Source organism: Apodemus sylvaticus, chromosome 21 (assembly GCF_947179515.1).
Source record: "Apodemus sylvaticus chromosome 21, mApoSyl1.1, whole genome shotgun sequence".
NCBI lineage: Eukaryota > Metazoa > Chordata > Mammalia > Rodentia > Muridae > Apodemus > Apodemus sylvaticus.
Window position 1 is genome coordinate 58,356,027 of NC_067492.1, and position 113,737 is coordinate 58,469,763.

The 113,737-nt window shown below is 40.2% G+C and overlaps 1 protein-coding gene across 5 annotated transcripts; it reads left to right on the top strand.

The window, feature by feature from the left end:
- The first annotated feature begins 19,729 nt into the window (after positions 1-19,729).
- Positions 19,730-111,205, top strand: LOC127671878 (leukocyte immunoglobulin-like receptor subfamily B member 4A). Of its 5 annotated transcripts, none has more exons than XR_007974800.1 (8): positions 19,730-19,877; positions 20,019-20,054; positions 20,257-20,541; positions 20,685-20,987; positions 22,190-22,225; positions 23,077-23,230; positions 23,465-23,533; positions 23,704-24,798. XR_007974800.1 is itself a non-coding variant. In XM_052166947.1 (7 exons), exons 1-7 carry the CDS (start codon positions 19,760-19,762, stop codon positions 110,597-110,599), a joined length of 960 nt encoding a protein of 319 aa, XP_052022907.1. In that variant the 5' UTR covers positions 19,730-19,759; the 3' UTR covers positions 110,600-111,205. The 5 variants fall into 5 exon arrangements, 3 of the variants coding, with proteins under 3 accessions (XP_052022907.1, XP_052022908.1, XP_052022909.1); XR_007974801.1 differs by having other exon boundaries at positions 23,468-23,533; XM_052166947.1 differs by lacking the exons at positions 22,190-22,225; positions 23,077-23,230; positions 23,465-23,533; positions 23,704-24,798 and adding exons at positions 107,900-107,935; positions 109,854-109,889; positions 110,454-111,205.
- Positions 111,206-113,737: the final 2,532 nt, after the last annotated feature.

Genomic DNA, 113,737 nt, shown 5'->3' on the forward strand with positions numbered 1-113,737 from the left:
GAAATCCCATGTGTCCCCCCACTTACCGTCTGCTAGCTCCTGCACCATTTGGATCCTGAGTATGTCAGGTGTCATTTGAACATCAACCAGCTCAAGAATTCCATCCAATAATACATTTTAAACTCAGCAAAAGCAGACAGACCCCTATCCTCACATCCATGCCTACCCTATTGGGTAGGCTCTGACAACGGGGCTCTAAGTTATTAGCGCTAACCATGCATGAGAAATTACTCAGCTGTTCTGGAGCTGTAAGGTCCTGGTGAGCTGACCAGGACATGTTGACTTGGGAGAGAAAATGCAGGTATCAGTTCTGGGCCTCCTGGTCCCTTCACTTTTTAGCTGAGAATTTCAATAGCCTCCTCTTGGCAGACACTTGAGTTGTTTATCCTGTGTGGTTGGAAATGACTAGTGTTGCTGTAAAAACAATGTGTTTTATACTTCCCTGTTTGTAGCATTGGCTTTTGTGATCCATTTAGAATGGGTGTATATGTGTGTGTGCACATATGTGTGAATGTGTATGTGCATGCATGTATAACAATGTGTGTGTGTGTGTGTGTGTGTGTGTGTGTGTGTGTGTGTGTGTGTAACAGCTATTCTTTGTTAATTTCCATTCAGGTTGACAGTTCAAATATTTCTCCTCTAGTGAAATACTTCAATCTGTCCTCCTCACCTGTGATCTTAGAAGATGGCACACACTGGGAGGACCAGAAAGTCCACGCCACTGTGAGCCTGCCCTGCCTTGCTTTATGGCTTTGGAAATGTATGTTCTGTCCCTTGAGTTCATTTCCTTCTTTTTTGACATAAAGAAGGCTTTTCCATTTCGCTTCAGCCTCATCTTAGAACAGTCCACACTTCATCCAACAAACTATCCTTCCAGCCTGGTTTATTCTTGAGATGCCTTATAGATACTAGTTGTCTCTGCAGCCAGTGGGAGCTTTAAAGATAGAAACCAAAAACCAGGATGGCTGGAACAGAGATGGGAGGCCAGCTGAAGGAAGTGGGGTCTGTGTGGCACTGGCTCCATTTTGCAAATGTCATTCCAAAGCCCACATTCCATGTGAGAGGGGGCCCTTTTCAGAATGGTAGACAATTTGTACACCAGATGTTCGGTCATCTGGGATCCCATGGGGGTCTTCTTACCTCTCCTTGGCCTCCATCTTGCCTAGCTCTTCAATTCAACAGTGGCAGCAGTACCTCCAGGAGGGCAGTGGGTCTGGATGTGGGAAGAGTTTCTGGATTGGAGAGTCAGAGGTGGGGGAGAGATGTCTCTAAGAAGTTGAGTGTGGAAGTAGCTACATCACTGAGAACTTATCAAAAATGTGACTTCTTGGGTCTCACCTCTGGTGTCTCTGGTTCTCAGGGGCCTGGATTTTAATAAGTTCTGTAGGTGAATTTAACACACACCCTTAAGTCCTAAGGCTCCTTTCTAGGCTCAATCAGAAGGTAAAGGGATCCTCCTGGGTCTATTACAAGATGGGATGGAACCAGCTCCTCTAGATAACCTTATGCTCATTAGCAATGTGCACTAATGCTCTCTGAGTGTGACAATAAGATGGGATCTATAAAAATCTGCCTAAGGGTTGATAGAGCAGTAATTTAGATCCAATAGAGAAAATGTAGTTTTGGGCTGGGCCACACATTCAGTCATTAATAGTCAGTATAATTGGATGTATATTACCTAGGGAGCCCAGAGTGTGGCAGAGTAGGAGGGAATTCAGGTGTCAGAAGATATGACCCAGCTCTCCACTTCATTCTCCAGCTCGGCAATGAAGCAACATGTGGCAGGGACAGTCCTTCAGTCCTCTGTAGTTTGAAACACTGCTTATAGACAGTGGACCGCTGGTCCGCACTCAGCCACAGATCAGTATGAAGCAGTGTTAAAAATAAGTAAATAGCTTTTTAAAAGCTGTATGGGTCTTTCACTGACCAAGTTCCCCACCCATCCGCTTCTCTCCTCAGAGCCTTTGCTCTGGGAACTAACTCACTTAAAAGTCTTCTTAGGCTCAGATGTATCAGCTCTGATACATGGTTCATGCACATGCTATAACTGCCACCTTACCTAGAAGCTGGGGAGGCAGTAAATTACTCTTCTTGCAGGAGGCTAAAATGAGATAACATGTGCAAAGTCTCTGTTGCCTGATATGAAGAAGGCAGTGGGAATATAGGAAGAGGCTACCACCACAGCCTTCCTCAAGAACAGTGCTAAGGAAACAGTCCACACAGAAACGGTTCATGGCTTCAACTCTGAACAATTCAAGGGCACATCCGGAGAGACCAGGAAACTGATTTGCTGAAGACCTGCCTTTCATTGTGAGCAGATATTTCCTGGGGTCTTGTAGGACAGCAATGTATTCTCTCCCAGTTCTGGAGACTGCTGGTCTCAAGCCAAGTGTCGGCAGGACTGGTTTCTTTTGTGGCCACGAGGGAGATTACATCCCAGGTCCCTGTCCTATCTACTGGAAGACTCAAGTGTCCCTGATTTTCCTACCTGTCCCTGCACCAGTTTCTGCCATGTATGTTGGCTGCTGTTCATATTTGCCTTTTGATTTTAATTAATTAATTAATTAATTCATTCATTCATTCATTCATTAATTTACGTATTTTGCAGTACATCTGGAGAGTGATTTTGGGGACCCAGCAGGCATGCTGGGAACCCCTGAGGACTGAATTATACCCGTGGCCTTGCTTTATTTTCCATCTGGAGACAAGGTCTTGCTACATTGCCCGGGTTGCCCTCTGCACTCTCTCAGACATTAGTTAGACTGGTCTCTGTTGCCCTGTAGAACTGAACTTGTGATATTGCTGTCTTATCCCCCTGCGTATATGATTATGGTTGCATATAACCAAATCGCCCGTCTTGTCTTCTGAGACAAGGTCTCTGACTGTCCTTAAGTTCACCAGCTAAACTGGCTTCACTGGCTATGAGCCCAGGGATATGCCTGTCTCTGCCTCCACAGTACTCCAATTACAAACGTGTGTACCTGGCTTTCTAATGGGTTTGGGGGAATCGAACTTGGGTCCTGTTCCCAAGGCAAATGTTTTTGTTGGCTAAGGTGCCACCAAGCCCTATTTAAGCAAACAAACACGGACATCCTATTTCTAGTGTTCAAATAAGTCATATTGATGATGTTGGATTTGATTACTGCTATAAATGCTGATCTAAACAGGGTCACTTGTTGAGGTCTGGGGGAGTTTAGTCTGTCTCTTTGGGGAGCAAGAGGGGTACAATTCAATTCATATAATGAGAAAACTGTGATGCCTGGCTAAGCTGACAGTGGGAGCCCATGCTCTCTGATGGCTGTCCCCTCCTTTTACAGATCTGTAGGAACTGTAATTAGAGTGTCTGTCATTAAAAAGCAACATGAATCATTGCAAGGAACCCAAACCAAACAAGCCTCTTCTATCCTTAAAGAGTAAAGGGAATGCTTATCAGAAATCTTTGCCTTCCAACCATCCCATTCCCCTATCCATCAGGCTGAGAGGCTTCAGGGCACTGCCCTCAGGACATGTACAGGCCTGCACCGTCCCTGCTTGCTACCCTGAAAGGACACCTCATTTAGTGAGCCTCTTTCCAGGGACCACTGGGTCATGGCAAGAGGCTTGGGGTGGGGGTGGGGTATGTTGGTAGACATGGACTCACTTTTCACTTAGATGTTTTTATTATATTTTTTGATAATTTCACATGTAGATATATGTGTAAATATATTTATATCACTTCCCCCACCATCTGCTTTCCCCTTCCAATATCTTCCCATATTCCCTTCTTTGTTCCCTTCTCAAATTCATAACCTCCTCTTCAGTTGGTATTAAATGGTGTGTGTGTGTGTGTGTGTGTGTGTGTGTGTGTGTGTGTTGCACACACAGTCTTTGGGACTGACCACAGTCTTTGATGGGTGCAGCTTCCCTGCTCTGTTAAGAAGATACTACCTTAAGACAGGCATCCTGCTCCTCTCCTGCCTCCTAAGATCTTTGCCTTTCACTTTTGAAGGAATGCAGGCCTCCCAGGCCACATGCAAATAGTTTTGCCTTGGGTGCCTTTCTGCAGCAGTCTGGAGGATCACATTTGCGTGGATGGCTTCAAGGCTCCCTTTCTGCTTCCACACTTTTCCTGGAACCCTCTAGGTTTCCTGCCTTGGGATGCTTTGCTGGTTCCTGTTCTGTTGCAATGGAGAAATTGCTTCCTGTGGCTGTGGTTTATCACATGCAAATAAACCAGAGGTAAGGAAAGGGAAGATGACAGGAGGGAGGGAACCTCAGCCTGCCTTTCTAGTTCCCTGGTCTCTTTCTTTGCTCAGTAGCTAAGGGGCAGATAAAAGGAGAGAAAGGGAATGAGAAGAAAGAGCGATAGAGAAGGAACCATGATTAAAGTATGTTATGTACACATATGGAAGTGTCATAATGAAAATGCTTGAATATATACTAGTAAATAACATAGAAACAAATCATAGAAGAGCCACTAGAAGGAAAAGCTCCCGAGGTCAGCTTACTGTTTCTGCTAAATTCCCAGAAGCCCTTGGCTCCCTCCTGGGAGGATCTCCTCTTAGATCCTGGCCAGCCAATGTGGTTCCTCTTGGGTATTCTTGTATTATTTCACTGTCTGCTGCTATAACAAAACAATGTGAAGCTAGGCATGACTGAGCCAAAGAGATGTATATAGAACACAGTTCTGGAGTTTCAAGGACCGGACGCTGGGCTCGGCTCAGCTCTGGGGAGGTGACCTTCTTGGCTGATCACATCTTTGCAGCTGGCATCATGGTGGTTGCCTAGGCAAGAAAGAGAAATCATGTTTATGGGCCCCAGGGGACAGTTCAGCTGCTGACACACTTCCCTTATATGATTGAGGGTCTGAGCTTGATGTCTAGACTGCACATGAAAAGCCAGGTTGGCAATAAAGACTTGTATCTTCAACACCAAGGAAGCAGAGAAGGGAGGCTAGCCGGATGGCCTGCCCAGCCAGTCTATCTATTTGGTGAGCCCCAGTTCCAGGCCAGCAAGAGACTCTGTCTCAGAGTCCAAGGTGGTTGGCGCCTGAGGTTGTAAATCTGAACACCCTCCCCCACCCCCCACACCTTATTCACACAAAAGTTTCTTGCCTTGCCCAAGTGATGGGTACTTACCTCTTACCTCATCTATAATCTCTGTCTATGTATTCCCTGACAGGGTGTCTACCTTGATCCTCCAAATTTACTCTTGTTACCTTCTGGATTGTTCTTTCCCCAGAGACCACATGGTTGACTGCTGGTAAGGGATTCCAGGAGACCACATGGTTGACTGCCAGTGAGGGATTTGATGAGATGTTTTAGGGAATATTTCCTCAATCACTAGTCTGACACAGCATCGTAGCGTCCACCAGCCCCACCCTGTCCTATGCTCATCTGGATCTTTGCCTCATATGCAGGATACAGAGCAGATGCTTGGCAGAAGCTGTCTGTGTGAGTGTTTGAAGAAAGGGGCCATGAGAATCAACTTTCTTCTCTCTCTCTCTCTCTCTCTCTCTCTCTCTCTCTCTCTCTCTCTCCCTCCCTCCCTCTCCCTCCCTTCCTCCCTCCCTCCCTCCCTCTCCCCTCTCTCTCTCTCTCTTTTTTCTTTCTTTCTTTCTTTCTTTCTTTCTTTCTTTCTTTCTTTCTTTCTTTCTTTCTTTCTTTCTTTCTTTCTTTCTTTCTTTCTTTCTTTCTTTCTTTCTTTCTCTCTTTCCCATAAGACAAATTCTAGCTCATGCCCTTCATTTTCATTGTTTTCTCCAGTCATCCATAGGCCAATACAACCCAATCTCACCTAATCTGACACTGTTTTCCATAAGTGCCGGGTAATCTCGACGCAGGTCCTCATGCTTGATTAGAAAGCCCTTAACCCACTAGTTGCACCCATTTTCAAACCAAATCTTACTTGCTTTGTCATACCCTGTCTTCCCGCCCTCCATAAACCACAGAAAAATTACTAGCAAATGAATTGTGAATAAATAAACAAGCAAGTTTTTTAATTGAGTTCACATAGAACTTAATTTCAAACTGTAGACCACCATTTAAACAGGCAGCATGTACCAGCTGATAGGAGGTCCCCAACGCACATACAGTAGAGGACTGCTGGCTCTGTGTTCATTCAGAGATGATGCACCTAACCCTCAAGAGACTGGAGGCCCCAGAGAGTTTAGAGGTTAGGTGGGATGGGGGGTGGGAGCATCCACATGGTGACAGGGGAAGGAGAGGAGGTATGGGATGTGGAACAGTCAGAGGGCAGACAAGGGTTGGCAAGGTGGGGAATAAATTATGGAGTGTATAAAAATAATTACTTAATAAAAACTTTAAAAAATTAGCACAAAAAATTTAGAACACACACTTTCTTTGATTTATTAAATAATCCTGGAGTTATATTGTGAGAACCAACTTTCTAACCGGTGGGCAGCCTGTTCCCTGAATATGTCATTCATTTAGTGCAGTGGCCCAGGACCGTGGGCAGGACAATGGGGACTGCTACCTGTGCCCTGGACTGCCCACTACCTGACCCTATCTGCCATTGGGGGTTAGAGGTGAGGTGTCAGGGAATCAATGACACAGACTCCGGGAGCAGGTGAGAAATGCTGCGGCAAACTCATCTGGACTCTGCTGCAAGCTCCTTTAATGCCCTCCATCCACGCCCTATTCATCGCAAGAAAGCTTCTAAACAGCAGTTCCTGATTGGCTGGCTTTGTCTGTGTCAGCAATCCTTGGTCTCTCAGGCAGTCCTCAGTTAGATCCTCCTGCAGGAGATGTCTTTGTGGCTGTGTGAGCCCCAGTGTTTGTGTAGAGGTGGCTCTGCTGATTCTCCTACAGGGGAATACCATGAAAGAGGGCAACAAGAAGGCAGGAGTGAGTCTCCATCTTAAAGGTTATGTGGGAGCAGATTTGAATCTTACAGAGGCAGAGACTCCTAAAGTTTTCAGCTCACTGGAAAGGCCTGGGTTCTACTAGTTTGGGACAAGTTCAATGTTTCCTGATTTACACAGCTTTCAAATGTGAGGGAGCATCTTGGCAGCCTCTCATAAATCCACCACAGTGTTAGGTATGGTCACCGCATGGTGTGTGTGTGTGTGTGTGTGTGTGACGGTCAGAGGTTGATTTCATGCTATCTTCAATCCCTAACTTTAATAACTTTACTTTATTTGACAGGGTTTCTCATTGAATCAGGAACTCATAGTTTTGGCTAGATTTGTTGACCAGTGAGCTTCTGGGATCTGCCTGTCTCTACCCCCCACCAGCACTGGGATTATAGGCATGTGCTGTCATGCCTGGCTTTTCTGTGTCTTAGCCAGTAGTTTTTAAAGGATTCTTAGGGATGTTGTCTTGTATGATTTGATCTCAGTATAAGTGTTCTGCCTCCCTCCTCTATTCTGTGGGTGTGCATGTGTGCATGTGTGTGTGTATATGTGTGCACGTGTGTGCATGTGTGTCTGTGTAAGGGAATGTGTGAATCAAATATAGTAATGAAACTTGCATAAGCGCAGAGTTTGCATGAAACAACTGGAGTGGTATTTGAGGGGAAAAGAATTGCCTCTGCAGAAAGCCTGTTCCCTGGTGATGCCCCCAGGCTCTGACAGCACTAGATAGAGCTTGGAAGTAGCCATTTCCCTGGGGCCCTGTGTGGAGATAGGCCTGGAGCAAGGGATCTATGGTGGGGTTTTCTCCTGAGAGAATTCAAGAGTCAAAGAGTCTCAGCCCCTGATCAGAAGAGAGATTTATTACTCGCTGGCTGGAACATAGAGTTATTTCCAAATCTTCTTCCTTCATTACAAAACTCGCCCCTTGGGAGTGGGGCTGGCTGCAGCCACCACAAGCCGCAATCTTGGTGTGTCTGTCTTTGATGAATCTAGAGTTACATCCTCAAAATGAGGGCTTGGCATCTTTAGAGGCTCGTCTTCTGGCCAGACTTGGGTCCTAGCTGTCCCTGATGTGGCAACTGCTGCCTCTGGGAATAGAACTGCCCCCTCCTGCTATGCCTGTGGGCCTCCACAGCTTGAACATGTGGGTAAATATCTACTCGACAGAGTATTTCCTGTATGGCTCAGTTTGCTCTGCAGAACTCTAGATAGAATACTAAATGTTTAGCCACAAGTGACCATCTCTGAGTCCTAGGAAGCTAGGGGGTCTTGAAGTAAAGGAATTCAGCTACCCACAAGGATGATACCACTGTGAACTGTGCCTTGGTTTTAATAGCCATGAACTTCATTGCTTGTGTTCCTATAATGCCCAAAGCCCTGCTTATTGCTCTGTGATGCTTTCCCCATTATCCAAAGGATCTACTTATAGCTTCCCATCTTCTGAGGGTAAGTCCTACCAATGATTGGTCTCAATTGGTTATGTCTGTCTTCCTCCTTCTGTTTTCCATGTCTTCCTTCTTGTGTCCAATATTTGATTTCTAATTGTTTTGTTATTTTTTTATCCCCTGAGGAGATGTGAGCAAATGTCTACTCAGCCCAAATAGGCCACCAACCACAGGCCAAAAGTAATGATTCTACCCAAGTCTAGCTTGCTGAAGCAGTGAGCATATAGGAGCATGAAGACTCCCAAACAGAGCATCATTAAATAGTCTCATCCCAGCATGGGGGACCACTTAGGACCACTCATCCTTCCCAAGGCTGAGGCCATGTGCCCATGGGGTGAGGGTACAGGAAGGAGAGATAGCTATAATATCTGACAACCCTTCCATGGTTCTTGAAGGAATAAGACTGACATAGGCCTCTGGAGTTATCACAGCTGCTTGGTAAGTGGTTGGGTGACCTTGACCAGTACTGGACATTGTACCTGTTGAAAGATAGTATATCCTTTTCCTGTCCCCGCTCCAAGATCTTGTCCCTGAACTACTTACTGCTCCAAGCTGAATTAGAAAGTTCAAAGGTAAGAAAGAGGATACCATCTTCCCTAGGACAGAGCAAGGAAAGCCAGAACAGTCCAGGAAAGGGGTTCAGGGGCTTCTAGTGCTGACGAGGGGCTGCAGAGCTGTGGATCTCAAAACCTAGCCCTCCTGAGCCAACCAAGGACTTCAGATCTCCTCATGCCAGCCCCTTCCATGACTGACCACCTTCAGCATGAACCCAGTGATTCATGCATGAGTAAGACTGTGCAATGGTAGGGATCTTACACACACATGCACATTCACAAACGATTGTATGCACATGCCCACTTATGGCTACACATTGATTCAAATGCACATGCACACACTCTAAATACATTTTATCATGTTCATACACCCAACATATACAGCTCCTACTTACCCTTCCTTATAGCCAAGTAGGTGCATATACATACATCAAGACATCTACTTGTGTGCACTTCAGGAAACCTAAGTATACATATATTCAAGCATTCACTTGCCCCAATACACACTATATACCTGCACATGTGTATGCATAGGCCTTTATACATTTATACATCCACATGTTTATCTGTACATACACATCACTACATATACCTATGTGATCTATACTCTAGTATATGCATACACATGTGCACACACAGTCACTCATGTATGAGTCACAGTCACTCATGAACATACACACATTTGCCTATACTTACACTCAAGAACACAGCTCACAAAGTACATATACATACATTCACACTCAAGCACACACATGTGCATGCATGTACAGCCTTTCTTCAATGATAATCATACCATTTTTAGGGTATTTCTCACAAGTGGGAGCCAAGAAATGGAATTTAGGTAAGCCACCTTCCAAATGCATATGAAAAATGACTTAACGTGACCCCTCTTGGTCTGGCTGGATTTCAGAGAAAGCCTCCAACTTTACTGAAAGGAGGTTTTCCTCCAGCCCTAACCCAGAGTGACCTTCACTGAGATTGCCCAGTCAGGCTGTCTAGGGCCCTCTGAAGTCCATGGAAGGCAGTCCCTTTTAGGGAAACTGAGTCTTAATGTAGAAATGGTACCTGAAGCCTTCATTTCCATCATACTGTCTCTAGGGATTATGATGCTACCAGCCCAGGACCAGTGGAATTAGCCAACACTGGGCTCTCTAAGGAAGATGCAGGCTTCAAAATCACAGTCACAGACAGGTATGGTGCAATCACCTGAGCAGCCATTCTTATCATCCTAGACAGTCTTCACAAAGATTCACTGGGATTCTTTGTCATTAGACATGGGGACAACAGGACATTGCAAATGCTCTCCAAACTTTGTCTAGACCTTAGGGTCATCAAAACCAATTCATATCTATGCCACTTGACTTAATGAAGTTGGACAGGTCTTCCTAATCAATGTCTATCTGTTTTGGGTATTTATAACTTTCTTCTAGATCATTGGTTGGCAAATATTTTCTGTAACTGGTTAAGTTTTGAAGACCACATCTGCCCTGTTGCCATTCCTCAACTCTTTTGTTGGATAGTAAGATCCTTTATGACCAAACGAGCCTGATCCAACCAATGATTATTGACAAAGTCAGATGGGAGATTATATCTGGCTCATGGCAATAGCTTGCTAGTGCACATTTGAGACAATCCTGGTTTGCATGTGTACTTAAAGCTCTTAGAGAGTGTCTGAAATTCCAGAATGCTGTGATACATCTTCTAGTCAGTGCTGGATATCATCATGTGCTGGATAAGGCTATATTCCCAAGTCGAGTATAGGCCAAGGGATCCTAAATTAGAAGAGCCCAAATTATGGTGATGCATTCTGGATACTTGAGGGGATAGCTGCTGTAAGACCTGTTGACCAGCAATGTCCACAGGGTGGGGATGAGATGCAGAGGAGGCAACCCACCTCTGCCTATAGGGACAGCTTTCCTGGGAAACTGTGTGTTCTCCACTCCCTTTAGCCTCAATAAAAATAATATTTATTACAGGGTGGCTTTAATTATTGTTTCTGTCAAATGAGTGAAATGGATTGAAAAGTAAGATGGCAGAGGATGCGCAGTAGTCCTGGCTCTTGTTCTCTCTAGAAAATGTCACATTGTGCTTTCAGACATCTTTTTTCTCAAGTAGACAAAGGGGAGGGATTGTTTCTGTAACCCAGTATTAGATGTGGAAGTTGAAAGGCCGCCTGCTGCTCCCTGTGGTGGTGCGTGCCTAAATCCTCAGAACTCAACAGACAAGGCAGGAAGATCATAAGGCTAAGACCCAGCTCAACTATGTTATGAATTTGATGCTAGCCTAAGCTAAATTAAGCCGTGTCTCACTTCCACCTCAAATATTTTCATCAAGTGTGGATAGAAAATATGTCACATGAATACATACATTCACACATATCCCTTTCTACTTTATGCTTTTATATGTGTATAACAGCATTGGGAAAACAAGTGGAATCAATAATAGAATATTAAAATAAATTTCAATGAGGGAATTTGTTTACCTTTTGGATTTTCTCTTTTATCTGTATTTCATCATTTTCTGTATCAAACATAGATTCATTGTGCATTTTAATCAAAAGCACGAGCTGTGACAAATAGTGCACACAACAGGTGTGGCCTTTAATGTGTTATAAGTTCATTGTAATTCCTATGAACTTTTTAAAAAGTTATCAAATACACATTCCTATTCCAGATGCAGAGGTCACACACGGATCAGTCAGGTCCCTCGTATGGGAATGCCATGAAAATCTGCAGTGTAAAAAATAAATCACATTATGGCCAGTATGAGATTTTTAGATTTCTCATTAAGCAACAACAAATCCCACTTCAAAACAAGACACTGATTTTGCTTATTGCAAGAAAAACTTATTAAAGTGAAAGCAGTGAATAAGCAAACACATCTAAATATGAGAAAGAAATCAGAAGCCTGTAGAGCAGCTCATAGCCTAGATGTCAGCAGTGTGGTGAACAGTGAAGAGAGGAGGTAGCTAGGTAAAAAGGTGACTTAGTGCCATCCTTACTTCAGAAGATGAGCACATCTCTTGGTACATGGTGTGTAGTTACTGATCTAGTAAATGCCTTTTTTTGCCAATTTATCTCCATTTATATCACCAGAAGCAATGTGCTTTATTTGCCATTGACAGTTGTATACCTTGAGAGTTTTGCCTTGAGGGTATATTATGTTTACATACCTGTGTCTTAACTAAGGTAGAAGGGATATTGATCATTTGTGTCTTTCAATAAATATGATATTAGTGTCCTAAAGTGCACATTATATAGAAATTACCTAGAAAGCACATAGTGTCAACTATTTTGAATTCATTGATAACCCATAAGGGCTTCAGAGGACTGAAAATAAATCCAATTAAATTTAGTAGTCTTCTAATTTAGTAAAATGCTTAGGAATCTAGTGGAGTAGGGTATAAAGATACATTAATTCCAAGGTGAAAGATAAGTCATTGCACTTGGCCACTCCCGCCACAAAGAAAGAACCACAGCAGTTCATGGGCCTATTAGGATTCTGGAGACAACACCCTCCACACATGGGTGTGCTAAACCATTTAGTACACCAAGTTGCCCAGAAAGATGCTAGCTTTATGTTGAGAGCCCACAACAGGAAAATATTCTGTAACAGGACCAGGGTGTTGTGTAGACTGCTCTGCCAGTTTTACTGTGAGATAGGAATGTTGTTTGGAGTGAATTAAAGATTTTTGAATATTGGAGCAAGGCTCTAACATCATCCACTCTATCGAACTAAGCTGGATCTCACCCTGCTATCCCATCATAGTAGAAACTGAGTGTGTTGTGACACAGAAACGTTTGTGACCCCCAAAATGACTCACGTGGTAGCCGATCTGATGTAATTCCCGATCGGGTCTTTATTCTATTTGAGCGAGCTTGGGCTCCCCCAAAGCAACACAACCATGCAGGATGGTTTTGGTGGTGGGAGCCCCAAATGTATTTCAGGTTAAGGTTTTTAAAGTAAACAGCGAGCAGGGAGTAGTTGTGTGAGCATGTAACACGAAAGCTACTGTGGCCTTTAACAACATTGGCTGTTGTTGGAAGTCATATCATAAACGTAATTTCTGCTCCCCTCTGCATAGGCAGTCATTAGGCAAGGGGCGGCCTTGTAGTCTGGGGATGCAGGCTTGATGAAAGAATAACCTGGTGACTGGAGCTAGGCTCAGGCTTTGTTGAGGGGACAATGTGACAACTAATACTAGGTAACAACATGTTCACTTACCTGAGTTCAAACTACGGTCAGGTTCTCTATCATGAAGTCTAAATTGAAAAGATGTGGCATTTCAGTAAGTAATGGAAAACCAGATGTTTTATCTTCTGTAGGCTGAGACCTGGCATCCCCACTCACTCCCCACTCACTCGAAGATCAGATGACAATTGATTCTTTTTGTCCTTGCTTTTACAGCACCAGTTTGGAGACACTCAAGGTTTCTTGTCCCACACATTGACTGATTCACTGTCAGTCTCAGGAAGCAGATTCTTTCTAGGGATCTTCACAAGAAAAAAGCACTGGAAGAAACAATAGAAGAGCAGCGCTAACCAACCCTCTCCATGCTTAGCCTTGTAGAGACGCACTCTCCACCTGGTGCATGAGGACCTTGGGGCAGGCTCTGTCCACTCCAGCTGGTAGTAAGGTTCCTCCCACCATTTATGAACTGATGAAGAGGGTCTATCTGTAGGTTTTAGCAAGACAGGATGTTGAACTTTATCAACAAAAGCTGGTGGGTTTCCATTTCACTTTTAGGGTTACCCTGGTCTTGTGGTGCGGGCACTTTTGATTCTCAGAGCCCCCTTATCTCCTTTTTAGGCATCACTCATAGTCTTCTGATTTGGCCGTGGCTGACAACAGGGTCTTTCCCAGGTCTCCAGTCTGTTGCTTATGTCCTCCCATCTGCGTCTCCTCTGCAGTCTGTCCTCCATTAAATACTCTCTTTGCCACTGTCCTTAAATCTCTTGGACAACTCTTTCCTAACTACTCCACCCTCTGGGGCTTTGTCTTCATAGCTGGTGCTCCCTGATTGACAAAAGCTCAAGCCACTGCTGTCTTTGCTTCTGGTGATTCAGGGTCCATGGGTGTGTATTGTCAAAAATGCCTCCATGACACAATCTAAAAAAGCTGTAGGGCTTTTATTTTCTCTCTGCCTAATATTACACACCCTGGCCAAATTTTTGGGCCATCTTGTGGTGATGTCCAGACCTGGCAGCAGAGATGGACGGTGGACAAAAGGCCTCCTCTTACCTTCAATGGTGTTGGAAATCCAGTCTATGTGATTTTGGGGAAAGCAAGCATATTGGGGGGACTCCCTTCTGGGGCCAGTAACCCCAGTTATATATATATTTATGTATACTATTTACATATAATATATGTAATTTGTATATATAATATTTATATATAATATTTTATATATTATTTGTATATATAATTTTTATATATAATATTTATATAGATTTTATTTTGTATGCTAATAAAATATTTAAATAGGCACAGTTTAAATAGGGGAATAAGACTGTCTCTATTTGTGGTATATATATATCACATATATATATATATGTATGTATATATATGTATGTGTGTGTGTGTGTACAATAAATCTTTAAAATAAAAAAGAATGAGTCAAAGTTGTGGTACAGAGGTCTTGCAGAAGCCATGCCTTATGCTAAATAAAGCTCTTAAGAATATTGTATATATTTACATATTTATTCAAATATACATTTATGTGTTTATATATTTCTGTATTTTATATATATTTATATATTTTATATTTTAAATAAATGATATATGCATAAAACATAATTATGAAATATAAATATATATGGATATAGAATGTATTTTTATAAAAAATATAAATATGAAAATGCATAAGCATTTTAAAATAAATCTTTAAGATAAAAAAAATTGTATAAATGTTGTAGTGGGGAGGTGTTGCAGAAGCCATGCATTATGCTAAATAAAGCTGTTAAGAATGGCATATATTTTTACATATTTATTCCTATATTCATGTATGCATTTATGTATTATATATATTATTTATTATTTATTTTTAATATAAATATGAAATATAAATATATATTTATATAAACATATATTTATACATTGTGGCCTCAGGACATATTTATATTTATATATAGTTTACATATATATTTATATATAGTTATATAAATATATAGTTATATAAATATAAATATATATTTTATAAAAAATAAATATAAAAATATATCTTTTGAAATAAATCTTTAAAATGAAAAAAGCACATATATAGATAAGAAGGAGGTTTTGCAGAAGCCCTGCCTTATGCTAAGTAAAGCTCTTAAGAATAGCATCTTGTAAACTACCTACAGAGGGAAAAAGGAAATGGGAGACTTCTATGAAGACAGCAGAAACAATCAAACAATAGGACACACTGGGTGGGGGAGTCTCAACAATGCTGCACTAGGAGAATAAACCATATCTCAAGAACATCACTGACCGAGCCTACAGTGGCCTTAGGACTGACAACCACAGCCCCATATGGTGGACAGCATTGGGTTCTGAGGATATAAAATGTCCTGAAGGCCCTGGCCCCAGACCATTACCAGCTCTCCTAGCATGCTCCTGGCTTTAGAAAAGGAGCTCTGTTTTATTCTCAGTACATTGTGGCCTCAGGAAAAGATCCCAAGGCCCAGGCCCCAGGCTATGATTGGCTCTGCCAAGTGTGTGTCTTGGTTTGAGAAGAACTATCTCAGTCTACATACATGAAGACCTTATGGAAAGACATGCTGCATAAGGCTAGCCCTCCATACAACAGTCTCTCTCTCTCTCTCTCTCTCTCTCTCTCTCTCTCTCTCTCTCTCTCTCTCTCCAAACCCCATCTCAATTGTTTTACTTTTACTTACATTATAAATGTTGCCCAAATTTCCTGTTCCACCTCCCAGCATTCTTTACCCCATCCCCCTCCCCTTTTACTTTGAGAGGGTGCTCCATCACCCCACCTTCACTCCTGCCATCCATGCACCCAGAACCACCTCACATCTGCCGTTCCTCTGAATGCAACAGACAAGGCAGGAAGATTATAAGGCCAAGACCTAGCTCATCTATCTTATGAATTTGATGCTAGCCTAGGCTAAATTAAACCATGTCTCACTTCCACCTCAAATATTTCCATCAAGTGTGGATAGAAAAATTATCACATGAATAGATACATTCACACATATCCCTTTCTACTTTATGTATTTATATGTGTATAACAGCATTGGGAATACAAGTAGAAGCAGTAATAGAATGTTAAAATAAATTTTGATAGGAAATTTAAGTTTATTTTGGGCTTTCTCTTTTTCATCCATATTTAATCATTTTCTGAATCAAACATAGATTCCTTGTGTAGTTTAATCAAAAGTACAAGCTGTGACAAATAGTCTAGTCAAAAGGTGTGGCCTATAATATCTTCTAATTTCATTCTAATTCCTGTGGATTTAAAAAAAAATAGTTATTAAATAAACATTTGTGATCCAGATGCAGAGGGCACACATGGATCTGGAAGGTCTCTAGTAGGAGAAAGCCAAGAAAATATGCACTGAAAGAGATAAATCACATAATGGCCAACAAGAGATTTTGTCTTCTCATTAAGCAGCAGCAAAGCCTGCCTCAGAACAAGGTACTGACTGCTTATTGCAAGAAAAGTTTAGTAAGGAGAAAGCATAGATTGAGAGCTGGAGCAAAAGCATCTGAATATGAGAGATATATCAGAAACCTGTAGAGGAGTTCATAGCCTAGATGTCAGCAGTGTGATGAACAGTGAAGAGAGGAGGCAGCTAGGTAAAAAGGTGACATAATGCCATCCTTCAGAAGATGAACACATCTCTTGGTACATGGTGTACTGTTACTGATCTAGTAAATGCCTTTTCATCACTATATCTCCATTAACAACATCAGAAGCAATTTGCTTTATTTGGCATTGCCATTAGAATACCTTTACACTTTTGCCTTGAGGATATATTATGTTTGCAGCCATGTGTCATAACTAAGGTAGAGGGGATATTGATCATTTGTGTCTTTCATAAATATGATATTAGTGTCCTAAAGTGCACATTATATAGAAATTACCTAGAGAGCACGTAGTGTCAACTATTGTGAATTCATTGATAACCCATAAGTGCTTCAGAGGACTGAAAATAAATCCAATTAAATTTAGTAATCTTCTAATTCAGTAAAATGCTTAGGAATCTAGTGGAGTAGGGTATTCAGAGACATTAATTCCAAGGTGAAAGATAAGTCATTGCACTTGGCCACTCCCACCACAAAGAAAGAAGCACAGCAGTTCGTGGGCCTATTAGGATTCTGGAGACAACACACTCCACACATGGGTGTGCTAAACCATTTAGTACACCAAGTTGTCCAGAAAGATGCTAGCTTTATGTTGAGGGCCCACAACAGGAAAATATTCTGTAACAGGACCAGGGTGCTGTGTAGACTGCTCTGCCAGTTTTACTGTGAGATAGGAATGTTGTTTGGAGAGAATTAAAGATTTTTGAATATTGCTGCAAGACTTTAACATCATCCACTCTATCGAACTAAGCTGGATCTCACCCTGCTATCCCATCATAGTAGACATGTTGTGACAGAGAAATGTTTGTGATCCCCAAAATGACTCACGTGGTAGCCGATCTGATGTAATTCCCGATCGGGTCTTTATTCTATTTGAGCGAGCTTGGGCTCCCCCAAAGCAACACAGCCATGCAGGATGGTTTTGGAGGTAGGAGCCCCAAATATATTTCGGGTTAAGGCTTTATAGTAAGCAGTGAGCAGGGAGAACTTGTGTGAGCATGTAACATGAAAGCTACAAAATTGGCTGTTGTTGGAAGTCATATCATAAATGTAATTTCTGATCCCCTCTGCATAGGCAATCATTAGGCAAGGGGCGGGCTTGTGTTCTGGGGATGCAGGTTTGATGAGAGAATAAACTGGTGACTGGAGCTAGGCTCAGGCTTTGTTGGGGGGCAATTGGAAACTAATACTAGGTTGAGAAATGTTAATGACCAATGATTGGTGTGTCTGTGTGTTGTGTGTGTGTGTTGCCCTTTTGGTTTTGTTCGTGTGATGTTACTTATTTTCTTTGTTTTATTTGGTACAGTTATCCTACTTGAGTTGGAATTTTCCATCTAGTATTTTCTGTATGACGAGATTTGCAAATATACATTGCTTAAATTTGGTTTTGTCATGGAATATCTTGTTTTCTCCATCTAACATTATTAAAATATTTGCTGGGTAGAGTAGTCTGATATCTCTGGTCTCTATGAGTGTGCAAGATATCTGTCCTGGCCATTCTGGCTTTTATTTCCTATATTGCCTTTATATGTTACTTAGCCATTTTCTCTTACAGATTTCAATAATCTTTCTCTGCTCTCTATATTTGGTGATTTGATTATTATGTGGTGGGTGGATTTTCTATTCTAGTTCAATCTAATTGGTGTTCTGTAAGCCCCTTCTATTCTTATAGGTATCCCATTCTTTAGGGTGGTGGAATTTTCTTTTACAATATGTTGAAAAATATCTCCTGAGCTGTGGTTCTGGGAGTATTCTTCTATTCCTACTTTCTTAAATTTGTTCTTCTCATAGTGTTCCAGATTTCATATGTGTTCTGTGTCAGGAAGTGTTTAGATTTTGCATTTTCTTTGACTAATGTACCCATTTCTCCCATCACAACTTTTATGCCTGAGATTCTCTCTTCCACCTTGTGTTTGGCTGGTAATGCTTACCTCTGTGGTTCTTGTTCTCTTCCCTAGATTTCACAACTCCAGGACCCCATCAGTTTGTGTTTTCCTTTAGGAATGTACTCATTTCCTTTTTAATGACCACTATCATCTTTATAAATAGGATTTAAGTTCATTTTCCTGACTTTAACACCAGCTTCATCAGTGTTAGGTTATTCAGGGCTTGCTGGAGGATACCTGGGCTTTCTTTGGTGGTGCCATATTGCTCTGTTGGCTTTCTTCTTACACTGGGCATCAGACATATAGTTATCTCTAGTGTTGATTAGATCTTCCTCAACCTGACAGCCCTCACTGGGAGGAAGAAAACGTCTTAGGCCTGCCAGGGAAGTTCATGGAACAGCACATTGTTCTTCCATGGGATCCTCAGAGGCTGGATTTCCCAAATGCACAGGCATCCCAAGGACATGTTGATATCTCTCTGGGATGATAAGAGCCAGTCACCATAGTTCAGGTGGAAAAAATGGACAAATACTGTACTAAAATGAATAATAAATCCTACATTCTCATGCCCAGAAACTAAAGTTAAAACTCAGAAACAAGAAAGTACTTAAGTTAATGATCTTGGAGGAGGACCTAAGTCTTGTGGTCTCAACACATTAATAACATCTGGATGATGCCAGCATGTAGACAAAGGCATCAGCATCACAGAAACATGGAAAAAGAGAGAAGAGTCTTGGTAAAATGTTGTTCCCTGGTTGCAGTGGATCAGGACAATATGGCATGGTGAAGGAGACCACTGGAGCATAGCCAGCAATGAGAGATGACCTGATATGAGACAAACCTTCAGAAACATGTGACCTGAGTCTGTAAAGCCCCTTGGCATTACATCCTCCAATTGAAAGAGCATCGATGACTCTTGTCTTAGAACACAGTCCTTGATTTAATCCACATCATTTTTCCATAACCTGCATCTATATTTGTTTGTACTTTAAAGCAAAATGCTCTTTCTTGTGAATGCACTCTGGCTTAGAAAACACCAGGATGATGGAAAATCTTTGAGAAATTAAAAAAAAAAAAAAAAAAAAACAAAGTTCTCTAAAATCACTCCAGAGTCCTGAGTGATTACCCAATCCTCTGTACTGAGGAAAATACAGAAGTTTCTCTTCCTGTAATAGCTATGATATTGAAAACCCATGACAAGAAGGACCTACCCATAAGATGACATCCACATATTGCCTGATGTTACAGAACATTTGCCAGATTGGCCCAGGACAACAGCTACGGACACTACTGGGACTCACCATGATGGTCATACTCACAGGGCTGTTGTTCCTTGGTGAGATATGAACAGGAGGAAGTGATATTTATGTCTGTAAGGGAACCTACTCAACAGCCAGGATTAATTTCACATGGACACCCTAGGGGATCTCCTCTGTCTTTAAATGTGGAAAAGGTCTGACAGAAAGTTTTCTTCCAGGTTTTATTGTGGAACACTGGATGGCAGGACAGGCAGGTGAGTGTCTCCATCCTTTCCAGGGTTTGTTTCTTCACTCTGATGAGAATAACTCTATTTTCCTCTAGTGAGTCAATTCCTCACAATGGTAATCAGTAAAAAGCATTTATGGTCTAATGTCTTGGTCCAGGGGAGGTTTCTGTGCTATGATCTAGTGTCTGAAAGAAGATGTTCTGGGACTCGGCCTTTGATTTTTTCACAGGACATCTTCCAAAGCCTATCATCTGGGCTGAGCCAGGCTCTGTGATTGCCTTACATACACCTGTGATTATCTGGTGTCAGGGTTCCTGGGAGGCTCAGGAGTATCGTCTGTTTAAAGAGCAAAATGGATATCCTTGGGACACTAAATTCCCTCTGGATACCAGGAATAAGGCCAAGTTCAACATTCAACAAATGACAACCAACTATGCAGGCATCTATAAGTGTTATTATAGGAGCACTGTTGGAGATTCAGAGCACAGTGATGTCCTGGAGCTGGTGGTGACAGGTGAGTGGACACTCTGGGAACCATGTATGTGCTTTTTCCTGAGAAGGAGGTCTGTTCTCTAGGAGCTCTTCTCTCAGAGTCCAGTCCTAGAAGGCAATATGAGTAACTCTTGTTCATTTCACATCCTGCCCCTTGTATCCTAGGAGCACATGAAAAGCCCAGCCTGTCAGTCTGGCCTAGCACTAATGTGACATCTGGAGTGTCCATAGCCTTTACGTGTAGCTCATACATGGGATTTGGCAGATTCATTCTGATCCAGGAAGGAAAACACCACCTCTCATGGACCCTGGACTCACAGCATCAGGCCAGTCAGCCATTCCATGCTACTTTTGTTCTGACTGCTGCTACTCTTAACCACAATGGAACGTTCACATGCTACGGCTCTTATAGGAATGAACCACAGGTGTGGTCAACATCAAGTGACCCCCTTGACCTCATGGTCTCAGGTAAGCATCTCTTTCCCATAATCATTCAGTATTTTGGGTCACATGCCCTTTTTCCTACAATGACCTCTGGCCTAAAATAAGAGGGAGGAAACTGTAAGGTTAAAAATCCTGTTCAATTCAAAAGACATTCACCCCTTAATATCGGAGTTGCAGTCAGAATCCCCTGGTCCAAATGCCTTCCTCTTTGTCTCATTGTAATTTAGCAATGGAAGTTGAGTGGGACACGCAATTGACAAAGTGATCAGATGATGTCACTGTACTAGTTAGGTTCCTGTTTCTGTTGTAAAACATAATCTATATAAATCAATGTAGTGAGAAGAGGATTTATTCCATATAATTTTGTGTGGAGCAACATGAAGGTAATTGGATGTAGGCGTGCAAGCAAGAATTGAAATAGGGATCTTGAAGGAGCACTGCTCACACGTTTACTTGTCAATGGCGTGCAGTATTGTTTTCTTCCACCATCAAGTTCTAACCTGTTCAGATTAGAATAAATCATGGGGCTGGAGAGATGGCTCAACAGTTAAGAGCACTGACGGCTCTTCTGAAGGTCCTGAGTTCAAATCCCAGCAACCACATGGTGGCTCACAACCATCTGTAAAGAGATCTGACTCTCTCCTCTGGTGCATCTGAAGACATTGACAGTGTACTCATATACATAAACTAAACCAATAAATCTTTAAAAAAAAAAAGAATAAATCATGGCAGTCTGTGCTCTCATAGATCAATCAATCAAGAAAATCTTTCCACAGACATAGATGCATTTTTCTGTATTATAGCTGCCTCTTTCTAGATTTCTTTACCTTGTATCAAGTTAATAAAATCTAATGAGAACCATCTTCAGTGGCAGACAGACACTGTCCAGTTATATTTTGCTTTTATTTCTTAAAATCATGTGCCCCGACTCATAGTAATAGCTGGACACCAGGGAGTATTGGTCCATGTGTTACACAAGTTCAGTGGGACAGTTGTGGGTTTTGCAGAGACTCCATCCTCCCCATATGTTCAATGATAAGAATTTGTATAGGATTGATGGGCTGGACTGTGATCCTCACAGAGATTCAAGAACCTGGATACAAAAAAATTGTCTGCAACAGGGAGATATTGTTATGTAATTAGTGTCCAGATTGAGATAGAAAAAAAACAGAACATAGTAACGTGTTGTGCACTGTAATGTTCATCTCTCTGTCAACCTCTGGCAGACACCAAGGACCCGTCCACCTCGCCCACTGAAGATGGTAAGTGAGACCCTCCTGGCAGTGAGTATAACAAGAATCGAAATCACTATGCATTGATGAATCTGCCTCTAAATTTGAGAAAGTGAGAGATCTGGAATTATTTGTGACTTAGATGATGTGTTCCTTGCACAGCTCAAGGCCATCAATATCTCTGTCTACTTAAATTTCAGACCCCCCCCCTTACAAGAACTTCTGATCACTTGCATAGTGAAATTTCTGATACAGTGTCTTCCTAGGCTCCAGCTTCTTAGACAAATTTTACTAAGTAATAATGGAAGATAAAAATATTGCTTTGATATTCAGCGATTGGGAAAACCCTCATACTCTGAGTCCTTTCCTTGGTCTCTGCTCGTATAAAGGAGCGTGTGTGCTCACACCTTCAGTTTACTTACTCCCTGTGCTTCCCGTCTTACATCTCAGAAGAGGAAGTAGACCCTTCCATGAAATCCCAGTTCTGAAATGACCGTGCCCCTTTTGCCACAAGGATGGTGACATGCAACACTGTAGCTAACTCAGAGCTGAGGCTAGGGCGTCACCTGTTTTCATGCTCAAATAGCTTGTGAAGTTTTGTGAGAAGGCTGGAAGTCAAGTACTGAGTTTTGACTTACTTTTATGAATTATTATTATTATTATGTATTTTTCAAATACACTATTTATAATCATTTTAAGTGACCTGGACCAAGTGAACTTGTCTCTGTGAGCCTTGATATACTCATCTATAGCTGACTGGGAAAACATACAATTCCAGGTGGAATGATTGTGATGTTGAGGGCCACAAATGGGCTAGGCACATAATAGGTACTCAGGTAAACAATATCCTTCTCTCATGCCTGATGTCAATTCTGCTTAAGGACTAGGAACACACTGGAAGATTATGACTGGAGTCATGGCATCATTCCTCCTCCTGCTTTTCTTCATCCTGCTCTGTCTCATCCTCATCCGACACTGGTGTTGGTGTAAAAGAACGCCGAGGACACAGCTGGAGCTGAGGGAATGCTAATCAGGGTGAGAATAAAACATGGTGACCATGAGGAGGAAGCTTCCAGACTCCCCACATGCTGAGGTAGCCTTGGAAGGCCCTGGCAGGAACTGTGTAGTTGGATTAAATTCCTAAAGGAACTCATATGACTGAAGGAGATGTGGGATGGAGCCGGGAATTACTTCACTCCTGGTCATACCCCTGCCTCATGTGCTTCACTCCTGGTCATCCCCCTCATCCCACTTATTGTCTCCTTGCAGCAGACCCCACCTGATGAGGACACACAGGGGATCCTGTACGCCCAGGTGACACCCACCAGGCTTCGCACGGTAGGAATCCATTCTTTTTCCCCCTGTCAGGTAACTTTTTTCTCAGGTTCAACCAAAAACACCCCCACAGCTGGGCCACGTCCTCAGTCAGGCCACGTCCACACCTGAGCCACGGTCCATAAGTTACTAACACTAGACGCACACCTTCTTCCAACCCTGTGCCACTCCAGGACACAACACCCAAAAAGAACCAGGCTGTGACCTACGCCCAGCTCTGCAGCCGGACACAGGAATAGAACCACAGCTGAGACCAGCAGGCCACGGAAACACTGTAGCTATGCCCACACCCTAGCTGTGCCCACACCCGAACCATGCCCACAGCTAAGACCAGCAGGCATCCGACCTGGGAAGAAGACTCAGGCCCAACATCCCACGAATGGGAAACAGTGATTTTCTGAGACAGCTTTTGTTCCCAGGGGACTTGGTTTGACAGATGTGACTCACCATCATGACTCCCTCTCATGTCATCAGAAGCTTCTCAGAATTTTGGGGATGTACTTTGTTCTCTGTTCAGAGACAACAAATGTCCTCATGTTTTGTAAATAAAGCCGAACCCATCTCAATAAATGCCACACCAACCCAGGCGTAGTCTGTGTGACAAGGTGAAAGTCATGTTGTCAGACCAGAGTTGTGTGTTCTAGGAACTTAGCCTCATGGAGGTCCCTGGCATCCTGCTTCTGCAAGCTGTTCTAGAGCATTGATCAAATTCTGTGGATTTGGGTTCTGTGCTTTGTCTTTCTTTGTTTAGAGTTAAGTGGGAGGAAAACGAGAAATTTGGAGATGTAATGAATCAGTTACTACAGGAAGAGTTGTTTGTGAAAAATCCAAATATAGTGGAGAGTGAGAGGATAAAAGTTCAACAGCTGGTAAGGAAAGACCAGGACGGTGTGTCAGAAGTTAAGGAAGATAGTCTGAGAATTCCAACAACAGTAATGCACGGTAGGAAGTGTTACTTACTCAGAGGGTGTTGGTGGGATCCTCCAGTAATAGAGAAACTCCACAAAGGCTCATGACAACAGCCCCTCCAATGCCATATACAGGAGTTCATACTGCACACCGTGTTCCAAACTGTCCTGACTGGCCGTAAAATAATAATGAAATTTACTAGCTACAGCACATTTGCTCAGACTGCAGGTTGGTAGAATTCTAAGAATAGAGTGACCTCAAATCTGGGCAGAATTCTAAGTATAGAAATCTAAGTATAGAATTCAAGTCTGGGTTGATTAACCACTGTCTGGGTTACAAAAGGTTCTCCGCCCCCCCCCCCCCTGCAAAAAAAAAAACACACCTTCTACTCTGTCCTTTTTAGTTTCAAGTTGTAAACATGTAATCCCCACTTCTGATCATCACCGGATGTAACATGGCATGAAGTCACACAGTAGTCCCTAAATCATGTGTCTATATCTGAGATGTTTGCAGAAGTAAAGTTGCAGCAGATTCAAACCGATTTTGGTGTGTGGTGTCTGTCTGTCACTCACCAACTCCTTACCTACCTGAGTACCTGGACCCTGCTTCTCCTACAGGAGTCCTGAGTCTGTCTGTCTGTGGAAAGAGAATGGTCTGTCCAAGCCTGGAAAATTAAAGGGACAGTTAAAGAGGTCCTTTTGCCATGGACATTCTGAGAGTATATCGAGGCAGTACATCTTCTCGCTGAAAACTGACTACTTACAAGGAGGGCTATAGGGGTTTGACTGGCAGCTCTTGTTACAGAAAAAATGACATGGTTTCTGCCTGTGGGACAGAACCAGCAGACATGGGCATCCAGGAGTGTTGATAGCTGTGTGATTATAAATCTTCTTTATATAATAATGCACATATTTTATATTCTTCCTTTGAGAAATATCCTTCTTGTTAATGTTAAGGACTCCCTGATAATCAGAGCTAGCAGGAATCCAGAGGCAAGGGGTGGCAAATTGCTCAGCAAATGGTATAGCCTGGGTCGTTCTAGACAGCCATTTAGGGTATGGAAAATTCTTTAAAATATGACTTGGAATACTGCTAGTTTCTCAACTACCTGAAAATATAACGATGCAATATGAATTGTTTAAGGGGCTTTACAAAACTAAAGTAGCAAATGCAGTTGAACTGCATGCCAACATCTCTGAATCATAGTAAGAAAAGAAATAAAGAGATCTAGTTTTTTTTTTTTTTTTTTTTTTTTTTTTATCTTAAGACAGTCAGACTAGTGAGTTCAAGATCAGCCAAGCATAGAGCAAGGTTAGTCCCAGGTGCTGTAGAAGTTGTAATTTCTAGAAAGGGTACCCACAGCATGTTTATCATTTGTGCTTAACAGTGGCAAGCAGATCTCTAAATTATTTTGCTAAGTTTAAGGGAAATATGTGATTGTTGTCTCCTAAGTAGCAAGGGGCTACTTTCACAGGATTCTGATTTGTAGGATAATCAAAGAGAGCAGAAGATATTTACTGCATTCGTATGTAAAATAGGTCACTGCGCCTATGAGCTGCAATAAAAAAAAAAAAATCTATCAAGGTAAAGTTGTCAGAATAGCAAGAGAGAACCGTTGGAGAACTGTCACAGGCAGCACATAGGGAAAAAGAGAGCTGCCTGGAGATCTTCAGGGAAAACTGATCAGAAATAAAGATGATTGAACAAAGAGAAATCTGGTTGTAAAGCTTCCTTGAGCAGAACATAGGCCACCAGCTTGCACCGCAATTCTAGTCATTTGTTTTTCTACTGTCAGACACCTCTTCCTTAGAATCTCTTTCCAAGCTAAGTCTGTTCCTTGACAATTAATTTATGATATATGGACTCTCACCGACTTACTGAGACTGGATGTAAGCCAGAGAGTAAAATGTGGAGGAAGTGATCTAATGGACCCCCAGACAGTTCCTGACATACCAAGGCTTTTCAAAGATCAACATCCAGAGAACCTGGGAGGCAGATTTTATAACTCTCTGCATTAAGTCACCTTGTCTTTTGAGCTGACCTTTACAAAGAAAGGACACACTAAAAACTTTGTGAGACTAAGTTTAAGACACACTACCAAGGAACTAGTATACTGAGTAGGTCTCCATGTCTATATTAACACCTGGAAGGAGCTTGGGCCTGACTATGACTTTTGCATAAATCCTCAGCATAATGTGTGGCTGCTTTGGATAATGCTCCTAGATGAATAGATTAACCTGGCCTCTTCTCCTGGTGCATGTGCAGGTATAGAATAGTTCGCCATCAGACATTCCCAGACTGAAATGTCCTTATTGCACACTGTGGAGTCTATCAGGTACCTAAACATTGCCAATCTTGAGAACATTCTTCAACCATTCTCTATGTTAGCCAATATATGGATTGACAAATTCCAAGGTAAGTGCCATTATTCAATCTACCCTGTAATTTTGTAGATGATGAATGGGATTCTAGACCTGCAACTCATTGGTAGGGTATTTGGATGGCATGTATAATGCCTTAGAATCAATCCTACAAACACACATACACATACACATACACATACCATACACATACACATACACATTCACATACACATTCACATACACATAACATACACAAACACATACACATTCATATACACATACACAAACACATACCATGCACAAACACATACACATTCACATACATATACATATATATGCAAACCTTGCCTGAACCCAGAGCTGCCATACTACATATATATGTATATGTATATGTATATGTGTGTGTGTGTGTGTGTGTGTGTGTGTATGGTGTGTGTATGTGTATGTGTAGGAATATGTATATATTTTTACAAAAATGGAAATACCGATGAAGAGTTTGGATGAACTGATCACATAAAGGGATGATTCTGTTTTGTTTTTTTTTTTTTGATGATTCTGTTTTAACAACACATCCAGGACACAGGAATGCATGAAGACCCAGAAAAGGGCAAAATAAGCGATGAGAACTCTTATCCTAAGACCAAAAACAATAAGTATACACATCACTCCAAAGGAAAGAGGGCTCTCCAGCCAGTTGTGATTGTCAAAGGTAATGGCAAAACAACAAATATTGTGTAGGGCATAAATATTCCCAAGGTAGACCAAGAGACTCAATGGGAGGATATTCTATATACTTGTTCCTTAACAATCAACTCTGTAAACCCTGTCTGAATCTAGAGCTGACATACATTTTTTTTATTCTCAAGCCACATGAGGGTGACAAGGCCGTGCTAGGAGTGATAACAGTGTCTTTCACAAAATTTAGTCCAAATAACACAAGGTTATCTGATGAGCAAGAGGTAGAAGGGATTTAAAAAAAAGGGGCTAGAGAATCTGCAGTCCAAAAAAATAAAAGGCAGAAATGACCATTCCACAGCTGGTGGGCTCCCTGAGAGGCCCTTAGCAGTAGACACTTTTCTTCTTCTTCTTGAGGTTCTTGTGGTTCTCTGACGTGTCATTGTTCTCATTCTATAATCTCTGCAGGTGAGAAATTTCTTGCTCATGACCAAACTTCAGCTTCACATAGAAAGAATATGTCCTGTGGTAGGACATGTCCAGAGTACTGTAGACTTCCATGAACACTGACCTAAACCTTCAGATCAACACAGGGTGGTCCTCAAAGAACACTTACTGTGGATTGTGATATCCTGGATTCTGTGTACTGTCAAATAGTGGCGATGAAAAACATTTTATTCTGACACTAGGCAGACAAAGGCTATGTATCCAACTTGAGGATTCTCAGATTGCATGAGGTCACACAGTAGAATTGGGAATGCAGTCTATCCCACTATGTTCTCAGGAGCAAAGTCAGTCAGAAATTGCTAGTTATTGTGGGGATTAGAACCATGAAAAATGTGACTTTATAAACTCCTAAGAGTTTCCAAACTGTACCAAGGTACACTCTTCCTTGGAGAAACACTTATGGATATGAGATTGGGCATAGTGACATCCTTGAGGTGCAGCCACTTAAAGCAAAAGACTTGAAAAAAATATAGGATGAGCAGGGCATTGCAGACCCAAGAAAGACACCATGAGATTTGAAACAATGAATAACTAGAGTTCAATAATCCATCAGTGATAAATGCCAGGCAATCTTGCAGGTCTTTTCCTTTACTGGACATCTGGTGTTTGATCAGATTCTCCATTTACTTTTCCTGCTTCTTGAGAACAATAGTTGGAGGGAGGAGGTTTGGGGACTACCCAAGCCTCTGGTAGCTAAAGGAACACAAGTGCACTTGCACTATTTGTGACATATGCTTCACAAACAGCAGAGAGTTGATGTACCCTGGTCAGGGGTCTGCCATCTTATCAACGGAGAAGGAGGTGAGTAAGGAGAAGGACTGTGTGAGGGAGTTCAGGGAAGGGGATACCATTCACCCCGGAGTTGGACTCCCATGTCATCCTGAAACAAATGGCACTAGCATCCTACTTCAATGGATAGAGCAAGGAGTGTATGGCTGGCTTCAGGTTGAAGAGTATTAAATGTCACCCTCCCATCTTAAATGGAGGCTAATGGCATTCCTACAGGGAGCACGAGTGCCTGGGGCATTGAGGTAGAATCTGCAGTGTCAGATAAGAAACTTTGTCCAGAAGAGAAATTTTGAAAAAGCAGAAGTGTTGAGTTTCAGATGCAGAGTTTTAAGGGGGTGGGGCTGACACATCTAGAAATGAGGAAGTCAGAAAACAAAATACCAAGCAGTGAATGATCCATGCTTGGAGAGGCCTAACTTTATTCAAGGGGTAAACTAGGGATTTTTGGAGAGTTCCCCATCCCACCTCCTTATCCTGGGACCTTCTGTCTTGTAATGATCCTGTTCAATTTCTAGTCAATCCAGGAAAATTATGGTTCTCTGTAGATCTTATTCCCTGACTCTTACTTACAACATTAACTTCTAAAACTATAGTCCTAAGAGGTTCCCATTGCTATCACCTGGCAGCCGTGCTCCCTGGAAAATGGGTTCTTCAAACTCTTAAATACATATCGGTTCCTCAGTGTACCCCAGGTTCGCAGTTTTTGTGAGCTGTCACCTATTCTGAGATTGAATATGGTCAGTTAACTCTCATTATTTGATTTTTGTTACTGTAAGCAATGGCTATTCCCCATTTCTCTAAATGATGCCACAAAACTCCATGCTTCACCTATTTGATCATTGGTGTAACTCTTACCTTCCTCTGTCATCAGCTCCATATGTAGCATGAATAGATTATGGTCCACAGCTACCCAGTGCTAAAATCTGAATTTCCTACATGGCTGTGAAGTAAGGGAGGGAAATTTAAAGTCACCCCAAAAGTAAGGATATTATATGTATATGAGTATCACCTTAAGTTACTAATGCAGCTGCCTGAGATGCTGATGCATTCTGAATGGAGTATATTGATACCAAAATCATTGATCACCATGAAGTGAAGCTTTCCCTTTCTGTACATTTCAGCTACTCTAATATTCTATGACAAAGAAAACAGCATCTTCACCAGTGCATGAGCATGTTGCTTGTGGATAGACGTATCTATTCCAAAATAATTAGATAAGTTAATCAGGTGCTTTTGTATTGACACAGAATCAGGTATTAAATTATAAAATCAGAAAGTGAACTGATTCATCTAGAAGAGGGAATAGAGTTTGAGATTGGTATTTTGTTTTTGTTGTTGTTGATTAGTTGATGGTAGATGGAGATCAATCATTGGATTTTCAGCATGAGCTACAACTGCTATCCTTCCAGGGATGGATAAAGTGTGACTTTCAAGCTGAAACTAATTCTTAGATGTGAGACTATGTCTGCTTGCAGAAGTGGGAACTAATCTATATTATTTTTACAGTGAACACCAGAGAGTAAGCAGAACTACATTCATACTCATCTGCAAATAGAGCACCAGGCATACAGACATAGTAAGATTCTTTTGGAGTCCTGACACGACCACACCCACCATGGTGGTGTAGTAATACATCGTGTCCATGTCTAGGGACTGGAGATTGCTAGCTTCTTTTCTTATAAAGAGAATGTTCTGCATTTTGAGAACTTTAATTTGGAGTTCTGTTTCTCAGCTCTAGATTTTGACAACCTTTGCAATTTTGACCCAACGTATGAACCATTTGCAAATGATGATGGCAGACAGGGACTCTTCTTTGATATCATTTACATGATACAAACTACTTGTATCCCAACTATGTTATAAAACAGTCTGAATGTTAACCAGCCCTGTGCAGCTTGATGTCACCAGTACCTCTGAACTCACTTCTGTGGTGATAAATGGGGCTAATATTAAACAATCTGGATGATGGCAAGGCTCATAATTTAGATGCTAACAAGATTTAAGTTGGAATGGGCATTTGAGGATGGAAGTCATTACATCAAAATCAGTCTTTATAAAACCCAGAAGATTTCTGAAGAAAATAAATATACCATTAACTGTGTTAAGATTCTATTTATGAAAATTGAATGTTTTGGTTAAAAAGGTCAGTGAATCTATAGAAGATTGTTCAGCAAAGGGAAATCAAATCCAGAGGCATGTTTTCTTTTCCATTTCCTTCCATGTCTCTTCCATGTTTATCCAGGAGAACAGAAGGATCAGTTTCTCTGCACATCTCCTGTGTCGTGAGTCCTCCTAGCAGCATCAACCTGCTCTTACCTTTGTGGAACATGGCTCTTCAGGCATGGCGTTCCTCTTGCCATATTGAAGTCTCAGTAGCTCTGATTACAGAGATGTGGCCTACCTACTGAAGATAGGCCCCATCATTATTCCTTCATGGTTTAGAGGTTTCTAAGACAACTGCTGTCCCAGCACAACTATAGGTATTTAAAAGATGCAGGACAAAGATGTTATGTAGTGATGTAACCATTGAAAAATTGCCAATATTAGTTTACATAATTGAACACATTGTTATCTCAACTCTTGGCAGTCAGTGGCTGGTTGGTGGATTTCTATGATTTCAACCCAGTGAGACCTACATAGTGAGTTCCCGGAGTACAAGAATGGCATAGTGAGTCTATATCTTAGCAAACACACACACACACACACACACACACACACATGCACACACACAGAGATTCACACATACACACATGCACATGCACTCACACACATGCATGCACATGCACTTACAGACACACATTGACACACACACAAACACACACACACAGACACACACCAAAAATCATTGACCACATGCCTCTAAGGAGTTCAAATGAACTTTTTCATTCATCAGCTAGATTTGTGTATTATATTTTTTTTCTGTCACTGGTGTCTTATCTTGGGTGAGTAGCATTTTTCATGTATACCAATAATTTGTACATCCAACATTTCCTGAGTGTCTCAAGGGTCAGGATGCCAATGGGCCATGAGTGTGATCTGGTTGAAGGAAAAACAAGAAGATCTCTGAGAAAAGAAGACTAAATGATTCTGATTCCCCTCAGGTGAAGGTGCCGGCTCAGAATGACACCAGGATTCTTTCATGTTAAGTCCATAGTGGTTGAGCTTATTCAAACAGATGTAGATGCATACAGTGGAAACTGTCTGCATGAAAAGACCACAGTCACATTTGGAATTGCAATGCCCACAGAAGGCAACAGATGGTGTAGGAAGGTAAGTTTAAGATATGCATGAGATTCCGCAGATTCTGTGCCAGAAACCAAAACCAAAATTAAGGAACTAATGTAGACAGAAACCACATAGTCTGGTGCTAAACCCGGAATAGAACAGGAGATAAAAGGGCCAGATTAGCACACTATCAGATTCCCTTTCCCAGTGGCTGATAATACTACATCCAGATGACACAAAGAAAAATGTAGACTGTTTACACCATATGCTGTGTGTCTGTCCATTTGGCAAGAAGACACATTCTGTACACATGTGGCATCTGGAAGATGACATGATCCCCATTTTCACAACCCTGTTGTATCTTGGTGATATGTGAATATTGGGAAGGAGAAATATTTCCTGAAAAGGAAATCCACTTTACAACTCTGCCTTAGCTGATGAGGGTGTCTCAGCAGCTCAGTATCTTATTTGTACATAGAGATTGACCTACTCAGACTTTAGTACAAACACTCACAGCTAACTCTCTTGCAGTACTGATTCTGGACCCCAGGAACCATGTGTTGGTATGTGAGTGTCTTCCCAGGTGTTATACATTGTACATACTCAGTGAGAATTTGTTTCCTCTGTTACTGGGGATGTAAAAGGAGTCTTGAGTCAAGAAGCTGTGACATTTCACCAATGGAAGCTCTTTTGTCTTTGATAAGTCCACCTTGTGTCCAGTTGCCACACAAAGCCAGCCAGTACCCTAGGTACCTGTGACTGCTGTATCATGGGCCACAGTGTTCATGCTCTATGAATGGTGGATTCCATACTTGTGAGTCTGATGCTCTCTTATTTTTACTTTTGAATAGAAGATGCTGCATGCTTGAATGAGTTCTGATTGTAATAGGTATGTTGAAACTATTATCATATCTTCCAGCTGTGAAACTTCTGATCCATTCTCCTGACATCATTTCTAAATATGTTCACATACACAAACAATTGACACTGGCCTGATAACACTTCGACCAACAACATATTCTCATGGGGGCCTCAAAATCCAGGAGCATGGATGATGCCATAGAAATGAAGACTGAAATGTCCTCAAATACACATTCTGGCCCGTGTTTTTCACCTCTGCTTAGAACTCAGAAACAGAGCTATGCTAAATATTATACTTTTGTTCAGAAATGATTTACATGCCCAGGAAATTTTTTGCCACTATATGAATTTTAAGATCTCCCTTTTCTCTCTGCAAAGCATGGCATTAAATTTCTTTTCTAGTGAACATTGGCCTTTAGATTAAGTTTCTTCATTTTTTTTCTCAGCAAATATCTTTGTAAAAATGAAAGCTTCTGAGATTTGTATTAATTTTACTTGGAAAATTTTCTCCAGAACTTTACTCTGAGGTAATTTCAATCCTTGTTACTGAGGTGTGTTTTTTCAATGCAACAAATTGATAGATCTAGTTTCACATGAATTCTGTTAGCCTGTGTGCTTTTATTGGAAAACTGAATTCATTGATACTGAGAAATGTTAATGACCAATGATTGCTAAGTCTGTGTGTATGAGTGTGTGTGTGTGTGTGTGTGTGTGTGTGTGTGTGTGTTGCCCTTTTGGATTTGTTCGTGCGATATTACTTATTTTCTTTGTTTTATTTGGTACAGTTAACCTATTTGAGTTGGAATTTTCCATCTAGTATTTTCTGTATGATGAGATTTGCAAATATACATTGGTTAAGTTTGGTTTTGTCATGGTTATCTTGTTTTCTCCATCTAACATTATTAAAAGATTTGCTGGGTAGAGTAGTCTTGTCTGATATCTCTGGTCTCTATGAGTGTGCAAGATATCTGTCCTGGCCATTCTGGCTTTTATTTCCTATATTGCCTTTATACATTACTTAGCCATTTTTGCTTACAGATTTCAATAATCTTTCTCTGCTCTCTATAGTTGGTGATTTGATTATTATGTGGTGGGTGGATTTTCTTTTCTAGTTCAATCTAATTGGTGTTCTGTAAGCCCCTTCTATTCTTATAGGCATCCCATTCTTTAGGGTGGTGGAATTTTCTTTTACAATATGTTGAAAAATATTTCCTGAGCTGTGGTTCTGGGAGTATTCTTTTATCCTACTATTCTTAAATTTGTCCTTCTCATAGTGTTCCAGATTTCATATGTGTTCTGTGTCAGGAAGTGTTTAGATTTTGCATTTTCTTTGACCAAATGTACCCATTTCTCCCATCATAACTTTTATGTGAGAAATTCTCTCTTCCACCTTGTATTTGGTTGGTGATGCTCGCCTCTGTGGTTCCTGTTCTCTTCCCTAGATTTTACAAATCCAGGACTCCATCAGTATGTTCTTTCCTTTAGGAATGTACGAATTTCCCTCTTAATGACCCCTATCTTCCTTATAAGCTAGGGTTTAAGGTCATCTTCCTGACTTTAACACCAGCTTCAGTAGTGTTAAGTTGTTCAGGGCTTGCTGGAGGATAGCTGGGTTCTGGTGTTGCCATATTGCTCTGGCACTTGTTGGTTTGGTTCTTACACTGGGCTGAAGACATATTATTATCTCTAGTGTTGATTAGATCTTCCTCATCCTGACAGCCCTCGTTGGGAAGAACACAGAGTGTTAGGCCTGCCAGGGAAGTTCATAGAATGGCACACTCTTTACCTTGTCTGGTTGTACCTCAGATAAACCTGAATATTTCTAGGGTCTCATGTGCCTCATCAGGAAAGGAGGCAGAGCTGTGTTCCTGGTGATGCACTCAAATGACAAATTGTACCTCATCTCTGCTGGTTAAGATAGGGAGTGGTATGACCTGGATACCCCAGGGGCTCCAGGAGGCCTCCTTAGGATGGAAGGCAATGGAGTTAGGGGGACAGAATGAATTTTAACTCTGATTTATATGCTTCAGGTGGATGTGGCAGCCAGTTCTAATACTTTTTTTTTTTGTTTTGTATATACTGATTTTATTGGATATATTCTTTATTTACATTTCAAATGATTTCCCCTTTTCTAGCCCCCCCACTCCCCGAAAGTCCTGTAAGCCCCCTTCTTTCCCCGTGTCCTCCCTCCCACCCACCCCTTCCCACTTCCCCGTTCTGGCTTTGCCGAGTACTGCTTTACTGAGTCTTTCCAGAACAAGGGGCCACTCTTCCTTTCTTCTTGTACCTCATTTGATGTGTGGATTATGTTTTGGGTATTCCAATTTTCTAGGCTAATATCCACTTATTAGTGAGTGCATACCAGGATTCACCTTTTGAGTCTGGGTTACCTCACTTAGTATGATGTTCTCTAGCTCCATCCATTTGCCTAAGAATTTCATGAATTCATTGTTTTAATGGCTGAATAGTACTCCATTGTGTAGATGTACAACATTTTTTGCATCTACTCTTCTGTTGAGGGATACCTGGGTTCTTTCCAGCTTCTGGCAATTATAAATAGAGCTGCTATGAACATAGTAGAGCATGTATCCTTATTACATGGTGGGGAATCCTCTGGGTATATGCCCAGGAGTGGTATAGCAGGATCTTCTGGAAGTGAGGTGCCCAGTTTTCGGAGGAACCGCCAGACTGATTTCCAGAGTGGTTGTACCAATTTGCAACCCCACCAGCAGTGGAGGAGTGTTCCTCTTTCTCCACACCCTCTCCAACACCTGCTGTCTCCTGAATTTTTAATCTTAGCCATTCTGACTGGTGTAAGGTGAAATCTCAGGGTTGTTTTGATTTGCATTTCCCTAATGACTAATGAAGTTGAGCATTTTTTTAAGATGCTTCTCTGCCATCTGAAGTTCTTCAGGTGAGAATTCTTTGTTTAACTCTGCACCCCATTTTTAATAGGGTTGTTTGGTTTTCTGGAGTCTAACTTCTTGAGTTCTTTATATATATTGGATATTAGCCCTCTATCTGATGTAGGATTGGTGAAGATCTTTTCCCAACTTGTTGGTTGCGATTTGTCCACTTGATGGTGTCCTTTGCCTTACAGAAACTTTGTAATAGTTCTAATTCTAAATGGGGAGATGCCTCATAGTCATGTTTATTTTGCATTGTGTCTATTTGTTTCAAGAATATTATATGGATCATTTATGACCTTAAATATGAAAGAATATCTTCCTCAAGGTAGGAAAATTTGATTACTTATTTTCCTGCATGTATATCACTGTGTAGCTCAATTTTTCCTTGTGTTTTTATTGTGGCTGAGAGTTAAATCATTATACAGAATAAAAGTGGAAAAAGAGGCAAAACGTGGTGGTGAGTTACTTTAATCCTGGCATTCAGAAGGCAGATGTAACAGAACTGAGTGGTTTTCAGGCTGGTCTGATTTATATAGCATGTTCCAGACCAACAAGGTTTACCTTTGGAAACACTGGGCCATTACTTTTTCGAAAATGGAAAATATGAATTATTTTATCTTACTCCTAGTTTTAGTAGAAATGGCTTCTATTTCTGTCCATTTATTATCATACCGGCTACAGCTTGCCATAACCATTCATTTTAATTTGCTATATCTTCTATGTTTTCTTCTGTTGTTTTCCCAAAATGTTCTAAAACAAACACATAGAACAAAAGTTAGGTCTTGCTTATATGTCATGATCAGAGTCCATTACTTAAATATGACATGACAGAAACTCAAGCAGATTTAGAGGCAAGAACCATAAAGGAATACATCTATTGACTGGTTTCTATACCTACTGAAACATGGTGAATGATCATTCTGATGTGTTCTTTGATTCTGTTAGTGGGTCGTTGTGTGGTTTTCTTTCACTTTAACTGTGACTTCAAAGAATAAATTGAGTAGTATTTCTTCTGTGCCTATATTGTGGAATAGCTTGAAGAATATAGGTATTAGGTCTTCTTTGAAGGTTTCACAGAACTCTGCACTAGACTCACCTGGTCCTGGGCTTTCTTTGGTTGGGAGGCTATTGATGAGGCAATCTATTTATGCTGTGGTTATGGTGTTGTTTAGATGTTTATTCAGATCCTGAATTAACTTTGCTACCTGGTATCTGTGTAGTAAATCATCCATTTCAGACATATTTTCTAGTATTTTGTTTGATTGTTTGTTTTAGTAAATGCTTTTGTGGTAGAATCTTGTTTGTATTTTAATTTCATCAGTTTTTGTTCTTATGCCTCCCTTTTCCTGTCTGATTTTTTTTTTTTTTTTTTTTTTTTTTTTTGATTTGGGTACTGTTTCTGTGCCCTCTGATTAGTCTGGCTAAGGGTTATTTATTTTCTCAAAGAACATCGTTATGGTTTTGTTGATTCTTTTTATAATTCTTTTTGTTTACACTTGGTTGATTTCAGCCTTGAGTTGGATTATTTCCTTCCATCTACCTCTCTTGGGTGCATTTGCTTTTTTGTTCTAGTGCTTTCATTTGTGCTGTCAAAGGGATATCATGTCCCTTCATTTTCATTAAATTCTATAGAGTCTTAATTCTTTATTTCTTCCTTGACAATGGTAGAGTATTGTTCAGCTTCCATATGTTTATAGCCTTTCTGTTATTTTTGTTGCTATTGAAGACTTAGTCTGTTGTAATCTGATATAGTACAAGGGAGTATTTCAATCTTTTTTTCTGTTGCAGCCTGTTTTGAAAGCAATTGTGTGGTCAGTGTCAGAGAAGGTGCCATGAGGTCCTGAGAAGAAGATACATCATTTTGTTTTAGGATGAAATGTACTATAGTTAATTGTAAAATCCATTTGGTTCATCATTTCTGTTAGTTTCACTATTTCTCTGTTTAGTTTCTGTTTCAATGACATGTACAGTGATGAAAGTGGGGTGCTGAAGTTTCCCACTATTATTGTGTAGGGTTAAATGTGTGTTTTGACCAGTAGTAAAGTTTCTTTTATGAATCCGGGTACCCTTACTTTAGGGGCAGAGATGTTCAGAATTGAGTCTTTTTCTTGGTGGATTTTCTGTTTGATGAATGCAGAGTGTCCTTTCTCATCTCCCTGGATAAAGTTTTGGTTGAAAGTCTATTGGTTGTCGTCTCCAGCTTGTTTCTTGGTACCATTTCCTTGGAAGATCCTTTTCCAGCCTTTTACTCTGAGGTAGTGTCAGTCTTTGTTATGAAGGAGTCTTTATGCTGTAAAATGCTAGATCATCTTGGTATATTCAGTCTGATAGCCTATGTATTTTTATTGGTGAGTTGAATCCATTGCTATGTGCATGTGGTTCTCTCCTTTTGTCTTTGTTGTGAGTCGATTAATATCTTGTGTCTTGTTTTGGGGGTTTTTGTTGTTGTTGTTTTTTGTTTTTGGTGTACACACCATCTTTGTGTTGGGGTTTTCCTTCTAGAATTTTCTGTAGAATTGGATTGGTAGATAGATATTTTATTAATTTTGTTTTTTTCCTGGAATTCTTCAGTCTCTCTATTTATATTGATTTAATGGTTTGCTTGGTATTGTAGCTTTTGCTGGCATTTGCGTTCTCTTAGAGTATGTATGACCTCTGACCCGGCTCTTCTGTTAGGAACACTTTAGTTTCCCCATTTATATCTATTGGAACTTTTGCTTAACATTGTACACTTTGCTGGCACTTTTGTTCTCTTAGAGTATGTATGACCTCTGACCCGGCTCTTCTGTTTAGAAATCTTATAGGTCTTCCTTTATATGTTACTTGACCACATTTCAATTGTAGTCTTGAATATTCTCTCTTTGTTCTGTGCATTCAGTGTTTTGATTATTACATAACAAGAGGATTTTCTTTTCTTGTCAAATTTATTTTGTGTTCTATAGGCTTCTTGTACAATTTTCATCTCCTCCTATAGGTTGGGTATGTTTTCTTCTATGATTTGGTTGAAACATTTTCAGGTCCTTTGATCTGGTAATGTTCACTCTCTTCTCTCCCTGTTATTATAAGATTTGATCTTTTCATTGTATCCTGGATTTCCTGGATGTTTTGGATTCAAAGTTTCTTATGATTAGAAATTGTGTTGACAGTTGTGTCAATCTCTGTTAAGATATCTTCTGCACCTGAGAATGGGTATTTCAAACTCCACCCATTTATCTAAAACGTTTATTTTCTCCTCCTATCTTTCCAGATGAGATATAATAGGAGAGAGATGGTGATTTTTGTCTCAGCTTTAAGAAATGTGGAGAAAATTTATTTATTGTTTATTTTTTGTTTCTATCCTCAGAATTCCAAAAGTACATTATGAAATTCCATTATATCAATGCTAACAGATATAACTTATTTAGTATTGGGAGTCATAGATTGTGTTGGGAACATAGTATTTGATTGAATGTTAAGATTTATCATGTTCTGAAAAATATGGCTACTTTTTCTTTATTAGTTGCATTAAAATATGTCTTCTGTGAATTTTACAGTTTTGGTTTTCATTACATTCCTTTAACTATAAATATTATCTGGTCTGAAGACTATATAACCACTATGTTCTTCATTTTCTCTATGTAATATACAGGCAAGTGGAGAAAGGGAAATGTTGATATTCTAGTTACAGATGCTGAACTGAGACTATATGTACGCCAGTAGTTCAAGAATAATTAAATGGTTTGGGTAATTCAGTGAAAGGGGCAAACAATTCACTATATACACAAGAGTTAATACAGCTAAAAACAGATAATCAATGACAACTAAGTGTGCAATCACGAACTAATGATTGTAATTGTTATTACACAACTAAAGGCCACTTACATGAACATGGGAATTTTTTTTAAATCTATGTCACCAACAAAACCCTCTAAGTCATTTACTCTTATTTATCTATTTCAAGAATTAATAATAGCTGCATGAGTACTAATGTTGTGCAAAACTCCCATCTTCCATAATAAATTGCTTATATGAATAGTACACAAAAAATGTGTTGACATCACAGGTACTGATATTGGGAAAGGAAACCCCATCTTTCTTTCAAGGCATCCTCAGAGGATAAATATCCTCAATGCACAGGCATCCCGAGGACATGTTGATACTATTACCTTTTGGGTTAATAGAAGCCAGTCACTATAGTTCAGGTGGAAGAATGGACGATTACGGTACTAAAGTGAATAATAAATCCAAATGTTCCTACATTCTCATGCCCAGAAAGTAAAGTTAAAACTCTAGAATAAGAAAGACCTTAGGTTAATAATCTTTCAGGATGATCTAAGTCTTGTGGTATTGACACATTTACAACATCTTGATAGTCCAAGCATGTAGACAAAGGGGTCAGCCTCACAGAAACAAGGAAAAAGAGAGAAAAGTCTTGGTAAAATGTTCCCTAGTTGCAGTGGATCAGAACAATTTGGCATAGTGAAGGAGACCACTGGAGCATAGCCAGCAATGAGAGCTGACGTGCTATGGGATAAACCTTCAGGAACATATGATTAGAGTCTGTGAAGCCCCTTTGGATTACATCCTCCAATTGAAAGAGCATGGATGGCTCTTGTCTTAGAACACAGTCTTGGTTTGGACCAACATCACATTTCCCTCACCTGCATGTATAATTGTTTCTAGTTTAAAAGATAATGTCCTTCCTTTTGAATGTTCTCTGGCTTGGAAAACAGAGGGATGGTGGGAAATCTTTGAGAAATAGAAAAAAAAAGTTCTTTAAAAGCACTTCAGAGACCTGAGTGATTACTCAATCCTCTCTACTGAGGAAAATACAGAAGTTACTCCTGTAATAGCTATGATGTTAAAAAAAAAAAAACCCCAACAGGAAGAACCTGACCACAAGATGATATCTGTAATAGTGCCTGATGTTACAGAATATTTGCCAGACTGGCCCAGTAGAACATCTATGGACACTGCCAGGACTCACCATGATGGCCATACTCACAGGGCTGTTGTTCCTGGGTAAGATATGAACAGGGGGTGTGGATGCTTATGTCTGTAAGGGAACCTACTCAACAGCCAGGTTTAATTTCATATTGACAACCTAGGGCATACCATCTGCCTCTCAATGTGAAAAGGTCTGAGAGAAAATTTTATTTCAGGTCTTGTGGAACCCAGGATTGCAGTACAGGCAGGTGAGTGTCTCCAGCCATCCCCGGTTTTGATTCTTCACTATGATGAGAAAATCTCTATTTTACTGTCTAAAGGGTCCAATATTCACAATGGTAGTGGGGGAAAAGCATTCATGTGATAATGTCTTCTTCCATGGGAGTTTTGTATTCTAAGATATGATGTCGAAGGAAGATGTTCTTCTGGGACTCAGCCTTTGATTTCTTCACAGAACACCTCCCAAAGCAAATTATCTGGGCTGAGCCACGCTCTGTGATTGCCTTACATACACCTGTGATTATCTGGTGTCAGGGTTCCTATGAGGCCCAGGAGTATCGTCTGTATAAAGGGAGAAGGGTAGATCCTTGGGACACTCAATTCCCTCTGGAAACCAGGGATGTGTCCAAGTTCAGCATTCAATACATGACAATCGCCTATGCAGGCATCTATAAGTGTTATTATAAGAGTGATGCTGGATTTTCAGAGCACAGGGATGCCATGGAGTTGGTTGTGACAGGTGAGTGGACACTCAGGGATCCCAGCATGGGCTTTCTCCTATGATGGGGATCTATTCTCCAGGAGCTCTTCTCTCAGAGTCCAATGCTGGAGGACAATGTGTGTAAGTCATGATAATTTCACATTCTTCTTCTTGTATGCCAGGAGCGTATGGAAATCCAAGCCTGTCAGTCTGGCCCAGCTCTGATGTGACCTCTGGAGTTTTCATAGCCTTTACGTGTAGCTCACACGTAGGATTTGGCAGATTCATTCTGATCCAGGAAGGAAAACACCACCTGTTATGGATCCTGGACACACAGTATCAGGACAATCAGTCATTCCAGGCTACTTTTGTTGTGGACGCCATCCACAACACAATGGAACATTCAGATGTTATGGCATTTTTAAGAATAAACTTTAGGTGTGGTCAAATTCAAGTGACCCCCTTGACCTCATGGTCTCAGGTAATGTTCTCACATTGTTCTCTTCCTAAGATGATCTCTTGCTTAGAATAGGAGGGATGAGGTCATCATTTAAAAAAAATCTTTTTGATACCGAAAACATTTACCCCTCATTATAAGTTTCTCCTGAAGTAAGTTCCTCCAGCATTCACGATAGATTAGAAGAGGTGTTTGAGGGAAACGTAAAATTCACCAAGTAATTAGATGTTGTCACTATACTATTTAGATTTCTACTGTTTTCTTAAATCACCATGATGTAAAACAATACATGGAGAAAAGAGTTTATTCCATTTCATAGCTTATAGTCCATCATGGAAAGAATTAGGGAGATATACTCAAAGTAGTAACTGAAGCATAAGCCATGATTTAGTACTGTTACAGGCTTTCTCCCCAATACCTACTAAATTGCTTTAACCTCAAGATCCAACTCTCCAGGGTCAAAATCACCCATGGATGTTTGGCCTTCCCACATCAATTGTCAATAAATCAGAAATCTTTCCACATTTTTCCTGCAAGTAAATATGATACACATTTTTTGAAGTTTCATTGATGACTCTAGGTCATATAAAGTTAGCAGAAAATCTAAACAGAACATGCCTTCAGTGCTATAATTGGTACTTCATTCTCAATTGTCTTTACTTCCTAAAATACTGTGCCTAAACTCATGGTAATTGCTACTCAACTGAGGCATTTGGTTTTCAATATGCACACACTCAGTCAAGTAATTGTCAGTCCCTGAGAGTTTCTATCCTCTCCAGCATTAAATGATATCCTTTCTGGAGTATTGGCTGTGAGAGCTGTGATCTTTACAAATGTCCAGGAACCCATAGGCAAAAAATTTGTATATAACAGCATTATATCTGATTGAACGTATCATGCAACATGAGAACCCACAGAACAAGGCAGGGCATAGTCAAGAGAGCTGGGAGCTCAAACTTTCACTTCGGCTTCCATTTTAGCAGATGCCAAAGAGAAGTCCCCTACCCACACTGAAGATGGTAAGTGATGAGTCTCCTGGAGGGGATACACATTGTGTTGAGATATGTTGGTGAAGCTTTCAGTGAAGCTCAGAAATTAGGGCAACTGGACTTGCTCTCCACTTAGATGACTGATTTCTTACATAGCATATGGTCCAATATCTTTCTCTGCTTGTATTTCAGACCCTCCTTTACTCCACCTTTTATCTCCTGCTTTCAGGAAAACACTGAATAATTTTTTTCTAGGCTCCATCTCAATGAACAAATTTTAATGAATATTTAAGGGACATCATAATGTCATTTTGAGATTCTGACTGAGGAAAAACCTCTTCACTGACCTTTTTCTTATTTTTGCAAATTAAAACAACAGATTTTCCCATACTTTGACATAATTTACTCAAATTCTTTGATTCTTTGTGAACTCAGAACTTTCAGAAAGCACGAACAATTAAGAAGCAGGTGAGAAAAACAATTTCCAAATTAAGAGATAGGCACAGAGTCTAGTTCTGTCAGGGAGAGGGAGCCTCTATGTCCAACAATTTAGTGCTAGAAAATTTGGTGTGACTTCAATTCTCTGACTTCATTATACAGAAACCCCACCCTCACACCACCAAGGTCACACAGTTGAAAATCTCATCAGGATGCTTTTAGCTGCCTTGGTTCTTGTATTTCTAGTGATGCTGCTGTTAGAGGCTTGGACCTTCAAGAAAGTGGAACAAGATTCAACCAGGAGCTAAACAAGAAAGACTACTAGGCTCCACACCTGAACAGACAACTGAAACGTGTCGAGCGATCCCATACATGTGTGTAAAACCTGGGTATTCCTTAAGGTTTTATACTCAGAGAAGATCAATGTAATAAGCATATTCTGAGTGTGGGGAATTATGGGGATTGCATTCAGGAGGATTTGTCTTGTTCCTCTCTGCTCCTCTCCCCACACTTCACTGTGAATATTTTCTGGCTTCTTCTCTTTTGAACACCAGGTGTTATGCATGCTCTGAAACTTTCCGTCAGCTTCAAATAACATTTCCTCTAAATTTCCTGAGTCAATATTGTTCATCATGAGCCTTTACGTTTATCACTGAGAAAGAGAATATAGTTGAAATAGAACACATATTGGGAAAATCCAGATTGCAGATTGAACAAGTTTTTTGAAGATGATGCCCTTGAAATTTCTGTAATTTTCTTTAACTTCAATGTGCATTACTAGAACTATCTGATGAGTGCTTTTCAAAATAACATATTTGCCTACAAATCAATGACTGTATTCAGACCTAAATAGCCTGCATACAATTGCTCTGATTTTTAATGTTACCACAACTTTGAAATATAGAATTTTATAATCTTTGTATTTAAAAAAAAACTTGTACACGAGAACAAGACATACTGACAACAAACATACTGACAGTTAGTACATCTCCTCAAACTTCTGAGAAGTTAGGACAATTATTCTGAAGCTGTGCACTTTTCACATCATTTTGCACTAGCACTCATGAAACACCATTTTATTAAACAAGGTGTCCACTCCATATTTGCTAATCATTATGTGCATTACTTCGAATGATCTCATAATTCCAAGTTAAAGTCATATGTGGGTGGTTCTATGTTATGGACAGTCCCAGCCAGAACTAAATCCAAGGGAGAATTCTGGATATCAGGAGAGGTAACAGGTCCAGTGAGTAACAAACAGAAACAACCACACACAGAAGCAGCTGGAATCTGAATTTTATTTTATTTTTTTTTTTGGTATCTCCTAGTCCAGTCCAGTTAATATCTCAAAATAAGCATCATACTCATCTGTTAAAGCTTCAGTTTTCCCAGGCAGTACAGGGTGTTTACACATAGTCCATCCATAATCCGGTTGGACAATTGGCACATGCATTTAAACTGCTTCATCTTGGCCCCGCTGTCGCTGTCGTGCTAGACTGGGGCCTGGTGAAGGGCGGCTCCCTGGCCTAGGTTCCCAGTGTTGATTGTGGCATTGCAGAGCTTGGGAAGCTGCCTGGCTCGCGCTGTCTTCCAAGAGCACCTCTGCCTAGTTGGCCCACTGCATTCTTCACTGTGCCATGCCAGGGGCCACCACAAGCCACCGGCCATCAGCTCTGGTAGCTGCCTGTGGCCCCCAGCTCAGTGAACTAACCAGCTGCAGCCCTTAGGCCCAGCCCGGTGAACTAACTAACTAACTACCCAGTGTCTCTCTGAGTAAAAAGGATCTACAGTCTCCTGAATCACACCTGGATAAAGCTAAAAAATGTTGTTTTGCCCAAAGACTCCCTGGGTGGGGTCTGCAAAGTTCCTCACAGGCTTCCTTTGCTATCCAGGTAAGCCAGGGTAGAGATAGCCTGTCTGCCTAATAAGCCAGGTCAAGAGTTAAAGGCAGAACAGGATTAACTGGTCTGCTGTGGATGTCCCTGAGATATCCAATTTAGTTGCAAAACAGAAAGCCTGGCCACTGGGGTGGGGAAAGTAGATTCAAGCTATGCACCAATTCAAATGTAAATTCTTTCTACCTTGTCCAACACCCACTTGTGTGGCAAGGACATTCTATAAGGTTCTTCTTATGTAAATATCCTTAGTCTGGGCTCAGGGTTTCAAATCTGTCTCACCTGCAAGGATGACTAAAAACAAAAGGGAATCTTCGACTTTAGAGTTCCTGGAGAATTCTACAGCCTGGTAGAAAAAGGTTTTTCTACCATATTTGGAGTCATACTACAATATATCTTCAGGTACCTGAAGATAATAAAAGCAACACACAGCAAACCAACATACAATCTCAAATTAAATGGAGAGATATTTGAAGAAACCCCACTAAAATCAGGGTAAAGACAAGGATGCTCACTCTCCCCATACGTATTCAATAGAGTATTTGAATTTCTAGCTGAAACAATAGGACAACAAAAGGAGATTAGGGGGATACAAATGGCAAAGAAAAAGTAAAGGTGTCACTATTTGCAAATGATATGTAAGAAATCTCCAAAATTCAACCAGAGAACTTCTACAGCTCAGAAATAAATTCAGGAAAGTGGCTGGATATAAAATTAACTCAAGTACATCATTTGGATCCTTTAAAAATCACGTGGGGATGTTTCTGATTCTTTTGTCAGAACACTTATCTCTACCTGGACTGATGTGTTTTGTTTCTCTGGGAAAGGACATGATTTGCCTCGCCTAGACTTGATGCTCCAAGGCTTTGTAGTAGCTAAGGGGGTCTTTCCTGTGAGGTTAATGGGAGGATGTATTGAGTGGAGTGATTTGGGAAGTTGAGCCTGGGAGAAAAGGGGTCAGGGGTGAGAGCACCCTGGATGTAAAGTGAAAAAATATATAAGTGAAAGAAATAATAAAAAGTAACATTGGCTATTTTCAGCCATCAAAATGTAACATGGACATATTGTGCTTCTTGGTGTTGTTGGCTTACATAGAATAATTATTTGTGTCCTGTTTGCCCAGCCTGTATGAGAAATCAGGAAGAATTGACATTACATACTATTGCTTTTGTTGCTTATTTTGTAAATCATCTTTACAAGATTATTTATATTTTAACTGAAGAAAGTATTCAGTTATGATTAGTCTCAAGGTGATATTTACAGAGCTATTGTATTACAGGTGCATATTTGGTGTAGATTTCAGACACTAGTGTTTGTACTTTCTGTGTCTCTCTGTATAATGACTATAAATCAAATAGTTGGATTCATAAAGTAGATACTTGGATAGGATCTTCAATGAGAAAATTATATATAATATACCATAACTCTAAATTCCACCAGCTGTTTAAAGCACAAAATAAGAGCTCCTTGTTATCATTAGCTGATTTAGAACACACTCCATTCCTCCTCACGAGCTCCTTATAAACATGTTTAATTAACAGTTAAGAAAGCTTCCAGTTTTCTCCTGTAAGCCTCTCACATTGTATCTAATTATAAGGGTAGGAATATACTGTAAGAAAATATGATTCTTTCAATTAGTAAATCCATTAAATCAGTATGTGAAATAATGGTACAAAAAATCAAAAATCCACAATAATATTTGTTTATGCACTTCATAGTGATATCTCACTGGTTATTGACCACTTATGTAATGTTGGTTTGATAATTTGCCTCTTGAAACTCTGCCCTGCTGCTTTGTTGACCCTATAACATGTTAGGAATGAAAACACTGATAAAGTGCTTTTGGTCATATCTCAAATTAGAACATAATAATACATAATGAATAATTTGAGAGTATCCAGTGTTGTATAAATAGGAGTATACCACATAACTGTTAACAAATATTAACTCTTTAAGAATACAGCAATGCCATTCATGGGAACAACATGAATTTAGAGAACAATAAATATGAAGATCAAGGTAGAAGCTCTACTTATATTGTCGCATGGCCAATACTCAAAAATTCCCACAGGAACATAGGGATATAGAACAACATCTTTGTAATGAGATCACACTTGAAGAAGTTGGAAGTAACACTATATTAATAGATTAAGTCAGAAATGCCCTGTGGAAATGAGGAAGATACGCTGTGCTCCTTCTCAGACAAGTACAGTAAATAATTTGTGCATATTTTCTGTTAAAATAAATAAGTTGTCAAAGAGATATGTCACTCAACATCTGCTAACAAGGAATAAAGGTTTAATTTTACACAAATTATTTTATCTTCCCAGAAGCTCTTAAAATGTATGCATATAAGGGACTATTCGAGAGAAGGTGTGGAGAGGATAGAAATATGCTCAAAGTATATTGCATGAGATTTTCAAGGAATTAGTAAATTGTCTTTAAAAAGAAACCTTGCTTCCTTAATTAGGGGGAAAGTTAGTATTCAGAATTAATGATTATACCCAGGTATACTAAGGGGGCATTAAAAAAATACTTTTGGAGCAAACATCAGTGAAGAGTGAGATTTCAAATTACAAGTATGTATCACTTCAGAACTGCCAGAGTGACCCAGTGATATCTGTAAAACAAATTTTTACAGACAGAGGTGAGAAATGTCTCCTGGGAAATTTGTGGAACACCCTGTAAGTACAGAAGCTAAAAATCTCGGTTGGCAATTTACTATACTTCTGAAACTCTCCTTCCTAGTGTCCAGAACTAAGTAATACCGAGCATATTAAAATGTAAAAGAATCCATCTTGCAACCAAAAATGTTCTGCAACACTTTGTTCCAATCATTTATGTAATTACATTTTGGATATATATATATATATAGCCAAGTTGTGGCTTCAGTGAGAGAAGATGCCGCTAATCCATGAGAGACTTGAGGTCTCAGGGTGTATGGAGGACTATTGTGGTGCGCGGGTGAGGGCTGGGGACATCCTCTTGGAGAAGGGGTAAAGATATGGAATTGGGAGTAGTCAGGCAGCAGACCAGGAAGGGGATAAAGTCTGAACTGTACAAAGAGATTAAAGAATAAAAATAAATAACTTTTAAAAAGAATTCAAATGAAGACCATGCTGCATATCTGACACACACGGGTACCAGACCTGCGTCCAGCCTCTGCATGATCATTGGTTGTTGGCTCAGTCTCTGTGAGACCCATGGACCAAGGTTTGTTGATTCTGTAGGTTTTTTTTTTTTTTTTTGGTATCCTTGACACATTTTATATCACTTAATTCTCTGCCTGATTCTTCCAAAACACTCTCTAAGCAACACCTGAGGTTTGTTTTCGAGTCTCTGCATCTGTTTACACCAGATACTGGATCTCTCTAAGGAGACAGTTATGTTAGTCTCCTTTGTGCAAGTGTAACAGAGTGTCATTAATAGTGACAATCTTTGGCTCGCTGCCATGGGATGGGTTTTAATTTGAGCAACTCAATGGTTGTCCATTCAGTGAACCACTGATCCATCTTTATCCATGTGAATCTTGTCATCAGGGCAAAATATCAGCCCAAGGGTCTGTGAGTTGGATGATGTCTTCCTTTCCCTACTGGAATTCTCACCTGGCTATAAGTTGTTGCCACCTCAGTCTCCATGTCCACTCTGCTATGAATCTTAGTTAAGGTCACCCAATGAACTCCTGTGAGCATCAGCATCTCAGGTCTCCCATTAATCCCAGAGACAAATATTTATTTTGGTAAACCAAAAACAGTATGACTCATAGGAATCCCGTACTATATGGAGAACATTGAAATTAAGAAGTGTTTACTTACTTTTAAATGTCACACTAACCGTTTAAATTTAGATCAACTCATAACAGAAGAATGCATGCATTCTGAGTTCAGGAGATTGAATAACAGCATACTGAGTCCTCCATATATTTAATACAAAAGGAAGAAAAGTATGTTCATAATCCCTTGGAACTGAGATAAATGAAATTATTTTATTATTATTAATTAATTGATTTATTACATCCCTATTGCTGTACCAACCTTGTCCCTCCTTACAGTGTTCTTCACCTCATCCCTGGGTATTCCCTGACCCTAGTGTATCAAGTCTCTGCAGGATTAGGCACATCCAGGCCCATTGAGACCACACAAGGCAGTCTAATTCTACATAAATTCCAGGGGGCCTTTGACAAGTCTCTTTATTATTATTATTTTATTTTTTTGGTGTCTCAATCTCTGCGAGCACTGAGGTATATATGTTAGTTGACACTGTAAGTCGTCAGGGCCTCAATCTTTCCCCAAACTCACCTTTGTAATCCCCAGTATCCACCTGAAGTATAGCTGTGGGAATCTGAATCTTTCTTAGTCAGCTGCTAATTACAGCCTCTGAGAAGACAGCTATGCTAGACTCCTCTCTGCCACCACAGCATTGAATCGCTAACAGTGTCAGGGATTGGTGTCTGCCCATGGGATCAGTCTGAATGTGGGCCTATCACTGGTCAGCCATACCTGTAATCTGTGTTTCATCTTTGTCCTCGCATTTCTTATTAATAGGACAGAAGTTTTCTAGGTGAGTTTGTGTCCCCAACATTACACTGGGATTCCTATCTGGTTACTGAAGATTGTTTCTTTAGATTTCTTATTCCAACTGTTGGGCATTTCTGCTAAGGTCTTTGCAATGACTCCCCAGAGCTTACATCATCCAGTTCTCTGAAATTTCCTAAATATTCCCACACACATACCTCTGACAGCTGTATATTACCATTCACTCTTCTGGCTCTCTGTGACTCTCTGTCTTTCTCCCCATACCTGATTGTACCTCTATTGCTTTCTCCTTCTTGTCTCTCATCCAGGTCTCTCCCTCCTTCAGTCTCCCATGGCTATTTTATTCCTTTGACATGGGATTAAACTAACATCACTTAGTTATTCCTTCTTGTTTAACTTGGAGTCAGTGAGCTCTATCATGAGTATTTTGTACTTTTGTGGTAATACTCACTTTTCAATATGTACATCCTTTCCATGTTGTTTTTGGTTTGGGATATCTCATCCAGGATAATATTTTCTAGTTCTACACATTTGCCAGCAAATTTCACAATGTCTTTGTTTTTAACAGTCAAAATGCATTCCATTTTGTAATTCTACCATAGTTTACATATACATAAACTCATACACGTACACATATATCTCCATGTTCATGTACTTACACATATACATATGCACATACACATACCCAACCTCTCTGTTGGATGTAGGAATATTAAAATATATAGGCTGCCATTTCCTGCACCTGACACTTTCTTTTGCCTTAGAGAAGCTTTGAAATTTCATGAGATCCCATTTATTTATTGAGGCTATAATGGCCTGGATATGTATGTTCTGTTAAGGAAAATTGTCTCCTGTGCCAATGTCTACAAGTCTATTCCTAATTTCTCTTCCATTACTTTCAAAGGGTCTGGATTTATATTGATTTCCATGATCTTCTTGGACTCATACTTTGAGCAGGGTGATAAATATCAAGCTATATTTCTTCTTGTACTCGCAAAGAGCCAGTAAGACGATCACCATTCATTTTAGGTACAGTCTTCATTCTATAGGACAGTTTTTGCTTCTATTAAAAAAAACATGTGCCCACATGCATGTGCGTTTGTTTCTGGGTATTGGACCGAATTTATTGATCAAGCTGTCTTTTTTGTACCAAAACCATGCAGTTTTTATCAAGATTGTTCTGTATTACAGCTTGAAAGGTAGGGATGGTGAATCATCCAGATTTTTTTTTCATTTTCCAGGATTGTTTTGGTTATTCTTGATTTTTTTTTTTACCATATGAAGTTGTGAGTTCCTCTTTCAAAGTTTTAAAATATGTAATGGAATTTTTGATGTGAATTGCAGTGAAACTGTACATTTCTTTTGGTAAGATGTCTATTTCTTGATTTTCTTTTTTTATTTTTACTATTTCAATACATAGTCCATGACCATGGGTAATCTCTCCACTTTCTGATGGCTTCTTCAATGTCTTTCTTCAGGAACTTTAAGTTCTTACCATACCAGGAAATCAAATGTTTGGTTTGAGTTGCATCAAAATGTTTTAAATTATTTTCAGTTATTGTGAAGGAAGTTGTTTCCCTAATTTTTTGCTAAGCATTTTCATCATATTTCTAAAATTAAGGCTGCTGATTTCTTTGAGTTAATTTTATATCCAGCCATTTGGTTGAAGTTCTTAATCAGCTGTAGTAGTTCTCTGGTAGAATATTGTGGGTAACTTGTGTATATTATTTTAACTTCTGCCAGCAGTAATATTTCTTTCTTTCCAATTTATCCACTTGATCTCCCTTTTTTGACTTATTGCTTTACCTGGAACTACAAGTTTTATATTGAATAGATAGGAACAGAATGGTGTGTCTTATCCCTGATTTTAGTGGAATTTCTTAAAGTTTCTTTCCATTTATTTGATAGTGACTGTTGGTTGCCTGTATATTACTGTCATTATGTTTTGGTAGGTGCCTTGCATTTTTGTTTTCATCAAGACATTTAACACTAAAGCATGTTGGATTTTATCAAAGGCTTTTTACAGCATCTAATGAAATGATTATATTATTCTTTCTTTGAATTTGTTTATATAGTGCATTACATTGACAGATTATCATATAGTAAACCATCCCTGAATTCATGGGATAAAGTCTACTTGTTTGTGAGGAATTATGGTTTGGATGTGTTTATGGATTTGGTTTGCAATTTTTTCTTAATTTTTAATTTTTATTAATTGTTTTATTGTTTATATTTCAAATGATATTCACCCTTTCAAGTTCACCTGTACAACCCTCATCCCATTCTCTGTCCAATTTTCCTCTTTGAGGGTACTCCTTCTCCCACTCATCCACTCCTGCCTTGACACTCTTACATTCACCTATGCTGAACCATCAGGCCTCCATAAGACTAAGAGCCTCCCCTCCCACTGATACAAGATAAAGCCATCCTCTGCTACAATGAGTATTTTAGCATCAATATTCATAAGTGAATATGGTGTAAAATCACTTTCTTTGTTGTGTCTTTCTGTGGTTTAGATGTCAGAATAACTGTACCATCCTAGAATCAATTAGTGTTATTATTTCTATTTCTAGTTTGTGAAATAGATTGAAGAGAATCATTATTAGCTCCTTTTTAAAGGTCTTGGAGAATTCTCACCTGAATCTATATAGCCCAGTTCTTTGTTTTGTTTTTGTTTTTGTTTTTGTTTTTCTGTTGGTGTTTTTTTTAATTTTTTAAAATTTTTTGGTTTTCTTTTGTTTTGTCTTTTTCTTTTTGGTTGAGTTTGTTTGGCTTTTTTTTTTTAATTTGGCATGTTTTGTTTTAATGAGTGCTTCTGTTTTCTTAGGGGTTATAACATTTTTATTTAGTTTACCTGATCTGGATTTAAGTTTCATAAGTGGTATCTGTCTAGAGAAGTATCCATCTGGTCTTAATTTTCAAAATTTGTTGAGTATAAGCACTTATTAATATTTTTAAAATATATAGTAGATGCCCATATACTTAACTCCAACTCCCCACATGAGGCAGAAAGCTGAAGTGCATATGTTTTAAGAAATTAGATTTGTTCACTCCATTTCAGAATATGCCAACTAAGGTTTCCTAGGAGCAAATGAAATACAGTTGATAAAAGGAGCACTCAAGTACATCAGTCACATCTCTCCATCATACACACAGGGACATAAAGAGCTGTGCATATTTCCTCATAGCTTATTACATACTACACAGGATGTGTGAGTACCAGAATGTGTGTGGATGTGTTCGTGCTTCTTCTTATGATTAACATATTTATATATTCATTTATTTATTTATTTGTTGTACTTATTCACATTACATACTGCTCACTGCTTCCCTCTAGATCAACCATCCCAAGTCCATCCTCTCTATACTGTATTTGTCACTACGAGTCTGATTACACAGGTACCCTTTGTGATGTGGACATGAATGAATGCAGTAGCAACCCTGACAATTTGGATTTATGTACTCAATTTTGCTTAGATTATCAGTAGGGACACTTTGCAAGGCTTCCTTTCTCCTTCAACAAGTTTGGAAACTCAGGCTGTGTTTGCATCTGACAGCCTGGATTCACAGACAAGAGCCGAGTGTAACTGCCCTCAGAACAGATCAGCACATCAGATGACCAAAGGAGATGCAGAAACACACAAAAATATTAAACAAAGCCTGAGAAATGTTGTGTGAGCAGTTGTGGAAGGATTGAGGAACTCCAAGGAACAGGGACTCCAGTAGAAGAACAAGAGTCAACTCTGTGGGCTCTCAGATACTGACTCATCAACCAGAGTGCATACAAGGGCTGGGCCTAGCCCTCCCGCTGACATTAGAATTAAATGTGCAGCTTGGTTCTCATGTGGGCCGCTCAGCCACTTGTACAGGTAATAACATTGACTCTGTTGTCTTATTGTGAGTCCTATTCTAACCAGACTGACTTGTCTAAACTCAGTGGAAGAGGGTGTGCATAGTCATGTAGTTGATTGAGGTCCCAGGTGAGTGGGTACACTGGAGGATTCCTCCTTCTTTTCAAAGGTGAAGGGGAGCAGTTCAGGTTAGAGACCATGTAAGGGGTAGGAGAAGAGGAGACTGTTGTCAGGATGAAAAAGTGAACCCATAAATTTAAAAAATGGGAAAATTATGATAAACGTGTCTTGGTTTAGAACACTATTCTGGTTTGGACCAACATCACTATTTATTAATCGTTGTCTGGAATTATTTCTCCTTGTAAAATAAAAGGGTGTGACCTGTGAATGTCATTTCTCTGACTTGAAAAACACACAGAGTAGGAACAGAAAAAACAGACACATCAGAGAACATTATACTTAACCAAGCTTCAGTTCTAAAGAAGAACTCAAGCTCACCATCCCATGATACTGGAATTCAGCAAACCAGTGAGTAGAATATCCAAACCTCAAAATAACAGAAAGTCTGGTGAGAGGACAGACAGATTGTTAAGGAAAGTAGCAAGATCCACCATGATCTCCATGCTCAGAGTGCTGCTGTGTCTGTGTGATATATGAACACAGAAACTGGCAATGGCAACTGTAAGGAACTCGTACTACATAGCCAAGATTCATTCCATATTGACTCCCCACGGGTTAACCCATGGATCTCAGTAGGAAAAGTTTCTCAGAGAGATTATTTTTTCAGGTATAATTGTGAAAAAAAAGACTGCAGTATTAGCAGTTCACTCTCTCCAGCCATGCCAGGATTTTATTGTTCAATGTGTAGAGCAGCGCTGTGTTTATTTTTACAGTGGTCAGATTATTTAGAATGTAGTTGAAGAAAAGAAAGTATGAGCCCCTACTGTGCTCTGTGTGTGTGTGTGTGTGTCTGTGCTCTCTCTGTGTGTGTGTGTGTGTGTGTGTGTGTCTGTGTCTGTGTCTGTGTGTTTTCAGGTGCATGTGCATGTTGTTGTGTACTTGTGTGTGTGCGTGTGTGTGTGTGTGTATGTGTGTGTGTGTGTGTGTGCTACGCTAGGAGCTGAGGTCTTAGGGAATATTGTACAGGGACTCCTCCTTTGGTTTACTTGCAGAACCTCTCCCAAAGCCCATCAACTGAACCTCACCAGGTTCTGTGTATGCCTCCCCCTCTCCTGGATGCTGTGAGGCTCAGGAATATTGGCTACATGAAAAGGGAAATTTAGACGGTTGGGCCAGAGAGTTGCCTCTTGAAATCAGCCACAAGACCACATTCTACATCCAACACATGAGAACTACTTATGCAGTGATATATATATATACATACATACATGTTAATATAAGAGTTTGGCTGACTTTTCGGATCAGAGTGAAACGCGGGTGATGGTGACTACATGTGAGAGGATGTAAAGGGTTCCCTCAGGAAAGACTTTCTAGGGTCTGCACCAGGAAGAGTGTCTATTCCCCCAGTTGCACTTCTCTCAAAATACATCCCTGGATGATAATGTGAGCAGCTAAAGTTCATTCAGACACCTCCCCTGTATTCGTGGAGAGAATGATAATCCCAGTCTATCATTCTGTGTCCGTCATGATGAAACCTCAGCAGAGTGCGTAACCAAGCAGTGTAACTTATGGATGGGATTGTGCAGCTCCCTTCCAATCCAGGAAGGAAAGCACAACCTCACATCGACTCCCAGAAATATGTCAATCAAACATCCTAGGCTCCTCTTTTTCTGAGCTCTGTGACTCCCAAACAAAAGATATCATTGAGTCAATATGGTTATTTAGGAACCAGCCACAGATAACATCAAAATAAAGTAATCCAGTGACCATCCAGGCCTCAGGTAAAACCCCTTAACCCATCATTTCTTAGAGTAAAAAGTTTATTAGGCCTCTTTTCTTAGATCTCTAACCTAGCATAAGGGTAAAGAAACCCTAAGTAAAGAAACAAATTTTAACCCATCGATAGAAGTGCAGCCATCAGCATCTACTGATGCAAGTGTTTTCCTCCATGAGTCACTGTGGTTTTGCAGAGGCAGTGAGGTTTGTGAAGGACACACATTTCATAAAGAGAACAGACATCACCTGTGCATTAGTTCAGTTTCTATTGTTGTGGAACATCACCATAATGTAAGGGAACATGAGGAGGGAAGTGTTTATTCCATGTCAGAGCTTGCAGTCCGTTGTGAAGAGGACTCGAGTCAGACCCTGTGAGCAAAACCCAAAGCAGAAGCCACAGAGGAGCACTGCTTACAGGCTTCCTCCCCAGGGTCTTTCCCAGATTGTTTTCTTATGTCATCAAGATAAAGCTCACTGGGTCCCACCCTCCAAACCCCTTCTGATCCCTCTGAATAAATTCAGTCAGAAAAGTTGCCCCCAACACTTCTAATTGTAAAATATTCCACCAATAAAAACAACGAGAAAAGCCAGATTCCAAAGGGAACCCAATATAATGAAAAGGATGCCCCCAACCTCTGTCTTCACCCTCCAGTGTCCTCAGTGTTCATTGCTGGAATTACCTCAGGGCTGTTTTTGAACAATTTGTACTTGCCTTCAATGAAACAATAGGGAAAAATGAAGTAGTGCGATATTATTGCCATGTCTTTGAATGATGCAGTGAGTTTTAAATATTGTATTTTACAAAGTTTGCTAGTTTATTTTATCCTTTAGATTATTATTTTATTTTTTATTCATTTTATATCCCACTCACTGCTCCCCTCCCAGTCACCACCTGCCATAACGCTTCCCAACCCTTGCAATTTTTCCTCTGAGTGTTTCTAAAGGATATACCCTCACACTGCTCAAGTCTTTTTGAGGCTATGCATTTCTTCTCCCACAGAAGCCACACAAGGCACCACAGCTAGAACATATACCACAGAGAGGCAACAGACATTGAAATTGTCCTCATGAAGGCCAAGTTGCCCATTTCTGTCATTTGTGCAGAGAGGACTAGATCCAGCCCACACACGTTCTTTGGGTGGTGGTGATTCAGTCTAGGAAAGCACCCAGTGTTCAGTTTGGTGATTCTGTTATTTCTGTGGAGTTACTATATCCCTTCAAGGCTACAAGCCTTCCTCATATTCTTCCATGAACGCCCTCAATCTTCATTCAGCCATTGGCTGTGGGTGTCAGCTGCTGAATGTAGCCTTTTATAAGAGAGTCATTCTATGCTCCTGAATGCAAGTACCATTGTGTACCATTAATACTACCAGGGATTGGAGCTTGCCCATGGGATAGGACTCAAATTGGGCCAGTATTGGTTGATTGTTTCCCCAGTCTCTGCATGATTCCCAATCCTTGCATTTGTTTTATACAGGATATGCTTTGAGTAAAAAGCTTTATTGGTACATTGTTTTCCCTGTTGCTATACACTGGCTGTAGCCTCCCCAGGGTCTGTATCCCCCAAAGTTGTGAATCACAGGTAAAATACACCCATCGATTCTTGAGTGATTCCCTATCCCATGTCTCTATTCATGTAGATGATCCCGACCTCCCAATCTCAGCCAGTTGCAGATTTTGGTTCATCCTCATAGCCATGCAGTCATCACCTCTGCCCCAATCACATCACGATCTGAGCCGCCAGCCTCCCTCCTGACCTTGTCTCCCACTCAGTTCCCTCACTCACCAGCCTTCCAGGTCCATTACATTACCCCTTCCACATGAACCTGAAGTATCCTTATGTGTGCCTTCCTTCATGGTGAGCTTCCCTGGATCTATGGAGTGTAGCCTGTTCTTCCTTTATTTAATGGTTAATATCCACTTTAAATGAGTGCATGTTATGTATTTCATTTGGAGATTGTGTAATCTCACACAGGATGATATTTTTTAGTTCTATCCATGTTCCTGAGAAATTAATGTTGTCCTTGTTTTTAATACCTGAGAAGAATTCAGTTGTGTAGGTATACACTTTGTCCTCACCAATGACAACTTCTGCATAATGTGACTAATTTTCAGAACATCATGAAATAACCCTTGAAACAGCTTTAGGCAATTTGTAAAAGTCAGTTACATGTGGTTTATAGCATTGCATTACAATATAAAAAAATTTGTACATTCTGAGTGATTACTGTGACATATAAAATATGCATTTTCATAGAAGAATATTAACTTGCTTCTGGATCAACCTTGTGAGTAATTTGTTAATTACATATAAGACAGTGCCCTAGCAGGCCTCCAGGAGAAGAGTGACGGACTGGAAGCTTTATCTACTGCTAAATAAACATTACTCAAAGAAGGAGCTGAGGAAAATGTAGTTCAAATAGTCCCATATTATATTTGAAAATCTTAAGTAAATACTGAAATGTATACTTACATACAAATATAATGATTGCAGTGCCAATTTTGATAATCTCACTCCAGATTCTTTGATGGATTCCATGCTATATAAATTTCAAAACATCTCAGGGAGTCCTCATAATACTTATCTTCAAAAAGGGAAATATAACTATAAAGCCAGGGATTCCAATTTGGATAAGATTAGTTTTGAATTTATATAATGTAACTGACCATATCTACTCTCATATACATCCACTTTCACCACAAAGAAATATCCCTCTCAGCTACTTCTCCTTCATGATTTATTGGGTTTTAGTCACAAACTGAATACACATATCCCCAAACTATCCTGGAGCCTCACTGTCTGAAGTCAAGTACATCATTAAGTCTCTCATAGAAACCTGATTTGACTGAGTAAGTCTAATCAGGGAAACAAGTTTTATAATTCTTGAAAAATCTTCAGTTTTCATGCTGTGCTCATGGCTGTGGGTTTCCTGTGTTCATAATATTCTAGGATATCATCTCTATCTCTTGAAGTATTTTATTCTGATATAGCCAACAGATTTCCCATGTCTGTCCATGATTTCTCTCACATTTGTAAACACATGACAACTAACACACACAAATACACACACACACCATTTATCTCAGGCATTCCTTCTATCACTGTTACCTTCATGAAACCCATGCTGCACCAAATCTTGGAGTAATTCGTGCAATATCATGTCATCATTTCCATTTGCCTGTAACAGCAGATGTTTCCATAAAGTAGAGAATATTTATATACCTTGATTTACTTTCTCTGACATGACAACAACAAAATTCTAATTTATTTCTTAAATGGGAAGTGATCAGAGTCAAAGAATGTGGAAGAGAAGAGTGATTGCTCAAAACCAACAAAGCTCATCACCTGAGTTAGATGAGACTGAGAGGGACAATGACATTGAGATCAACAGACCTTGTGTAACTGCTTCACCCTTAGGAGGAGCATCTCTGCAAGCATGTTGGTAGGCATGAATGAAAGTGAGAGTCTATTGTAGTAAGAAGGATCTAAAGGGGCTCAAGAAAAATGGAGAAGTAGAGCACTGAGTCCCAGAAACATCTCTGAGTCCTCTGATGTAGGCAATGTGGGCAGGCTGTACCAATATGACTGAAAGACAACAAGGGATTTCATAAGGAGGTTCCCTTCGAGGGATGATGGAAGGGAGACCTGGAAAGATACTCACAGTTTACAGAATTTCCCAGAGAATGTGTAGTTCTTCCCAATTTGGTGCTGGAATTACTATAGATAAATTTATAACCTTGATTGTTTTCCATTGTTTTTTGATTCTTTGGGTTTTTTATTTTATATTTTTTATTTTTTATTTAGTTTTGGTTTTTTATTTTTATATTTTGTTATTTATTTATTTATTTATTTATTTATTTATTATTTATTTATTTATTTATTTATTTATTTATTTATTTTGTTATTTAACGAGACAAGGCTTCCCTGTATAACAGTAGTTGTCCAGGAACTCACTCTGTAGACAAGGATGGGCTCAAATTCAGATATCCCCCTGCCTCCACCTCCCAAGTTATAGGATTAAAGGTTTGAATCACCACTGCCTGGTGAGTTTTTATTGAATGTGTGCAAAGACATGGTCTGATCCACAAGTACTGTACAATTAGACTTAATGTGCGTGTTTATAACCCCAGCACCCAGGAGTAGGAGCAGAAAGGAAACCATTGAAGAATATCTTCAGACAGGACACAGTGAGTGTTTGATCATCCTGGATCACAGTGCATCACTAAATACATATAGTGAGAACTGCACACAGGCCTCTCCTATCATGAAATGGCAACACTTGTCACGTGGCTTCTCTATGATCCTATTCCTTCTTTCTTTTTGGCGTTGACTTTGTTTGAATATTTTTATAATGAAAGTAATTTTCAAATATCCTGAACTTTCTGGAGTCAACATACAATTTTTATACCTATCCTGATTTAAACCAAATGGCTCCTAATCTATAAAGTTCTTTAACATACGCAAAAGGAGAGGACACTTTTTGATATTGTGGTTTACTGCATATCTCAGGACTGTCTTTTAGAAAATAGATAAAGCACCTGAATAAAGACAAGTTCCTAATATGATAGTAACTTTTATTTGTATATGTGTGTGTGTGTTTTCCGTGTCTGTGTAGAGAGTGTTCCTATGTTCTCTCTCTCTCTCTCTCTCTCTCTCTCTCTCTCTCTCTCTCCTCTGTTTATCCAATCTTTCTCTCTGCATGCCTGTGTGTTTTTGTATGTCTGTGCATATGATTGTGTGTGTGTTTGTATGTGTCAGGTTGTGTGTGTGTGTATGTGTGTGTGTGTGTGTGTGTGTGTGTGTGTATGCATTTGAGGATCCCTGTACTTGGAAATTTTAGAGTCTTTCTTTACATGATGTGATAGACCAAGGGATATTAAAGGGAGAAATATATCAAAGCCACAGATGATTATATATAAAGCAGATTAATTCCCCAGCATGCTGACTGTATCTGCATATAATCTGTAACTCACACAGAATATTATTTCCAATCAGCATCTTAGGTTTTCTTCAAGGGTCCATTTCATGGAATGCAGATCCTCTGGTTTTCATGGACACCACACACACCTGAACCACCTTCCTTACCTAATTTGAAGACATGGTTGTATGGCAATGTGTTTTACATTCCTGTATTTAGCCTTTCCCATTCTTCAGGTTTCTCACAAATTCTCCTGTCTTTCCACGAATGCAGCACTGGGGCTGTTGTGACAAGATGGACATGAGTGGCCCACACTAAAGTAACATGTGAGATGATATCTGTATTTTTTGGTGTTTGTTCAATGGATCCTCCTACATTTTTATACTGACCAAAGGGATGATATCAAAAGAACAACAGTTATGATGCCTCAGAGAAGAGTCTTTCTAAGCAGCTAAAATGAAACTAAAGAGATGACAAATAATCTGATAAAAAGACAGTCATCAAACACCGCATGCATGAAAGGATTCAGTTATATGACTGGTGTAACAACCACAATGCACAAAAGTCAGACAATCAGTATTATAATTTCTATTCAGAATGCAGTTAAGAACATAACTAGGGCAGTGTTACACTTATAGGAAGAAAACAGTCAAGTGTATGATCTAAAAGTGAATGTCATGGTTTGTGTTAGAAGATTAATTCTTGGCCTTCTTGTAAGGCCAGTAGTTTGGTGGAAACAATTGAGGAATTTTGCACGAAGCAGGATAAGGTTATATTCAACAACTATATCTACTCTATTACAACTTTGTGTGATATATGAACAATTAAATTTTGAGAAAATAGTCTTAGCATGATTATTAACATGTTTATGTTTATTAAGGTGAAATTAGCTTCTACTGCAGAGGTCACACATGGATCTGTAGGGTCTCTAGTAGGGGAAGGCCAAGGCATTAACAGCCTCTTTCACTCTCACAGACTACAAATTAGATTCTTGGGTATAAACTGTACAGACACCAGGAAGAGCCTTATTTGTCATCCCCCGGAGTGATTTCTATGTTCCAGATTTCCAGAATTACACAATTGAGGAAAGCAGAGCCTGCTCAGCAGCTTGGGTGTCATGAGGCACAGCCTGGCCAGACAGACAGACAGCTCTGCTTTTCTTTAGTACTCTATCTAGGGGAGAGAGGTCTGAACCGTGGTGGATATGGGCAACTGCTTGCTTACCTAGCCCACAAAAAAGATGGGGAAGGGAAAAAAGTGGGGACTGAAAGAAAACATGGGTGAGTTGGTGTCTCTATTGGTCCACTGGGGTTCATGTCTGGATACAGGACATCGTCGCTTCAAGTTCCATATTCCCAATATAGTGAGTCACAGCTAAGGTCACCCCCATTGATTCTTGAGCACCTCCCTTGTCCCTGGCCAGGTATCATCCTGGAGATAGTCACCACCACCTCACCCCTATCAGCTGCAGATTTCCACTCATTTGCATGGCCATCTGGACATTTCTCCTGTCCTTCCCCACACCTGATCTCTCCCATCTTCCAAGTTCCCTCCCTCTATCTGCCTCCTATGTCTATTTTATTCCCTCTTCTAAGTGGGATTGAAGCTTCCTTATTTGGGCCTTTATTCTTGCTTAGGTTATTTGGGTCTGTGGAGTGTAATGTGGTACCTGCATTTTCTGCTAATATCCACTTACAAGTGGGTACATACTATGTATATATATATATTTTTTTGAGACTGGGTTACCTCACTCAGGATGAAATTCTTAACTTCTATCCTTTGCCTTCCAAATTCATGATATCTTGCTTTTTAATCACTGAATAGTATTCCAATGTGTAGTTGTACTATTTTCCTTATCTATTTTTCATCTGAGGGGCATCTAATTTGTTTCGAGTTTCTGGTTATTACGAATAAAGCTACTATGAACAAAATTGAGCAAGGGTTTTTGTGAGATGCTGGAACATCTTTTGGGTATTTATCCAGGAGTAATATAGCTGGGTTTTGAGGTGGAACTATTCCAAGTTTTCTGAGGAAATGCTAAATTGATTTCCAAATTGGATGTAGAAATTTGCATTCCCACCAACAATGGAACAATGTTTCTCTTGCTCCATATCCACATCAGCATTTGCTGTCGCTTGAGTTTATGATCTTAGCCATTCTAATGGGTATAAAATGGAACCTCAGAGTATTTTGATTTGCATTTCTCTGATGACTAAGGAAATTAAACATTTCTTTAAGTGCTTCTGGCCACTCAAGATTCCTCACGTGAGAATTCTTTCTTTTGTTCTGAAACCCACTTTTTATTTAGCTGGGTTGTTTTTGTTTTGTTTTGTTTTGTTTTTTTGAGATTTTTTTGGGGGGGGTTGGTGGATTATTTGGGTTGTCAGTATCTAAATTCTTGAATACTTTGTAAATTGTTAACATTAGCCCTTTGACAAGTTGTACAGAGCCATATTGGGGTGTCATGCCACTTCGTAGGAACTCGACATTGATCAAGGTGAACTTCTTCTCCCAGCCTTTCTGGAGCAGGCATTCCTGCGCTATTCAGGATCCTGCTCCACCTAGGGTGGAGCGCTCAGAGTGAAGGTGACGTGCATTGTTCCTCCAGGTCTAATGATCCCTGAATTAAGCATTTGACCCACCTAGCTGCCTGAGCAGTGTAGCCAAGAACCACCAGACCACTTCCTTCCTGTACTCCTGCGTTAGGAAGGGAAAGGCATGCTGTGCTTGGTGCTTTGAGACTGGTCCATGATCACCAGGGTCCCCTTCTGATTCCCACCTTGGTTTGCTTACTTTAAAACTTCATTAAACAGGATAACGTAAGGCCATTTTCATGCAAGGGCAAAATGTATTTCAGTGTATCATAGAACACACAATCATGACTAGTTGCAAGCAAAGTAAATAGAACATACATTTCTGATTTAAATAACCTTTCCAAAACCCAGACTCCATTCCCTGGGAGATTTGGGATATCTCTGCAAAGTAGTCATTTGAATCCTCCTGTCCATGGTACTTATTTAAATTTGGATACTTGTTTGAATTATTTTCAGGATATGTTTAAACTTCACCTAGTAGTCTGTACTGACCGGATTTGTTTGTCACCATGACACAAGCTGTAGTTATCACACACAAAAAGGAGACTCCCTTGATGAAATGCATTCATGAGATCTAGCTATAAGTCATATTCTCAATTAGTGATCAAGAGGGGAGGGTCCAGTCCATTTTGGGTGGTGCCATCCCTAGACTGGTACTCGTGGGTTCTATAAGAAAGCAAGCTGAGCAACCCAGGAGAAGCAAGCCAGTAAACAGCACCCTTCCATGGCCTTTGCGTCAGTGACTGCCTTCGAGTTCCTACCCTGCTTGAGTTCCTGTCTGAACTTCCTTTGATGATGAACAGCATTGTGGAAGTGTAAGTTGAATAAGCCATTTCCTCCCTCTATTAGTTTGGGTTCTCTAGAGTCAAAGAACGTATGGGAGTCTCTATGTAGTTAGGGAATTTGTTGATGACTTACAGTCAGTCCATAGTCCAACTCCCCAACAATGGTCAGCAGCAGCTGTGGATGGAAGTCCATGGATCTAGCAGTTGCTCAGTCCCACGAGGCAAGCAGGCAAGGAAGAGTGAGTGAGTCTTCCTTCTTCCAATGTCCTTATATAGCTCCAGCAGAGGGTGTAGCCTAGATTAAAGGCTGTGGGTCTCCAGTAGAGGGTGTGGCCCAGATTAAAGACATGTGCCTCCATGATCTTGAACTCAGAGATCTCCTTGTCTTAATCTTCTGGAATTCATAGCCACTATGCTTCAAGATCTCCATGCCAAGATCCAGGTCAGAAACTTACATCTCTGAGCCTCCAGGTTAGGATCATAGGTGAGCCTTCCAATTCTAGATTGTAGTTCATCCCATATATAGTCAAGTTGACAAAGGATAGCCACTGCACTACCCAACTTGCTTCTTGTTCCTGATGATTTGTTCAGGAATACAAACACTGAATTAGACAGGTTCAAGGCAGGTCAAGCCAGGGAATCTTACTCCCCTTGGCACCTTCTCTTTGTCCCCACAGTCCTACTAGAATTCCACAAGGACCATGCAGCAGGTCTTATCTTACTATGGGCATGGCTCAGTGACCAGGCTGGAAGAGTCCTGAGTTTAACTGTCCTGGATCAAACCAATCAGTCATGGTCACTAGGTTGGCTGTCCTTCTGACCTGAATATTCTCTAGCAATACCTAAGCAAACACCTTCTTCAAACACAGCTCTAATAAAATATTATTACTGGTCAGAGATTCACAAAGAAAAATAGTGCATGTTTGTTTATTATCTAGTCCAGCTCCATGGGATTAAAAATGAAAAAAGTTATACATACTTTAAAGTTATACATACCAATATATGACAATGTCTAGAAACTAATGAAGGTCAGCATGGGGAATGATGAACTCTGAGATTCATCATCACCCTTCATCATTCACCCTTGATAACTGATTCTTTTTGCCATTTTTTTCTGTATTAAAAACAGAAGTCCTGAAAGAGGCAAGTGGGGCTTCCGGGCAGCCAGCGGGAGAAGTCGGTGTGCTCCGGTGAATCCAGCGGGCATCAGCAGGAGCCTTCAGGTGCCTGCTTTGGGATCTGAACAGCCTGGGCCATGGCACTCGGTCTCCAGGAAGTGCAGGAGACCTGGTGTGCACCCAGGGGCAGTCTGGGAGCTCACAGCACAGCTCGTGCCTGTGGCACAGAGCTTGGGCTTTGGTCCTGAGGCCTCTGGCAGTAGCCCTCAGACCTCTCCGCTTCCGGATCCAGATCGGCCTGGGCGGCAGCACCACATCTCCAGGTCCTGGAGGAGGCAGGTGGGGCTTCCAGGCGGCCAGCGGGGAGAAGTGAACCCAGCAGGCCCCAGCAGGAGCCTTCAGGTGTCTGCTTCAGGGTCTGAACAGCCTGGACAACAACAGCCTGTCTCCGGGCAGTGCAGGAGGTAAGCGGTGCACCAGAGGCCACCTGGGAAGGGGCAGCTTGCACTGGTGAGTCCAGCATTGACAACACCAACTAACACCAGTGAGAACTAGATGGCAAAAGGCAGACGCAGGAACGTCACTAACAGAAATCAAGGCAATATGGCAACATCTGAACCCAATTCTCCTTTACCAGCATGTCCTGGATACCCCATCACACCAGTAAAACAAGATTTGGATTTAAAATCACTGGTCATGATGCTGGTACAGGAACACAAGAAGGACATACTTAAAGAAATTCAGGAGAAAATGGATCAAAAGTTAGAAGCCCTTGCAAGGGAAACACAAAAATCATTGAAAGAAATCCAGGAGAATACAAAAGCCAAAAATGAGGAAACACAAAAAACACTTAAAGAAATACAGGAGAACTTTGGTCAACAGGCTGAGGTCATGAAAGAGGAAACACAAAAATCTCTTAAAGAATTACAGAAAAGCACAAACAAGCAAGTGAAGGAGCTAAGCAAAACAATCCAGGATCTAAAATCAGAAGTAGAAACAACTAAGAAAACTCAAAGGCAGACAACTTTGGAGATAGAAAGCCTTGGGAAGAAATCAGTGGACATAGATGCAAATATCAACAACAGAATACAAGAGATAGAAGAAAGAATCTCAGACTCCGAAGATACCATAGAAACCGTGGACTCAACAGTTAAAGAAAATGCAAAAAGCAAAAAGCTTGTAACCCAAAATATCCAGGAAATCCAGGACACAATGAGAAGACCAAACCTAAGGATTATAGGCATAGATGAGAGTGAAGATTTACAACTTAAAGGGCCAGCAAATATCTTCAATAAAATTATGGAAGAAAACTTCCCTAACCTAAAGAGAGAGCTGCCCATGAATATACAAGAAGCCTACAGAACTCCAAACAGACTGGACCAGGAAAGAAATACTTCCCGTCACATAATAATCAAAACACCAAATGTACTAAACAAAGAAAGAATATTAAAGGCGGTAAGAGAAAAAGGCCAAGTAACATATAAAGGAAGACCTATCAGAATCACAGCAGACTTTTCACCCGAGACTATGAAGGCTAGAAGGTCCTGGGCTGATCTCATGCAGACTCTAAGAGAACACAAATGACAGCCAAAACTACTATATCCAGCAAAACTCTCAATCACCGTAGATGGAGAAACTAAGATATTCCATGACAAAACCAAGTTTACCCAATATCTTTTCACAAACCCAGCCCTACAAAGGATAATAGGAGGAAAACACCAATACAAGGAGGGAAACTTCACCCTGGAAAAAGCAAGATAGTAACCTTTCATCAAACCCAAAAGAAGTTAACCAATCAAATTTTAAAAATGATGTCAAAAATGACAGGAAGTAACAATCACTATTCCTTAATATCTCTTAACATCAATGGACTCAATACCCCAATAAAAAGACATAGACTAACTGACTGGATACGTAAACAGGACCCTACATTTTGCTGCTTACAGGAAACACACCTAAGGGTCAAAGACAAACACTACCTTAGAGTAAAAGGCTGGAAGACAATTTTACAAGCAAATGGTCTCAGGAAACAAGCTGGAGTAGCCATTTTAATATCAGACAAAATTGACTTTCAAGCCAAAATCATCAAAAGAGACTCTGAGGGACACTTCTTGCTGGTCAAAGGAAAAATACAACAAGAAGAACTCTCAATCCTGAACATCTATGCTCCAAATGCAAGGGCACCCTCTTTCATAAAAGAAACTTTATTAAAACTCAAAGCACACATTGCACCTAACACAATAATTGTGGGTGACTTCAACACTGCCCTTTCCTCAGGAAAACAGAAATTAAATAGGGACATAATGAAACTAATTGAAGCTTTGGACCAATTAGATTAACAGATATATATAGAACATTCTATCCTAAAGCAAAAGAATATACCTTTTTCTCAGCACCTCATGGTACCTTCTCCAAAATCGACCATATAATTGGTCACAAGACAAACCTCAACAAATATAAAAAGATCGAACTAATCCCATGCCTCCTATCAGATCACTATGGAGTAAAAGTGGTCTTCAATAGCAACAAAAACAACGGAAAACCCACATATATGTGGAAATTGAACAATATTCTACTCAATGATACCTTGGTCAAGGAAGAAATAAAGAAAGAAATTAAAGACTTTTTAGAACACAATGAAAATGAAAACACAACATACCCAAATCTATGGGACACAATGAAAGCAGTGCTAAGAGGAAAACTCATAGCCCTGAGTGCCTCCAAAAAGAAAATGGAGAGAGCATACATTACCAGCTTAATGACACACCTGAAAGCCCTGGAACAAAAAGAAGCTATTTCACCCAGGAGGAGTAGAAGGCAGGAAATCGTCAAACTCAGGGCTGAAATCAATCAAGTAGAAACAAAGAGAACCATACAAAGAATCAACAAAATCAGGAGCTGGTTCTTTGAGAAAATCAACAAGATAGATAAACCCTTAGCCAGACTGACCAAAGGGCACAGAGAAAGTATCCAAATTAACAAACTTAGAACTGAAAAGGGAGATATAACAACGGAAACTGAGGAAATCCAAAAAGTCATCAGATCCTACTACAAGAGCCTGTACTCAACACAACTGGAGAATCTGGAGGAAATGGACAATTTCCTTGACAGATACCAAATACCAAAATTAAATCAGGACCAAATAGATCATCTAAACAGTCCCATAATGCCTAAAGAAATTGAAGGAGTCATAGAAAGTCTTCCAACCAAAAAAAGCACAGGACCAGATGGTTTCAGTGCAGAATTCTATCAGACCTTCAAAGAAGAATTAACACCAATACTCTTCAAATTATTCCACAAAATAGAAACAGAAGGAACACTACCCAATTCCTTCTATGAAGCCACAATTATGCTGATACCAAAACCACACAAAGATCCAACAAAGAAAGAGAACTTCAGACCAATTTCCCTTATGAACATCGATGCAAAAATACTCAATAAAATTCTTGCCAACCGAATCCAAGAACACATCAAAACGATCATCCACCATGATCAAGTAGGCTTTATCCCGGGAATGCGGGGTTGGTTCAATATACGGAAATCCATCAATGCAATCCACTACATAAACAAACTCAAAGAAAAAAAACCACATGGTCATTTCATTGGATGCTGAAAAAGCATTTGACAAAATTCAGCATCCTTTCATGCTTAAAGTCTTGGAAAGAACAGGAATTCAAGGCCCATACCTATACATAGTAAAAGCAATATACAGCAAACCGGTAGCCAGCATCAAACTAAATGGAGAGAAACTTGAAGCAATCCCACTAAAATCAGGACTAGACAGGGCTGCCCCCTTTCTCCTTATCTTTTCATTATTGTACTTGAGGTACTAGCTCAGGCAATTCGACAACATAAGGAGGTCAAAGGGATACAAATTGGAAAGGAAAAAGTCAAACTATCATTATTTGCAGATGACATGATAGTCTACCTAAGTGACCCAAAAAACTCCACTAGAGAGCTCCTACAGCTGATAAACAACTTCAGCAAAGTGGCAGGTTATAAAATCAACTCAAGCAAATCAGTGGCCTTCCTATACTCAAAGGATAAGCAGGCTGAGAAAGAAATTAGGGAAATGACCCCCTTCACAATAGCCACAAACAGTATAAAGTATCTTGGGGTGACTCTTACCAAACATGTGAAAGATCTGTATGACAAGAACTTCAAGACTCTGAAGAAGGAAATGGAAGAAGACCCAAAAAATGGGAAAACCTCCCATGCTCATGGATTGGCAGAATCAATATAGTTAAAATGGCCATTTTGCCAAAAGTAATCTACAGATTCAATGCAATACCCATCAAAATCCCAACCCAATTCTTCACAGAGTTACAAAGAGCAATTATCAAATTCATCTGTAATAACAAAAAACCCAGGATAGCTAAAACTATTCTCAGCAACAAAAGAAAGTCTGGGGGAATCAGTATCCCTGACCTCAAGCAATACTACAGAGCAATAGTGTTAAAAACTGCATGGTATTAGTACAGTGACAGGCAGGAGGATCAATGGAACAGGATTGAAGATCCAGAAATGAACCCACACACCTATGGCCACTTGATCCTCGACAAAGAGGCTGAAAACATCCAATGGAAAAAAAATAGCCTTTTCAACAAATGGTGCTGGTTCAACTGGAGGGCAGCATGCAGAAGAATGCGAATTGATCCATCCTTGTCTCCTTGTAAGCTCAAATCCAAATGGATCAAGGACCTACACATAAAGCCAGACACTCTGAAGTTAATAGAAAAGAAACTGGGGAAGACCCTTGAGGACATCGGTACAGGGAGAAAGTTTCTGAACAGAACACCAATGGCGTATGCTCTAAGAGCAAGAAATGACAAATGGGACCTCATAAAATTTCAAAGTTTCTGTAAGGCAAAGGACACCATCAAGAGGACAAATCGGCAACCAACAAATTGGGAAAAGATCTTCACCAATCCTACATCAGATAGAGGGCTAATATCCAATATATATAAAGAACTCAAGAAGTTAGACTCCAGAAAACCAAACAACCCTATTAAAAATGGGGTATAGAGTTAAACAAAGAATTCTCACCTGAAGAACTTTGGATGGTGGAGAAGCATCTTAAAAAATGCTCAACTTCATTAGTCATTAGGGAAATGCAAATCAAAACAACCCTGAGATTTCACCTTATACCAGTCAGAATGGCTAAGATTAAAAATTCAGGAGACAGCAGGTGTTGGAGAGGGTGTGGAGGAAGAGGAACACTCCTCCACTGCTGGTGGGGTTGCAAATTGGTACAACCACTCTGGAAATCAGTCTGGCGGTTCCTCCGAAAACTGGCTGAGGTTTTATGGCTTTGCCCAGAATGCCAGAGTGCTCAAAGGAGTTCAGAGTCAGCTTTACGCATGCCCATCCGCCCTTAGCGCTGGGATGTATGAAGCCTATCAGCTGGCCAGGCACCACCAGTGTCACCACAGAAACATAAGGTGTCCCTAACTCACCCAGGTGCACTAGGCTGCACCCCCTCCCAAATTATAGCCTTCACCAAGTCCCCTTGCTGAGCTATCCAAGGAGGCTGCTGCGAGTTTATACCTGGGGTACAGAATGCTTTCACAGTGAACCTCTTGGCTGCAAAACATTTCTTTTCCAAAAGATGCTGCCAGGAAGCTGGGAGAAAAGAAAAGCGAGTTCAAAGGCCCACTAGGCCTTTGTTTTTCTTTGAAGAATGCACACAGGCCAGAAGGCAGGAGAGAAGGGCTGAGCTCTGGGGGTGTGGCCCGCCTGGGCCCAGCCATGCCCCAGGGAAAGGTGAGTTTGATAATGGATAAGCTGTCCAGAGCCGGCAGAGCTTCACCTCAGCTAAGAGAGAGCAACCTCAGAACTGGGAGCCAGATTCATTAGCACCCTGCTGCTGACTCTTCCCTGTTTCCTCCTGCCTCCCGGCCACAGATGACATTTCACAGGGAGAGAGGAGCTTTGGAGGCATGAGGCTCGGCATGAGAAAACCATTAAAAAGAACACCTTGTGGAAAGTCAAAATGCGAGTCCAATGGTGAGTTGCCTGAGAAATTTGGGAAAGTGAAATCTGTGAGTCAGAAGGGCCGGGTCCTCCTCTTCCACTGCTGGGGCGACAAGAGAAAGTCCGGAACCTAGAACAGATTTGTTGAACAAAGGAACGGATGAAATTCCAGCAGACCTGGACCTGGGGTGCCCATCTGGCTTTGTTAAAGGCCTGTCACCCAGAATGACAGTTTTCAAAGAGACAATGAGAAACAGCAGCGGGTATCCTGAAGCTAAGCTCTTGGCTACTTTCAAAGGGCAAACAGGCTGAAGGGGGTATTGGGGCAGTCTTAGGAGCCTGAGGACAACAGACACTATCTATTACAAAACCCAGGACTCTGTTAGACAATCTGCACACCCCCTCCCCACACACGGAGCACACCAAATCTACCCAAGACAGCGCCTGGAAGCAGTACGGGAACAGAATCCCCTTCTTAGCAATGACCCTGAGTGACCCGCCTAGGAGGAACAGCATCCTAGGCAGAGAAGGGGGGTGTTCCGCTGCTGCCCAGCAGTCTGTGCGGTCTGATCCCTGGCCCATTCTCCTACCCCTGTATACAGGGACGAACTGTGCTCCTATATAGTTCCATCCCTGGGTACACACCCCTGAATGTGGTCTGGCCAGTCGTGTCACAAAGAAACATAACCTCTCTCCCACCCCCCCTTTTTTTTTGGTTTGTTTTTGTTCTTTTTGATGGGGTCTCATTCAGTCCAATCTGGCCTCAAACTCAGGAGGTAGCTAAAGATGACCTTACAGTCCTGATCCTCCAGTCTCAGCCTCAAAGTGCTAGGATTATTTGTATCATGCCTAGCAACTTTGATCATTTTTATTTTATATATCAGCAGAACATAGCATAAAAATTTAATGGGATGCAAGGCATGGTGGTAAATGCGTATCATCTCAGAGCTCTGGATGCAGAGCTAGAAAGATCACAATTTCAAGGCCATCCTGGACTATATAGCAAGACCCTGTCTCAAAATAATAAAGACAAAAATGATGATGGTGACGATGATGATGAAGATAGGGAGGTGATGAAATTCACCGAGGAATTGCATAGCAAAAGACAGGTAAAGACACAAAATACCACAGGAATTCCACTGAAAAGGGTGACTCAGAAGGTCCCCTGAAAAGAGCTACAACTGAATGGAGTCTCGGGGGACAGAAAGAGAGAAATCGGAAAGATGCTCAGGAAGGTGGAACAGAATAAACTCTGGGGCTAAAAAGAAATGGCCAAAGCATGTTTGGAAGACGAGTCTGACTGGACCTGAGGACGAGTCAGACTGGACCTGTGGGCTCCTAGAAGGGCAAGAGTAGAAGAGGAAGCTAAACAGGCGGCCTAGGGCTGAAGAGAAGAGAAGGTGAGTTTACCTGGATCACATCCACTCGCTCTTAGTGAGCAGAGATGATTACCTCAGCAGCCCCGAGACTCAGTGGGAGAAGAGAAGTCTTGTCCTCATGTTCCCAGCGTGTTCGTCTAGCCACCCGACTAGGTTATAAATAACAGCCTCCACTGACTGCGCACCTGCTGCGTTAGGAGGCCCTGAGCTACAGGCTTCACCCTCCAGCACTAAGTCAGGGTTCCTCCCCACAGCCCTGGAAACATTGAATTGTTATCCTCATTGTGTAAGCAGGAAGCCTAGGCCGACAGGGTTGAAAGCGCTCGCCCAAAGCCTTACCTCAATTCCTCCTTCACTTCCTAGGACCAGGTGCGCTGGGGTCACAGAGCCAGGGAGGAGGGAGAAACCCCTGTAAACCAGTCCACACCACAGCCACCCTGTATACCAGAAAAGCAGGCTGCTTCTCTGAAACGCCTATGGAGAAGGCCAGAGCAAGCTTAAGGTCTACACACACAGCAAGAGGCGCAGAAGATATTACACCCACACAGAGAGCAGAAAGTGGAGGGAAGGTGCCACACCCTTAAACTTGTACTTAAGAGGCAGACAGATCTCTGTAAGTTCAAGTCCAGCCTGGTTAGCATAATAAGTTCAGGCTAGCCAGGGCTACATATACATAGTGAGAGACTCTATCTCAAATATATATATATATATATATATATATATATATATATATATGTATATGTATATGTATATGTATATGTATATGTATATGTATATGTATATGTATATGTATATGTATATGTATATGTATATATATGATATATATATATGTATATGTATATATATGATATATGTATATATATTACTTTCATGCATATATTATATATGGATATGTATATAATATATAATAAATCCAATAGAAGATTAAAAACAATTGAAGAAGACACCCAATAGAGACCTCTAGATTCTACCTACACATGCAAACACATACACATACTTATAATACATACACAATCTAAAATTAAAAAAAAAAATGTGGTGGGGCAGGAAGAACGGGGAAGAGGAGAACGAGAAGGCTCAAAAAAAAAAAAAGCATACAAAAATACCATTATGGAACCTATTACTTTGTATGCCAACTTAAAAATGAATAGAAAAAAAAACCTAACTGGGTGCTGAGATCATGTTGCGCTGTTAGTTTAAGTGCTACTGGAAGAGGCCCTGGAGACTTCAACCTGGTCCTTCAAAACGGGGAGCAGGGATGGACAGAAACTTGCCCAAGGCTTCAGGCATGGTTGAAGGGCGGGAGCAGATAGGCTCGGTCGAGATGGAGACGGACAGGTGCACTAAGAAGCTTCCAGATCCAGCCCTACTTCACTCTCAGTAAGTTCTGTAACATTACAGATAATTTATTCTAGTGCCATCTCCCTAACCAATAGGGCGGGTAAAAGTAAGACTCCAAGGACAAGTATAGATCATTAACAGTAAATCCAGCGTATGTGAGGCACATGCATTTGGCTTACCATAAATGACCACATGAAAACTAGTTATTAGTATTAATATCACATCTCTGTTCATAGACTTCAGGAGCCCTCCCAAGCCGACCAACTAGAAGAAAAGACAACAGCATTCCATACTGAAGCACTCCCGTTGGTCCTGGCCTTGCGCACAGTAGGTCTTCAATTAAAAGACCCGAGTAACACACGGAGTTGTATAGATTCCAATGTCGTTCCCTCTCTCACCCCTCCCCCAACTCTAGACTCAGCCACATTAAGCACCAGGGCCAGGCTGATAGAGGACTGACTCCTGCCTGCATTCCTCAGCTAAATAGAAATGATTTGCCAAATCCATTGTTTGAGATGCTTCACAATCCCTCTCCTATTTCTCACACCTGGAATGGACAACACACACACACACACACACACACACACACCCTTCCCGGAGGCTGTTCTAAATAGAGAAGAAGCAGACAGGTTCAAAGCACGAGGTCTTTGTACTTTCCACTAGTCCAGGAAAGCTTCCTGGAGGAGGAAATGCCTATGTCACCCCAGGGGAGGGGGTAGAGGCAGGTCAAAAAGGCCACTTCAGTTCTCTGAGCCACGAAAGGTAAACTGAGGCATTCCTGCCCGTGGTGTGAAGAGCCAAGATCATTCCAGTTTTGAGGGGAGCTAACTACAACAATGGGGAACGGGGTGCATCTCCCTCCCTGTGGCATCTGGGGTCTCCCATCCCTGGGCTGGGGCGCGAGGCGCCTGAGGTCCACCGTCCTGCAGCCCCACATTCCTGAGACCTCGCTGATCCATAACAAGGGCCCGGGGAGGGGGGCTTGGTGACAAGCCTCTCACGTCCCGGCCCCTTCCCGCCCCTCCTCTGTCACCCCTCCCCCGACCCGCCCTCCTACCTCCCCTCCACCGCCCCCCCCCCCGGACATCCCCAGACTCCCACCCAGGTGGGAATCTGATCGAGGCCCGGCCCCGCCTGCCGCGCGCCGCTGGCGCTGAACCCCAGCAACTTCGCGCGCCCCGGAGCCCCGAGCATGTCCCTTGTATCCTTAATGACTCCAAGAATTTTATCATAAAGTGGTGTTGAATATTGTCAGAGAATTTAACATTATCTCGAGATGATCAATTCTTGGTTTTTCTCCCAAGGTGGCACTACTGCGCCAGTTGCCTGCGACTCCTTGTTTTCTTTGCTCCCTCACTTCTTTTTGCGTGCCCACAACAGAAATTTTCACATCACTGTTCCATGACTCACTGTGCCTTTCCCAGGACCACATATTCCTCGCTGGTTTACAGTGCGATGGAAAGTCAGCTTCCTTTGGCCTCTCGCTCACTTCTCTAAGCTCCCCATTCTCACTCTCAAGCAGACTCCTCCTTCATCTTGCAGACTTCTCTCAGCGGCCCTGAGCCCAGGATCAATTAATGAATTTCCATGTATTATTGAATTTGAATAAATTTGCATACATTTGCAGTTTTTAGTAAATATGTGTGTATGTGAGGCTGGGGGATGATTGCAAGCAAGGCACAAGACGTGGATCCATCACTGATCAATAACCAATAATCGATCAATCAATAATAAATACGCAGTTGATAGTCATTGATCAATGACCAACCACTGATTGATCGACAGCCAACAACTAATTGGTGATCACTGATCAATAATCAATCTATCAATCGATAATCAATACCTAATTGATGATCAGAAGATAATCGCATACTTTAGATTGAGTCTCAGGACGCCCCCTGGCCCTGTCATAACCACAGATCCCAGTTCTGTTTTTCCTAACTGACGCCTGCCACAGATGCAGAATCAAGGCCTCGTTCCCAGGAGGATGTGACTACTTGTAGAATAAGTGAACAGATAAAGGCACAACCAGCAACAAAAATCAACCAACACCATTTAAAAACACAGCTTGTAATAACACAAACAACCAGTAGATGGCGCTCACAGAAGATGAATGTGGCACCACTCAGCCCTGCATGGAAAGGATACAGCCTGCAGTAACAACAACCAACCAGCAGGTGGAGCTCACACACATACATGACAACCCTCAGTACTGCACCAATGTTTACTCAAATCTTGAAAAATCACCATGGTGACATGCTTCATTTGCCTTGACACAAGTTTTCATTAACACTCTGTAGATCTCACAGAAACATTCTAACATTCAGACAAATCTTCCCCCACATCAATCACAAGTTTCTGCACCAAGGCACAAGGACTCACCTGCTCAGACCACATAGAAAACTTCTGATGCTCGGACATCAAATTTATGCAATGAGCCTGTGGCCAAATGAATATTCATAAATGAGAGGACATAGGCGAATGAGCTCGGGGTCTAATGAATAATACTAATATTATGAGTATTAATAACTAATATTCATGAGTGACGGGCTGTATGCAAATGAGTGAAGGAGCACATGCAAGTTTATGCCATGGTGATCCTTCTAGGTTCCTGCTTTTTCCAGGTCTGAGCCCTGAATTCCTCTGAGCTTTCTGTGAGATCTGCAAAACTGCATGAAAGCAAAGTGTATGCAAATGCATGCAAATTACCTGCCAGGCAGAGAGGAGGCTCAGATACAAATGACCCAATGCCATCAGGTTACAAACACACACACACACACACACACACACACACACACGCACGCACGCACGCACGCACACCATCATCATCATCATCATCTCGGCACAGCTGTCATGGCTCTCCATTCACCTCCACACACTCTTGCATACTCCCCTTGTGCAACCCCACTCATGGGGTCATTTGCATAAAGTTGCATGTACTGTCAGTCTCAGGAAGCAGATTCTTTCTAGGGATCTTCACAAGAAAAAAGCACTGGAAGAAACAATAAAAGAGCAGCGCTAACTAACACCCTCCATTCTTAGCCTTGCAGAGACGCACTCTCCACCAGGTGCATGTGGACCCTGAGGCAGGCTCTGTCCACTCCAGCTGGTAGTAAGGCTCCTCCCACCATTGCCTACCCAGACATCCACCATTCTCTTACCCACATTCACATCCAGGAGGGTCTGCTCAACTGTGTATGTCACACCTGTAATCCCAGCACTTGGGAGGCAGAGGCAGGGGGATATCTGAGTTCAAGGCCAGCCTCGTCTTCAGACTGAGTTTCAGGATAGTCAGGGATATACAGAGAAACCCTGTCTCAAAAAAAAAAAGAAAAAACAAAAAACAAACAAACAACAAAAATGTATCTGTCATCTGATGGGCCTAATCTGCACTGATATCCTAGATGAGGGGTGACAAATCTGTTGCAAACTGACAATCACTGATCCTGTGTCTGGTGTTTTAGTGTTTCATCCTGGCGTGTAAGGTGTTTCAGGGTGTGTGTGTGGGGGTGTGTGTGTGGTGTGTGTGTGTGTGTGTGTGTGTATACACTTGAGGATGCCTGTGCTTGGGAATTTTATATTCATCCTTTACATGATGTGACAGACCAAGGAATACTAAAGGGAGAGATGTATCAAAGCCACAGAGGAAGATATGTACAACAGATTCTCTCATTCCCCAGCACACTCAATGTATCTGCATATCATCCATACCTCACACAGATATTAGTTCTAATCACCATCTTAGGTTTTCCTCAAGGGTCCATTTCATGAAATGCAGATCCTCTGGTTTGCATGGACACCACACACACTTGAACCACCTTCCTTACCTAATTTGAAGAGATGATTGTATGGAAATGTGTCTTACATTCCTGTATTTAGCCTTTTCCATTCTTCAGATTTCTCACAAATTCTCCTGTCTTTCCATGAAAGAAGAACTGGGAAAGTTGTGACAAGATGGATATAAGTGGCCCACACTGTAGTCACGTGTGAGAGGATATCTGTACATTTTGGTGTTTGTGCAATGGATCCTATTACATTTTTATACTGACCAAAGGGGTGATATCGAAAGAGCAGCAGTTATGATGCCTCAGAGAAGAGTCCTTCTAAGAAGCTAAAATGAAACTAAAGAGATGACAAAAGTTCTGATTAAAAGACAGTCATCAAGGACAGCATACATGGACGGAGTTAGTTATATGACTGGTGTAACAACCACAATGCACAAAAGTCAGACAGTCAGTATTATAAAATATATATAGAAAAGTGGTAGAATTGAATATTTTCATGGAAAATAATTCAGATAAAGTTGTAGACATAAAAACATCTAAAATATTGTAAAAGGTAGAAGAAACATTTTCTGATAGAATTGAAAATGTTCATAGAAAATATTTCTAATAAAACTGAAGAAATACATAGAAAGTGTTAAAATCGAAGAGTTTGTTAGAAAATAATAATGGTAAAACTGTAAATATAGGACATTTACTTTTACTAAATATCCAAGAACACAGAAAATTATGGTGATAAAACTGAAGGTTTTGATGTAAATTATTTCTGATAAAATTAAGGAAGTATAGAAAAGTGTTAAAATTAAAGATTAACATGAAAAATATTATTGCTAAAACTGAAGAAAGGTGTAGAAAATGTGTCAAAATTGAAGAATATGGTGAAAAATAATAATGATTAAATACACCTATAGAAAATATACCTGTACTAATTGACCAAGAACATAGGATACTTTTCTGGTAAAATTTAAAATTTTTTAATTTTTTATTTGGCATATGTTTATTTACATTTCAAATGTTGTCCACTTTCCTGGTTCACCCCTCCCCCAAAAATCCCATGAGCCATCTCTCCTTCCCCAATCAACCCTCCCCCGCTTCCCTGGGCTTTCATTCCTCTACACTAAGGCATCAAGTCTCCCAGGTGACATCTGTATCCTGTCACCCAGCACTTGTGGGCACCCACAATAGTGTCTTGGTTGTGTAACTGTATATGGGATGCATCCCTGGGCGGGGCAGTCTCTGGCTGGTCTTTCCCTCAGACTCTGCTCAAACTTTTGTCCCTGTATCTCATTCTGTGGGTATTTTTTTTCCTTTCAACAAAGGACCCAAGGATCCATACTTTGTTCTTCCTATGTCTTGGGCATCATTTGTTTGTGAATTGTGTCTTGGGCATTCCAAGCGTCTAGGCTTTTCTATCAAAATCTTCAATTTGATCAATTTTTTTCTATGTCCTTAGACAAATTGTATAGGTATTTTTTCTATGTAAACTATTTTACCATTTTGATTTTCCAACTAATTCTTCAATTTTAACTCTTATATTTTTATGTACACAATTTCATCTGAATTGTTGCCATGAAAATTTTCAGTTTAACAATTCTTCTCTATATATCTTCAAAATTTATCAGAAATATTTTCCATGAGAATCATCACTTTCATCAGAAATCTTTTGTATGTGCTTGATCATTTAGTAAAATACATTTTCTGTTTATTTTTTTACCATTATTATTTTCCAATAAATTCTTCAATTTTAACACTTTATTTTTCAATTTATTCCTAAAGTTTGCCTGTGCACTAATTTTAGATATGTTTTCTTTGTCATTCTTTTAATGTGTTTTAATTTCAATGCCAAATCTCAATTTGAAATATTTTTTCTATATATTTCTTCGATTTTATCAGAAATATTTTCCATGAAACCTATCAATTTGATTAGAATTTTTCAATATAGTTTGTCAGTTTTGATGTGTTATCTATGTGTACAATTTCATGTGTATTACTTTTCATCAAATTCTTCAATTTTAACACATATATTTATATATTTCTCCAATTTCATTGAAAAGGCTTTCTATGAAAGGTTTTTTTCAGAAAATTTTCTACTTACTCTTTCAATTTGTAAAGGTTTTCAATGCATACTATTTGACAAGTGTGAATTTCCATCAAAATATTCAATTTTAACTTTTCTTTCTATATATTTCTTCAATTTTATCACATATTTTCAATGATATCTCCCATTTTATCTCAAAATTGTTCTACAAGCTTTGTCAGTTTGCATTAATACAGACTCTATTATGGGAAATTATTTCCCATCCAATATTTTAATTTCAAACGTTTTTCTATATATTTCTTCCATTTTTTCAAAAATGTTTTTCCATGTAAATTTTCTATTTATTCAAAGTTTTCAGTGTGAGTATTCATTTAGTTTAGGAATGTTTTCTACTTCCATCTCTTTTAATTTGGATTCCAAGTTTCAATATTAACCCATTTTTCTATATATTTGTTCAATTTTATCAAAACAATTTTCCATGAAAATCTTCAATTTCATCTGAATATTTTACTACATGTAGTGTCAATTAGTTTTGATATAATAACTATGTATACACCTTAATTTACATTATTTTTATCAAATCCTTCACTGTAAAACTTTTTCTTATATATTTCTTAAATTGTATCAGATATTTTTCCATGAAATCTTTGATCCAATCAGAAAAGTTGTCTACATTGCTTGTCAGTTAGTATAGATACATTTTCTCTTAGTACTATTTTATCTATATTATTTTCTATCCTATTCTTCAGTTTGACATGTCTTTCTTTATATTTCTTCCATTTTTTTGAAATGACTCCCACAAACATCTGGAATTCTATCAGTAAAGTTCTCTACATCTTTTGTCAGTTAGTATTCATACATTTACTACTACTAGCACTTTGACTATATAATTTCCCTTTGAATTCTTCTATTTTAACCCCTTTTCTATATATTTCTTCAATTTTATCAGAAAGTATTATATTTATAATTCCTTTTAATTATTTTAAAAATGTTTTTCCTGTCAACTATTTAACTGTAATATTTTCCATCCATAGTTGCTGCTGACCATGGTTGGGGAATTAGACAACAAATTTTCAGTTTTCTATAGCAAAATTGAAGTGGGTGAGTGGGTAGGTGGAGGAGTACCCATGGGAAGGTAGGAGGGAGTGAAATGGGTGCTTCCTGATGGGTAACCTAGAAGGGGAATAATATGTGAAATGTAAACAAACAGAAAAATCAATAAAAAAGAAAGAATAAATCAAACAGACCTTTGTAAATTTAATGATAGGGTTACTGCTACTTATTGAAACTACTCAAGAGTTCTATGTCCCTCCTGTCAGATGAGGATGTAGCTGAGTACATATTATTTCTAAATAATATATGGGCGCACCATTTCCTGTTACCAACTACTGGGAAGCCATGTTCAAGTGTGCCTACTCCATGAATTTTCACATCACTGTTCCATGACTCACTGTGCCTTTCCCAGGACCACATCTTCCTCACTGGTTTACAGTGCGATGGAAAGCCAGCTTCCTTTGGCCTCTCTCTCATTTCTCTAAGCTCCCCATTCTCACTCTTAAGTAGACTCCTCCTCCATCTTGCAGACATAAATATGGGCGAACTCTCTAGGGACTAATTGAAAGCCCTGAGAGCAGTGGGTGTTGTGACATCACTGATGACATCACAGGGGATGCCCAGAGCTCTCCAGGATACACTAGACTGTTCAGACAGGGGATTGTGTATGTCATGGGGAACAGGATTTTTCTTCCTGTTAATGCTCTTCCTCTACTGAACAGAAGCTGAGGCACCCATCCCGGGAGACTCTCCTGGGACACAAATGTTGATCACCTCCTGTTCAAAAGCCAGAGGTCTCAGCCACTGAGATTTGTCAGTGTCAGAACAATGGGAAAGTGCTGTGCTTTATTTCCAAATATGTTAGCTGTGGAGACCTGGGTCAGGATGGAGAGAAGAGCCAGCCCATCACGTTGGCAGCAGAAGACCTGAGATGTCCACTTTCTTCCTAGGCTTTGGCCGCATGAACTTGTTAGAAGGGAGTTCCAGGGTCACCTTCAGCATGTGGAGATTCAGGACAGGAGGGACGTTCTCAGGACGGTCTTGCTTGGAGATGATGCCTGCGGACAGCGATCAGGAAAACATGATTATTCTGTTTTGTTCTCTTCGGTAAGAGTGTCAGATCTGAGTAATCTTGTATATATTATATAGTATATTTATAGTATATATATATTTTTTTCTATGTTTACCATTTTACTATTATTATTTTCCAGCTAATTCTTCAATTTTAACACATATTTGTATATATTTCTTCAATATTACTTGAATATTAGTTAAGAGAAACTTTAATTTTATCAGAAAATATTTCTATTTAATTTTTCAATTATTTAGACATGTTTTATGTACACAATATTATCTGAATAATTCCCCATGAAAAATCTTCAATTTAACACTACTTTTCTATGCACTGCTTCAATTTTATCAGAAATATTTTCCATGAAAATCATGAATTTAATAAGAAAATGTTTGTAAGTGCTTGATTTAGTAAAGATGATTTATCTTTTACTATTATTATTTTCCAACAGATTCTTCAATTTTAACACTTTATTTTTCAATTTTTTTCCTATAATTGAGTGTGCCTACACATTTAGTTTTCTTTGTCAACTTTTTATGTGTAATTATTTTCAATGCCAAATCTTAATTTTAAATAAATTTTCTGTATATTTCTTCAATTTTATAAGAAGTATTTTCCATGAAAGCCATCAATTTGTTTAGAATTTTTTACATGGTTTGTCAAGCAGTTTTGATGAATTATCTATGTGTACACTTTCATGTTTATATAGTACATCAAATTCTTCAATTTTAACACACGTATTTATATATTTCTTCAAATTCAGTGAAAATGTCACATTGGCATCACTGTCAGTCACTCAGAGACTGCTGGCCCTGCCTCTGACATCACGCCAACCCCGCCCCTCGCCCGTCTATCTCAGCCCCAGGCGGGAGCCATATTGGATTCCCTGACTGTCACCCAGCAACCGCTGGCCGCGCCCCCTGACGTCCCCCGAGCCCCGCCCCCTCCCAGTGACCCTGCACCTCAGCCCCTGGCGGGCGCCAAGTTAGCGTCCCTGTCCATCACCTGGTAACCGCTGGCACCACCCCTGACATCACCGCAGCGCCTGCCCTGAATCCAGCCTCCTGGAATGCTGTCATTTCCTGTCTTTAATTTTTATGAATGAAAGTGGGCTGGGAGTTTGAATGTGCGCGTTGGTCAGAGGTCTGGCAGAGGCGGGAAGGAGGTGAGTGCTCACATTTAGTGACTGCTGGGATTGCTGAGCTTCCCAGGCTCTGAGCAGCCGGGGCCTGGAATTGTGGAACAGGACCACATTCGCATGCGCATCGGGATGAAGATAGTGCTCCATGCTGTGGGTGTCTGTGAGCTCTCAAGTCACACTGCGCTATCCTCCTGTCATCTCCACAGAAGCAGTCTGTGAGTTTGGAGAGGCCGGGCAAGACGCGGGCTTCCCGCTCTGTAAAGTTTACAGTGGGGCGGAATGCAAACTCTCTCTGTGCTCTGGGCAGGGACAGTGGACGGGCAAGGCACGGGCTTCCCATTCTGGAAAGTTTGCAGCGGGGCGGAGTGCAAACCCTCTCTGTGCTCCTCTGGGCAGGGACAGTGGACGGGCAAGGCGCGGGCTTCCCACTCTGGAAAGTTTGCAGCGGGGCAGAGTGCAAACTCTCTCTGTGCTCCTCCAGGCGGGGACAGTGTACGGGCAAGGCGCGGGCTTCCCTCTCTGCTCTGGAATGTTTGCAGGGGGACAGAGTGCAAACTCTCTCTATGCTCCGGGCAGGGACAGTGGCTGGGAAAGGTGCAGGCTTCCTGCTCTGGAAAGTTGGCAGTGGGGCGGAGTGCAAACCCTCTCTGTGCTCCTCCAGGTGGGCACAGTGGCCTCCTGGCACGACCCTCCTGTGGGAACAGAAGCCGGGCCTGGCCGCCATGGATCGCTGGGCTTTGCGCCCGGCCCTCGCTTCTGCACGTGAGCTGGTGAGACAGGTAGGGAATTCACAGGCCAATAAACTGCATCCTGTTCCTTAAAGACACAGGCTGGGCTGTGAAAAGACAAAGACCTGGTAGAGTTTACAGAGGTCTGGGCTGGTGCTTTCCCAAGGAACATAAATAATCAGGTTGGAGCTGGCTGGTGTCAAAGGCTGTGGGATGGACGGGGCTAGGTCCCAGGCTATTTTTTTTTCCTTAGTTTTGTTAGTTATTTATGTAGTAGCTATTTATATTGTTTTCCTTTGATGCTTGCTGTTTTGATTACTGTGCAGGAAAGATACTTTTCTACAATCTGTTTGATATTTTGGATGCTTCTTTTACATTAACAGTCACCTCCATTAGTTTAAGAAAGTTTTCATTTATGGTTTTATTTGGAAATGTTTTCTAGACATTTATGCTGATTGAGCATTTTACCTGTGGCTGTGCAGCTTGAATGGTTCTCTGTTCCCTGCTCTGAGCTCTGCTGTTGTGTGCTGTGAGGGTACCTCAGGGAAGCTCTGAAATCAAGACATGGTGAGTACAGGATATCTGCCCACCATGGGGAGGAACATGTGGTTGAGCAGTGTGTCCTCTATGGGGTTGGATTGGAATGATCAGCCAGATATGACTTCCTGTGAGGTTTCTAGTGGTTGCTTCTTACTTGATAGGTCAGGCCATGACCTCTGAATAATTTCAGTATCATGGCTGATTGTAATTCTGTCCAAAACATCTGGACCAGTTGCTTTCTTTTAGAAGCATGGGTGGTTTCTGAGACTATAAAGCATCTTTTTGTCTTTTATAATTTACAATAAGAAAGCAGGAATAGACCTGGAGAGATGGCTCAGAGGTTAAGAGCTGTGGCTGTTCCTACACAGTTCATGAGTTCAATTCTTAGCAACCACATGGTGGCTCACAACCATATGTAATGGGATCAGATACCCTCTTCTGGCCTGCAGGAATACATGAGGGAGAACATTGTGTATGTAATGAATTAATTCCATAAAAATAAGATGGATATGAAGCTAATAGTTGTGATTTCATACATTTCTAGTTTTTGTTTTGTTTAGTTTGTTAAATTTTTCTGCTGCAGTTTTTTTTAATATTTCCTTATCTTATATGTTTAGTATTTTGATTATTATGTTTCAAAGGGACTTTTTCTCAGTCTGTTTAGTATTTTTGATGGTTCTTGTACATTATCAGACACCTTCTTTAGTTTAGCAAAATTTTCATTTATGTTTTTATTGAAAATATTTTCCAGACTTTATCCTCCTCCTGCTTCTTCTCCTCTTCCTCCTCTTCCTCCTCCTCCTCTTCTTCTTCTTCTTCTTCTTCTTCTTCTTCTTCTTCTTCTTCTTCTTCTTCTTCTTCTTCTTCTTCTTCTTCTTCTTCTTCTTCTTCTTCTTCTTCTTCTTCTTCTTCTCCATCTCCTTCTTCTCCTTCTCCTTCTCCTCCTCCTCCTTCTTCCTTTTCTTCTTCCCCTTCTTCTCCTTCTTCTTCCTCTTCTTCTTCCTTTCTCCAATTGTTTGTAACTTTGCTTTCTCATATGTTACAGAACTCTTTGTTGTTTAGTCCCAGTAAAGTTTGATAATCCAGATTTTATTTTTGAGCATTGTATCCAATTTTTTTCTATTTATTTTTTTCTTTTTTATAATATATTCTTTATTTACATTTCATATTTGGTCCCCTGTCCTGGTTCCCCCTCCCCCAAAAATCCATTAAGCCATCTCCCCTCCCCAATCAACCCTAAACTGCTCCTCTTTTCTGATATTCCTCTACACTATGGTATCAAGTTTTTCCAGGACCAAGGGCCTCTCCTCCCTTTGGTGTCTCTAACAATACCATTCTCTGCTGCCTATGCGTCTGGAGCCATGAGTAATTCCATGTGTACTCTTTGGTTGATGATTTTGTCCCTGGGAGCTCTGGGAGTACTGGGTGACTCATTGCTGTTCCTTCTGTGCACTGCAAAGCCCTTCAGCTCCGTGGGTCCTTTCTTTAGCTCTCCCATTGCGGACAAATATCTCACAGTTATTAACAGGAACTATACAAAATAGTCCCTCCAACTCTAGTGCTTTAAATCTTATTATAAACACCAAATCTTTTGTGTCTTTTACTTGGAATCCTTATCATTCAATTGGGTAAAAAAAGATAATAATATTTACCCCAACAAGGTGGCTTTAATTATTGTTTCTGTCCAATGATTGGAATGAAAAATAAGATGGCCAGTGATACTCAGTAGTCCTGGCTCTTTTTCTTTCTAGAAAATTTGCTTTCAAAAAGCTTTTTAAGAAGATAAAATGATGACCTTGAACTCCAACTATATAGGATCAGAGTTGAAGACATAGAAGTCCCTATATATAAATACTTCTTTTTTAAGACTGTTAAATGTTAACACCATAAGTTAAAATAGTTTTAACAAATAAATCCACAATTTATTGTCAGAATATTAATTCAGGAGTAGGGAATAAAAAATTTCTTTTTTTTTTTTTTTTAATTTGTTTTTTTTGAGACAGGGTTTCTCTGTATAGCCCTGGCTGTCCTGGAACTCACTCTGTAGACCAGGCTGGCCTTGAACTCAGAAATCCACCTGCCTCTGCCTCCCAGAGTGCTGGGATTACAGGCGTGCGCCACCACCGCCCGGCCTTATTCCCCATTTCTAAGTTTCAATGATACCACATTTTAAAATTATCATAGTTTATCAAAGGATAAAAGGTAAAATTATTGTTTTTCCCTAAAGAAAATTGACAAAGCATTTCTTTAAAAAAAAAGATTTATTTATTTATTTCATGTATGGGAGCATAATATCCCTGTCTTCAGACACAGAAGAAGAGGGCATATGATCCCATGACATATGGTAGTGACCCACCTTGTGGTTGCTGGGAATTGAATTCAGAACCTCTGGAAGAGCAGCCAGTGCTCTTAAATGCTGAGCCTTCTCTCCAGCCCTGAAATACATTCTATATATCAAAAATAATTTACTCAGTATGCCTTTAGACAAATTCACATTACTAACTAGTTATTCCTTCTACAAGTTATACAAATACTGGCCACCCATATCCTCTCATTTCATAGAGTTTTAATAACATTTAAAAAGGTCTGCCATGATTATATTAATTCAAAGGAGTTGACGGTATGAAAATGGTTGTTGTTTAATTTAGACAATGAGTCACAAGCCCTGTGCTCATCTTTCTATCTTAGTATATTTATTGGTATTTATGAGGCCTTTTGAGATATAAATATTGTTTGAATTATTAAAGTGTTTATGTCTATATAAACATTTACACATGTATATTTCATTTTCAAGGCACACAAATATCTTTCTTACATTGAGTGAAGACAATGTCCAATATGAATATCAAATCCAGATCTAGGAAAACAAAAATCTTTACAACTAATTTAGAACCCTAAGGGATAGTGACCATGTTGTGTACTAGAATTGGGATAGGGTTGATAGAGATATCACTGTGACCAGATCTGTATGTTTACATATATAATGTCCTTAAAAGTAGACATTACAATTTAAATAATATATCCTCATTTTACCTATTCCAAATACAGATTCAGAGACATAATATCATTTCATATTTATTTTACCTGTGGGGATTTATTGATTAAATATACTTTTGTGTATTCATATTAATTTTAAAGTTTATTTATTAAGAATAAAATTAACTTAGTGAAAGTTAACCAGTTTACTTTACTTGTAATCTATTTGGTATTAAGAAAAAAAATGTGAAGAATAAACAATGATTTCATGTGGATATTCTATACATAAGTAATAATAGACAAATTTTATTAAGCCATGAATTTATGTTTATTGATTGTCTGGGATTCTTTTTCCATAATTTTGATTGATTATCTTTTGAAAACTTCACATAGAGATCTTTAGTGAGCATATTTTTAGTTTGGACAGAAAATAAACCATACATATCTAGAGCAGAATAGTATTGAAGAGAATTTTATCTCAGAGGAAAATTAGCTGACAAAAATTTAACTAACAGTAAGACCCAGCATAGTGTTGCACAATTATTCTTTGCTGGCAACAATCTGTCTGGCCCTTGGCAACTTATCCCTTGATTATCTGTTTGATTTTCTGAATATAAAAGTCATCACTTCCTTTGTTAGTATGCTAGTTCTGACATAGTATGGATAAACTTTTAGGTTCTTTAGATAAATGATTTGAATGAATAAGGTAGAAGCTATCAAAATAAGAACAAAACAAAACATTAAGATATAAAATAAATAACTTAGAGGTCTGATATTTTGTGTAATTGGGATCCTATTGATTCAGTAAGTCCACCAAGAATAATGATGGAGACCATTTTGTCTTGTACCATTTGGTTATATTTACTAAAGTTGTGGTGAAGACAAATGGCCCATGCAATATTTATGATATCATTACCAAAGAGGGCCACTGAGTCCCATGATTTTGTCCATCTTATGAAACTGAGAACAAAAAAAGCTCTATTGTTTTCTTTTGTATGTAAACTTGGACCCATAATAATGTAAAGATATTTCCCTTCTGGGAATTCTAGGTTCCTGGATAATTCATTTTCCACATTCATTGGGGCAGGAAAGATGTTGATCTTATGAGAAAGAGGACTGGGAAGGCAGATGAGCAAAAAGATAGAAACTGAGTTCACAGAGCACAACAAACGAATTCTTTGACCTAATCCTGAGAATGACCCTAACCCTAACCCTGACATTTCTTCTTTAGGTAGTAGGGATACTATTGATTCAGTGGGATCATCAAGAATAATGGTGACCACATTAACTCTACCCCTGAGCCTAACCCTGGGACTTATCCTAAATCTCTAATCCTATCTTAACTCCTTAATTTCCTAAACATCCTAACCCTAATAACCCTTATCCTGATACTAACCATAATCCTCTAATCCCCTAACCCTATCTCTAATCCTGCTTATTCTGGGGGATGTTTCTTAATTATACATTTTCAACTGAGAATCCCTTTCTTAATCTTGATCTTTTGAGATGTTCTGATCCACCTTTGACCTAGGCTATATGTGCTTTTTACAACGTACCTATAGAAGTGTCATGAAAAGGTAGTTCTTTTGTTTTGGTACTTGTACTATTTTATTTTATAAAACAAAGATGATTTATTTGTTTTTTAAACTAGCATTAGGAAGTACTTATTGCTTAATTATTTTGGTATATAAAGACCAGTTGTAATATCCTGCAACATGAAATCAAAAAGTCCTGATTTTTCTAATTTTCATTGGCTGACAGCCTTTATTGGGACATTCTGTTAACTACCCTTTCTATATATATAGAAAGATTCATTTTCCCTATGATTTGAGATAGCCTTATCTAGATAATCTATTCTAATCCAATTGTGCTTTTTCTCTACTTTGCCACTGATGAAAATGTGCTGACTAGTAATAAAGCTCAACAGTCATTCCCTTATGTTTCTGACTTTTCTCCTGGGGTTGTTTCATATCTATCGTCTGTTGTAGCGAGCTTCAGTTTTCCTGAGCCAAGCATTTATCCATAAACAAAACTCTTGGTTTGTTTCTGCTTGTTGATTTTTTTTTTTTTTTTTTTTTTTTTGGACAGGGTTTTCTCTGTATAGCACTGGCTCTTCTGGAAATCATTCTGTATATCAGGCTAGACTCAAACTCAGAAATCCACCTGCCTCTGCCTCTCCAGGACTGGGATTACAGGCATGCACCACCACTGCCTGGCTAAAGTATTTGTTAGCAAAAATCCATCTTTAATGTTAATAGCGTAGGTCATGCATTGGGTCATCCATTCCTGGGTCACATATGTACCTCCAAATCACCTTCTGTAATCGTCTATGCAAGCTATTTATCTTCATTATGTGAAGAAGATAAGTGATTTGAGAAAATCTCAGGCAAGTTCAGAAGTCAGGTCCCGGTAATCACAGGGTCATGGTTCTTAGAGGGAAAGAACAGACTAGACAGAGCTGGAATGGTGCGTCCTCCCCCAGGACTGGGTGGGGTGAGATTCATCTTGGAATCTGCTTTGAATTGCTTATGGGGTGCAAACTACACCTGATATGTGAAAAAGGTCTGACCCTAGACAGGAAGCACACTTTAACCTGAGGAGGACTAAGACTCACTGACCATTCAAGGGATCCAGGCAAACCTGCCAGTCAGACAAAGAGGCGGGATCTTCTGGGTGTTTTTCTATGTGTTAATTGGGGCTGCTCAGCTTGAATGGTTCTCTGTGTCCTACTCTGAAATCTGCTGTTGGGTGCTGTGAGGGGACCTCAGGGAAACTCTGAAATCCAGACATGGTGGGCACAGGATATCGGCACACAATGGGGAGGAACATGCAGCTGAGCTGTGGGACCAGGGGTGCTGGGTCCTCTATGGGGTTGGATCAGAAGCATCAGCCAGATGTGACCTCCTGTGAGGTTTCTAGTGATGCTTCTTACATGCTAGTTCATGACCTCTGAATAACTTCATTACCATGGCTGATTGTAAATCTGTCTAAAATATCTGAACCAGTTGCTTTCTTATAGAAGCATGGATGGTTTCTGTGAATCTGTAGCACCTCTGTCCAAGCCATCTTGTTTTTTATAATATACATTAAGAAGGTAGGGTTAAGCCAGGTGGTGGTGGTGCACGCCTATAATCCCAGCACTTGGGAGGCAGAGGCAGGCGCATTTCTGAATTAGAGGCCAGGCTCGACTACAAGTGTGAGTTCCAGGACAGCCAGGGCTACACAGAGAAACCCTGTGTCAAAAAAAAAAAAAAAAAAAAAAGGTAGGGTTAGGCCTGGAGAGATGGCTCAGAGGTTAAGAGCTCTGTTCCCACATAGGTCATGAGTTCAATTCTTAGCAACCTCATGATGCCACACAACTATTTGTAATGGAATCTTGTGCCCTCTTCTGGCCTGCAGGAAAATATGCAGGAAGAACATTATATAAGTAATGAATTTATTCCTTAAAATAAAGTAGATGGATATGAATCTAATAGTTTTGATTTCATTCATTTCTAGTTTTTGTTTTGTTTAGTTTGTTAATTTTTCCTGTTTTTTCCTGCTGTAGTTTTTTTTTTATGTTTCTTAAACGGTTTATATTTCTTTTAAATTTTAGTGTTATGACTATTATGTGGCAAAGGGACTCTTTCCCAATCTGTTTGCTATTTTTGATGCTTCTTGTACATTAACAGACACCTTCTTTAGTTTAGGAAAAATTTTCATTTATGATTTTATTTGAAATATTTTCTAGACTTTTATGTTGATTGATCTTCCTCCTCCTCCTCTTCTTCTTCTTCTTCTTCTTCTTCTTCTTCTTCTTCTTCTTCTTCTTCTTCTTCTTCTTCTTCTTCTTCTTCTTCTTCTTCTTCTTCTTCCTCCTCCTCCTCTTCTTCTTTTTCAGCTTCTCCTCCTCTTCCTCCTCTTCTTCCATCTCCTTCTTCTCTTCCTCTACAATATCCTAATGGAAGATGTCTGATGCAAAAATGGATATATCGGGCAAGGGAGAGGAGCAAGAACCTGAGGAGGTATATTCTCTTATATTTCAGTAGAATGTTCTCTAAATATCAGATGGATTCATATTCATTCTGTCAGTTACAGAAGACACTCCTCTAAACAAAACAAAAGCACATAATAGCCCTCATACACTTATACTCAGTGATTTCAATACCCCTCTCTCACCAATGGACAAATTCTCCAGACCAAAACTAAACAGAAACATTCCAGCTAAAAAAAAATCAAAGCATCTTTCTGATTCAATCCTCCAAGGAGGACCTTCTTGTGTGAAATCAAAAACACAGAATTAAAAAGTCCAGATTCCACTGTCTGCTTGACTGACTCATGTTGTGTTAGTTCATATATACACTTGTTTATATATGGATATAATTACTCTGTGTGGTTTTAATGTCTCTGTTTGTGCATTTGTTTCAGTGTATTCATTACTGTGAACATGTACTTGACTGTGTAGGGAGTTCTATTTTAGCAAAAGTTTAAATACCGAGGTTTTCTCTCAAAACAACAAGACCACAACAATTAAAAGCCAAATACAAAACAAAGAAAGAAAGAAACAAAACCCATATGCTCATGTTGATGATGTGAAAATGTTGCAATTTGTTGCATGAACCTGCAAGCCTTGCTATTGAGAAGTTTATTTGGGATAATGCTTGGTCAAGTTTAGAACCATCATGAGCAAGATGGGTACTTAGTTATTAGTGTGGAAACCAAGATCAAAGCATTATGAGATGGAAGTCAAAGAAACAATAAGGCTCTGACAACACAGCTGTACAATCCCTGAATGTGCTACACACCACTGAACTCCAGCAGTAAAGGCAGGAACAAGTCTATGAGTTTCAGGGCAGCCTGATCCACACAGTGAGAACTAATTTCTTTAGCCATGCATAGAGGTACACCCCTTTAATCATAGCAATCAGAAGGCAAAGGGAGGTAGATCTCTTTGAGTTCCTAGCCACGCTGGTCTAAAGAGAGAATTCAAGGACCCCCCAGAGCTGTACAATGTGATACTATTTTAGGGATGACAGGGGCCTGAGGGCTGCCAGGCAAAGTTTTAATAAGCACCCATGCAATCTCAGTATTTGGTGCCTATCTTTGATTGTAGTAGTCCAAAAGCAAAGACAGGAGATCTCTGTGGGTTTCAGGCCACCTGGATCCACACAGTGAGAACTTATCCAACAACATAAAATTCCAACACAAAACAGTGGTACCTTTCTTGAAGAAAACAGTAGAAACCTCAGTTCATTTAAATGGTGATGTCTTAAGGCCTATAAATAAATGTATATAGATTTTGTGCAAAATGTTCCTGACTTTATTAGATAAACATTGGGAAATACTCTAGATACTTTATATTTATTTATACAAAGATGTTAGAAAGGAAAGATTAGGTCAGATACAATGGCACACACATCATTTTGTGCACTCAGGAGGCAGAGGCAGGCAGGCAGATCTCTGTGAGTTCAAGTCTAAGACAGCCAGGGCTGTTACAGAGAGAAATCCTGTCTCAAAAACCAAACAAAACAAAACAGAAAAAGAAAATCAAGGGGGAAGTTAATTTTAATTTTATTTACAATGCACATATGGCTGTGAAAAAGAAAGAAAGATCTCTGATCTTAAAACAAAAGTACAAAACAAAACAACCTAAATTATGGGAAACAAATTCGAAACTGCCTTTACTGGACAGTTATGGTGTCATGTAAATTTAACCCCCATAACTCCATAAGAAGAAGCAGGCAGATCTAAATGTGTTTCAGAATAGCCTGCTCTACAGAGGAGTTACATACCAGCCATGGCTATATAGTGATAACCTTTCTCACAAAGCAAAAAGAAATAGAAACATGTAACTACAATCATAACCAATGTCTTCATTCATTTCATCTGAAGAGACAGAAATGAAAATCTGCTGGTCTATCGTCTGTCTAATGTCTGATTCTGATGGGAAGTCCCCGTAAGGACCTTTACTTAACAGTTCTGAGTGCTGCTGACAAGAGTTTGAACATGGCAGAGCCTGGTAGTTACCAACTCCTCAGAATCAGGAAGCAATTATATTCTTTCCTCTCAAAGTTCTATCCCTTTACTGAAGATTGCCATCTGGGTGTTTGTGTCCTACACAGATAATTTGTAGTTTTTGGTTTTGTATTGTTTGCTTTTCAGTGTCAAGATTGACAGTGTTTCCTGTGTGAAGATCAAAGAAACAAAAAGCAAGTGTAAAAACCCCAATAAACCAAACAACAAAACATGATTTACTAAAGCCAGTAACAAAAACCTTGAGATTACCCAAAAAGAACCTATTTGATTACTTTCCAACAATGAGTCTTGTTTGTTTCTATATTTAGTTATCGTTCTGGGCAGTATTAAATCTTGTTAATTTTGCATAACTGAGACATATCCATATGAGGATAGTGGGTGTTGTTATAAAAGACCTGACCATCTTCTTTTGGGGAGGATTTTGGAAGGACTTTGGGCTAGGAAGCCTTTGTAAAGCTTGGTGAGCTGTTCTTTGGGACATTGGAAGCTAAGAATATTGAAAGCAATGCAGATGATGGAGGCTTGGCTTCTAAGGTTTCAGATGGAAGTTTGACAATTTTTTAATAATTCTGTGATTTATTTTGAGTTAACAATCTGTAGTTCTGTTTAGCTAGATCTAAACAATCACTTGTTAGCAAGAGCTCAGAACCAACCAAGCTTAATGTTTGGGTGTCACAGACAAGAAGACCACTGAATTCTAGGCTAATGTTCTCTATATAAAGAGTGAGTTCCAGAAAAGCGTGGATTACAAAGAGAGCCCCTGTGTTGAAATTTGAAATAACAGGTAGGGTTGAGAAGAGGGAAGACAGTCCAACAGAAGTCAATTGACCCTTTGCTTTATTGGGCCAATTGATGCTTGTCAGCTGGAGCTACAAAATTAGCAGTGATTAAGAAAAGACCAGCATCACTGAAGTGAAATCTTCTGGGAAGTGTTTCCTCAGAGTTAGCACACAGAAGTTGTGTTCTGCAATTCAACACTGGTTTTGAAGGTGTGAACAGGCCAGGAAGGTGTAATCAGATCTCAGGTTTAGCACTGTGTAGCGGGGCTAGAGTGCCTGAAGAGACCTCAGGAAAGGATATTGGTAAAAGTGCAGCCCCATTGCAGCAAGAGACCACAATACTTTGGAAATGGTTGTTCAGTGGAACCGCCACCAAAAACAGCAGCTGGAGTCGAGCCAGCCCAAGCCTAGAAGATAAACTCTATGTGTTGCAGAGGACAGAACCAGAGAAGTGACCAAAGCTCTTTAGAGAAGCCCAGAAGATTGTGAGTGTACCCCAGATGGTGGGTATTGATTTATTTACACAGTTGGACTTTGCTTTTGCTTTGTTCAGATTTATCCCCTGGTTCTTCCCTTTGGAAGTAAGAGTAATTTTTTATTTTATAGGAGCCTACAGTTGAGACTTTGGATTTTTTCCATTAATTTGTTTATTCACTTACATTCTGATTGCAGTCCACCCACTTCCAGTCCCCTGAACACACACAGCATTTTCCCCCACTTGCCCTGCCCTTTCACCTGTGAAAAGGAGGAGGCCCCATGAGGTTGTTACCCACCTTGGTGCAACAAATCACTGCAGAACTGGGCACATCCTTTCCCACTGAAATCAGTCAAGACAGCTCAGTTATGTGAACAGGATCCACAAGCAGGCAACAGAGCCTTGGTAAGTGCACCCCCTCTAGTTTTGGGCATTTGTAACATGTAGGGCATTTTCATTCTTTTTTTAAAAGCATTGTTTATTTTATGTATATGTGTACATTGTAGCTGTTTTCATGCACACCAGAAGAGGGCATCTGATCCCATTACAGATGGTTGTGAGCCACCATGTGGTTTCTGGGATTGAACTCAGGACCACTGGCAGAATAGTCAGAGCTCTTAACCTCAGAGCCATCTTTCCGCCCCTGTAGAGAATTTTCCTAATTAGTGATTGATGGGGGGGGGGTGTTTAGCACATTGTGGGAGCTGGTGGTTCTATATTCTACAAGAAAGTGGGCTGATCGAGCCATGGAGAACAAGCCAGTAGGTAGCATCCCTCCTTGGACTTTGTATTTGGCACCTACCTACAGAGTCCTGCCCTGACTTTCATTGATGATGAACAGGCATATGGAAGGGTTAAAAGAAACCAACCCTTTCCTCCCCAAGGGTCATGGTGTTTCATCACAGCAATAGCTCCAGTTCTACACTAATTAGACATAGTGGAACATGCCTGATATCCCAGAATCCAAGGGTTTGATGTCTAAGGATCAGAGGTTCATTGTCAGCGTTGGCTATATAGCAAGTCCAGCCCTCTGCACTACACAAATCTGGTTTTCAAGGAAATTATCAAACTGTGTGTAGGAGGAAGATGGGCCATGATTCTATGTGATAACATGGTTTCAGAGAAGACCATCCCAGCATGCTGAATAGAGAGATGAAATTATGACTGTCATCTGACCCACATAACTTTAATCCCAGTATCTGCTAAGCAGAATCAGGAGGAACGCTTGAGTTTGAGGTCACTCAAGAACCACAATAGTAAGACCCTATTTTTTAAAAAATGATCTGACCCAGGATGGTGGATCAAAATTATAACAGGAAGCAAAAATGTGATGGTCAGTTCTTTACCTCTGAAAAAAACTACATACTGAAATTCTTTCTCTACTAATCCACTAACAAAGAAGAGCTGAGACACAATGCTAATGTTTATCTTGACATCCTGACCAGGACAAGTAGAACAGTCCATTATGTGAGCAGCTAATGTCATGGAAGACCAGAAAACGCATTAAGAGGCATTGCAGTACTGGATTGCATTTCTCCATTCCTCTCTTCACTCCAGCTGCACTGTAGCACACGGCAACCACATTCAGCCCCTACTGTTAAACTCTGAAAGGCTCTCACAAATCCTGCAAGGTCCTTTTCGGAACTTGGGAGACAAAGACAGGCAGATCCCCGAGTTCAATGCTGGACTAATTTACAGAGCGAGATCTAGGAGAGGCAGGGCCACACAGAGAAACGTTGTCTTGAAAAACAAAAACAAACCCCAAAATAAATAGACATAGACAGACAGACAGACAGACACATAGACAAATGATAGATAGATAGATAGATAGATAGATAGATAGATAGATAGTCAGAAAAATATTTAAAGTGTCTGAGAGAGGGCTCAGGGGTGTTTGTGACCTGCAGTCAGTGTCTGACCACCAGGTGATTTTCAGGTTCTTGCCCTCTTATTCGACAATGAAATAAAAGTCCACAGATTGCCAGGTAGTGAGGAGCCTTTGTCAATGGGAAGGACATCAGCACTGCCAGCAGCCACATAAGGCACTCAAGGTCCAGATGACTGAATGAGGCTTGCTTCTATGGGGCTCGGGAAACAGGTGAGTTTTCTCACTAGGGGTGTAGTTTGTGTGGATCTCTGTTATTATTGACAGGGGTTCATTGTGCATGTAGCACTTTACTTCCTTACCTGGCCTTTTCCCATAGTGCCTCTGATTTGAACCCTATGCATGTCCATACATGCATAATCATGAGATGGTAAATAGAAGAATCTCCTGAAAGTTCACTTGGGCCTAGTTTTAGCTTAGTGTCAGTGTTCTTCTCTGTTTCCAGTTGCCTCAGGCAAGGTTTCTGTCCTTTCAGAAGCTCCCTGCTGTGATGGACAGAGAACCTTTTAAAACTATGAAGAAAATATCTCCTCCCTTAAAAATCAACAACAGAAATGTCTGGTGTGGAAGCATCTGACAGCCCTGTCCTAACTCTGGGAGCAGAGACAGGAAAAATGATAAAATTCAGTGTCAGCCTGGCCTTTTGATCCCTGCCTCAGACAACAACAGAAAAGGCAAGATGGCTCAGTGAGTGAAAATGCTTACAACAAACATGAAAAGGAGCTTAACCCCAGAACCCATGTGGCAGGAGAAACCCATTTATCTAGCTGTCCTCTCACCTCCACCCTTGTGCCATGACATGCAAAGGTCTACATTGCCTCCCCCCACCACACACACACACACACACACACACACACACACACACACATACATGCACATGCACAAATTGGTATACTAGTCCTACAAAATTGGAGAGGCATAGACATACTTTTCATGAAATAAGGGGAACTACATAATATGTACAGCTTTGGGAAAAACCTGTTGTTCCTACACTAATTGATATGGAGTAATCAGAGAAAAACTTACCGTGGTTGGAGAAAAAGTCAAAGGAAGAAGATACAAAGACATGAAAAGAAATTTATGCCAGTGTCTCTTCTCTTGAGCTCCCTGGCTAGCTACTCTGATGTCAGCACTGACTGACCCTTTAATTCTGTCTGAATAAATCTGACTGAATTAATCATGGGGCCCACTCTTGAACACTACATGAGAAAATGCCTTACAGCTGGATCCCAAGGAGGCATTTCCTTTTTTTGTGAAAACTCCATCTTGTGTCATGTTGACACACAAAACCAACCATTACACCTTGGTTTTTGTCTTTTGTTGGTTCTTGAGAACTCATGCAGGGTTCTTGTTTACCAAAATATGCCAGTACAGCATGATAGTTTTGAACTTCAAAGAAACACAGAGAAAAGTGTACTGCTACACTGGAAACACTGACTGTAGTTTCCAAAAGGCTAACCAAGAGGTTCTATTGGTTTAGATCAAGAGCAAAGGAGTCTCCTTTGGGGAGGGGTACCTCAAATCAAGATGGGGCCTTACACTGAGTTCAAAACAAGCCTGGAAAACAGCTATGGTGTTACAGGCCTTTAATCCCAGAAGTGGGAACCAGTGGCAGTTGGATCCCTGAATTCCAGATTAGGCTGGTCTACAGAATCCAGGACAGCCAGAGATAAACGGAGAAACCGTATCACAAAAAAGGAAGCACATACACACAAACACAAGCAGATACACAGACAAACAGACCCAAAAACATGCCCCACTGCCACAACCTGCCCACTTGATTGTATGAGTTGAAGTCGGAATTACAAATCAAAACTGTATCTCTAAAAAACAAACCAAACAAAATAAGGAGGAGAGCTATAGCTTAAATGATAAAAGATCATCTAATGGTCTGAATACCATGGCTCCCATCACCAGCCCTGCAATACCCACCATCTCTCACACTAGGCATGGTGCAGAAGGCCTGTATTTCTGCATGGGTGGTTGAGTAAGTAAGGGGAAGCAGGTGCCCCACGTCATCATTAGCTACATCAAAATTATCATGCCAGTCTAGGCTCAAGGTTAAAGACAAGGAAACAAAGAGAAAACCATCTTAATGGATGGATTTGGATGTCAGACAGGTTTCATTGCACCCAAACACTCTTTGCTTTCTTTGAAGTCCTAGTCATAGAACCAGGTCTTTCAACTCCAGAATGATTCATCCTTCAGGCATCCAGGAACAGACAACCCATATACACTGTGTATAGGTCACCAAATCAATACCACTTGGAGTTCCAGCTGTACTCTCATCCTGCCAAGGATTCCATCAATGACAGAGCCAGTATAGTCATAGACAGAAAGAAACAGCAAACTCTGGTGTCCTACACCATTAATGCCAGCATTGAGATAGAGGCCAGATCTCTAAGTTCTAGGCTAACCTGTTCTACAGAAATCTCAAGGATAGTGAAGGTTTCACAGAATAACCCTGACTCTGACAATCAAAGACTAAAGAAAAGGAAAACACATGGATGTTTGCAGTGACCTTATGGACGAGTTCTTGTCTAGTCTGCTCTCAGTTCATACTCTGAATGCAGATCTAACTAACCTGGATGCACTGGAGAACATACCCTGCCATGAAGGACCGGAGCTATACTGAGACTCAGACGTCATCTTGGGCTACATGTGTTCCAGATAAGCCTGAGCCACAGTGTGATGCCACATCTAGAAAAATGGAAGTAATAATGCAAAAAGATAAGAAATCCCACAATTCAGAGTTTATAGTAATACCAGGGATGGATACGGGTCTTAGAATAGACTCTCAGTTCACACTTTTTCAAAAGATTTTTTTTGTTTTGTTTTGTTTTTGACATGGTTTCTCTGTGTAGCCCTAAAACTTACAAAGACATGCCCAACTCTCCCTCCTAAATCACGGAATTAAGAGTTGTCTTCCACCATCAAATGAAAATTCTACTCATATCACCACTTTCCAGCAATGAGTTTAACTTATTACAATTGCATATATACTCAGTTTTGGATTTAATTTTGTGTTAGCATAGGACCTTTCCTTGTAGCTACCCTTAGTTTGATTTTCCAAATCTCAGCAATCCCCTGCCTCAGTCTTCATTCTTGTAGCATTATTTTAGTGAGGCAATGCACACAGCTGAATTTTACTTGTATGTGGACCACATGATTCATAGTGTTCCTAACAATAGACACGCACACAAATTTTCCTCAAAGAAAAGCCTCAGAGGTCTTTGCCTTAAGGTGTCCCTTGCTGCAAGGAAACACTATGGCCAAAATCAAGCAGGGGAAGAAAGGGTTTATTAGGCATACATCTCCACACATCAAAGGACATCAATGAAGGAAGCCAGGAAATCCAAATGGTCTGAGATCCTGGAGGCAGGAGCTGATGAGGACCACAGTAAGGAATGCTGCTTCCTGACTTCCTCCCTCACTCCCTCATGGCTTACTCATGTTGTTTGTTTGTTTGTTTGTTTGTTTTTTGGTTTTCCCAACACAGGGTTTCTCTGTATAGCTCTGGCTGTCCTGAAACTCACTCTGTAGATCAGGCTGGCCTCGAACTCAGAAATATGCCTTCCTCTGCCTCCCAAGTGCTGGAATTTAAGATTTGTGCAACCATTGCCCAGCTACCAGCCCAGGAGTGGCCAGACCCACAGTGTTCTTGATCCTCCCCATCCATCATTAAGAATATGCCTTATAGGTGTATAGTATGGAGACACTTTTTCAACTGAGATTCTCATCTGTCTGACCACCATAGCTTGAAACAAGTTTTACAAAAAACTAAGCATACAGTGTACCTAGGAACAAATGTCTTCATAATTGCAAAATCTCTTCTGGAATAGAGTCAAGCTGACTGCTCTGTGATCTGTTTTGTTAGCTATTAGGAAGGTTGAGGCAGGAGGATAGCTTGCATCTTATTAAGCTTATGTAGGGTTTTCAATATATATCTAAATTGGGAGAGAACTTGCCAAGAATCACAAACTCTGTGGTAGCTCCTCTGAACTCCATGACCTACAGGTAGTAAGTCATGTCTGCTGTGCCAGAATTCAAGAATTTCAGGCCAGAGTAACAGAAGATCTAGGTCACCACTGGCTGTAGAATGAAATGGAGTCTACTTGGGCTATGCATACCTATTGCTTAAAGAAATTTAAAACGGTGGAGAAAGATGGGCCCTAGATGTCTGTTCAGAAGGTGGTTTTAGAGAAGACAATCCCAGGATGCCAAATATAGAAATGATATGCCTGGGAGCCAAGAAGTCAGGATTAGCCCACACCCCTTTATCCCAGCATCTAGAAGATAGATGCACATAGATCTATAAGTTTGAAGCCAGCCTGATCTATATAAAGAGTTCCAAGAGATGATGAGCTCGAAATTGTAACCCCATTTCAAAAGTAAAGGAATGGGATATGATCCACCATGGTGGCTTACACTTATCATAAGACAGAAATAGTACTGTCTTACCTTTGAGTCTAGCCTGGGCAAACATACAAAACTCGAGAAGAAAAACAAACAAACAAACAAAGATTTAATTATTAAAAAAAGTCACAGATAGCTGTGCACCACTGTACTTTCTTTTCTTTTTCTTTTTTTCTTTCTTTTGTACTGTAGAGCCCTGGCTATCCTGGTGCCAGGAGCCAAACTGACCTTATTTTATGTTTAGGGTTCATTTTAAAGATAAGTTTAGGTTTTGACTTCTCCTCAGCTACAGACCCTGGAGATCGGGTGGTCAATGGTCACTGATCCCTCCCAGAAGGAGAAAACATCTTATAGCTGCCAGAGATTCACCTTGGCAGAATGCCCAGGCTACGTGGGCATTCCCACTTGCCTTACTTCTTCCCTGACTGTATAAGTTCCCTGAGAAAATACAGCTTTGGGGGGCCTTGAACAAAGTTGGTCTTGGCCTTCTTCTTTGTATCTCCTGTCTCTGTTTCTCTGCCATTTTCTCCTAGGGTCCCCTGTTGAAAACCCCTGCAGGCTGGGGCATCCTGGAACTCACTCTGTAGACCAGGCTGGCCTCAAACTCAACAATCTGCCTGACTCTGCCTCCCAGAATGCTGGGATTAAAGGTGTGTGCCACCACCACCTGGCTACCACTGTACTTTCAATACTCCATGGGAAGAAGCTGAGGGAGGTGGTCTACATAGTGAGTTCTAAGCCAGCCCATATCACAACATGATTACTCTGAGGCTAGAGAGATTCTAGAAAGGGTTAAGAGCATAGACTGTTCTTTCAGCAACCCATGCCAGGTGGCTTAAAACTACTGAATGTAACTACTGATTCCATGAAATCCCAATGGATCCAACACCTTGACTTGTCTCAACTTTCATTTCTTTTTGGTGGGTGGGTGTCGGCTGCGCAGCCCCACAATGCTCGGCAGCGGGCAGCCTGCTGAGTTCAGGAAACTGCAGATCTGGAAGAGCAATGGACTTCTCCTTTTTCCATGCTCTCCGCCCAGGTGGGGGAGGCTTGGAGGAAACTGAGGCCTGGAAATTCCCGCTAAGAAGGTTGTGTTTTCTCTGTGTATCCTCAGTTGTCCTGCTCAGTGGGTAAAACCTCCTGCCGCCTTCACTCTGTGTTCTTGATGGATGGATTTCCACAAGAAGTTTTAATGCTGAAGTCTCCTGCTGAGCAGGAAGTCCCTGAGTTGGGAAGGGAAAGGGATGCTGTACCTGGTGCTGAGACTGGTCCTTGACCACCAGGGTCTCCTTTTGATTCTGTGTGGTTTGTTTACTTTAGCAGTTCATTCAACACCATAACTTGCAGTCATTTATATGTAAAGACACAATGTACTTCAGTGTCTTGAAAAAAACACGATGTTCATAAAAAGTTACAAACAAAGTAAGGTCCCTGGAGACTTCAGAGTTAAATAACCTACTGAGTACCCAGACTCCATTCCCTGGGACATCTTGGAGATCAGTCTGTGAACTACTCATTAGCCTCCTATTTAATTTAGGATACCTTTTCCAATTCTTTTCAGGATGTGTTTGAAGCACACCTAAGGTCAAGGGGGGTGTCTAGAAAGGGAATTTAGCTCTTGCACCCCTTGGACTTTTCTTGGTCCGCACATTACTACTATAATTCAGTACAATGTAGCAGATCCAGGATTAGCATGGCTCTGTAACCAGACTGGAAGAGTCCTAAGGTTAACTGTCCGCAATCCATCCACTCAGTCCTGGTCATTAGAGTGACTGTGTTCTGAAGATCTTCAAGTAATATCTGAGCGAAACACCTTCTCCAAACCTATCCCTAACACAACATGTTTGCAAGCCAGAGATTCACAAGGAAAAATGTTCAGTATTTGTTTATTATTTATTCCAGATCCAGTACATCTAAACTGAAAAGGGTCCTACTTATTCAAATTTATACGTTAAAATGTATTACAATGTACAGAATCCAGTCAAGACTGGAATAAAGAAAGTACTGAACTATGAGTTTCAAGATAATCCCCATTCAACTTTGATACAAAGTTATTTTTGTCAGTTTTTTTTTATACTAGAAACTGAAGTTCTGCAACAATGTCTGGTATTTTCTACTGTTGATGGAGTATTGAAGAAATCTCCTCCAGGACTGCTCCTTACAGAAGACATAATGGAAGGCTGTCCTTCTCCTTGTGAATCCAAAATGTGTTATCTGTTTCTTCCCACAACTATTAAAAGGACCACGTGATGTAATTATTTTTAAAATAAAATATAAAAATTCAAAGGAAAACATGCTGGTCAGTATTTCCTACATAGACTTCCTGAAAAATGAAGTACAGAAAGCCAACTCAAAGACTGTAAGCAATGATATTTAAGAGTTGTCTTCTCACTGACATCCTTGTGATCACTCCCTAGCCTTGTGTATGACTTACTTCACAGGTTAGGTCTGATGGGGAGTAGGGGGAAGATCATTTCAAATTCCTGAGGAAATTGAAAGGGTAAAACTGCAACTCAAGATCCAAGAAAGTATAAAACACTATCTTGGAATGACACCAGATGTTGACTATGCTCGAGCACTAGTACCCACATCCTTGGCATGGTGTAAAGTTGGCCCTGGAGGGAAAGGGTGGGCTGCAGAGTGAGAGCTACTAACTTCCCAGGCATTGTCTTGTGCAGGTGAAGCCCCAGGAGGAAGATGATAGCTGACTCTCCCAGTTCCTGAGCACTTTTTTACACAGCTGCTTCTTTTATCCTCCACAAATGCAGCACGGACTGTCATTCAGACCCATCCATCACTCAGTCCTCCCTCAATCCCTGCTGCCCTCCTTCCTTGCCTCCTCCCTTCCCTCCCTCTCTCCAATGTTCCCTCTGTTTTCCTCCATATCTTTGTTCCTCTCACTGTATATCCCTGTTTGTCCTAGAATTCTCTGTGTAAATCAGGCTGGCCTGGAACTCATAGGGATCCCCCTGCCTGAGTGAACTCCCCTACCTCAGATCCATTTCCTGCTGAGAGGCTAAGCTTTAAGGAAGACCAACTGCAGAAGTAAGGCTTATAAAACATGAAGCTCTTCCAAGAATTGAAACACATAAAAGATACACACTTTCTCAAGGCCAGGTGACTGGGTTTTCTGTATCAGGGCCAGCACTGCCCTGGCTGTCCAACTCAGCCAGTCCTGTTTCTGCAGGTGGGTAAAATTGTGATGCTGAAATATCCAGAAGAAATTGCAGAAAACAGAAAGTTCTCCAGTGCAGAAGTTGTGGCACAGTCCTCTAATCCACAAACTAGAGAGACAAGACAATGTAAATCTGATTTCAGGACTAGTCTAGTCTACACAGAAGGAAGAAGGGGTAAAATGGAAGTTGCAGGTGGCCCTTAGATTAAACTGTAAAGGAAGCTTCTGGGTAGATCACTCCTCAACAATGTTGATTAAGCAGAGAAGATTCCCAAAGTGCTCAAGTTTCATCCCCATTTGCTGGTTCTTTTATGTCCCAGCACACATGAAAACCAGGATGTCAAAGTCTCCTAAGGATTTCTTTAAAACAAACCACCAGTTACTCCTGTAACCAAAGGTAGGAAAGAATAGAATATCCTCATCTGGCTCCATTCTAGCCCCCATATTTTCCCTTGGGCAACTACAATAAGAACACAAAGATTTAAAGAAACAAGCAAACAAACACCACATGGCTGTAAAGAAACAACATCCTTCTGTGTTCATTTGCTTTAATACAGGAGATGACAGACGATCCCCTAACTGCAGGTCTTAGCAGTCATGAGGGCTCCTGGACTCCAGAGTTCTGGGTGACTTGTTCACTTCTTCTTTTGGCCAAAAGCTTTTGAAGCCATGCCCAGAATCCTAGATTCCTGGGACTGTCAGAAGCCAGATCCTTGTCAGGGCAGTCTCCACCATCACAGTTCTCAAGTTCTAGCCCCTTCTCCCTCAGCAAGCTTGGTAAGGGTTGGTCTACCTCCTCTATACCGTTGTCTTGGTTGTTGTCCACATCTACGTGGCTCCCTCTGACTCAGAATCTGGAGAGCTCTGTGCTCTTCTTCATGGCACAATTCAATCTTTGGTAGTATCTCAGGTAGTCCAAGCTCTCAAATACACAAAAGGTGTATAGATCCCAGTCTGTAAACCAGCAATCCTCAGAGCAGAGGCTTGACTCTCCACAGAAACAAGTGCCTCAGCTGAGAGCATCCACTTCTATATTTGTCAGGCAATGACAGAGTCTCTCAGTAAACAGCTGTATTATGCTTCTTCTATGTTTGGTGACAGTATATGGGATGGATCCAAGGTTGGGGCAGTCTCTGGATGGCCTTTCTCTCAGTCTCTGCTCCACAGTTTGTCTCTGAATCTCCTCCATGTCTATTTTGATTCCCGTTCTAAGAAAGCCTTACAGGAGCTTTGAACTTTTATGTGGTCCCATTTTTAAATTCTTGACCTAACAGCATTAGCTATTAGTGTTCTGTTCAGGAAATTTCCTGTATATTTTCGATTAGGAGTTTGCATTATTTTGAATTTGCATAGACAGTTTTGTCAGTCTCTTCTAAGTTATCTTCTTTGTTTGAAATTCTCCGTTTTATCTCTTATGTTTTGTTGGTGATGCTTACATCTGTAATTCCTGACTGCTTTCCTAGGATTTCCATTTCCATGTTTGCCTCCATTTGTGTTTGTTTTATTGTTTTTACTTTCACTATTTGGGTTTGGACAGCTTCATTCATTTCCTTCACCTGTTTTATTGTGTTTTGATTCTGTTTCCATGCATTTCTTTAAGGGATTTATTTGTTTCTTGTTTAAGTGTTTCTATGTGTGTACATTTGTTTTCCTGTATTTCTTTCAGTGAGATATTTATATCTTCCATAAAAGACTCTATTATCTTCAAGAGATAGGACTGTTGGGTTAGTTGCCTAATTGCCTTTATGCAGAGGAACTCCTGGGATGTCTTCAGGCTATGGTGTCTTCAGAGGAATGGACTAGCTGACAGTCTTCACCAGCAGAAATTACAAACTGGAAATCTGTGAGGAATAGGGAAAACATTTCTCTAAATGAAGTTCAGAGAACTGAGAGTTTAGTCAATCCCCTTTGCTGAGGAAAGTACAGAAGTTTCTCTTCCCATAATAAACATGATGTTGAAAACTCATGACAGGACCTGCCCCACAATGACATCTGTATATAGGCTGATGTTACAGAACGTTTGTCAGAGAGGCCAAGGAGAACACCTCAGAACTTTATAAGGACTCACCATGATAGCTGTGCTCACAGTGCTGCTGTACCTTGGTGAGATATGAACATGAGGAATGGACACTTATGTCTGTAAAAGAACCTACTCAACAGCCAGGTTTAATTTCACATGGACACCCTAGGGGATCCCCTCTGTCTTTCTATGTGAAAATGGTCTGAGAGAATGTTTTCCTCCAGGTCTTATTGTGGAACCCAGGGTGACAGGACAGGCAGGTGAGTGTCTCTAGTCATCCCAGGGTTTGTTCCTTCACTCTGATGAGAAAATACTCTAATTTACTCTCCAGTGTGCCAATTTCTCACAATGGTGATTGGGGGAAGCATTAATGTTCCAATATCTTGGTCCAGGGGAGGTTTCTCTGCTATGATCTGGTGTCTGAAGGAAGATGTCCTGGGACTCAGCCTTTGATTTCTTCACAGAACACCTCCGAAAACCCATCTGGGCTGAGCCTGGCTCTGTGATTGCTATGTATACACCTGTGACTATCCGGTGTCAGGGTTCCTGGGAGGCCCAGGAGTATCGTCTGTGTAAGGAGCATAAGTCTACATCTCTATACATAAGATCTACATCTCTATAAGTGTAGATCCTTGGGACACTCAATTCCCTCTGGATACCAGGAATAAGGCCAAGTTCATCATTCGACATATGACAACCACCTATGCAGACATCTATAACTGTTACTATAAGAGTGCTGCTGGATTTTCAGGGCAGAGTGATGCCATGGAGCTGGTAATGACAGGTTAGAGGACACTCAGGGATCACAGCATGGGCTTTTCCCTGAGAAGGGGGTCTATTCCCCAGAAGCTCTTCTCTCAGAGTCCAATCTTAGGGGACAATGTGGGTAACTTATGTTCAATTCACATCCTGCCCCTTGTATCTTAGGAGCATATGAAAAGCCCAGCCTGTCAGTCTGGCCCAGCACTAATGTGACATCTGGAGTTTCCATAGCCTTTACCTGTAGCTCACACATGGGATTTGGCAGATTCATTCTGATCCAGGAAGGAAAACACCACCTCTCATGGACACTGGATGCACAGCATCAGGCCTATCCGCCATTCCAGGCTACTTTTGTTCTGGAAGCTGTTAATCCCAGCCACAATGGAACGTTCAGATGCTATGGCTTTTTTAGGAATGCACCACAGGTGTGGTCAAAATCAAGTGACCCCCTTGACCTCATGGTCTCAGGTAAGCACCACCCTCACATAATCACTTAGTGTTTTGGGCTACTTGCGTCCTTTTTCTAAGAGGATATCTGCCCTAGAATAAGAGGGAGGAAGTTGTCAGGTTAAAAACACTGTTCAGTTTAAAAGTCATTCACCCTTCAATATTGGAGTTGTAGTCAGAATCCCCTGCTACAAAAGCCTTCCTCCTTGTCTCATTGTAATTTAGCAGAGGCAGTTGACCAGCTCACACAATTGACAAAATGATCAGATGATGTCACTGTACTAGTCAGAATCCTGTTTTGTTGCAAAACACCATGATCAAAATAAAGCAACTTGGTGAGAAAAGGATTTATTCCATATAATTTTTTTTGTGGAGCATCATGAAGGTAATTAGATGTAGATGAGCAAGCTAGAATTGGGGTAGATATCTTTAAGGAGCCGTGCTCACAATTTTACTTGCAATTGATTGCAGAATTCCTTTCTTACACCATCAAGGTCTAAACAGTTAGGATTAGAATAAACCACAGTAGTCTGGGATCTCATAGATCAATCCATCAGGAAAATCTTTCCATGGACATATATGCATTTTTCTCTATTGCAGCTGCTTTCCAGATTTCTCTAGCTTGTATCAAATTAACAAAATCCAATGAGAATCATCTTCAGTGGCAGACAGATACTGTGCATTTTCTTTTTTCTTATTATTTCTTAAAATCATGTGCATAGGCTCATGGTAATGGCTGCACACCAGAGGCTTTTCGTACCTCCTTTGCACAGATTCAGTGAGGCAGTTCTCAGTCCCTCAGGTTCTCCACCCTCCCCATACATCCAATGATAAGTATTTGTATAGGACTGAAGGGCTGAACTGTGATCTTCACAGAGATCCAATAACCCAGAGCCCCCCCCCCAAAAAAAATCTTGTCTGCAACAGGGAGATATCCTTCTGCAATTAGTGTCCACATTGAGATAGAAAGAAACAGGACATAATAAAGTATCCTGAACTCTAATGTTCATCTCTCCATCAATCTCTGGCAGAAACCAAGGACCCATCCCCTACAGCCTCTGAAGATGGTAAGTGAGGCCCTCCTGGCAGTGGGTATAACAAGAATTGAGATCAGTATGAACCTGTGAATCCTGCTCTGAAGTTGAGAATGTGGAAGATCTTGACTTACTTGTGACATAGATGATGTGTTCCTTACACAGCTCAGGGCTCAGTGTCTCTGTCTCTCTAAATCCCCCCCCCCCTTTACAAGAATTTCTGATTGCTTGGGTTCCTGATATTTCTGATAAAGTTTATTCCTAGGCCCCAGCCACCTGGTGGAATTTTGTTGGATAATAATGGAAGATAAAAATGATCTTCTGATATTCAGAGATGGGAAAAATCATATTCTCTGAGTACTTTTCTTGACCTCTGCTAGTATAAAGAAACTTTTTTGCTCACACCTTCGATTTACTCCCTGCTTTTTCCTTGGCTGTGACATCCTGGTAAGGAAGGAGTCTCTTCCATTGAATTCCAGTTCTGGAATGATTATGCTCCCTTTGCCACAAGGATGGAAACACAGGACACTGGAGCAGACTCAGAGCCAATGCAAGACGTCAACTTCTTTCATGATCAAATAGCTTATGAGCTGTGTTAAAGACAAGACTGGAAATCAAATTCTGAGTTCAAACCCCAGCTTTTTTATGTTTATTTTAAATGACTAGGCCAAGTGAACTGTTCTCTGTGAGCCTTGATGTAACCAATAGCTGACAGGTGAAAACATACAATTCCAGGTTGAATGACTGTGATATTGGGGATCATGAATGGGTGATAATAGCTGCTAGGGTAAGTAGCTTCCATGTTACTTTTGTTCTGCATGCTGTTACCACCATCCACAATGGAACATTTATGATACTGTAGCTCATTTCAGAATGAATTACAGGTGTGGTCAAAATCAAGTGACCCCCTTGACCTCATGGTCTCTGGTAAGTACCCCCACACATTATATTTTATTGTATTTGATCACTCTGGTCACTTTCTTAAGATTATCTCTAGCCTAGAATAAATGAGAGGAAGCCTGAGATTTAAAAATTCTTTTCATTCCAAAGATATTTATCCCTCATTACAAGATTATCACTGAGCATCTCCTGAAATAAATAAGTTCCTGTAGGATTCACTGTAATTTAAAAGAGGTAGTTGAGGGAGACAAACAATTCATAAAGTAGTAAGACTTTTTTTATATTCTACTTAGATTTCTATTGTTGTAGTAAAGCAACATGATCTAAAGCATTACGGGGCAGAAAATATTTATTCCATTTCATAACTTATAGTTTATCATGAAAAGAATTAAGGGTAGATACTCACAGTAGTAACTGAAGCAGAAGCTATAGTTGAACATTGCTTACAGGCTTTCTCCCCAAAAAACTGCTAATTTTTTTTAAAATAAAGATCCAAATGTCCAGGGTCAAAATCACCCATGAATGTTTGGCCTTCCCACTTCAATTTTAAATAAATCAGATAAATCATCTCATGTTTTGACTACAGGCCCATATGGTACACATGCTTTTCTTTTCTTTTTTTAATTGAAGTTGTCTCTTTCAAGATAACTCTAGCTTATATAATGTTAGCATAAATCTAAAGAGAACACGTCTTCAGTGATCGACTTGGTCCTTCATTCGCACTTGTCTTTATTTCCTAAAATACAGTGACCAGACTCATGGTAATAGCTACTCAACAGAGGCGTTTAGGATTTAAAGTATACAAACTCAGTCAAGTAATTGTCAGTCCCTCAGAGTTTCTGTTCTCTCCAGAATCCAAGGATATGGTTTGTAGTGGATTGGTGGGCATAGCTGTGATCTTTACAAATGTCCAAGAACCCAGAGGCACAAAATTTGCATACCATAGCACGGTATCCAAATGAACTTATGGTGCAGATTGAGGACCCACAGAACAAGATAGGGCATAGTCAAGAGCTGGGAACTCAACTAATCATTTCTCCATCTTGGACAGATTCCATTGACAAGACCCCTACACACACTGAAGATGGTAAGTGATGACTCTCCTGGAGGGGTAAAACTTGAATTGAAATCATTATAATGTTGGCGAATCCTCCTCTGATGTCAGAAAGTGAACCAACTGGATTGTTGTGCACTTAGATGACCTATTTCTTACATAGCTTAGTCTCCAATATCTTTTTCTATCTACATTTCATACCCCTCTGTATTCTACATTTTAAGACCTGCTTTCCTGAAATCTTTGATGAAGTCTCTTTCTAAGCTCCATGAACAAATTTTAATGAGTGTTGAAAGGAAATCACAATGTCCTTTTTATATTCTGACTTTCTCTCTGACCATTTCTATTATTTCTACAATTTAAAGTAATAGGTTTTCCCATATTTCTTATAATTTACTCAAATTATTTGATTCTCTGTGAACTCGGACAATGAGAACATGCAGAAAGCATGACCAATGAAGAAGGTGAGAAAGAAATTTCCAATGTAAGAGACAGGAACAAAGGGTCTAGTTCTGTCAAGGCGAGGGGACTCAGGGCACAACAATATAACATGAGAAAATTTTGGTGTTACTTTACTTCTTTAACCTCTTTATGCAGAAGCTCCAGCCTCACACCACCAAGGTCAGACAGTTGAAAATCTCATAAGGATGGCTTTAGCTGCCTTGGTTCTTGTGACCCTTGTGATGCTGCTGTTAGAGACTTGGACCTTCAAGCATGTGGAACAAGATGCAACCAGGAGATAAACAATAAAGGTTACAAGGCTGCACATATGAAGAGACTACTGAAATGTATTGAGCGATCCCATACATCTGTGTAAAGAAAACTGGGTATACCTTAAGTTTCTACATTCAGAGAAGGTCAAGGTAATAAGCATGTTCTAAGTGTGGGGGAATTCTGGGGATTACATTCAAGTGGACATAGCTTGTTTTACTAGGCTCTTTTCCCCACAGTTCACTGTGAATATTTGCAGTCTCCTACTCTTCTGAACTCCAGGTGTTATGCATGTTCTGAAATTTTCTGTCAGCTTCAAATAATATTTCTTCTACATTGCCTGAGTCATTATTGTTCACAATGGTTCTTTCCCTTTATCGCTGAGAAAGAGAACGTAGTTGAAATAGAACTCACATTGAGATAAGCCAGATTTCTGAGTGAACATTTTTTTGAAAATGATTCCCTTGAAGTCTCACTGAAATTTTCTTTAACTTCAATGTGCATTACTAGGACTCTGATTAGTCATTTTGCAAACAACTTATTTGCCTACAAATCAATGACTCTATTCAGAACTAAAGAGGTGTCATACTATTGTTTTGATTTTAATGTTACCATAAATTTGAAATATAGAATTTTAAAATCTTTGATAGTTTGAAATATTTGTATATGAGAACAGAATATAGTGACAACAATCAAACCCACAGTTATCACATCTCCACAAACTTCAGAGTAGTAAGGTCAATTATTCTGAAGCTGTTCACTTTCCATTGAATTTTACACTAGCACTCACAAAACACTATTTTATTAAACAGGTTTCTTAATGTTTGTTAACCATTATGTGCATTACTTCAACGTATCTCATAATTCCAAATTAAAGTCTTAAGTATGTGGTTCAGAAGTGATACATATTTGATGTTTTCCTTGCAATTTGAAATCTCATTCTTCATTGAAGTTTACTTAAACAGCAGTTGTTTTGTATGTTACTTTAGTCTGTCTGGATATAATCATAAATTTTGAATATTAACTTTTGGCCTAATTTAGGAAGCATGGTTTCTTTTTAAAGGTACTTTATTAATTCCTTGAAAATTTCATGCAATGTATTTGAACATAGTTCTATCCTTTCCAAAGTTTCGCCCCAATAGTCTCTTATCTGCACACATTTTAAGAGCTTCTTTGAAGATAAAATGTCTTAACTAAAATTACACCTTTATTCCTTTGTTAGAATATGTTGACTGACTTATCTCTTTGACAAATTATCTCTTTTAACAGAAAAATATTCACAAATTACTTACTTTATATGTCTCAGAAGTAGCACACCATATCTTCTTTATTTCCACAGGGCTTAATCTATTAATACAATCTATTAAAACAATGTTACTTCCAACTTCTTCAAATGTGATCAAATTAAAAATATGCTGTTCTACATTCCCATGTTCCTGTGAGAATTCATCAGTATTGGCCATGTCAAAATAAAAGCGCTGTTTCTAACTTGATCATCATATTCTTTTCTAGAAAGTTGTTGCCATGAATGGTATTGCTCTATCCTTAAATATATAATATTTGTGAATATTTTTGTGGTATACTTCTGCTTACACACCACTGGGTACTCTTATATTAGTCATCAAGTATCATTAAGTTCTAATATGAGATGGGACTAAATGCGCTGTTAGTCACTACTTTCATTCCTAACATGTGATAGGGTGAACAAAGAACCAGGACAGATTTTTAAGAGGAAAAATTTCAAACTAATTTTATATATCTAGACAGTTCTAATTGGGATATCATTATGAAGTCCATAAATAAATATTATTGGTGATTTTTACTTTTGTTATATCATTATTTCACATATTGATATGATGGATTTAGTCATTGAAAGCATGTTGTTTTCTTACACCATATTCCTTCTCTTATAATTAGATACAATGATGAGATAAGAGTCTTACTGGAGAAGACTGGAAGCTTTCTCAACTGTTAATTAAACATGAAAAAAAGGAGCTTGTGAGGAATAATGCACTGTGTACACTCAATCAACTAATGATAACAAAAAACACGTGTTTTATGAATACACAGATGGTGGAATTTAGAGTTGCGGTATTTCTTGTCTCACACACTCATTGCAGAAGCTACCTATTTTACTTGAATCCAAAATCTCCCTTAGCGTTCATTATACAGACACAGAGAATAGAAACTCCCGTGGCTGCCATCTAGACCAAATCCACATCTATAACACAAGAGCTCTACAAATCTCAACGTGAGACACAAAAATCAACACTAATCATATCTGAAGTCTTTCTTCAGTTGAAAATATAAAAAATCTCATTAATGATGACTTACAAAATAAGCAAAGAAAGCAATGACATGCAATGTCAGTTCTTCTTGCTGCTTTCTCATACAGGCTGGGCAAAGCAGGACACAAATAATTCTTGCTTTGTAAGCCAACAACACCAAGAAAGACAATAACTCCACATTACATTTTGATGACTGAAAATAGCCAATGCTTACATTTTTATTATTTCTTTTATAAATTTATTGTTTTTTCACTCATTCCTCTCCTTTTTTCTCCAAGTTCCAACTTTAAAAATCCCTCCCCCATTACATCCTCACCCTTAGCCTCACAATAAAAGACCCCCTAAGGATGCCCTGGGGAATCAAGTCTAAGCAAGACAAACCATGTCCTTTCCCAAAGAGACCCACCAAGGTAACCCACTTAGAGATAGGAGTTCAAATGGGCAATAACAGAGTCAGAAACAACCCTGAACTACTTTTTAAAAGATCCATATGATTTGAGTTAATTTTATATCCAGCCACTTTATAAAGTTGTTTATCAGCTGAAGAAGTTCTCAGGTTGGATTTTTGTGGTCACTTAAGCATGTTTTCCTATCTTCTGAAAATAGTGACACCTTGACATTTACTTTCCCATTTGTATCCCCCTAATCTCCTTTTGTTGTCTTATTGTTTCAGCTAGAAATTCACATTCTCTATTGAATACATATGGGCAAAGTGAGCAACCTTGTCTTTACCCTGATTTTAGTGGGGTTTCTTCAAATGTCTCTCCATTTAATTTGAGATTGTATGTTAGCTTGCTGTGTATTGCTTTTATTATCTTCAGGTACCTGATCTCAATACTTTTCAAAAGAAGGGGTGTTGTGTATTGTCAAGTTGTGGCTTCA

Bases quoted from the DNA above. Each gene is read 5' to 3' on its own strand.
- LOC127671878 (XM_052166947.1), top strand. From the start codon at position 19,760: ATGACATCCACATATTGCCTGATGTTACAGAACATTTGCCAGATTGGC. The intron at 19,878-20,018 runs GTGAGATATGAA...GTTTTCTTCCAG, and splicing joins CACAGGGCTGTTGTTCCTTG to GTTTTATTGTGGAACACTGG. The intron at 107,936-109,853 runs GTAAGTGAGGCC...CATCTTGGACAG, and splicing joins CCCTACAGCCTCTGAAGATG to ATTCCATTGACAAGACCCCT.